This window comes from Onychostoma macrolepis, chromosome 01 (assembly GCF_012432095.1).
Source record: "Onychostoma macrolepis isolate SWU-2019 chromosome 01, ASM1243209v1, whole genome shotgun sequence".
NCBI lineage: Eukaryota > Metazoa > Chordata > Actinopteri > Cypriniformes > Cyprinidae > Onychostoma > Onychostoma macrolepis.
The window spans coordinates 1,963,898-2,085,793 of NC_081155.1; the positions used below are offsets into that span (position 1 = coordinate 1,963,898).

The 121,896-nt window shown below is 38.7% G+C and overlaps 1 long non-coding RNA gene and 2 pseudogenes across 1 annotated transcript; 2 read left to right on the forward strand and 1 right to left on the reverse strand.

Moving 5' to 3' along the window:
• The first annotated feature begins 57,551 nt into the window (after window positions 1-57,551).
• On the forward strand, window positions 57,552-88,701 carry LOC131541904 (NLR family CARD domain-containing protein 3-like; annotated as a pseudogene).
• Window positions 82,090-85,219, reverse strand: LOC131541960 (uncharacterized). The gene is made up of 4 exons (XR_009271635.1): window positions 85,156-85,219; window positions 84,821-84,899; window positions 83,691-83,784; window positions 82,090-82,586 (listed from the first exon to the last, which is right to left on the reverse strand). It is a non-coding gene; the product is annotated as an uncharacterized LOC131541960 (long non-coding RNA).
• A 4,481-nt stretch (window positions 88,702-93,182) lies between the features above and the next one.
• Window positions 93,183-116,355, forward strand: LOC131541919 (NLR family CARD domain-containing protein 3-like; annotated as a pseudogene).
• The last annotated feature ends 5,541 nt before the right edge of the window (window positions 116,356-121,896 follow it).

Consider the following 121,896-nt stretch of genomic DNA (forward strand, 5'->3'; position numbering starts at 1 on the left):
GTTCTCAAGGAAGGCGGATTCAGCTTGGTCAGCCCAATTCAATGCTTGGATCAAGTAAAAATATAAATAAAAACAGTAGGCAGTATGCACTGTGTACTGGGCAGTAAGCAGTAAGCTAGTGTGCCATTTCGAACACAGCCCGAGTCTGTCTATCCCACTGATTGGCAGATCAACTTCACCTGGTGCATACAGTTTGCCGCAATGCGCGCACACACACACACACACATACACACACACACAGACACAGACAGACAGACACAGATATTCCACCAAATATTGATTTCTGAACTCTTCAGAAGTTAAAACATTAGAATTGTGTTAAATATGAACTTGTTTTCTTTAAATTTGAGGTCTGAAAGCATGGCGTCTTTTTTCATTATTTTGACCAGCTGTCATTTTCTGCAAATACATACTCTGAATGACAATATTTTTATTTGAAATTTGGAAGAAATTGTAGCATTTGGACATATCAGACACACAATTTTGCATTTGATTTAACAAATCAGTTAGTTATTAGAGTAACAAATAGTCACAGACCCCTCACTCAATACACCTATTCGGTGCCAGTATGTCTGTCAATGACTTCAGGCCCCCGGTTCCATGGCAACCGATCTGATAACACTAGTTTTATTGCTCAAAGGAATGCAAGCAGAGCAACTCTCACTACCTTTTTCCTATAGGAAAGACATTATGCCATAAAAAGTCTTCTCTAATTAATTCATAGAAAAACCTTTCTTTGAATGAACACGCATATCATTCAGTGTATATTATTACTGTTCTTGTATATGTTTTTGTGTATTGTATACTGTTTTATGCATGCTTATGATAGATCACTTGGTAATATCACTTTAACTCATACAATTTTTGGTCTCTATCAATTCGTCTTCGGATGATCTAATTGAGAGTGAATATTACATGTTGATACCTATGCAACATATTAGTGTCCAAAGAATCTTTAATAGTTTGTATATCAACTTCCAATCTAACCCCTTTGCAAATTACCATGCTCTCAGACAAAGGGTCATAAAACCCCCCAGTATTTCCAAACTCCCGCTTGAAAATTCAGCCTTTCTCATTGGTCAAGCCCATCCTGAGAGGCATGACTCTTCTCAGACCTTAAAGGGCTCACGCACAGTTCTGCCTCTCTCTCTTCTGCAAAAGCTCTTCTGCCAAATCTCCGGATTGCTGCCCGTGTGGAGAGCCTGAGCCGGTACCAGCGTGCCCGGTGGGCTCCAACATATCTCAGTCTGTGGTTCTGTTAGATCCTAGAAGGATATGAGCTAGAACTCTTCTGGACGCTTAAGTTTTTGTGCCAGGCCATGCGGCCTTGACTTTCCATTCAACCAAAGCTCCTCGGACCTCGGATACAAAGGAAATGCAAATATCGTACATTTACCTAAACGAAACAGAGGTTTAGTATAAGTTATAGACCCCGTTATAAATGGCGCTGATGGTTTTATTCAGGTGGTTAACTGACTCTTTTCATAGCTTCATTCTCTGGTTTCCTGATGGTTTCATCCATCAACTCTCATTTGCCCTTTCCCCATGTATGAGTGATTGTATGTTTGTTTGTTTGTTTGTTAGACTAGTTTGCGTTTGTGTTTAGTTAATAAAACTCTTGTGCACAAATTACATGAGTTTCTGGTTCTGCCGTGCAAATTAATGTCTCTTTACAATTTTGATCCTTACTACATGCTCTAATGTATTAATACTTAGGAAAGTATTTTCTGTGGCCAAGAAAATATCCTTTCTTAGAGTTGATATGAACTTACACTGAATGTTCGCTGGACGAACATTGTTTGTAACAATTAATTGTAATTATTTATACACAATTCCCTTTTAAGCTAATTTGCTACAAAATGTTGTTAGTAGTTTGTAGAATAAATTTTTTTTTAAAATGTTAATTTTACTCAAACAGATACATATTAATTCAAATCCAGAGAAACTGCTAATTTTGCAGTAGTCTCTTAATTTTTTCCAAAGCTGTATATACTGTCTATATACACACACACATTCCATAGACGTAATGGTTTTTATACTGTACAAATTGTATTTTCTATCCCCTTAACCCAGTGGCTTAACTTTGTTTTAAAAAGTGGGTGGGACAGGACAGTGTGTGTGTGTGTGTGTTTGGGAGGGGGTGCGGTTAATCGACATCGAACTCATTTTTAACGTGATAGTTTTATTCTCACATGTACTATAATAAAATATATTATTAGTGTCAAGATTATTTATGTAGGTGAATAAATACATAGATACACAATAATCATTCTCGTGGTAGAATTTTCGTTAGGCGAGTCAAAGGTTTTGGGTTGTGTTTGTGTGTATTTTGTTTTGTGATTTAGGCAGAATTTATAGATAATCTCCGCAACGTCATTAAGCGATAGATTAAAGCTCTCGTGTGCACGAGCCACAAGAGAACTAATAACATCACAACAAATACTCAGCATGATTTAAAAAACAACAGTTTCTAGCACCAGATGTTTAATCTGTATTAGGTACGTCCGTGCCATGAGATGTTTAAAAAAATGGACAATATCGACTTTGTCAAAAAGTGGTGGGGACATGTCCCACCCATAAATTATGCCCATGCCTTAACCTATCTCTACCCCTAAACCTACCCCTCACAGAAAACATTTTCAAAAAACATAATTTAGAATGATTTATTTGCCAATTTCCTCAAAAAAAAAAAAAAAAAAAATGTCCCTACAAGGTCAGAGACATCTGGTATTATCATCCTTATGGGGACATTTGGTCCCAATAACATATAAGTTTACCAGGACCACACACAATCACACACGTCTTCATTGACTTTTGTTATGTTGTTCTTGATGTTTCTCTCTTCTTGTGTTCAGATGCCTGTGATCTCACACTGGATGCAAACACAGCAAACACTCGACTCATTCTGTCTGATGAGAACAAGATCATCACAGGTGTGAAAGATCGTCGGCCGTATCCTGATCATCCAGAGAGATTTGATGTTCCTCAGGTTCTGTGTGTTGAGAGTCTGACTGGACACTGTTACTGGGAGACTGAATGGAGTGAAGGGTGTGTTATATCAGTGTCATATAAAGGAATCAACAGGAAAGGAGAGAGTGATGACTGTTGGTTTGGATTCAATGACAAATCCTGGAGTCTGGACTGCTATAATAATGGATTCACTGTCTGTCACAATAATACCTACACTGATATACCTGCCCCATCATCCTCTAATAGAGTAGGAGTGTATGTGGACGTGTCGACCGGCTCTCTGTCCTTCTACAGCGTCTCTGACACACACACACTCACACACTTACACACATTCAACACCACATTCACTGAACCCCTCTGTGCTGGATTTAGGGTTAAAACGAAGTCCACAGTGTCTCTGATTAAATGATAGAGAGACACTCTGTAAATCTTCTTTCTGATATTCCGCCATCATTTTTGATCATTTTCACAAAACTTTCATGGCCCACAATATTTTGGTGTATGAATATCTGAACATGCAATATATCAAAAGAAAGAACAGAGCCTCTGCTTTTAAACAAACAAACATTTTATTCTAGCTTCATGCATTCTTTTTTTTTTTATCAACACTTGAATGCAAGTTTCATGAAATGCAACATTTTGAACAAAAAGCTGAGAAAATCATGTTTTTGTCAAAACTATGTCCAGATCGGATTTAGAACAATGATCAAAGCATAGATGGAGTCGATTGCTTCCATCAACAAATTAACAAGACTTGCACAGTCCTAAACCACTTCCTAGGCCAACATTTAATTTGCTAACATTAGGCATTTTTTATTTATATACTGTTTAATGTTTGATGATCGTGCTAGCTTAGATGTGTGTAAACCAGGGGTGTCCAACTCAGTTCCAAAGCAGAGTTTAGCTTCAACCCTAATTAAACACACCTGATCCAGCTAATCAAGTTCTTAAGGCGTATTTGAAAACTAAATGGTTTGTGTGTTGGAGCAGGGTTGGAACAAAACTCTGCAGAGCAAACTGAGTTTGACACCCCTGGTGTAAGCAATGCTTTGGTTGCTTGTTTGTGCTGCTTCTTCACTTGTTTTTTTGGATCCAGAGATGCAGTAATATTTCAGAAGATGTGTAGTAGTGCCTCCTACTGTGTAACAATGAAAACATGGATTGCTGGAAAATTCAGTCAATGGTGCAGAAAGAGTTCATGTTTTTCGTTATCATCCAGAAGTTAGAAATCTAGATTAGAGACACAATTTTCTGAATTTTGAAAATAATTTGAGTAATAAGGTTGCTTTAATATTTCTATTGTAAACAGATCGTCAAACTGAATAAAAGTACATTTGTGACTCATTTAATCATGAACTCATTTATGAATAACTGATGACAGTATGAATAATGATGAATGTGATTGAGATCAGCAGAATGAAACACAGAGGCTGAATTTACTCAGAATGAATCCGTCTCCTGATTGTCTGCTTTATTTTTCTGTCTGCGTTGATTTAGCAGTGATTCACTAAATTAATTCTGCAGATCAGGTGACGGTACAAACACGTAGTTTCAGTTTTAGTTTCAGTTCAGTTTCTGTTTATTTATTTATAACGCACTATTTAAATAACAAGAGAGTTGACCAAAGTGCTGTACAATAATAAAATATTCCGGTCACACTTTATATTAGGTGGCTTTAACTACTATGCAAGTGCAATGTACTTATTGTGTTCATGTTGTATTGCAAAACACTATTGCTGCTATTGAGGTGGGATATAGGTAAGGTTAGGGACAGGTTTGGTGGTATGGGTGGGTTTAAGGGTGGGTTAAGGTGTAAGGGATGGTCAACAGTGTAATTATAAATGTAATTACAGAAATTAATTACAGATGTAATTACATAAAGGTATTATTAATAATATAAGTACAATGTAAGAACATGTATGTACACAATAAGTGCATTGTACTAAATTATTAATTTAAATGTAAGTACATAGTAGTTAAGGCCACCTAATATAAAGTGGGACCAATATAATATAGAAAACAACATCATAAAACAGACAAGACACCTAAAAACAGTACAAACAAAACCAATGCCTCAAAACAATGCAGTCTCGAAAGCTAGACAAAGTAGATGCACTTTCAGATGTCTTTTAAAAATGTTAAAAGATGGAGCGACTCTAATGTTAGATGGTAGACTATTCCATCTCTTTGATGCTGCCACTACAAAAGCCAGATGACCCCTTCACTTGTACCGAGTTCTCTGTACAATTAAAACAGACTGGACAGAAGACCTTAAAGTTCTAAGAGGCTTGTGCACCTGCAAGAGCTCTGCTATGCAAGAGAATTCAAGGATTTGTATACAAATACCAGGAGCTTATAATCCTGTACTGGACTGGCAACCAGCCCAGAGAAGACAGAATAGGAGAGATATGGTCCCGCTTGCGGGTCCCCGTCAAAAGCCTAGCGGCAGCACTCTGGACTACTTGCAATCGGTTTAATTACAAGTAAAAGAAAGAAAAGTTTTATCCTTTGCCAACAGTCATAAATTAAATAAACTTGATTTAACAACTGAATTGATCTGTTTATCAAATTTTAAGGTTTTGTCAAACAGTACCCCTAAATGTTTGACCGCAGATTTACAAAAAGTGGTCAGCTCAGTTTAGGCAGAGCAGGACCCCCAAACCAAACAAGCTCCATTTTACTCTCATTAAAACTTAAAAAGTCCACCGACATCCAGGCTTTAACCTCCTTTAAACAATTAATGATTGAAGGCAAATAAATTTGTGTGTCTTCTGCATAAAAATGAAAGGAGGTCTCATACAAAAAAATTGTCTCTAAAGGTAAAATATATGAGGATAATAAAATAGGGGCAAGAATGGATCCTTGAAGGACACCACAAATCAACGGGGCAGAAGATGAAAAAGCCTGACCTAAATTGACCGAGAAACTTCTATTCCATAAGAATGATCTAAACCACTTTAGAGCGGTACCCTGAATAGCTGCCTCTTCCTCAAGGCGTGAAACAAAAATCACATGATCAGTCGTATCAAAAGATGCAGTAAGATCTAAAAGTTTTAGGAATGTTCACAGAATGTTCATAATCACTTAAAAATAAAACATCATGAGCCGTGTTTCCACTGTCGGGCCAAAAGCGAGTGTGCTAGCATGTGCAGCAGAGTCCTGGACGGGTCCTGTTTGATAAACCCGCACCCGCCCCGCACCCGCAGTAGTTAACCGAATACCCGACCCGTTATCCGACAGCAACACTAATTTAATTCCGAACCCGACCTGACCCGTTTGACATAAAACCGCGACCGAACCGCACCTGCATTAAATCTACATAAGGCAGACAAAACACCTTTATTTTATTTTTAATGTAACAAGCAATTAACAAGTCATTCTGAGTTAATGCGTTAATATTTTAATAATAAATAATAATAAATTTAATAATAACATTTAACACACGCAGCCCAACAAGTTAACAGAGAGAGAGAAAGCACCATTCAACGTGTAAACAATAAAAAACTATTGCGGACTAAAGCTTTTATTCAAACTGTGAATAGATTAACTACAGAAAAGCGAGCAAAGAGCGCTCCCTTTAATGTAATCACTAGACCTACAGCTGTCAATCAATGTCAATACAGCTGTCGATTGGCTACAGTGCTCAGTGTTTGCAAATCCCGCTGTAGAAGCCCGGTCTTCAGACAGAGCGCGCGAACACAAGCACGGGACAATTTGAAAGGAGCTGCCTATCAGCGTGTACTGGATTAAGTCGAAATAGTCTTGGTTATAATTGTACCCACAACCCGCCCGTGCCTGTCACCAGTCCGACCCGCACCGCACCCGCACCGCACCCGACACGTCAATATTATTCCACCCGTTACGTCAATTTTTGCGGTTCACCCGTCGGGTACCCGCGGGTACCCGCCCGCATGCAGGACTCTGATGTGCAGTGCCAGTCACATTTCCACTGTCACTTCCAGGGCTTGATACCGAATACCTTGGGCCAAAGCGGGCCAACTGGGGCCAAAGAAGGGGTCATGAGCAAAGGCGGAGTTTATCCGAGTTAGGAGATGGTCGGCACCGCTTCTAATTTCCCGTGTTTTCATACCAAGCTACCAGCTAAAATCAGCATTTAAAACATTCAGAATTTTTTTTTAACTGTTTTAAAATCAACCTTCAGACACCATCGAGTACCTGAAATAACTTTCGATTGCTATCCAATGGGAATTCTGTTCATTGTGTGAGGCAGAAATTTATTACATGCGATAGTCTACGTATGTTAACCATCGGCATGATAATAATTACACGTTATGCTTATGAAAATACCAGAGACCGCTGGAAGAACTTAAACAAATCATATATGATTATAATCGTGTATTTATTTGGCTTCTTGTTCTGTCTTTGTCCTTTGTCTTTGTTGATTCTGCGTATGTAATAAATTTCATATCTGTTTAATAACTCGTATAACACCTAGGGATATCGTTAAGGTTTTAATGGTATTACTACTTTTACTGATACTGCTTATCAATTCGGTACTTTAATGGTACTCTTATCGGTACTTTTTCTTTTTCAGCCACTTAGCCTCCCACGCGGGAGATCAATGGTGCCAGTGACCCGGATGGGAGTGAGGTTTAGGGAGGGTGAGTGTAACGGAGGCCAGCTAGGTGCTGTGCAGGTAAACCTTACTCCCCTAGTGACTGACACTAGAGGATGCAGCCATTTAGCCTCCTTGTTAGTGCGTCTACCTCCCATGCCGGAGACATGGGTTCGAGACCCGCTCGGAGCAGGAGAGTGGGACTTGTTTTATAAATATATATATATATATATATATATATGTGTGACCTTCTTGTTTTTTTTATCTGACCCGGTTTATCCCACCCTTCATCAGCACTCACACTCTGGACATGGATGATGTTAGAATTTATTGGATGCCTGCACACAGAGCAGTAGGAGACAAATGGAAGAGTTCAGTCACGTTATAGTTCCACCCACAGCAGTTCTCCATAGCTCTGCTGCACTTAATATAACAGTAAACAGTATGGTGTTCTAAACAAAACAGACAAAAATACAGGAATCTGAAATGTCAATTTCTCTATGACAATGAAACAGACATTTTTTCTAAACAATTCAATGTTGTCTTTTCCTTCTGTCTTTTTCTTATCAAACTTATTGCTTTGTGATCGTATAAGACATTTTAAAATCAAGCCCGAATAACATGAATAGAAAAACTAAATATAAAGTAATGAATAATATGAGGTACATAAATTACACAGCTTACATCATCCATTTTATGGGAACTCAATGTACAAGAAGTTAATGAAAATATGAAATTTCTTAGCAAAACCATGAATTTAGTGCTTTACAAAACACAGTTAGCACGAAACACTTAATACAGAAAATGCACAACTGAATAAACAGAGTAAATCCGTAAACATTATACGATAAAGAAATAATTACCTGCACACAGAGCAGTAGGAGACAAATGGAAGAGTTCAGTCACGTTATAGTTCCACCTATTCAGAGTACGTTTCACTTGATTAGCACATGGCAAAATGGCGCACGTGGAAAAGAGTACATCAAAACGGAAATAAAAGTACCAAAATAACACGCATATAAAAGAAAACACACTCCACAAATCAATCAATGTCTACAATGTTCAATACTTTTCAACCAGTGTCTAACATTTCACATGAAACGATATTTTTAACTTTTAGTGTGGAGCTACAACAAAAACGACTCACCCACAGCAGTTCTCCATAGCTCTGCTGCGGACTCTTCGAACTCATTGGGCAATAGCGCCACCGGCGCAACCAATAGGAAGCGATCTCATTAATGCAGGATTACTTAAAGAACCTAGGAACTGATATTTACTGTATATAACATTTATCTCGTTACATACACCCCTTAAATCCTGCTTAATGGGGACAAAACATAAGAAAAACCAACAGTGAATAGAAAAACTAAATATAAAGTAATGGATAATATGAGGTACATAAATTAGCTGTCAATCATAGATTCTCCCTAAGGAGTACATAAAGACTAAGGGAGGCGCCTAACCCCAATCTCATAGTAGACTAAAGAGATGCCTGTTACACCTCAAAAATTCCATTATGTACTAACTCACTATTTGATTTATAATCACTGTATCAGTCCATTTCCTTTGTATTCTCAACTTTAAGCATGAAATCAAATGTAACTTTTTTTCTTATGTGAAAATGCTTTTAACCAAATAAACGAAAGAACTCACTGTAGAGTCTGAACTGTCTATGTGTTGTTTGTTCATTTCATAAATCAGTCTTTTGGGAGGCTTAATGGCTCTGCCAAGCCTAGTTCGAGTTACTGCAGCCTCTACATGCCTTGGCTGTGTGCACACCACAGGCTCCTTTGTGACCTCATCCGTGACTCGTTCTCCTTGAATTGAGGTAGAGTCTTGACCTCCTACTTCAGGCAAATCAACATCACTCGTCACATTTACATCACTTCTTTCAACATCACCTATCACTTTGACGACACTTCTTTCCTGCAGGTTCCCGGCATCAGTACTTGCAGAGTCCAGGATCTCTGACACACAATCAGACACATCAGGTAAGTCTGTACAGTTTGTACGTCCATCCTCCTCATCAAAACCATCAGGATTACTTAAAATCCAGTTTGCAGTTCTGTCATTATGATCAACTTTGTTTCCTTGAACATCAGTTACATCATTCGCGTCATTGTCCTTTTCATCCTGTTCCTGAGGTTCATCAACTGGTAGGAAGTTCACAGGTAACAAAAAATTTCTATGAACTACCCCTCACTTTGTCGGAGTTGATTTCCCGAATCCTGTAAACATTGATGTCAGGATACACAACCATGACTTCATAGGGGGATGACTCCCATTTGTCAGCAACTTTTCTTCTACCTTTTTCACCTCTGTTCGCAAACAGTACTCGATCTCCAACAGTCAGTGGACAGCCCTTCACCTTTCTGTTATAGAGTCTGGCATGTCGTTCCTGTTCTTTCATAGTGTGCATCCGTGCTATGTGAGCTGCTTCCATAAGTCTGTCCTCAGCTTGGACACAAAATCTTTGTAGTCCACCACATCCTCATTTAGAAGCACATTTTGAAACAGGACGTCAATTGGGAGACGAGGTACTCTGCCAAACATAAGAAAGAATGGCGCAAAACCCGTTGTCTCATGTTCTGTGCAGTTGTAACAGAAGGTAAGTTGCTGTAGCATCTGTGGCCATTTTGATTTTGGTTTAGGGGGCAATGTCCTGATCATGCTTCCAAGAGTCCTGCTGAACCTCTCGGCAATGCCGTTACCCATGGGGTGGTATGGTGTTGTATGTGACTTGTCTACACTTGCCATGGTCAACAGTTCCTTGATTAGCTTGCTCTCAAAATTAGCCCCCTGATCAGAATGAATTCTTTTGGGGAATCCATAGACTAGAAAGAAATCATTCCAGAGACTTTTTGCAACTTGTTTGGATGACTGATTCTGGCATGGAAATGCATGGGCCATTTTTGTAAAATGATCCGTTACAATCAGCATATCCACAGACTTTCCTTCTCTGATCCCTGCCAACCAAAAGTCAATGCAGACCAGTTCTAGGGGTTCTGAGGTTCGGATACTTTCTAACGGAGCACAAGCATTGGGTTCTGAGGTTTTACCAACCACACATCGGCGACAATTCTTCACATAATCATCAATATCTTTTTGCATTCCAACCCAGAAAAATCGTTGTCTTGCAAGTGAAAGTGTTCTACTACGTCCTTGATGTCCTGCTGCATCATGGATTCCATGAAGAACTTGTGATTTCAAAGAAGCAGGTACAACAAACAGGTAGAGTTTCTTATTTAGCTTCGGATCCCTTTTCACCTTATATAGTACTCATTACAGACAACAAGTTTGTCATGGTGTCTCTTAGATGGTTTCCGACATCTCTCGATGTAATACAGAATCCGACACAAGGTGCTGTCCTGCCCCTGTGCATTTACAATGTTGCTGTGCTGCAAAGGAGGGTCAAACTGTTGCGGGATGGCTAGTACTATCCCCAGTACTTCACTCAAACCCCCTGTAGCGTGTGCTGTCAACAACGCAGAAACTTCCTGGCTCCCAGAAGAACCTGAAGGTGAGAGTCCATCACTGGTTGTGTCACGAGAACCTTCAACAACTCCCTGCACCACCTGATGGGTACTTGCACACTTGAAAGCCTCTTGGACAGAGTTGTCAACAACACCACTGACATCCTTCAAGAGAGATAAGTATGGTTCAGTAATAAGGCGATGTCCTATGCAAGACTGAACAAATGGCTCACGGCTCAGAGCATCTGCGACAACATTTTTGTTCCTGGGACATACTTCAGATCAAAACTGTAAGAAGCAAGTTTTGCCACCCATCGCTGCTCACATGCATCAAGTCGAGGTTTAGTCAGAATATATGTGAGAGGATTATTGTCAGTCCATGCCGTAAAGTGCCGTCCTCTCAGCCAATGGCTAAACTTCTCACAGATAGCCCACTTTAAGGCAAAGAACTCCAATCTGTGAGCTGGATAGTTCATTTGTGAGCGAGACAGAGTTCTACTTGCAAAGGCTACTGGTCTGGCAATCTCTTCACCTGGCAGAACTTGCGACAATACAGCTCCAACTCCATCGAAAGATGCATCGACAAAATGAAAGGTTGGTCAAAGTCTGGGTGAGCCAGTGTTACATTTTTGGTCAGTTCCAGTTTTAGTATGTGCAAAGCTTCTTCACAATCTGTTGTCCAGTCAGCTGGGGATAGTTTGAGGTAACTTACTTTCTTTCTCGATTTGCGTCCTTTCGTGACAGGAGTCTCTTTAACTGCACCTGATGTCAGCTTGAATAGAGGCTTAGCTTTTGCTGAGCATCCTTCAATAAAATGTTGATAATACAGAACCATTCCAAGAAAGGACCTGATCTTTTTCTGACATGGTGATTTTCCATCAGATTCCATCAAGTCAGAAGCTTGAATCTTGTTAATTGCCTCAACTTTCCCAGGATCAGTCTTAATCCCTTCTTCGCTTATGATGTGTCCAAGAAATTTCACTGATCGTCTCAGGAAACAACACTTCTTTGGAGCCAACTTCAGATTATGATGTGACAACCGCGAGAGAACCATTTCAAGACGTTGAAGGGCTACGGACTCAGAAGGGCAAACACCATCAAATCATCAAGGTAACAGAGGACACTGCTGAAATTCTCATCTCCAAAGACCGACATCATCATTCTCATGAAAGTGGCTGGGCTATTGGAGAGACCTTGAGGAAGCCTATTATACTCATGAAGGCCAAATGGGGAAGTGAAGGCAGTGTACTTTTTGTGTTCTTCCTCTAGGGGGACGTTATAATACCCTGAGGTAAGATCCATGGTTGAGAAGAACGCGTTGCCACCCAATGCAGCTAACACGTCGGACTGGTGTGGCAAAGGGTAGGCATCTCTGACAGTCCTCGCGTTTAACCACCTAAAGTCAGTGCAGACCCTGAGATCGCCGTTCTTCTTCCAAACTAGTACAAGAGGGGACGCATAGTCACTATGTGACTTGCGGATGATTCCTTTTTCCTCCATCTCATTTAACACTGTTCTCAGTTTGGCATACTGGCTTGGTGGTATACGCCTGTATGGAAAACGGAAAGGTCTGTCATCAGTGAGGTTAATCCGATGGACAAAGCCTTTAGCCTCTCCACAGTCCATTTTGTCTCTTGAGAAAACTGACTCATACTTCTCAATAATGTGTAACAACTTGTCTCTCCAGTGGGCTGACACTTCACATGACTCCAAATCAAGATCGTCAAGGTTCAAGTCACTCAAGACCTGCTTCATCTCATCACTGGATCGAGGAGGTAAGGGTTCCTTAATACACTGCAGATTTGACTGAAGCGGTTTTGGCAGCGGTAAATCTTGAACAGCAATACAAGGTGACACGTCGGCTATTTTTGCATTTCTCTTCAACACAACTCTGTAATTAGTGGGGTTGATGACTTTCAGGGGGATAGAACCATCTCCCCATAATGGTGTTATGACCCTTCCAACCAATATTTGTCTTGGTCTCGCTCTGGACTCTGTTGGTTCCACAATAACGGTACTGCCTACTGACAAGACAGAAGACTGTGGTAGCTTACCCCAAACCAGATGTTCAGTTTGTGGCTCTAACGTCACACTCCTTTGTAATTTTACGGTACCGACTTTCTCAGGTATGGATTCACCCCTCCATCTTTCTGTGTTAGAGAAAAGAGATAGAAACAAAGAGCATTCCTCACTCTCATTGTTACTTGACTTAGCCATGAGCTTCCAGTAACTGTTGGTTTCTCTCAATTGCATCAGAAGTCTCTTTATGACGTTTGTGCCCAAAATCATCTCTTCACAACCAAAGCAGGAATTATCATGGAGCAGCCGTACACAGTAGCTTTAAGATCATAGACTGCGGTAGGAGTAACTTGATGGCCACCACAACCAACAATAACAATATCTTGTGCTGACTGACTTGTCATATCTGGGTTACTTTTCAGCAAACTTTCTTCAGCAGACCTGCTGATAGTACACGCCATTGATCCACTATCGATTAAAGCTTTAAGGATGAGATCCTTCTCAACTGAAACGGACGTATAAAACAAGCTATCAGCTTTTGGGACTCTTTGTACTCCTTGAAAGATGACTGTTTTGTCTGATGATACATCACTGAACAATTGACACGACTCATAATCCATTAAATCATCAAAACTGGATATGGGAGATTCACTCTCAAGATCTACGTGATCCTCCCTCACACGTAGATCACTTAGTTTGACTGCTGGTTGATTGAGGAAGCATCCTTCCTTTCCTTTGGACAGCGGTTTCTTGGATGATCAGGCGAAAAACATTGGAAACAAAGCCTATGATTTTTGCAGTGAGTAAAAGCAGAATGCGAGGCGTCCTTGCAAACTAAGCATGGTGCATCATTCAAGCCTGGAATTCTGGGCAAGTTACTTCTTTTCCTGTTCTCCTTAGTCGCTTGTGCATTACCACTATTATTCATCAGGACTCTCTCCAGCATATCAATCACCTTTTCCAGAGCCATATTCTCCGACTGTTTCGACTGAAGTGAATCCTGTTCAACTTTCACTGGGCACGTGCTAGGACTTACATGCATCTCATTCACAGAAAATTTCTTTTCACATTCACTTGGTCTATGTCCTTTACCTGTGGCTCTGAGATTTTTTTCGGAATGATACTCATTCAGGATCTCTTGCACTTCATAAGCTGTCCATTTGTCAATGGTCTTCGAGCGAAATGTCAGTGCTAGATCTGAGTCTGGACAATTCCTGATGAACATGCGTGTGACTTCAATCAGTTGATTATCTAGTACCTTTCCCTGTTGCTTTAGACACTCAGCTGTGACGTCTGCAGTACGGTTCAAGCACAACCAGTAATCAAAGGGATCCTCCTGTGGTACTGGAAGAGTAGTGTAGAAATCTTGCAGTGGAATAGGAGAATACTGTTGGCAACTGAAATGCTTCTGTAGTAGGGTGTAGATTGCATCAGGATTTGTTCTGATATCTAAACCGCTTGACAGCATCCCCACTTTAACAACATCTTTGGCTTTGCCTCTCAGGTGTATTAAAATCTCTTCACCTTGCTCTTCAGTAGGCAGAAACCCCTTCCTTATGAAGTTTTTCATGAGCTCCACCCACTCATCGAGTGTAACAGCGTCCGATGCATCACCTCTGAAAATCGGAGGATCTTTAACTTCCCTTTGGCCGACTTGGATTTGTGAGGTACTTGACATGGAGCTTTGGTCAGGTTTGCATCTACTATCATGATCATTCTGAGTATACTTAGATGCAGCTTCTGTTTGACTGTGCAAATTCAAATGTGCAAGGATACTATCTGCTAGCTGCAGACCTACTTGTTGCACTATGTTACCCATCTGACTCATTATGTCACTGGTATAGACTGGAGTCGATGTGTTAATTGGCTGAGCAGTTTCAGAACTGGTGTGATTCACATGAATAGAGTTCACTTTAGCATTTAGAGCTGGGACTGCATTTGCTTCTATGCCCATACCGTTGCTTACGCTACACCTAGTAGAGCTAGGGCTAATGTCTGGGAAGGGAATTGGTGTCACTAACAGACCTCTCCCTCGACCAGCACTAACAGGAGTGTCCACATAATGTGATTTGTTCAACCTTGCATTTTCCATCATTAAGTAATAGAGGTATACAAGTGTGAAAAGAAGAAAGAAGCATACACTATGTTCTATAAATGCTGTGAAACCCAAATTCAATAATATTGTCAAACCACTTCAGAGTGTCTATAAGAGTCTTTTCCTGATGTATGTTTAAAGTCCTGGAATAACTAATAAGAGCTTAGCTGAAGATCCTATGCAGTGAAGAATGAGGACAGGCCCGCCGGTTCGATGTTTGGATGATCTTCGACCACCTTGACTGAAGTCCTGAGTCACGGCACCAATGTGACCTTCTTGTTTTTTTTATCTGACCCGGTTTATCCCACCCTTCATCAGCACTCACACTCTGGACATGGATGATGTTAGAATTTATTGGATGCCTGCACACAGAGCAGTAGGAGACAAATGGAAGAGTTCAGTCACGTTATAGTTCCACCCACAGCAGTTCTCCATAGCTCTGCTGCACTTAATATAGCAGTAAACAGTATGATGTTCTAAACAAAACAGACAAAAATAATACAGGAATCTGAAATGTCAATCTCTCCATGACAACAAAACAGACATTTTTTCTAAACAATTCAATGTTGTCTTTTCCTTCTGTCTTTTTCTTATTAAACTTATTGCTTTGTGATCGTATAAGACATTTTAAAATCAAGCCGGAATAACATGAATAGAAAAACTAAATATACAGTAATGAATAATATGAGGTACATAAATTACACAGCTTAAATCATCCATCCCATGGGAATCTTCTTCAATGTACAAGAAGTTAATGAAAACACGAAACTTCCTAGCAAAACCATGAATTCAGTGCTTCACAAAACACAGCTAGCACAAAACACCTAACACAGAAAATGCACAACTGAATAAACAGAGTAAATCCGTAAACACCATACGACAAAGAAATAATTACCTGCACACAGAGCAGTAGGAGACAAATGGAAGAGTTCAGTCACGTTATAGTTCCACCTATTCAGAGTACGTTTCACTTGATTAGCACATGGCAAAATGGCGCACGTGGAAAAAGAGTACATCAAAACGGAAATAACGGTATCAAAATAACACGCATATAAAAAGAAAACACACTCCACAAGTCAATCAATGTCTACAATGTTCAATACTTTTCAACCAGTGTCTAACATTTCACATGAAACGATATTTTTAACTTTTAGTGTGGAGCTACAACAAAAACGACTCACCCACAGCAGTTCTCCATAGCTCTGCTGCGGACTCTTCGAACTCATTGGGCAATAGCGCCACCGGCGCAACCAATAGGAAGCGCGATCTCATTAATGCAGGATTTACTTAAAGAACCTAGGAACTGATATTTACTGTATATAACATTTATCTCGTTACATATGTGTGTGTTAAGAAATGGAAGTGTGCTAGAAATTAAGATAAGCGTGCTAGAAATAGCATAACAGGGTGACTAGCAGCATTAAATTGTCCAACCATGATATCCTATTCCACAGGATTATAAATATGAGGAACACAAAGGCCAAATTCCCTTAATCATCCATTATATGGAGTAAAACCAAAGAATATAGTTCTGATGTACAGAACCAGAAAAGAGTTAAAGCATTGAAAATAATTAAGGGGTTCCAATAAACTAAAGATGTTACAAATCTGCCTGGAAGAGGACGTGTCTATATTGTCCTAATGCACGGTAAAGAGGAGAGTTTGAGTGGCCAAAGACTCTCCAATGATCACAGCTGGAGAACTGCAGAGATTAGTTGAGTCTTGGGGTCAGAAACCTAAAAAAAAAAAAAAAATCAAACAGCCCCTACATCAGCACATGTTGTTTGGGAGGGTTTCAAGAAAAAATTCTCCTAGCTCATCAAAAAACAAACTCCAACAAATTCAGTTATCAGACACGACTGGAACTTCAAATGGCACTGGCTTCTATGGTCAGATGAAACTAAAAAATTAGCTTTTTGGCAACAAACCCACTAGATGGGTTTAGTATGAAAAGCTGTCACACACTGTATATGTCACTTATAAAATAATATTCAATTTTAAAATCCTGACAAAGATACCAAACTCTGAAATCCTTATCCGACTATATAATCGTCAAAAAGCCAAGTGATTTTGTCCATCTCTAATATTCCTGTGAAGGATTATTACCATCATTTTACTGCCATTTGTGGGCGTGGCTTCACTGCACTGTTAACCAGAACGAAACCTGTCCGGCAGCAGGTTACCGGGCAGTGTATTTCACTAGGCACAGAACACCAATTGGTGTGTTGTCAGTTTCCTCTTTGCTCTGTGATGTATTTTTTCACTGCATGAGAACGTGTGTAGTGTGAGAGCGGCAATGTTTGTCGGTAATGCCAACAGTAACTAAGGAGGGCAGGTCTTTGTGAATGGTCAATTGCACATAAAAGATTTGCCAAACCAAATAAAAAAAGTTGAAAATATATTCTTTATATTTGTTGGCAGAATCAGAGTAATAACAAATAGTATCTTTGAAGCTAAAAGATTGTGCAAGGACAGGGGGTTTGTTTAAATGGGAATACAAGTCAAACCAAAACTTCTGAACAAATTCACAAGAAAAGAATAAATGTATTAAGGTTTCGTCTTCGTTGCCACAAAATGTGCAGGTACTATATTTTATGCAGTATTTTAAAGTGAGCTTCTTTGGTCTTATTACAAAGAAAATATTTATGAGGCAACAACCACGCTCTTCTCCAATCTATATTATTAATTAAGGCAGCCCAATGCGATTCTGAAATATCTGGCGAACATTTTTATTATTACATTTCTTGTCATAAATGCCGATGCCGCCCAGCAACCTCTGGGAATAGCTTTAAGAACAGTATTTTATTCTTTGAAAGGAATAGGAAAGTCGTGAACAGTCATGAAGAATTCATATGACAAGACATTACCAAAATCATCAAATAAAGAAAAAAATATAAATTATACCTCTATTAAAACAATTAGTGAAAAAAGAGATTTGTTCCTAACAGTTATGCTGCCTTCACGTGCTATCGGAATTATCATAAATATGAGTTTCCTAATCGGAAATTGGATGTGAACGGCCTCTCAAGTCGTATTTACTACTGGGAAATTCTGAAATAATTTTGACACCCGAGTTTCCGAGTTGGGCGGGTCATAAACTTTAAACATGGTGGAGGGGAGAACCATTGCTGCTTTCAGTGCTGTTCTCACAACAACTACATCCTTTTGTCTTGTTGCTAAAATAGTGTATTTATAGGCTAGATATGAACAATCATTCAAAGCATATTGTATGTTTTATAAGCAGTGAAATAAGCATGTATTTGACCAAAATTCCAGAATGTTGTTAGCAAACTGCATGTGTAGCGCGGTGAATGTTTATATGATTGTCAACCAATGGGATGCTACATTTTATCCTTTCCAACATTAAAGCACTTGAATACGACAAGCTCGTAATCACGACTTCATAAGTGGGAAATAGGACATTTCCAATAGCACGTGAAGGCAGCATTATATCCATATTATTCCACAAGAGAGTTTTATGTGGTGAGAAGTGAACGTAACACAACTTCCACGAAAAAAGAGCCTGCTGATGAAAATTAGCTAATTTAACCAGGAGTTTATTATGCATAGAATTACATTGTAAGACAAAGGGGAGGCCTCCGATTTTATTTAAGATATAAAGAACCATACATAATTTGGATTTATTAAACACCTTCTTAGACAGTTTATTTTAAATGCGTACAGTGTTATGAAAGTTTATAGCTTCAAGTCACCTATCATTTCTACAATTAGATATAACTGCTTTTTTAAGTTTATGAGACCTGTTTTTCCATATAAAGTCAAGGAAAAGTTTGTTAATGTAGTGGTTACAAATACTTTAAAAAGAAAAAGAAAAATGTTTTTTTCTAAATATGTCGTTGTTGTCATGAAAAAAAAAAAGAAATTAAATGTCATTAATGTGTGATCTATGTTGTGTATTAACTAAGTATGATCTTTGTGGACAACGATTAATACTTCCTGCCAAGAAGGCACTCTGGAGGCCTCCAGGGCGGACCAGGGGACTCAGGAGGCCATGGCGGGTCTGCCTCCGAGACCTCGGCCTTCGCCTCGGCCTCTCTGGCCGGAGCCCTACTACACCCCCCCCCAAAAAATTTTCTTGGGGAAATTTACGGTGGTACAGGGCAGGCGACGCTCGGGCAGTGCGGAGGTAGGTAACCGCCTTCGTGGCGCAGGCACTGGGGAGCACTCTTGAAGCGCGGACTCTTGGAGGCGCTCTGGCAGCGTGGACTCTTGGCGGCGCTCGGGCAGCGTGGAGACAGGGAGGCGCCGTCGTGGCGCAGGCACAGGGGGGCGCTCTGGAAGCGCTGACTCTTGGATGCGCTCTGACAGCGCGGAGCTAGGGAGGCGCCTTCGTGGCACAGGCACAGGGGGGCGCTCTGGAAGTGCGGACTCTTGGGAGCGCCTTCGAGGGGCAGGCACTGGGGGGCGCTCTGGAAGTGCGGACTCTTGGGGGCGCCTTCGAGGGGCAGGCACTGGCAGGCACTCATGAGGGGCAGACACTGGCTTGCCATACTCTCTAGCCGCGGTGGATTAGGGTAGGCCGCGGACGGCAGCGTGGGAGGAAATGCCGCTGGCGGCGGGCTGGTTCCAACTCGGGATCGGACGCTTCCCAGACACCTGTAGACCCCTTCCCGCCAGCACAATCCTGTGGTGTCTGGGAGGTCCACGGGGCGGTGGTACGAGACCCCGAGCCGGAACAGGTAGAGGATGGCCGCGTCGTCCAGCGGCATCCTCCCGGCAAGATGAACAAACTCCGCCGCATACTCGAAGAAAGGGAGATCGCGTTGGGCAAGGGCGAAGACGACAGCGGCGAATTCCATCCTTTGTTTTTTTTTTTCTTTCAGTTTGGTTCCGTCTTCTGTCACGTTGTGTTGTTGGAGCAGGGAAACGAGGAGACGAGGAATAATTCTAATAACACAATCTTTAATGATAAACTTCAGAGAACAGGGAACTTACGATCACATTGACAATATAAGATGGAACACAGAGGTGAGGGAACAGGACTTATAAACACACGGAAATCAAAGGAGGAGAACTGAAACAGGTGGGGAACAATCACACATGGCTGGGGATTAATCAACTAATAACAACACACTAGGACAGGAACTCCAAATACGGTCACAAGAGGAGGGGAAAAACACTGGACGCGGAGACACAGTCTGACATATATAATGTGTTTTGACGGTTAATATAACAGATAAGAGTTAAACTATATAATTATTTTTGCTAACATGCAATAATTCAAGGGCTCATTTAAGTACTTTAAGAGAGTTGAAGACATGGAACATGGTACGTACGTTAAGATGTTAAGCAGTATTCATAATGTACATTGTATTCCAAGTGTTTACTAAAATGATATGTTTAATTAGTGGAAAACAGTACCTGATGAGAATCTGTATTTGAGTAATTTCAGATTTTTCTGCATATTGTGACTTTTGCTAAGGAGATGTTCTTGTGTTTTATGTTTATTGATATATGAAAATGTAGAAATAATTGCATTAATGTAAAAAAACAAAACAATACACAGACTCAGAAGGCGAAGCAGCAGCTCCGTGCCCTGTGTCTTTATTGACTTAATATCTTCCCTCACTAGGCGGTGAGGGCGCTACATTTTTTAGGCCCCAGCGAGGATGAGTGCAGTGTGAGTTGGCTTCCAGTGACGACAGCCCGCTTCCAGTGCCATTCAGCCTACTACTCAGCCCAGGTGACCAGTGGAGTGAAGACGTTCGGTGTCCGTGTCAAGCCAGGAAGGAAAGTGCAAGCAATCTGAGGTTGATTTTCGAAGCCAGGAACGCTGCAGGTTTTCCAGCAAGCTACGGACATTTCTTCTCACTTTGCACACGTTGAAAGACTGAGTAACCCATGCATCACTTAGAGGACTTGAAGCTTGAGGTGATAGGAGCATTATATGCTCTCTCAAAAGAAAATATTTTCTAATAGTTTCTAAGAATTGACTATGAAAATGCCATCAACCAAAGCCGTTCATTTCTTATTTCTGTGATTGTGAGACACATTAGGTGCGTTTACATGGAGCATTGTAATCGGTTTAAAAGTCCAATCCGAATGAAAATGCTCCATATAAACACCTCAATCGGAATAAAAATGCCCAAACCGAATGAAATTGTAATCGGTTTGAGAGGGGTGGGATAAACCTTTCTATAAACCGAACAAAATTAAAATCCTGCCATGTAAACACTTTAAACCGATTACTTTGCGTCTCGTCATCACGTCCAGAGGTCGGGTCGTCAGAACGTGAACGTGATGATGTCGGCAACGGTACATTCTGTGATTTGGGGACACCGACACTACAGTAGAGACTGGGTAATAGTGGAGGTATAAAGTTAAAATTTCCATTATACAGTTAAAAACACATTAGAAAGGAGAACGCTTGCTGTGTGACGGACTATCTGCTCTCATGTCCGGAGTGAAAAACAGATCTGAAATGAAGCGCAATTTTCTGCTTTTCAGCTTAGAAACAACACAGTGATGATAGTGAAAGTAGCTCAATGAAAATAAACAACTTGACCAAAAGTTGCCTTTGTCATTTGTATTTGTATAGATGACAGATTCATAATTTCGATCTGCTTGAATTTATACGTGCTCACGCCATGAATGTTGTACCTAAACACGATTGTGATAAAGCAACTCTTGGTAAGAAATCGTGTATTTGTTCCATTTAAGTACAGTACAACTTTGTAGTATCAGAGTACAATTAATCTCAGCTGCATTACAGAGGGACATATGATTTCTATGATCGCGTTCTGGCCATATGACTGAGCTCGAATGAACGCAAGGGATTCAAATATTAACCGTTTATTCTAAGCAAGTGCAAACAGATATTAAAAATATTAACGTAAATATGGGCGTTTTTTCCTCTGGTGACTTGTTTTTGTTGTCATTGTAGGCTATTAGCATATCCTAAAATCGAAAGCACAGGCACATGTAAACACCATATCGGATTAGATAACGTCTCATGTAAACAGTTCATCGAATCTTTCAATCGGAATGATTTTAATCGGAATGACAAAAAAGTGTACATGTAAACGCGCCTACTGAGAGAGAGGCATTAGAGGAGCTAGAAGATGCTGGTATGTCAGAGCTTTTGTGTCTAAAAGATACAATCAGTGAAATTCAGAGGGTTAATGGAAACAGTGATCCAGAAAAACACACAACACAGACCACTAAGAGAGTGACTTACTGACAGGGAGTGGCCAGCTGTACATTGAAGTCCCCACAAAGCTGTGCACACTGTGGTGTTGTGAATCCTGGCCTCATCTTGCGACAATGTGCTGTCTGTAAGCAAACACTGTATTGCTCCAAAGCCTGTCAAGCTCACTGGACAGAACATAAGAAACAATGCAAACAATTTTCCAATGTTAATATAAATTTTGCCATGCTTGAAAGGAAACCAAAAGCAAAAAGATCTACTTGTACTGCTTTTGTAGGGAAGCAGTGTCTTTTACCATGTTACATTCAAGGACAGCTTGTTGATGCATTGTGGGATACAGGATCTCAGGTCTGTATAGTGGATGAAATGTGGAAGAGGGAACATTTACAGAATACCAGACTGAGAAATGTGGCCGATATAATTGATGCACCTGAAGGACTCCGTTTAGTGGCAGCGAATGGACAGAACATACCATATATAGGATGGATGGAAGTAGGGCTGGGCGATATATCGCATGCGATATGCATGCGCATCTCGTCAGTAAAGCCGTTTCTTTGATTAGAGGTAAATCTCCATCACCTGTTTTCAGATGGAGCTGCATTTAATACACAGAGCCGTAGTTCACTTACAAGCTAGGCAATATCGCGTTCATTATCGAAGGCGATTCATCTGCGATAATGAATGCGATATTGCGTAGCTTGTCAGTGATCTACGGCTCCGTGTATTAAATGCCGCTCTATTTGAAAACAGGTGATGGAGATTTACCGCTAATCAAGGAACCGCCTTCACTGACGAGATGCGCATGCATATCGCATGCGATATATCGCCAGCCCTACTTCCATCCATCCTATATATGGTATGTTCTGTCCATTCGCTGCCACTAAACGGAGTCCTTCAGGTGCATCAATTATATCGGCCACATTTCTCAGTCTGGTATTCTGTAAATGTTCCCTCTTCCACATTTCATCCACTATACAGACCTGAGATCTGACTTTTGGTTTAGCATCAAATGAAGTGGAAACAGATAAACTGGTCATACCTGTGTTGGTGATGAGAGGTAGTCAGCTTCGTCATCTGATCATCGGATATAATGTGATCGAGCAAGTGGTGAATGACAAGGGAATAACTCAGCCAATGTCCAGTGGGTTCCAGGGAACAACTTGTCCTAGTCCAGCAGCAGAAACAGTTCAAGCTTTCATCAGACAAATCCATGCTGAGATACCATGTGAATATACAGTGAAAACAACAAAGGAGAATGTTCATGTGCCCAAACATACATCGGTACAGGTGGAATGTAGAGTACAGTCATACCGACCAAAGGAAGAGACATTGCTTATCTTTGAGCCTGACATTAACTCACAGTGGACAGAGGGATTGGAATTCTGCGAGACTATTGTGACTCTGCGACCATATACTTCTCCACATATAATTTTCAGTGTACAGAACCCAACAGACCAAGATGCATGTACATGTTTGCATTTAGAAAAAAAATATTATGCGTGGTTAGTAAGTTTTGGGGGGACAAAATGTAGCTGAAATAAGGCCTTAAAACCCACACTAAATAGTTCTGAATAAGACTTTTGAGTAATCAGTCTTGTAGGCTAGAATATTTACTTCAAAATTATGTGAAAATCATTCTGCTTACTCATTCACAGAAAACAATATATTGATTTAAATTTTTCAAGACATGTTTTGTGATCGAAAGACTATATGCGAGAGAGTGGCAATGGCCTTGAATATTAAGTGAGTCTCACCAAAGAGACAAAGGGCCCTCTACTAATGGCCCATCAGTGTGACTGTGACTTTGAGGCAGGTAAGAGAGAATGTAAGGAGATTGAAAAAAAGTTTTTTTTTAATTATTTGTATTTTATTTACAACACAGTATAATCAAAACATACATAATGAAGGTCAAAGATTACAAAGGGTTAGATACATTATTGTGCACACTGATATAACCACAGAGATGTGAACAGACTTTGAGTCATTCCTGCAACAGATTCTGTTCAACAAGTGAAACAAGTGTTTCTACTTCTTTCCATGGATTCAAGAAGAAAAAAACATAATCAGTAGTCAAGGTGCTTGTTTTAACATAGAATATCAGTGTAGTTGAACATCTGATGTTGGTACAGCGCTCTCAGAGGAAAACAGTTTGAAGAGACATCAGGATTCATCTGTGGTGCAGGTATCTGATTCAATAAAATACAAACAAACAAAAAAACCAAACAAAAAAAAAAACATTTGTGATTATGTTAATATCAGTAACATCTGTATATATATATGTATAGGTTTTTATAGCCATAGACTCACACATGCTTTGTACTATCATAAAAAAAAAAAGAAATCTTATATCTGAGAAACTAATTATTATTGTTTAGCACGTTATTAAAATCTATTTCTGAACAGAGTAGGCTATTAATAATAAACATGTACTAAACATACTTAGACTCGTAGCATTCATCATGTTACAGTGTACACTCATATTACTTTTATTGTTTTATATAGAGCATGAAAACATCATCACGCCATAAGAAATTTATATTCAAATTCAAAATATTTTACACAATTTCAAACATTGTAGTCAGGAATTATAGTTTGGGAAAACCCAACTATGATTTTTTAGTCATATAGCCTAGTATGTATGATTTTATAGTAGCCTATGATATGATTCTGTAGCCACAGACTCAAGCATGCTTTGTACAATAAAAGGATGTACTTTGTACTATAAAAATATATTTTATATCTGAGAAAGTAATTATTATTGTTTAGCATGCTATTAAAATCTATTTGTGAACAGAGTATTAATAATAAACATGGTCTAAACATTCTTAGACGCGTAGCATTCATCATGTTGTAGTTGGGAAAAACCCAACTAACTGTGAGTAAATCCGTTCAAGTTTATTTCACAATAAAACATTAACTAATGCAAAAAAGAAACATTACTTACTCATCAGATTGATCTCCTCTACTGGATGAAATCGTGTTCTTCGAGGAAATCCTGCCTTTACTCAGCGCGTCTTCATCCAGAAACGAACAGTAGCCGCCATGAAGGATCTCCTCTTTTTTTTTTTTTTTTTTTAAATAAGAACATTACAAATGTCGGATAACAGCATAAATATCAAGAAAGGAAAAAAAAAAAAGATCTCCTCACTCTTTGTTTGTGTTGGGTGTTTGCACGTGCGCACGTCCCACATGGCTATTCACATATGAACGGCGCGTGCCGCGAGGGGGCGGGATTTCATTAGAGATAATGAGTTAGACGGGAAAGACTGAACATCGTGTTGGTTTCATACGGATTACTTCATCACAGAATGTTTGTTTTCGATAAGACTTACTTATTATTATTATGATTTCTTCTTACTTTCTATAGATATACAGTGAGGAAAATAAGTATTTGAACACCCTGCTATTTTGCAAGTTCTCCCACTTAGAAATCATGGAGGGGTCTGAAATTGTCATCGTAGGTGCATGTCCACTGTGAGAGATATAATCTATAAAAAAAAACTATTTATTTGTATGATACAGCTGCAAATAAGTATTTGAACACCTGAGAAAATCAATGTTAATATTTGGTACAGTAGCCTTTGTTTGCAATTACAGAGGTCAAACGTTTCCTGTAGTTTTCACCAGGTTTGCACACACTGCAGGAGGATTTTGGCCCACTCCTCCACACAGATCTTCTCTAGATCAGTCAGGTTTCTGGCCAGTCGCTGAGAAACACGGAGTTTGAGCTCCCTCAAAGATTCTCTATTGGGTTTAGGTCTGGAGACTGGCTAGGCCACGCCAGAACCTTGATATGCTTCTTACAGAGCCACTCCTTGGTTATCCTGGCTGTGTGCTTGGTCATTGTCATGTTGGAAGACCCAGCCTCGACCCATCTTCAATGCTCTAACTGAGGGAAGGAGGTTGTTCCCCAAAATCTCGCAATACATGGCCCCGGTCATCCTCTCCTTAATACAGTGCAGTCGCCCTGTCCCATGTGCAGAAAAACACCCCAAAGCATGATGCTACCACCCCATGCTTCACAGTAGGGATGGTGTTCTTGGGATGGTACTCATCATTCTTCTTCCTCCAAACACGTTTAGTGGAATTATGACCAAAAGTTATATTTTGGTCTCATCTGACCACATGACTTTCTCCCATGACTCCTCTGGATCATCCAAATGGTCATTGGCAAACTTAAGTCGGGCCTGGACATGTGCTGGTTTAAGCAGGGGAACCTTCCGTGTCATGCATGATTTCAAACCATGACGTCTTAGTGTATTACCAACAGTAACCTTGGAAGCGGTGGTCCCAGCTCTTTTCAGGTCATTGACCAGCTCCTCCCGTGTAGTTCTGGGCTGATTTCTCACCTTTCTTAGGATCATTGAGACCCCACGAGGTGAGATCTTGCATGGAGCCCCAGTCCGAGGAGATTGACAATCATGTTTAGCTTCTTCCATTTTCTAATGATTGCTCCAACAGTGGACCTTTTTCACCAAGCTGCTTGGCAATTTCCCGTAGCCCTTTCCAGCCTTGTGGAGGTGTACAATTTTGTCTCTAGTGTCTTTGGACAGCTCTTTGGTCTTGGCCATGTTAGTAGTTGGATTCTTACTGATTGTATGGGGTGGACAGGTGTCTTTATGCAGCTAACGACCTCAAACAGGTGCATCTAATTTAGGATAATAAATGGAGTGGAGGTGGACATTTTAAAGGCAGACTAACAGGTCTTTGAGGGTCAGAATTCTAGCTGATAGACAGGTGTTCAAATACTTATTTGCAGCTGTATCATACAAATAAATTGTTAAAAATTCATACATTGTGATTTCTGGATTTTTTTTTTAGATTATGTCTCTCACAGTGGACATGCACCTACGATGACAATTTCAGACCCCTCCATGATTTCTAAGTGGGAGAACTTGCAAAATAGCAGGGTGTTCAAATACTTATTTTCCTCACTGTAAATCCCATGTCTCTGTGCTGAGTATTTGCTGAGTTACAGTTCATTTTAGTGACGCATTTCTAAAAGCAGTTCGCGGAGACAGATAGCGCACCCTGTTTGTTTTCTTATTTTTCCAAAAGCACAAAGTTGTTTTGTTATTGTGAGTGTACACAAATAAAAGTAGACACGTAACAGTTTCGATTGATGTATAACACTGTTGATTTTGGTCACACAAATAAGAGTATTTTTAGTGCCTTTTGCACTGATCTTAAAAAAACCGAGTTGGTATCGCCAGCGATACCGTCGACCCCAGAGAGTTAAGCCATCTCAGTGAGTCTGAAAAACAAATTGTGCAACAAATGTTGAAGAAAGAAGCGGCTTCATTTTCAAAATCCGAAAATGACATTGGATGCATAGAGAATCTACAATTGGGTATTTCATTGAAAGACACTATTCCAGTTGCACAAACTTACCAATCAGTCCCTAAACCTCTCTACCAAGAGATGAAAGATTATTTGCATGATCTTATTGGTCAAGGATGGTTGCAGAAATCAAATTCGCCATATGCCTCGCCAGTAGTATGCATTTGGAAAAAAAATGGTAGGTTGCGCCTGTGTATTGGTTATAGAGAGTTGAACCCGGAAAACGCATCCTGACAGGCAGCCTATTCCACGCATGCAAGACATAATGGACGGCTTGGGTGGAAATTCCTGGTTTATGTTTCTTGACCAGGGGAAAGCATATCATCAGGGCTTCATGGCCAAGGAGAGCAGACCCTTAACAGCCTTTGTGACCCCTTGGGGGTTATACGAGTGGATTAGGATACCGTTTGGCCTGATGAACGCACCCTCAGCTTTCCAGCGTTGCATGGAGGAGTGTCTTGGTGAATTAAGGGATACCATCTGCGTTCCTTACCTAAATGACACATTAGTTTTCAGTCGAACCTTTGAAGACCATGTGGATGATGTAAGGAAAGTTCTGCAAAGATTGAGACAACATGGGATAAAACTGAAGCCCGGCAAGTGTGAATTGTTTAAACATGAGGTGCGATACCTTGGGAGGATCGTCTCTGCAGAAGGTAGTAAGATGGACCCAGCCGATACAGCTGCTGTGCGAAATCTGAAAGACAAAAGACCAAACACAGTGGGACAGTTGAGAGCGGTCATGGGTCTGTTGAGCTACTATAGACAGTATATAAGTGGTTTCTCCAAAATTGCGAATCCGCTGTACGACCTGCTGAAAGAAACGGAGACAGGGAAGGAGGAATGTAAGGAGACAAGAAACCGACAGGCTAAAGGAAAGAAAAGGGGAGTGTCTTCTGACTGACCGATTGGACAGACAAGCACCAGGAGATATTGGAGGGGCTGATAGATTGTTTGGTTGAGCCACCAGTACTTGCATTTCCGGACTTCTCACAGCCGTTCGTGCTCCATATTGACGTATCAAGGTCTCGGGGCAGTTCTATATCAGAAGCAAGCAGTTCTATATCTGAAAGCTTAGGGTTATTGCTTACGGGTCCCGAGCACTGACGGCTGCAGAAAAGAAGTATCATCTCCACTCAGGGAAATTGGAGTTTCTTGCCCTGAAGTGGGTGGTCACGGAAAAATTTAGGGATTATTGGTACTGTAACACCTCGTTTCTTTAAAGCTGTTACTCTGAGGGGTTCAACAGATTTTTGACATGCACTGATTTAAAATACTCTTCACAACACAAATAATGGTATAATTCTAGTTTATTCTTCCCACAAATGTATATATACACCCACACAGGTGCAAAAACCAACAAATAAACCATGCATCAATTTATGTGTACTTTGTCTTTTATACTCTTACTGTTATTTATGTCCTAATGCCCCAGTATAGTGATGGGGACACTATATTGTAAAAAGCACCGTCCTTCGGATGAGACGTTAAACCAAGGTCCTGACTCTCTGTGGTCATTAAAAATCCCAGGATGTCTTTCAAAAAGAGTAGAGGTGTGACCTCGGCATCCTGGCCAAAATTTTCCCATTGGCCTCTGACCATCATGGCCTCCTAACAATCCCCATATCTGCTGATTGGCTTCATCACTGTCTCCTCTCCACCAATAAGCTGGTGTGTGGTGGGCGTTCTGGCGCACTATGGCTGCCGTCGCATCATCCAGGTGGATGCTGCACACTGGTGGTGGATGAGGAGACTCCCCCCCACAATGTAAAGCGCTTTGAGTGCCTTGAAAAGCGCTATATAAATGTAAGGAATTATTATTATTATTATCGTTCCTTTACAGATGCTGCACGAGAAGTGATGATAGATAAGGCGATGTTTAAAGCCACAAAGATACTTTGAGTGCGATGCAATGTTATGGATCCTATAAAACCTCCGTGTCGTTGTCCTGTGTGTCGCGTTGGATGACCACACGCGTGGTTTACTACTGCGTGGGCCTTCGTCGTAAACACTACCTCTCCTTATGCAGCGGTGATTAAAGATGCAGCCGATCAATGACACATGAAGAAAAAAGTAGTGTGAAGAACAGACAGGTGCAGACATAGGCATTTAAAGTCCTTTCTAAAGAAAAAGCAAAAGGCTGACATCAGTGATTATATTTTACAAACATGTCAGGTAAATAAGTCAACCATACTCACAGCTGAGCAGAAACTCCAAAGAGTTCTCAACTAAGGACTTTACAAGAGCAAGCAGGTAGCGTGAGCTCAACCAAATGATTTCCCTCTACCAAACGAACTGACTTACTCTACAGCTTTCAAGCTTATATGTCCGGTTACCTCCAGGCAATAGCGCCCTCAAGCTGCTCCTAGTAGTACTACATGTGTCTTAAATACAAACCCTATGGAATCAATCAGAATAAAGAAACTAAAGTAAAACCAAGTAACGTTTTGTTCGTTACAGTACTATGCCCCAACGTTTATCATGTATAGCGACAATAACCCCCTCACTTATGTCTTAACCAGTGCAAAGCTAAATGCGACAGGATGTAGATGGGTGGCAGAACTGGATTTTCATTTTAATATCAAATACCGACCCGGCAAAGAAAATGTGGATGCAGATAGCCTATCAAGAATGCCCTTGGATATTGAGACACTAATGAAAGAATGCACAGAGGAATTACCATCTGACTGCGTCAAAGCAGCCATCCAATCAGTAGAGGTACCACATCCCAACTTGTCCTGGACTGCAGTGATTTCTCTTGATGACACCGTGGCAACCGAGCATGCAGGTGGGCCATTACCTGTAGAGCAGATCATACAAGCACAGCAAAATGATGACCACATTGGACCTGTCTTACAGTTTAAGCTTTCAGATAAAAAGCCAACAGGACATTTGTTTAAGACCATGAGTGCCAAAAGTAAATGCTTACTGTGTAGTTGCGACAAACTTTTCCTAGGAGATGATAGCATCCTCCGTAGGAGGATGAACACCCAGACACAGCTAGTTCTACCTGTGAAGTACAAGCAGCGTGTTTTGAGAGAAATACACGATAACATGGTTCATCAAGGTCTTGATCGAACCATGTCTTTAATCAGAGAAGGGTTCTATTGGCCACAAATGCACAATGATGTTGATCACTACGTCACCAAGAGTTGTGTTTGCCTGAAACAGAAGAAACCGGGTAAGGAGACCAGAGCACCACTCCAGAACATTGTTACTACTCACCCGTTCGAGCTAGTTTCCATCGACTTCTTACACCTGGACAAATATAAAGGAGGGTATCAGTATATCTTAATTGTAGCTGACCACTTCACTTCAAGTCTACGCAACTACCTCAAAATCGGCTAAAACTGTTGTTGACAAGTTGTTTAATGACTACGCTCTGAAGTTTGGGTTCCCGCAAAGAATCCATCGTGACCAAGGAGGGGAGTTTGAAAACCAGCTGGTTGCTCAGTTGAAGAAGAGTTGTGGAGTTGCTGGATCACAAACCATGCCGTACCACCCCCAAGGAAATGGGCAGGTTGAACGTTTCAACCGAACGTTACTTCAGATGTTGAAGACTTTGACTGAAAATCAGAAAAAAAGATTGGAAGGAATCCCTAAACAAACTAATTTTTGCATATAACAACACAAAATGTGAAGTTACAGGATTTTCGCCATTCAGCTTACTGTTCGGAAGGTCCCCGAGACTACCCGTTGATCTACTGTTCGGCTTGACATCTGGAACAGAAACTATTGATTATAAGGAGTATGTGAAGAGATGGAGACAAGAGATGCAGGAAGCATTGGAAATCACCAGACAGACTGCAAAGAAGATGGCAGAAAGGAACAAGAGGAACTATGATGGAAAAGTGCGAGGTTCTGTGTTATGTCCTGGGGATCGTGTCTTAGTGAAGAACTTGACACCTAGAGGTGGAACTGGGAAGCTTCGAAACCACTGGGAAGATGTTGTACATACGGTAGTCCGTCAAGTGGGAGGAGAGGGCCCGATTTATGAAGTGAGACCAGAACAGGGTAAAGGAAGATCACGTGTTCTCCACCGTAACCTCTTGATGCCTTGTGAGTATCTTCCATTGGAGATTGATCTTGATAAGGAAGGAAGAACAAAGAGACCAGTGAAAAGATCAAAACCAGTAAAAAGATGTGAACCAGGTCCAGAAGAAGAGGAGGAAGAGGATGAAGGTTATCCTTACTATGGTTACCTACCTGCCATCCAGCCTCAGAACCCTGGGCAAGAAAGCGTCGAGCTCGGAGATGAAAATGTACCTGAAGTCCAGTTTCAACAACCTGAGGAAGGAAACAGAGGGTTAGTAAATGAAGACTTACCATTTATCCGGTCTGGTGAACCTGAAAAGGAAAGAGAAGAAATTAGCCAAGAGGCAGAAAAGGATCATGGAAAAGAAGTTCAAATGGAAGAGGAGGAGATACCTCAACAGGAAGTTGATGTGATGGAGGAGGAACAATCTGGAGGGAGATTTGATGACATGGAAGATGAACATGTAACACCATGTGAGAATAACAGGGAGGCAGGACAGGAGAACAGATGGCCTCAGAGGGAAAGGAGACCTCCAAAGACATTTCCGGCATGTTATAATGTTGGTCGTACAAACACTATGGCGTTCCAATCCATGCCATATGGGATGCAGAATTTTATTTAGTTTTTTTATTTTTTATTATGCAAGTAAAGAATGTGACAATGTTTACATGTACCAAAAACATAACCCCATGTGCCAAACATATAACACATAAGAGAAAAACAAAAACAAAACAAAAAAACACTAAGTTTAGAAGGTGACAATATTTACATGTGCCAAAATGTAGAAACACTAGCACAAACAAACATACATACTGATGGCCAACATTACAAGTCCCTTCCGATTAACTCCTGTATTTGCATTCATATGTCTGTGAGCATGCATGTGTGTGTGTGTGCGTGTGTGTGTGCGTGCGTGTGCGTTTGTGTGTGTGTCATTGTGTCTAGGGTTGGGGAAGGAAGCATACAACTGAAATAGATTGATAACAGATATAAGTAGTGTAAAGAAAATAAAAATAAAATAAATTTAATAAACAAATAAAGACAGATAATAATAATAGAGACAACAAATGTTATTAGCAACAATAACCATAATAATATTAATCATAATGATAATGATGATAATAATAATAATAATAATGATGATGTCATCAAAACTGGGAAAGGGTGGAGGACAATGAAGAGGGCAAGTAAAAATAATAATATTAGTATTGAATTATAAATTAAAGGGGTGGTTTACTGCGATTTCACTTTTTTAATTTTAAATAGTGTGTAATGTTGCTGTTGGTGCATGAACAGTATCTGCAAAATTGCTGCGCTGAAAGTTCAACGTAAGCGGAGATATCGTCTTTTAAAAATCAGGAAGTTTAATGCCTACAAAAACGACTCATATGGGACTACAACAAGATACTTCCCGGGTTGCATACCTAACAAACCCATCAACTCCTCCCTCCGGAACATGCAAAAAAGGGGGCAAGGCCATGTTCTGCGGCTTTGTCAAAGAGGAAGAGTTATAAGTCAAGTCAAGTCAAGTTGAGCTTTATTGTCATTCCGCTACATGCGGGGGCATACAGTGGAACGAAATGTCGTGCCTCACAGGACCACGGTGCTACACAAATACAGGCATACAACAATGGAGTAAGACAATATAAACCTATACACAACTATCCTACTGATAGATTTTGACTATAAATATACTATCTATAAAAAGTACCTATACAAACTAAAAATACAAACTATACAAACTATACGAATGCTTCAGATAAATACTGTACATGTGCAAGGAGAAACATTGAGTTCAAGCAGCTGTGCAGTGCAGGAGGATTTGTAGTGCATGAGCATGTAAACATACATATATTACTGAGTTCTTTTGTGGGATTTGTGTACACACAGCAGTGTGTGTGAAAAGTGACTAGTGCGCATAGAGGAGGAGAGTGTGCTACTACAGGTGGTTTGTACAGGCCCACTCACCTGTGTGTAGCACACTTCAAATTGCACGTTACATGTTACAGGAGGTAGGGGGTTTGTATGGGGTTTGGCGGGTGATTTGAGTTCAGGGCTCTCACAGCCTGGGGAAAAAGCTGTTGAGCAGTCTGGCAGAGCGGGCTCTGATGCTCCGCACCGTCTTCCTGATGGTAGGAGCTGGAAGAGACTGTGGGAGGGTGTGTGGAGTCCTTCACGATACTATTGGCTTTGCTGGAGCATCGTGTGAGGAAAATATCCAGGATGGAGGGAGGGGCACCGATGATCCTTGCAGCGGTGTTCACTGTCCGCTGGAGGGTCTTGCGGTCTGCTGCAGTACAGTTCCCGTACCAGACAGTGATGCAGCTGGTCAGCACACTCTCAATGGTGCCCCTGTAGAAAGTGGTGAGGATGGGTGGAGGAGACTTGCTCTTTTCAGCCGGGCGGAGGAAGTGTAGGCGCTGTTGTGCCTTCTTGGAGAGTGACATGGTGTTGGTGGACCAGGTGAGATCCTCTGTGATGTGCACCCCAGGAATTTAGTGCTGCTGACTCTCTCCACAGTCGAGCTGTCGATGGTCAGTGGGGGTGATCACGGAGTTTCTCCTGAAGTCCATCACAACCTCCTTTGTCTTACTCACATTGAGGGACAGGTTGTTAGTGCCACACCATTCAGCCAGCTGTGCCACTTCCTCTCTGTAGTGCGTTTCATCGTTGTTGCTGATGAGACCTACCACTGTTGTGTCATCAGCAAACTTGATGATGTGGTTGGAGCTGGACTTGGCAGTGCAGTCGTGGGTCAGCAGCGTGAAGAGCAGCGGGCTGAGCACACAGCCTTGTGGGGCACCTGTGTTCAGTGTGGTAGTGCTCGAGGTGTTGTGGCCGACACGGACTGACTGAGGTCTTCCGGTTAGAAAGTCCAGGATCCAATTGCAGAGGGAATTGTTAAGGCCCAGCAGGTTGAGTTTATTTATGAGCTGTTGTGGGATTATTGTGTTGAATGCTGAGCTGAAGTCAATGAACAGCATTCTAACATAAGTGTCTTTGTTTTCTAGGTGGGTAAGAGCTAGGTGGAGGGTGGAGGAAATTGCATCGTCCGTAGAGCGGTTCGGACGGTATGCAAACTGGAGCGGATCGAGTGTGTTGGGAGGCTGGTTTTGATGTTGTGCATGACTAACCTCTCAAAGCACTTCATTATGATTGGAGTCAGTGCTATGGGACGGTAGTCATTTAGACAGGACACAGGTGATTTCTTTGGTACCGGTATGATTGTTGTGGATTTGAGACATGTGGGGACGACTGCCTGGCTCAGCGAGGTGTTGAAGATATCTGTTAGGACATCTGTCAGCTGTGCAGCACAGTCTTTCAGTACACGGCCAGGTATGTTGTCGGGACCCGCAGCCTTGCGTGGGTTGATCCTAGATAGGGTCTTCCTTACGTCGGCTGGAGACGGACAGAGCGCCTGGTCGTTGGGAGGTGTGGGCAGTTTTTGTGCAGGTGTGTCATTCTGCATTTCAAACCGTGAGTAAAAGTGCTTGAGTGTATCTGGGAGGGATGTGTCATCATCACAGGCCTGTGGCGGGGGCTTGTAGTCTGTGATGGTCTGAATAGCTTGCCACAGGCTCCGTGTGTCACTGCTGTCTGTGAAGTGATTGTTGATTTTTTGAGCATATGACCGTTTTGCATTTTTGATGCTGCGGGACAGATTGGCTCTTGCTGTTTTGAGGGCTGCTTTATCTCCTGATCTGAATGCTTCATCTCTGGACTTTAGCAGCCCACGAACCTCGGCTGTCATCCATGGCTTCTGGTTGGCGCGTGTGGTGATGGTCTTGGTGACTGTCACATCATCAGTGCACTTTTGGATGTAAGCAGTCACAGTTTCAGTGTACTCCTGCAGGTCTGTGTGGTTGTTGTAGGTGGCCGCCTCTTTGAACATGTTCCAGTCTGTGTCCTGGAAGCAGTCCTGCAGTGCTGAGGTGGCATTGTTTGGCCATACCTTGATCTGTTTGTGAACCGGTTTGGCCAGTTTCAGAAGTGGTCTGTATGCTGGGATTAGCATAACAGAGATGTGGTCCGAGTACCCGAGGTGGGGGCGGGGTTCAGCTTTGTATGCGCTCTTAACTGTTGTGTAAACAAAGTCCAGTGTGTTATTTCCCCTTGTTGCAAAGTTCACATGTTGGTAGAACTTTGGCAAAACTGTCTTTAAGTTTGCGTGGTTGAAGTCACCGGCTATGATGAAAAAGCCGTCGGGGTTATTTGTTTGTTGTTCGCTGATGGCGCTGTACAGCTCGCGAAGCGCGTCCTTTGCGTTTGCGCACGGGGGGATGTAAACCGCGACAATAACAATGGCCGTGAACTCCCGCGGCAGATAGAACGGTCGACACTTCACAAACATAAACTCCACCAGCGATGAACAGTGTTTTGTCTCTACCCCAGCATTGTTACACCATTCTTTGTTGACGTACACACACAAGCCACCGCCGAGTCTTACCAGACAGTGATGAATCCCTGTCCGCGGTAGCAAGTTAGTCCGTGCAGCTGAATGGCGGAGTCCGGGATGTTGTCGTTCAGCCATGTTTCAGTGAAAACAAACACACAACAATCCCTTGTCTCATGCTGTGTAGATCGACTGAGTTGAATTAAGTCCAGTTTGTTTTCCAGAGAGCGAACGTTTGAGAGCATGAGTGTTGGAAGAGCCGGTCTTGTGGGGTTTTCCCTCAGCCTAGCTCGTATACCACCGCACTCACCGCGCTTCCGTCCTCTCTCACACCGCTTGAGACGCCGCCTTGTGCGGGTAGCGACAGTAGGCGAGGCCGCGGTCTCGAGGTCCAGCTTCAGCAGTAAACAGAGGCCTCGTAGCTTCTCAGTAGCCGCCGGCGAGAGTTGGTCTTTGTATGTGTTGCCGATATCCAAAAGTCTTTGGCGAACATATATGAGTTTTGGAGTGATTTCCTTATGAACTAGCGGTAAATTTACACTATTTGGAGACGAACAGACGACATTAAAAGACAAAAAAGCACCGTCTTTGGGACCTGGAGCAGCCGCTGCGTCTGATCGCGCCGCCATCTTGGATCCAACATCCAATAGTGGAGAGTTGTAGCCATGCCGTCGAAACGGTGTTATTTTCACCCAGCAGTCAGGTCTTCTATGTTCGGGCTTCCTACGGATGCTGTAGTTCATCAACAATAGTTAAAATTTATGTTTGATTATGTTCCTGACAATTACAATCCTAATTTAGCTCTCTGTGCTGCGCATTTTACGGAAGACAGCTTCCAAAATCTACATGAGTTCAATGCCGGATTCACACAGAAACTATTACTAAAACATGGAGCGGTTCCAACTTTAAAACCAGAGGCAGCAGTTGTTGGGCCACAACCTGTAAGTAAGATTTCATCATTTTAAATGTATTTGCATGTATAATTTCAGACGTAATGTTTTAGTTTAATCAAGGACGTAAACAAATGCCAACGCTGGCTTTAGTAGCCAGTTAGTTAAATGCTATGTCTTGTGTCTATGACAAACGCGTACAAACATTTTGGACCCGAATTTTTAATTATGTACTAATTTTGTAAATGTATTTTCCATGTATACTTTATGACATAATTTTTCGATTTGATCAAGAACGTAAACACAAGCCTGTTTGGTTATAGTAGCCAGTTAGTTCGATGCTATTTTGTGTGTATAAGACAAACGTGTACTAACTTCAAAAAATTATATGTAATCACAACAGCAAACTTCCATTCAGAAACGTTTTGTAAGAGCCGTGCTTGCGGAAGTTCTGCTTGACTCTCTTCATTACCGCTTTCTGGGTCTGATTCTGGCTCAAACTGATAAGGCAATATTGACACCATTATTTACGTTTGACCGGAGCACATGCAGCTGTCGCCCGTGAAGGTAATGGGCGTGAAGTTTCGGACAATGTGCAGTCGCAGTTTAGCCAATCACAACACACCGCCCAACTAACCAATCTGAGCCCATTGCCTGTTTCTGAGGGAGTGGTTTCATAGAATCAGGAAGTCAGCCGGTCGTTCAGTTACAGAGGAGAAAGCGGCTTACAATAAAGGTGAAATATATGAAAAATAAGGCGTTTTTTAATAAACGAAACACGAAGACATGTTATATTGCACCCCAACCCAACACAATCAAGCAAGGAAAAAAAGCAGTAAACCACCCCTTTAATTAATCCCACCGTGGCTACGACATATCAGCACTTAACTCCCCAGCCCATGTCATGCCCCAACGGTGGTGCCAGGGAAGGATGCTGCTAGGAAGCCCAACCCCCCCATCTCGCCAAACATCAGCCATCCCCAGCCACTACCTACATGCCACACTTATATATCTATTTATTTATTATCTAATTAATTATGTTTTTAATGTGTAGATGTGTATATGTCTCAGCTAGTTTATGATGCATTAAAAAAAATGAGACTTGTAGTGCAGCCCAGTTCAGGGACCCGGCCCACCCACACGGCCCACTTGCCCTGTATGTTTTTATTTATTTATTTATTTATTTTTTAATTTATTTATTTTATTTATTTTTTTGTCATGTATATGTCTCAGCTACTTTGTAATGCATTAAAACAGTGAGACGTATGGTGTAGCCTAGGCCAGAGACCCAGCCCACCCACACGGCACACTTACCCTGTATATGTGTGTATTTATTTATTTATTATTACTATTATTATGTTTTATTTTATTTTATTTATTTATTCATTTCTTTCTTCATTTTCCTTTCGCCTCCTTATATATATACATACACATGCACTGGTTCATAACAGGTGTGCATGTACTTCAGCTGATATGTGGTGCATTAAAAAAAAGTGAGGTATGCAAGTCAGAACCAGCCAGGGCAAGTAGTAGTGGAAGCGATAGATCAGGGAGACGGCGGGGAGACACAAGCCCCACCCCACATCCACCCACCCATATTACAACTTCACCACACCAGATACAGACCTGGATGTCACAGCCTACTTGGGGACCGGAGGCCAAACAAAAAAGATGATGAAGAAGAAGAGGAGAAAGAAAGAGAGAGAAAGAGGAAAAAATTAAAATGCACATATAAATACATACATATGTATATAAAATATAAAACATTAAAAAAAATATATACCATATGCATGTAAGTAGGTTAACCTTTTCTTAAACCCTTTCTCAACAGTGTTTTCTTATCGATGTTGTCCTCCACCCCTTCCCAAAACTCAAAGATTAATATTCAAATTAAGTTCAAAATAGCAGTTTAGATGGAGATGTGTTGATGTGATTGGTCTCAGACAAAGAAGGTCAACAGATTTATGACTGCTGGAGGGTAATGAGAGATGACCAGAAGGGGTGTAATTCTACTGTATTATGAGATGAACTGGATAGATTTTCCATTGAGATATAATCAATTAGTAGATTTTTCCAGGATGCAATATGTATGGATTTTCAATATGTTTGATTTTAGCTAGTAATTTGATGCTATAAAAACGGGGCGTGTCGTTATGGTTGATTGGGTCTGCGGGAGTTTGGGCGGGAGTTTGGTTCCGCGGCTCCACCTCACGACTCTACTGCGCAGACTCTGGCTCCAAACGAACCTCTGCTGCGCAGACTCAGGCTCCAAATGACATCATTTACTCAAGATGGCAGCGGCCATACTGAGATGTATTCGCTTCACTTTTCTATAGTGGAAGGAAGCGGAGACACGTCGTCCATCTTTTACAGTCTATGATAGTGATTCAATGACATTTTCCCAAACAATTTTAATTGGGGTACAATACCAAAGGAAATCTGTGAAGTACATTATTCTGTACAAGTTGCAAGTTGGCATTTTTTGTCAAAAGTAGATATTTTTGCAGATTTGTGTCCAGAAATCGGCATCAGAAGCAATAGATAGGTCTGATTCCCACTTAGCATGTGATAAACTTAATGTGTTGTCTGATTTTAATATTATTCTGTATATTTTGGAGAGTAGTTTTTTTGAGGACGATATATTAATTAACTATGAGATTAAAAGTGAAAGTTCTAGATTAACGGTTCGAATGTTAATGCACTGTGAATTTACATGGAATAAACAACAACTGTATTGTCATTAACTAACATTAACAAAGATTAATAAATAGTCTAATAAATGCATTGTTCATTGTTTGTTCATGTTAGTTAATACATTAACCAATGTTAACAAATGACACCTTATTGTAAAGTGTTACCAAAAATGTTTATTTTATTCTAAATGTTTGTATTACTGTGAGGTAGTTTTTTTCTGATCATAAACTATAGTAACACTAAATGGGTGTTGTGACTCTGTCTGTTACAGGAGATTTCTCCAAGCAAAAACAGGATCCTGAATATGAGGGCAGAATCATTATACAGCCAGCTGTCCGTTTTACAGAAATGCAGAATTGCTTTTATCCAAAGCAAGTTATATTGTATTTAATGTAGGGGAGCACGGGACACAACCTAACACTGACTTTCTTAGCATGTGTAAATCCGTGGGGTTCAGAGTATAATTTTTTATACACTTTAATTTCACACTTGTCTAGTACAAATACGTTGCGTTGTTTCATAATTACAGGTGTATATGTTTTTCGTTATTTATCTCAAAAGAATGGAAGTGACAACATGCCCCATAGGTGGGGTACATTGTAACATGTGAGGGGCACGTTGTAACATAACCATATGACAGCTTAAAATATTATCGGATCCCTCCACACATAGCTGTCATAGGACACAGGACACGAGACACATAAACGAGCCAAAATGCTTTACATTTCTTGAAATAACAATTTCTGAACATTAAACATCGATTCTCAGTCTTTATTCACCTGCTTCTCATGGCTTCTCATTAAAACTCATAAAAGTAAATGGTGTAAATTGCATTGCTAATGTCATAGAATAGCATAGTTTAATAATAGCGGGGCACATTGTAACACAGTGTTATAACATTCCCCATCTGTGCAACTGGAATTTAAAACTGGTTAGTGTCTTCTGCTAGTTAGCGAAGCATTATAAAACTACACTGTTAGACATTTCAAAGGGTTTTTACAGTTTTTACAGTAACTTAATTACGATTTACAGTAGCAAACTGTATTTGATTTATCAGTATACTACTGTAATTCATTCATTTTAATAGATTTCATTAGATTTTATCATTTTTATATAGAATTCATTTTATTTTTACTCTACATAGGTACTACTAGCATTCAATTAAAACAGACACAACGATTACAAAATATCAAATTCTTTATTTAAAACATTGCAAGTATAACACTTAAAAATACAGTGCATCTTCACCATTTCTCCCGTCTTAGGATGTTTTGCAGTGCATTATGTTGTGTCCTCTGGATTCATCCTCACAAAGAATCTTTAGGCAACAGAAACATAATGGGGGAAAAAAGACAAGCAGCCAGAGAATACATAGCCGTCTGCAAAACCCAGGTGCTGCTCCAAAACATGTCCACCATCTTTGCTCACCATCCACTTTGACAGAAATGTCTTCTCTGAAAAACAAGAAGTAGAAATAGCACACTTTTAAAAGGCAAACCTCATATAGAATACACAAATCTCTCAAAACCATAGTTGTTTTCTTACCATGAATTGCCTGCTCATGTCTTCTTGATGCTTCACTGCAGTTGCCTTTAAAACACAAATACAAAAAATGCAGTAAATCTTAAATTCCATTAAAAACTATAACAAACTAATTCTAAAACTAGAAAGGCAGCTAGCCATAAAACTAGTTTAACTTAGCTAACATACGATTTTATTTTCTCAATAGGCTACTGGCCAACATTAACTATAACACCTGAACTAAATTTCACATTAGTTAACCTAATGTTAATATAAGATAAGCGTTGCTCGTTAAAAACAATTTTAATTCGGTAACTTAATTCAATAAGCTGACAAAAGTCATTTGAAACGACAGCGCAGTTTACCATGGTAAAGTTCTGTAACCGCCATGTTGACGAGTAAATGTTACTATGGGTTAAACTGGTGTGCAAAAATCTGACACAAACACACAGACAAACGTACATATATTTTTACCTTGCTTGCTGGTCTTATTCTCTCGTAAGGTGCATCGACACACAGCGTAGATGTTCCCCGGAGCTCTCCCACTCTCGCGGGTTCATCCCCGGGCAAAACCCACCGCGCTGCCCCGCTGCTTCCGTGTCTTCCTCGGACGCGAGTGGAGCGGCGCGGCGCGACTCGACAACAGACAACAATATAGAACCTATTATATATATTATCTACAGTGGATGCGGACAGTAAAGTGAAGCCCCGGTATATTTCTGACGTGCAGATGTACTCTAAGCGCTCGTGATGTTTCTGACACGAAGTGCAAACGGATTTTCCAGTCATTAGAAGTGATGTAACACATCCAGTGTAGTCAATCCCAAACTGCTGCGGCGTTGTAGACACAGTGTAGGGCAAATTGTGTCAATCCAAATGTAAGAATTGAGGAAAATAAAAGGACCTCAGTATAATGGCGCCAAAGAGACCGTTACAGTAGTATACAGCAATTTAAAAAAATACAGTAAGTCTCTGTATGTGGGGTCTGACGTCACAGAAAATTCCCATGATGCAAAGGTTATTACAGTTATTTACTGTAAAGGGAATTTGCAGTATTACACTGGGTGATATACAGTAAATAACTATGGAAATTACAGAAATGTCTAACAGTGTATCTAAACTGATAACAGATTGGTGATTAAAATAATAGCAGATTTGTCTAATTTTAAATGAATACTAAAAACTGAGGTGACAATTTACTTTAGCAAGAAATGTACTTCTGCTTTGGTAGAATAAATATTCAGTGATATCTTCAAAAGATTTTTTAATTTTGGTGCACTTTATTCTCTATATAGTGTTGATATGGCAATTTACCCCGTGCTAGTTTGTGCCCTGCGCTCCCCTACACATTTTATTAAGTTATTCATTCCCTGGGAATCAAACAGGGGTGGCGCTAGCGGTGTGTGCGCATCAAGATTGAGTTTTCATGCGCATTAAAATTATTTCTATTAAACCAGCAATTAAACAGCAAAATGCAGCTGCTTCAGGTATCTTTAACTTAGCCGTTGCCTATAAATTCATAATACCGATATCCCCATCTGACAAAATTAGATTACTGTTACTGTATAGCAACAAATATAGATTTTTAATCATGGTATTATAAGCACAGATTTTCTAGGATACACACACACATTTAGAAATGACTAGATTATATGAACAGATTGGTTAGCATTTAGCATGGTCTGTGGCAGACTTTACTAAGTGTCAGGGCAACAAAATTCAATAAACAAGAAGTTAATATTAAGTGATTTAAATCATGAAGAAAATATTATCTTTTTTTGAAAAAACGGTTCTAAACAAAGCCATGTTGTGCGTCTCTGCACACAACAGTGTTTCATTACTGAAAGAATTTACCTTTTTTGAATGCCTTGAATCAGTAATTCACTGATCCATTCATAAAAACAGTTTCTTCGTTCCTGAAAGAATCAGCAGTTTTTAATGAATAGATTGAATAAAAGACTCAATGGCTCAGTCATTGAGACAGTGGCTTGCTGCCACCTACTGGTAATTTTAGTAATTTTTAAAAGTATCATTCTATTTTTTTCCCTAACATTACATATTTTTGTGTTTATATTTAAAACAATAATTTCATAATATTATTGAAAAGGAATCTGCTCTCTATAGTTAGGTGGAATGCTAGTCCACTACGGAACAGAAGTGTGACTGGAGACAGATGATTGTTTGTCCGTTTAATCTCTTCAGGCTGGGTCACTTTACATCCTCCAGCATTGTACAGTCAATAAATTAACAGAAGTTGTAAATGTGGTTTAATCTGGAATAAACAAATAAAATATCAGAATCCGTCTGTATACAGTTACATAAACATGTGCCTTAATACAACTTCTCTACACATTAATATTAAGTACAATCCGATAAATGTCGCCAAACATATCCACGTAAATCACACGAGCATCACTACTGCACATTCTGCATAAACTTAACTACAATATGAACTGATGACCACAATCAGACATGAAGCGGTAACATCACCGCAATATGACCGGTAAAGAAAGATATTAACTTACATTCATGCACGCACATTTACCACTCAATGAGAATAGCGGCAGAGAACGAAACTGAAAGTAAACTGGAACCGCGCCGGTGAACTGCCATCAGCGCTCTGTACGCGCATGTCACACGTACTTTGATTAATGAATAAGGAATTTAGTACAGCCGCCCCCAGATTAGCATAGCTAATGTGCAGAAATATAAATTCCTTAGTCCTTAATGGCTGTGTCCTCACCGTCCGGGAGTGCTGGGAGTTGAACTAGTTTAGCCACAGGACGAAGATACAGGCGGTCCTTTATTCTGACCTTTGCTGACCTTATATGGCCGTCTTCGCTGGGTACCAGACTCTCAATCCTACTGATGGGCCAGTGAGCCCGAGGCAGTTGTGGGTCTACCACCATCACAACAGCATCCCCGGTCAGATCCTGAGTCTCACGCTGCCACTTAAGACGAGACTGCACATTAGGCAGGTAATGACGGGTAAAGTATGCCCAGAAATGATCAACTACAGTCTGAGCATGGCGCCATCGTCGCTTAGACAGAGGTTCTGGAGTGTAGACGACTTGGGGTAGCGAGGCATCCCGCTGCCCCATGAGGAGGAAGTTGGGGGTGACCGGGTCTACATCTGCTACGTCAGACGAGACATAGCCTAGGGGTTTGCTATTCAGGATACCCTCTATCTCAATTAGCGCAGTGTGCAGAACGTCTTCTGGCAGGGATTGACTTCCTACAACAACCTGCAGGGCCGACTTCACAGATTTGATCTCATGTTCCCGGGGCTGCAGGAGGATTCATCTTGAAAGTAATCTGCTGGTCTTCCAGCTGTTCCTGCAGATGAGGTTCCATTTCTTTAAATGCCTCTCTCAGCTCTGTTTTGGCACCTCGGAAATTAGTTCCCTGGTCAGAGATAATCTCTGATGGAGTACCCCGTCGGGCTATGAAACGTCTTGGGGCAAGTAAGAAAGCATCTGCATCCAGGCTGTTGAGGAGATCAAGGTGTATGCAACGGGTGGTCAAACATTTAAAGATCACACCCCATCGCTTCTCTGAGCGACGGCTTACTTTGACCGTGAATGGCCCAAAGCAGTCGACACCTGTCGAGAAGAATGGTGGTTGATAGAGTCGTAGCCAAGCTAAGGGTAGGTCAGCCATAATGGGCACCATTGGCTTAGCCCTCCACCTCTGGCATTGCACGCACCCCCTCTGGTGTTTCTTCACCGCCTGTCTACCTCTCAGAACCCAGTAGTAATGACAGAGTTCAGCAAAAACTCTGTTTGGCTCTGGATGAAGTAGGCATTCATCAACGTCTTGGATGAGTAGCTTGGTAACAGCCTAAAATTACTGGGTGAATCTCAGTTGGACTCGAGTCCTCCAATCTTCGAAGCCGTCCTCCAATCAAACTTAGTGCGTGATCAAACTCTGGTGCTAGTGTGCTCAGACGACTAGAAGAGGGCACTGGCTTACCTGCTTAATAGGCCACCTCGGCCACATCATAGAAAATGTGCAAGCTGAATCTTGACACCTCCTCACCGAAGTTTGATGGGATGTAACAATGGGGAAACCTTGGCAAGGTTAGGTAGTTACCTGTTCCCATGCTCTCCACCTCTTAAGAAGATCTATGGGAAGGTTCGGGTCATCCCAACTTCTTGGCTGAGCCCAGAGTTTCTGGACTAGAACTTTAGCCCTGGTGGTAAAAGGGGTGATGAACCCTAAAGGGTCATATTGGGATGCCAGGACTTTGTAAATGTGCCTCATTGTGGGGAGACACTCTGCTGTCGGGTGGTGCTTGTAACCCAGATGATCATCCAGGCAGTACCAGATCAGACCTAGAGCTGGCTCCTGAGGGTCGGAATGATTCTTCTGCAGCCATAGCTCTATGCTCTCTGATTTTGCACTAGCTGGTAAGTGCTCGACCACTGAGGGGACGTTGCTGGCCCACTGCCGGATTTCAAACCCCCCTGAGGCGAGTACAGATCTCATCTTGTTGACCAGCTCCATCCACAGTGGGAAGACTCTGAAGGCAGTTGTCAACATAAAAGCACTGTTTTATCGACTGCCTTACTTCAGCATCACATGGCTGGTGGTCTCTGACGTGCTTCTGAAGTGCGAAGGTCGCACAGCATGGGCTGCAAGTCGTTCCAAATGGTAAGACTTGCCATTGGTAGATATCAGGCTGATCTCATTTCCGCATGTTCCGCCAGATGAACCTCAGGAGAGGTTCGTCCTCCGGCAGGAGTCTTACCTGATGGAACATAGCACGTATGTCGCCGCTGATTGTGACTGTGTGCTGTCGGAAGCTAATAATGACTCCTAGTAATGAAGCACCGAGGCAAGGGCCAGAAAGGAGCTGCTGGTTGAGGGAGAGACTTTGATGGACGAAAGAACAGTTAAAAACTAGTCTGTCCATTCCGTTGTGGTGGACAAGATGATGTGGGATAAACCACGATTCCTCATCTGAATGTAGAAGCTCTAAGGGGACCTTGACAACATATCCTGCATCCAAAAGCTTCTGAATCTCGGCCTCATAAACCTTGGCTTTCTCTGGATCTTAGCCCAAGCGTTTCTCTGTGCTTCTGTGTAGAACGGAATCCCTGGTACCCTTCAGTGGTGGTGCATTGGCAGCACATAGGAGAGGGGTTGCATAACGCCATGTTCCATCCACTTTCACATGCTGTGTTCTGTTCTCCAGCAGTTCCATGGCAAGTTGGTCTGGTCGTGAACGCATTACCAGCTTCTAGTTGCGGTACGGGAGAATGTCCAACTGCCACAACCGTTCGACCTGTTGGAGAACAGGATCTCACGCTGAAGAAAGGGAAGTGAGTAAGCACTGTTGAGGCAATACCTGGTGCGGAAGAAGCCCATTTGGTCCTTGCAGCACCCAACCGTGCTGCGTGTGTACAGTAGCTGGTCCGCCATCGGGGCCCAATCAAATGGGTTCCTTCGCAGCGATTAAACCTGGGTAGTCGGATCCGATCAAGAGTAGGGGCTGAATCTTACTAAATGATGGAAGTGGAATCCCCCACAAGTGACAATAACTCCGCTGAAGTCTCTTTATCGGGTACATTTGCTCAGTTAGATTCAGGAGAGGCGCAGAGAATACACTGGCTAGGTTGTACCTTTCGTTCGGTTTGGGCTGGGATGAAAGCTGAAACTGGACTGATTGTCCCTCCAGTTGGGTAACATCATGACGAATGGTTCGAAGTGCCATAACCTCCTTCTTTCCTTGTAGGCTTAGTTGCTGGACCGCTGCCGGGAGAATAATGATGCGCTGTGCCCCATCACCAAGGATGGCGTAGCTTTGTATAGACTTCTCGCCTTTCCACAGCAGCACGGGGATGAGCTTTAGGAAGACATGTCATGTAGATGCGGTCGCTTGCTGTTGTAACTAGCATGATGCTCGGGCCCTGCTCTGCTATGCAATGGAGAACTCTGAGATGCACATCCCCACACTCCCCGCATGGTTTCTTCAGTGTGCACTCATTACAATTGTGGCTGGTGCGTCCGCCCAGGTGGGCATTCAGCTCAGGTGGGCATTCAGCAATCTCATTGCACTGAGGTAGTGGTAGTGCTCTTCACTGTGACAGAATAAACACAGGCGCTTTGTTATCTTGACAGGTTGCTGGTTTGGAGAAGCCTCTGTTCGGACGGGCTGTATTTCTTTAACTTTCTCGGGCTGATTACTACCATGATAAACAGAGATAGCCCGGGTCTGTGGCTTAATGATAGCAGGACGCTCTCTACGTGGAGCCGGAGCCTTCTCAGCGTGGTAGCATTGAGCCATCTTTGATGAAAGCCGTTGAGCTTCAGCCTTGACTTTCAATCACTCTGTAAGGTCATGTAATAATAATAATAATAATTATTCCTTACATTTATATAGCGCTTTTCTAGGCACTCAAAGCGCTTTACATTGTGAGGGGGGGGGGTCTCCTCATCCACCACCAATGTGCAGCATCCACCTGGATGATGCGACGGAAGCCATAGTGCGCCAGAACGCCCACCACACACCAGCTTATTGGTGGAGAGGAGACATGTAAATTATATGGATTCAGACTGTCTGTACTCAGTCTTCCCCTTAACTGGAGGTGCTCTATGAAGCCATCCCTGTAATGTTTAGGGAGTTTACTAAGCAGCCTGGTACAAGTAAGCTCTCGTCCATGTGGTCCCTCCAGAGATGTCAGCATGCCCACTAGAAGGTCAACGTTAAGAGCAAAGTTCTGGAATGCTTTAGAATCTCCAGCCTTGATATCTGGTGAGTTCATTAGAGCCGCAACCTCACTTTGTGCAAGCTGGTGGGGTTGGCCATATTGGCACTGCAAGGCTGACATGGCTGCTGAGTAAGGTGCAGGGTGGTGACGGCATGCTTGGGTGATTAGCTTTGCCTCATCCAGGACCAGCTGCTCCAATAGCACACAATATTTGTAGTGTTCTGTGAGATCAGTGCAGGGATTCAGCAGATTGTCTAGGGCTATTTTCAGATCTGTGAACTCTCTCTCACTGTCATTCACAAGTTTTGGCAGTGATGGGACTGGGACTGGTTGCGACGGAGGTGCAGCAAGTACTGGCTGGTATACTGGACGTGCGGGGGCTGCCATATGTGTAATGGTGGGTGCCACTGGAGGAGGATACCAGTTCCACCCTTAAGTCTGCATGAAGGGCTGAAGAGCGTAATATCCAGTGATCACGGGTGAAGGCTGATACGGATCTAAAACAGGCATCGGTTGGCCCTGTGACTGACTATGTTCAGGGATCTGTAATTGGTAAACTGGTGGTACCTGAGTATGGTGTATGGTTGTAGATATTGGCAGCTTCACTGACGTGATGGTGTGAGGCAACGAGGATATGAGATTATAGGAAGAAGGACGGAACCCTGCACTGCATGCTGCTGGTGTTTGCCTCTCATAAGTTGATGATGTCGGTGGAACAGGCGGTTGTAGTGCAGGTGTGCTGTACACCATATGCGCTGTGGTCTGAGATTTCTGCCACCGTACTGATTGATGGGTGGCATCCCTGGGTGCTCCGAGGCAGGATGTAGGTGGCCCTATATCCAGTAATGGGATGGCTGGGACTGCCGAAGCTTTTGGCCTAATGATGGGGGGGTGAGTAAGCTTGCTCCATTTGCTCAGAAAAAGGAGATGCAGTGCCGCTACTTAACTCACACTCTGACTGGCTGTTTCCTCGCTGCTGTGGTACTGGAGATGTGTAACGAGAAGGGGAAGGAGATCTCCCAACATCTAACTGCTCTACCATGTCGCTGAGCCCAGCGTCTATATTGCTCCCACTGACTATGACAGGTCCTGGTCCATACTGCAGAGATGATAACTCATGCCTAAACGGCTGCATCCCAGTCGAGGAAAGCTCGGCCTGCCCACTGAGAGTCAATGGTGCCACTGGCATGGTCCATCTTCGGCTGCTGATATGGTTTGTAAGCCCCAGTAACTGGCAGAAGGGATGGGGGCAAGGCTACGTCGTAAGCCTGCAAATATGAAGGGATCTGACGAGCTCTGGCTTGCATCTGAGCAGGACATGTGGTATCGGGAGAATAATGCAGCAAATTATAATTAATTACACTTGTCGCTTTAAAAAAAAAATGAAGCCACTTAGCCAATGTAACTTTTCAGCATAGCCTGTTTTATTTGACTTGTATCCTGTGTATTCCAGGGCTGGACTGGGACAAAAAATCGGCCCTGGCATTTTTTGGTCCAGGCGGCCCACCACCACATACATATGTATACACACACACACACACACACACACACACACTACCATTTAAAAGTTTTTGAACAGTAATATTTTTTATGTATTTTTTTTAAAGTAGTCTCTCCTGCTCACCAAGTCTGCATTTATTTGATCCAAAATACAGCAAAAACAGTAATATTGTGAAATATTTTTTACTATTTAAAATAACTTTTTTCTAATTGAGTATATTTTAAAATGTAATTTATTCCTGTGGTCAAAGATGAATTTTCAGCCCTGGTGTATTCTGATACATAAATGAATGTCTCTGGGCTAAGCCCCGGATATCCACTCAGCATGGTTCCGCCTCTGTGGATGGATTTCTGGGTGTCGCCCAGTCCTTCAGCCAAAGCTCCTCCCTGGTTCCTCCCACCGATGGCTCCACCATGGTGTTGGTCTCCGACTTCTCCAGGTCCTTCAACAGCACCACGCCCTCCACCTAAACCTCCGTCCTTTTTTCTATTGTCTACTGTTGTGGCGGGAGGTCACGCCTTCTGAGAGGGGGAGCTAATATCACGATTATGTTTAGTTTAGTTCAGTTCTTGTCATGTTTGTTATGAGCTCTCATTAGTAACTATGGTTTCTGATTAGTTAATCCTTGACCAGCTGTTCCTGTTTAGTTCCCTCATTTACCATGTGTGTATTTATACTCCTTATTCGAGTCTCTCCAATGTCGGTGATTAGCTCATGTTATGTGTTGTACCAAATCAGTATTCTCAGTAAAGTCTGTTTGGAAGTATGGGTCTTCGTTTGCCGTGACAGGTATAGTGTATAATGTTACAAAATCTTTTTATTTCAGATAAATGTTGATCTTTGGATCTTTCTATTCATCAAAGAATCCTGAAAAAATTTACTCAACTGTTATGATGATGATGATAATAATAATAATAAATGTTTATCAGTATATTAGAATGATTTCTGAAGGATCATGTGACACTGAAGACTGGAGTAATGATGCTGAAAATTTAGCTTTGATCACAGGAATAAATTACATTTTAAAATATATTCAAATAGAAAGCTGTTATTTTAAATAGTAAAATTTTTTTTCACAGTATTACTGATTTTGCAGTAAATAAATGCAGGCTTGGTGAGCAGAAGAGAATACATTAAAAACATCAAAATCTTACCGCTCAAAACTTTTGACTGTTAGTGTACTTACTTGTTTTTGCTTTTCAGTATGTGTATGTTTTGCCATGATACAAAGTGCCCAGGGGACTGTTGTGATGCCCTTTTTCAGCTAGTTCATCCTAGAGATCAAGACTTGTAATTTGTACTTTTAAAAAGAAAATGTTCAACAGTTAAAAAGAATATTATCAGAGCTAATGCTCATGAGTTATTGTGATTTCAATGGAGTTGGGGTGGTAAAAATCATGGATTACAGTGCTGTACCACAATTTGATTGTTTTTTACAGGTAAAAAATGTTTAAACTACATGAAAATAAACACAACAGCACTGATACTGTAAATGAAAATACGGTAATAAAACTGTAAATGAAAATACAGTAATAACACTGTAAATGCAAATACAGTAACGCCATTATTATACTGTAAATGCAATTTTTACAGTAAATTCAGCATCCAGCTGCCAGTAAATTACTGTCAAATGTACAGCAACCTTTTTACAGTGTATATTTATAACAACTGTAGAGATACTGGTGGATTTTCATGTGTCCGGTGTGAAATCTGTATACAATATTTACATAGATTTTTATGCCCACATTTCTCCTGTAAGACAAGAACGTTGGATTCATTGTTGTAACACAGCCCTAAATTGTAAGGTTGAGAATGATTAGCGTAACATGGTTTTCAGGAAAAACACAAAGTTTTACTGGATATATTCAATAAAATATAGACGTGAACATCAATTAAGCTACTTATTGTTTTTTTCCCCCCTGATTTCTTTTAATTTGTGTGTTTTGACTAAGAACAACATTGTCATATTTTTTCATCACTATTCTTCTAGTAAGCGTTTAAAATGTCATGAATTATTTTTTCGCATTGCTATACTACCAGTTTTTCATTGTTCGAGCGTGAGTGAATGATATTTTATAGCAGCTGAGTGTGTTTTGTGTATTTTTCTGCAGTATTTCCAGGCCCGGAGTGGAGTTTCATGCCTTAGCTCGGCCCACTTTAGTTCAGACTGACTTCAGGTACTCTTTTCATCATGTGATTCTTCCTCATATTGCAGGTGCATCTCTTTCTGTGATTTGGAGCCGAGTTCTGTGTTTTTGTCCTTTATATTCACAGGTCAGAAGTTTCTGGTTCAATGATGATGTAACGAGTGGGGCGGGGCCGAGAACCATGGGAATGGAGCGAGGCAGGTAGAGTTAATGATAATGAGCGACACCTGCGCCACTTACTGGTCTTGAGTCCCACGGAGGAGCTCCGGAAGAATAAAAGGAGGAGCGACGACAGTGCAAGACGAGAGAGGACCAGGCCTGCACTTTTATTTGTGTTTTGTGTGCGGCATTACTTTTGTGTTTATTTTATTTAATAAAGTTCTTAAATGTTTGCCGGCTCCCGCCTCCTTCTTCCCGTATCTACAAACTGTGTTACAGGTGACATCTGCTGTGTCAGTATGTGAGCATCTTCCAGGTGGATTTATTAGTTGAAAGTCTATAAAGGCAGAACTTTTCATTCTGCACCAGTGTCCAGTGACCTGCTTGTACTTTATCTTGAGTTTCTCTGACTACTTCTCTTTATCTCTCTGTTCTTTCTGTCGTGACAGCTTGTATGTTTTCTGTTTTAGTCATCTGGACATCTACTGTGTCCAGGAACATATTAGTGTCTGCTTCCTCATTCTGCTCAAGTCTATGCATCTTTCCTGCTTGTTTACATTCGTTTCTGAACATTTTTGCACAGTAGTTCTTTTTAGTGCACAATTCACATTTTTGTTCGAAGGCAGGGCATTGTCTCTGTTCATGTTCTGCTGCAGTTTGTGTCTTCATGTGAATCACGTTGTTTTTCCTTTGGCCTACTCGTGTTTGTTCTTTGTTTATTTGTGACTCTTCTGATTTTGTGCATGTCTACTTCATCTCTGAGTGCTTTGACTTGAGGTAGTTTGAGTAGTTTGTCAAGTGTCCACAACTTTAGTTAATGTGAGCTCTGCCACTCGAAGCATTCTGGCTCTTTCTTGATCATCTCATATTACACCAGCTCTGATTCAAGAGTCATGCAAGTCTCTGCACTCACAGTCTGTTGCTGTATTCTTTAGGTCTGTGACATTGGCATTGTACTTTTTCTGGCGTTTCAGCAATGCTGCTCGCCATCAGGAACAGCTTGAATAATTGTATGCAAGTCTTCCAGTTTTCAGTGAGATTCACTTGGAGATTAAGTTAAGTAGGGATGTATTGTCAAGTATGGTGATCCATACTCGAAATTGGTGCTCTGCATTTAACCCATCCAAGTGCACACACACAACAGTGGGTAGTGAACAAATGCACACACACACACAGTGAACACACACCCGGAGCAGTGGCCAGCTATTGCTCCAGCACCCGGGGAGCAATTAGGGTTCGGTGCCTTGCTCAAGGGCACCTTAGTCATGTTATCGAAGGTGGAGAGAGTGCTGTTCATTCACAATCCCCACCTTCAATTCCTATGAAGGTTGATGCTGGTTGTAGATGTGCCATTGTGAAGACATGAATTTGTATTTTAGTTTTAATTTATTTTAAATAATGAGGGTTTTTTTGGGGTTTTTTTAGCTAATCATAATAACTTTACACATCATGCTCACATCACTATTGAGATAAATGCACTTTAATCACTGTCATCTATGGAACAAAAATATCATTAAATAATAATTTGACTAATAATGAGTTTTGAGTTAATAATATTTGAGTTTTGGTTAATAAGGATAATCATTTTTGTGTAATAGTGATGTTCTTGTTGGTGTGGAGCAGCAGTTTATTGGCTGCTTTCCCGCTTTACTTGACTACAAAAGTTGCCCAGTTATGACAGAGCTGTTATTTCCCATATTATAATCATGATTGGTCATTCTGAGGAAAAGAAGCAGCAGCAGATCTAAATGAAATGCTGGACCTGAGCAGTTTATCACAGCTACAATTTAAATGGATGAATTAACTGCCAGATCATTCAATCAATACAGTACTGATTGAAAGTATAATCAGACCCTGCTGTATGTGTCTGATATGATGTCTGATGTGATGTAAGTGTGGATGTGTTTCAGCTGTGATCGTGCTGCTGTTGTGTTATTTATACGACCTGATGCTGCTTCTGCTGGCCAGGTGTGGAACTGCACCTGCAGATACTTCACATTAAAAAGGGTATATCAAAGAATGCAAGATTAATACCTGTGGCTCTTGGTGATATATTTAAGTCTTATGAAGCGAAACGATCAGCCTGATGTGAGTCCAGAAAGTCTTTGTGCACTGTGTCTTTCTGCAGAATAAAAACATCATGAGACCTCTTCTGTCAGCGTCACCTTCATTGGGTAGAACAGCAAAAACAACCAGTAAAACCATTACATCAGCATAATAAGGGTGTGATTAAAATGTAAATGTGATCTTCACTAACTCTGAGGTCTTTTGGTATTATTTAGTAAACTGTCTTTGCTGAAATCAGGTGACTTGGCCAGTTTATTACATGCTCCGAACCACTGATTCAAAAAAAAAAAAAAAAAGATTCGTAAAGGTTTTGAAGCTTCATGAAATGTTCCCGAATCACCCATCACTAGACACACCTCACGGTACCTTCAGTTATCTGCTTTTAAATGAGTCGCCTTAAAATCAGTAAACATTCAAATAAATGACAAAACAGAGATCCCTCCTGACAAAATAAAAAAAAAAATAAAATAAAAAAATAAAGGAAAACACCCAATTAAATGCATTATAGGAAAAAAGAGAGATGAGAAATAGGATACAGATAAAAATGGGTTGAAAGTATTACAATACTAAAAAAACAATCAAATTTAAACCCTTCAGGAATAGAAACAGAAGATATTTACTAGACTGTAATACACAATTTTTCATTAATATAACAAAAACAGATTTGTGAGGTATGTTATTTAAATAATTGCAAAAGCGTTAATAGGCTTTAATTATCATTATTTTTTATTTATTTTTTTCTACATGAGACTGGACTAATCAGTAGAATGTAATCAGAGATTGAGGAAGCTGTTATATAAACCCTAAAACAGAAAAAAAGGAGATGGGCGTGTTTATTTATTGCTGTGATGGGAGAAACGAACCTTTTCGAAGCTTCGAATCAATTGAACCGATTTTTCTCAAAATGATTCAGTGTGATTCAGAAGCGCTCGAGACACCACTCGCTGGTGACGCCTGCTGGTCAGAAGTGTGTAAATTCAACAAAAACTCAGACTAAAACATGCAGAAAAACAGCTGTTACAACCTCATTGCAAATGTCTTTTTGAAAATATAATACATGAAATACAATAAAAATAATAAAATACCATTAAATATGTCTGTATAATATGTGTTTTTTTAAATAGGCCTATTTTATATTAATTTGCGGGGCTTGCTTTGTTTGTTTTATGGGAGCTTGTATATACAGGCCAGAAAGAGAATATTAACTACTTCTCATCTTTTTATTTACACAAATGTCTATTAAAAATGTCTACAAATTGATGAAACTGATCTGAGATCAGGTAAAAACCTCAGAAGCTCTTGACATATTTCTCATATTTACATATTTTGTAAGTACAAATTGAAACAATTTTAATAAAATAAAAAAAACAATGAAATAATAATAAAAAACGAAACAATAATTAAAAAGAATAATAATAATAATAACAACAATAAATAAATAAAAGTGCATCACAAGCATGTGTTAAATTCATTCAGCAGAGACACAGTTCTTTGGGATTTATTTTTTACAGACTTTATAGATTCTAAATAAGCTTTAAAGGCTGTTTGAAAACGAGCAAAATTGGGTTTTAAGTTACTCCATTTAGTTTGATGAATATAAAATTTTCCTAATAACAAAAACGGATCAATAATAAATATTTTCCTTTTAGAAAAGTCATGTTCGTTTGCATGAAGTAAAACAAATGAGACATTTAAGACTAGGATGCAGTTCATTTTAATATTTAGAAATTGTGACATTTCAGACCAAAACAAAGATGAATAAGGACATTCAAAAAATAAATGCACAAGAGCCGTGATTTCTGAACAGAGACAGAACTTTTACAGAAATAGAATTCATGACAATAGAATAATCTTTAACAGAAGTATGACATTTAAATTTAAGACACAGTTCATTAATACTCAAAAGCTGACAGTCAGAATTCAATAACTGACCAATTAATAATATATCAGATTCAAACCACTCTCTTAGAAACTAAGTTTTTTTTTTTTTTTTCTGGTGAGTGATATACTTGTTATTACAAATAAAAATAAGTGAGAGGAGAAGTTGTTTAAAAGCCAAACACCTTGTCAAAAGCGCTTGACTGTGAAAATTACATAATCAAAGAGGTATTTTGTAGACATCAAAGCTACATCTAAGAAAAAAATTAAGAGATAAAGATAGTTTTCAGACACATTAGGTTGATCCTTCACCCAGGAGAGTAGGTGTTAGGAAACCTCACAGAACAACATTATACACAGAACAAAGTGACATGGAATATGGGGAGAGATTTAAAAGATAAGGAGCTATGATTTAACCAAAAAAGAGCTTGGACAATGAAAATATTGAAGACATTTTTACTGACAACATTTTTAAAAGAAGTGACATAAATGAAAGGAGTTAATACATTATAGGTTGTGTTATATGCCTATATGTCAGTGTTAATTTTGATAGCAAATTTTGATTTAGTTTTAGTCATAGTCTTTTGACTAAAATGCCATTTAGTTTTAGTCATATTTTAGTCGTCTGAATTGTTTTAGTTTAAGTCTAGTTTTAGTCGACTAAATCTACAGTAAATTTAGTCAGCTAAAATCTAATGGGTTTAGTTACAGTGTAATACATTCATTAAGCAATTCTCTAAAATGACCAAACTCATATTAAGGTTTTATCATGAGACACACATTTAACTGCAGTGACACGCAGCATGCCTTTATATTAAAATTGAATGAAACCACTTCTCATAAAGAACAAGAACATGTTCTTCTTTTCAATGAAATACCAATGATTATATAGGCGAATTCGACTCGAAGCAGTCGCCCCAGAGTGAAAAATGCGCATGCGCAGAAATCATTCTGCATTCTGGTCCAATTCCACACTAGTACCAGTTGGGGCGGTATTGCAGCATTCCGTTGTTTGCCAACCGCCAATAAACCCGAGAAGAAGAGGAGGAGGTATTCTGCGCATGCGCATTTTTCACTCTGGGGCGACTACTTTGAGTCGAAAACGAAAGACTTAAAAACGGTCATAAACATCACATTAAGGTAAGTTTATTTATCAGCTTCTGGTATTAGGCCTATTTCATATTTTTGTAGATTTGTTTCGCGTCTCTGTCGTGTTAAATCCAATATATAATGATATCGAGCTCTAGAGAATCTGCTTTTAGTTGAGATTAATTTACAGATTCACCGATTTACAGTCAGAAATACAGGCTGAGGAGTAAATAAACTTTCTCTTTAATGTGTTAAGAGTTATTAAGAACAATAACTGCAGCACAAGCCTGTCAATTTTCCACACTTGGGTAAAGTTGGTTTTATATTGGCACATTCACAACATTCACACATTTCCGCGTTCAATAACTTTCTAATTATATGTACAATAAAGTTATTTTTTGCAGATTCTAATCGGCGATATCATTGTCAACCTACTACATTTTTTCCACAATCGATCAAAATGGCCAAGTACTGTTTTAATGTCATACTTACTCGCGAATGTCCGCTGAATGTCCAATGTAGTGCTGTTAACAAAGCAATTGAATGCAATAGTCCGAATGTGCGAATATCAAACCAACTTTACCCAAGTGAATTTTCCATCTGTTTCACAGCCGCAAATATTTAGATCACCTCTCAAAAGAATAAAACAAAGGACAAAATGCATTTGCAGTCCATGTTAGACACCCGTGACAATATTTCAATTATTAAACAGTGCGATAAAATGTTGTAAAAACACTTAAAGTGCCTTAATATATTAAAAAAATACTCCTCATCAGATGTCATGATCAGTTAGTTGATGTGTGTCAGTGACGTCACGTTACACACATCAAGCTCTGAACAGATGGATGCTTTTCTCCTGCTGCTGAAGTCAAATATGTTCAGTAAGACACAAGAGCATCAGTGAGCTCAGATACTGACGATGCTCATGAGGATCACTCTTCAGATCTTCTTCACTACAGTCAGTAAACCAGCACTTTATGATTCAGAAGAAAAGGATCCTGCTGCAGCTCCACATTCTCTTCAATCTCATCGTGTGTGTAGCGTTAAGATTTACTGCAATAATCATCACAATATTATGTGTCATTTGTGCTCTTATGTCTCCATATGCAGGTGTGAAGTCAGTTTGTCATCATGGAGAACAGAGAGATCTTCATCTCCTGATCACAGCTGTGTGTCTCTGAAGAGTGACAGATCCATGGAACCTCCTCCTGACCTCAGTGATGATCCAGTGACCTTTGACCCCAGGTGAGATAATCCAGTGTTAAGGTCAATTCATGCTGCGCTGATAAACACTGACCAGCGTGAACAATCAGCGGATCACAGTTCATCATTTCTCAGACGCTCCACGAGTCGACAAGTGCTGCTTCAACATGTTCAATCAGAGAAACACACACTGAGCAACAGCAGCAGATTCAGACACACACTGATCCACAAACCAGAACAAGAGTGTGTTTACACTGTTAGTGACCCACAATTACAGCTGCTGATAACCAGCAGTTCAGAACCGACTCATCTGAGGATTATTACTGATTCATCGGAAACCGTTTTATGACTCATTATATATGTTTTTAAATTAAAAAGTAAAAATGCTATTCCTCATTTTGTGCAAAAAGGGTAAAAATATAAGCATTACATTGTAATAAAAAAAAATAAATAAAAAAAAACACTGATTGCTTACCATTAAAAGCAGAAGATAAATGACTAAATTAAAAATAAGAAACAAAAATAAAAGCACAAAATGTTAACTTGAACAAGGTTTGAGAGACACACATTCACTCATTTGAACTATATTCTGCTGCTCCAACAGTTACTGTTACTGCTCAAATAAAAACACCATCACACACTCTACACCTACATTTAATTTCTAATGAAATATTCTCATGAATTTATTAAGTATAAATATTTGATCAGAATGTATATTTCAGAGTTATTGCTGTGTTTGACCTGCATGTGTTCAGCGGCGCTCCTTCACTGACGTCTCTGGAGTTTAACGGAGATTTCTTCTCAGGTTATGCAGAATAGAAATACTTTCTAACATTCACAGAGAAGCATTTAACCGTATGTTTACTCTGCGCTGAGGAGAACACGTCTCTAAAGCATTAAACAGCAGACACGTCTGTCAAAGCACAACAGAACAAACCGCAGTAAACGCTTGTGCTTTCGTCTGAAGAGCTGAATATAAAGCGCTCTGATGTTTCAGACGACTTGCTCCTGCATCTTTCACACAGCAGCTGTTTTCATCAGTTTATCCAGAGAAATGTGTTATTCACTGATATAAAGTGATGAGACGGACGGATGCTTTCTGAGCACAGCGTTCAGACGAGACTAATCCATAATCACACTCACTGACCAGTATTATTATTATTATTGATTTGATCAGTTATTGTTGCAGCTCTGCTTATAATAAATGAAACAGCAGACAGAACTAAAGGAAGAATGATTTCTGTGTTTATCAGGATCTTCAGGACGAGGAAGAGATCTTCATCACCAGATCACAGCTGTGTGTCTCTGAAGAGTGACGCATCCATCAATCATCCTCCTGACCTCAGTGATGAAGCAGTGACCTCTGACCCCAGGTGAGGATAAACATGTAGTGATGATTGAACTGATTTATGGGAGTCAAAAACACACTCAATGCACACAAACAGGACTCGACACAATAAACACATGTGCTCCTATATTAATATATTATATTATATTATATACATATTACTTCACAGATAAACTGAAATTATACTAAAAGTTCAAGACTGGCATCTCTATCGATCTAGATCATTGATCTCAAACTCAATTCCTGGAGGGCCACAGCTCTGCACAGTTTAGCTCCAACCCTAATCAAACACACCTGATCCAGCTAATCATGGTCTTCAGGATTGCTAGAAACTTTCAAGCAGGTGTGATTTGGAGCTGGTTGGATTAAAACTGTGCAGAGCTGTGGCCCTTGAATTGAGAAATTGAGTTTGAGACCAATGATTTAGATTTTAATTTACACATCTTTTAATTTCAGATATGTGTAATCAGTTGTTCTTGTGATATTTCAGCAGAGCAGATGGAGAGCGAAGCATCTCTGGAGGAGCCTCTGTCTTCTGTCTGAACAACACGAGCGTTACAGCGTCTCTGAATAAACATGATCAACCAGTGAATGATGAACTACAGAGAGTCAAAGACCAGCTCAAAACCAGCATGAAGAACAAGTATGAGAGATTATTTGAGGGACTGAACCTCCAGGAGAATGAAAGCCTCCTGAACAGGATCTACACACAGCTCTACATCATAGAGGGAGAGAGTGAAGGAGTGAATGAAGAACATGAGGTTTTACAGATGGAGAAAACAGCCAGAACACAACACTCACAAGACACTCCAATCTACTGCAATGACATCTTTAAAGCCTCAGCTGAACCAGGATGTGAGGAGAAAGACCAGATCAAGACTGTTCTTACTAAAGGCATCGCTGGAATCGGAAAAACCGTCTCTGTGCAGAAGTTCATTCTGGACTGGGCCGAGGGAAAAGCCCATCAGGATGTAGATTTCATGTTTGTGCTTCCATTTCGAGAGCTGAACTTGATCCGAGATCATCAGTACAGTCTTCACAGACTTCTGCTGGACTTTCATCCTGAACTTCAAGATCTGGACTCAAGGATTTATGAGGAGTGTAAAGTTGTGTTCATCTTTGATGGTCTGGATGAAAACAGAATCACGCTGATGTTTTCAGACGCTCAGAAAGTTTGTGATGTGACTGAGACTTCATCAGTGGGTGTGTTGATGTCAAAGCTCATGAAAGGAGAGCTGCTTCCCTCTGCTCTCATCTGGATCACCTCCAGACCAGCAGCAGCCAATCAGATCCCCTCCAAATACATCAACCGTCTGACAGAAATTCAGGGATTCACTGAGCCTCAGAAGGAGGAATATTTCAGGAAGAGAATCAGTGACCAGCATCACACATCAGAAGAGCAAGAAGCCTCCACATCATGTGCCACATCCCCGTCTTCTGCTGGATCTCATCCACTGTGCTTCAGAAGCTCCTGGAAGAAGATCTGAGTGCAGAAATCCTCAAACTCTGACTGAAATGTACATCCACTTCCTGCTGATTCAGATCAACATGAGGAACCAGAAGTATGAAGAGAGAGATCCAGAGAAACTCCTGCAGTCCAACAGAGAAGTGATTGTGAAACTTGCTGAAGTGGCTTTCAAACAGCTGATGAAGGGCAATGTGATGTTCTATGAGGAGGACCTGATTGAGAGCGGCATAGACGTCACTGACGCCTCAGTGTATTCTGGGATTTGCACTGAGATCTTTAAGCAGGAATCTGTGATTCATCAGAGGAAAGTCTACAGCTTCATTCATCTGAGCGTTCAGGAGTTTCTCGCTGCTTTCTATGCATTTTACCATTATGTTATGAAACATGTTGACACATTGCATTTTTGTGATGTGATGCACAATCTGCATAGGGATGCAACAGATAAGGCCCTTGGGAGTGAGAATGGACGTCTGGATCTGTTCCTGCGGTTCCTGCTGGGCGTCTCACTGGAGTCCAATCAGAGACTCTTACAGGAGCTACTGACACACACACAGAACAGCTCAGAGAGCATCAGGAGAACCACACAGTACATTAAAGAGAAGATTAAAGATGGACATGGACTCTCCACTGAAAGATCCATTAATTTGTTCCTCTGTCTGCTGGAAGTGAAAGATAAGACTCTGTTCAGAGAGATTGAGGAGTTTGTGAAATCAGACAAACACTCAGAGAAGAAACTCTCTGCTGGTCACTGCTCAACAATCTCCTACATGCTTCAGATGTCAGAGGAGCCGCTGGAGGAGCTGAACCCCATGAAATACAACACATCAGATGAGGGGAGAAGAAGACTGATACCAGCTGTGATCAACTGCAGAAAAGCTCTGTAAGTGTTTCATCATTAACAAATAAAGAATTATGTTTAAAGAGGACCTACTTTCAGCCACTGAGCATGTTTAGGAAATAAATTTACTATAACCATATTAGATCTAGAATTGAAAAAAGGGCTTTGGCCTGCTCGATTATGGCAGAAGTAATAATCATGATTATTTTGGTCAATATTGTAATCTATACCAAGTTCTGTCATGGATCTCTAGATGGTGTAGGCCAGGGGTCTCCAACCTTATTTCATTCAGGAGCTACTTTTTAAAAATGAAAGTGGCTGAGAACTACCAATGTTATACAACACTTAAATCTCTTAAATATCATTCCAAACTGTTATACACAGCATTGTTAAAATGTGCTGGAAATATTAAAAAAAAAGTACTGATGCACACACTGAAATCATTTTACCAAGTTTTATGACAAAATCCAACAAATAAAATTAGCAGCAGTATGCACTTTTTGTTTGCATAAACAGTGAAATAAAAACATTAAAAAATGATGTCCGGAATTTAAACTAACAAAAAATATTCATAACATGTTATCTAAGCTAATATGCATTCTAAAAATCTCAACGCTTCTGATAACAAGGTAGCCTATGTTCTATCAACCGGTTAAGATTTACATAAAAATTTGGTCCGATTTTCGCATTGGTTTGAACAAAAATATGGCAGACAGACTGAATGAATTTGTAAATCCTTATGAAGGTCTTATGAACTGCAGAACAGAACTGTTTCCACGGTAACCTCTGTAAACAAAGCTGCGTTACACTTCCAAACACTGCTTTATTACGCATTACACGGAGGGAAGATGGAAAGCAAATGCCATTGAAACTTTTCTGAAGACAGTCGGTTTCCTGTTATGCATTCATACAAATAATTAAATCATACATTCTTTCACATACATATATATTCTTTCCCTCAGCAGTCTGTCTTCAGTCATGCTTTCACACAAAACGAAGCTACTCTGCATGTTGCGCCTAGCTGTGCGAGACTCTTAATAACTTAAATTAAGATTAAAGTTGAACAATATTTACTTGAGTTTTTCAAATCGCGATAATCAAATATGGGTTTAATGATAATTAACACATGAAACGGGATAATTAAAATAACCTTAGGCCAATGTGTCAAGTATGTCTTGGTGAACTACTCCAATCAGGCCACGAGCTACTGGTAGCTCGCGAGCAACGTGTTGGAGACCCCTGGCGTAGGCTGATAGGTTCTTAAGGTGATGTATGAAGTGTAGGCCAAGTATGGTAACCCATACTCGTTTGTTATTCAAGTTAGTGCACACACACAGCAGTGAGTAGTGAACAAATACACACAACCGTGAACACACACCCGGAGCAGCGGGCAGCTGCGGTGTAGAGGTCTGCGCGGGGCTGTTTTTTTTTAGTCCCGGTCCCGCCCGCTCCCGTGAGGTTTTATTCCGCACCCACCCGCTCCCGCGATATATATTCACTCTTTGTTCACCCACTGTCTGCTTAGAATAATTTTCTTCCCGACCCGACCGTTCCTGCTAAATTTAGATCTCAAATCTCACATTTAAATTTCCTCTACTAAAAGAAAGAGAGATAAACGTGTAGTCTGCACAAAATTGTATTTGTTATTTTATTCGTCTTGTCAAGAGACTTGAAGTTATTGACAGCAAAATATTCAACAAAATTGGTGTCTTAAGACACAAAATTTGTTTAACATTTTGCTGCCAACACAGTAGGAAAAAAAAGTGTATTTTTATTCATCTTGTCAAGATACAATTCGTTTAACACTTACAACACAATAGGAAAAATTGTCACAGAGAAAAAATAAATTAAAAAAGTAGGTTGTACAAAAATAGCCTATTAGTTATTTTATTCGTCTTGTCAAAATACTAAAGTTTAACATTTTGCTGTTAACACAGTAGGAAAAGTGTCACAAAGAAAAATAAATAAATACGACACCTGTCATTTAAAATTATTGGCTAAGCAAAATATAAACAAAACCGAGTTGAACGTTATTCAAGGACAGCGCATCCTCACAATTGCTCCATCCTTATTCTGCTCTGTCACTCATCGACAACCTGCCTGTTCTGTCACCACCGGTAGGCTACAACCTGCTCTGAGGACCGTTATGCACATGCTGCGTGCACATACCCTGCAAATGAAACGCGTGACGCAGAGAGCACTGGTTCATGCGTGCAGCGCGTGCATAACAGTCCTGAGTGCAGGCTGTACTGGTGGTCAATGAGAATAAAGTGCAGATATGCTGTTCTGAAAGGACGTCGGGAACAGGATATTGTTAAACCACCTGCTCCCATTCAAATTACACCAGAGTTACCGACCGCTACCGCGTTTTATTCTGGAATTTAATCCCGCATTGCAAGAAATCTGGTCGGTTCCCGCGGGAGAGCCGTGGGAGTGCAGACCTCTACTGCGGTGCCCGGAGAGCAGTTGGGGTTTCGGTTCCTTGCTCAAGGGTCTCACCTCAGTCGTGGTATTGAGGGTTGAAGAAAGCACTGGCTATTCACTCCCCCCACCGACAATCACCGCCGATTCGGCTCCGTTCACAGTAAATGCTGCTCCACACGAACTGTTAACATTTACATGTGTGGAGCGTCTCAAACTCCATCTCTGCTAGAATCTGGAGGTATTTCCGTTGCGTGTTCAGGGGGTTCCCTTGTTGTCTTTGCAGAAAGGGGTTTCCCAAGGTTGCTGATTGGCTGAAGTTCAGTAGTCGTTGAAGTGACGTCTTGGGCGTTGGCTGACGAATGGTGCGGTATCAGTTGCTGGTTGAAGTTTTGAAGCGGACACAGTCGGAGTTGGACTTTGTGGCAAAACTTAACTCAGAACACGAAACTCTCAACGGAAAGAAAAGAAACTAAAGTAAAAGAATAAAAGGATGTAACGAGATTATGGTTTTCTTCTCATCGTGGTTAAGTAGCAGCGGGCGTGCAGGCCGAAGCACGCTGGAACGCTAAAAAGCATGGCAAAAAGTGATGACTAAAAGCAAATTTTGATGGTGTCCTGAGTATTTAAACCGGACTGTTGGACTCATCCCAAATGGTGTGTTGACCAATTAGACATTGTCTTTTTTCGGGGTGTTGCTATGTTTCTCCTCCCAATACATAAATCAGCACATTAGGTGTGTTCGACTTGAAGCAGCGCTGCGCAGAATGATCAGTGTATGACATCAAAGTACCGCGAGAGCGCTAAGAGAGTAGATGGATCCTTATGCTTTCGAATCGCTCTCACGGTACTTTGATGTCATACACTGACATCTGTGATCGTGATTACTATAATGGATTTACATGTGATGGTCATGCTGTGCATCTCTTTGACCATCAATCTTGGTTACTTGCCCCAAATTTGACAAACTCCTTTCTGAGTTGGGATTATCAATAAGTGTTCTTTTGTGTTAATGTTACAAACTGTTCTGTGAAAGAGTTGGTTGGTTAGACTTGTTTCAGACTCGTGGCGCCAGGGTATCGTGGACAGATTTATGACGTTGTCTTGTTATCCTGGGCCTCTTTGTGGAATTTGGCTCTTTTGGTGGTTCTAACACCAATCTGATCGAATCTTAAATGGTCTGATTCACTCTGATACCCTACAACAGAAATTGAATAATCAAATGAAAAATAACACTGCATAGTTGTCACGGCTTCTCGGGGCACAGGAACAGACAGGAAAGCAGGAGATACTACAATGGTGAACATGAATCAAAAACGCAGGAGCAAAGAAATGGAACTATGCCAGAATACAACAGTGACTGAACAGTGAAAGAAACTCAGGGACAGACTTAAATAGGAAAAACTGACGAGACAGGAACACAACAGGAACATAAATGTGACAATAGTCTTCACTCTATAAATGAAAAATTAAAGGATTCTTATTAAAGTTACAGCAGTTATTGTAGTGGGAGGAGTAAACGACAGACACAGTGGGTGTGGCGTCAGGCCTTGGAGAGGCTTTTATTTAACCCTCTGGGGTCGACAAACGTGGATGCGCGTTTTGATGTAGATTTTCCTGATAAGGCCGAAATGAGCTTGAATTACTCTGCCATTTTTGATCGTACAGATAAGAGCAATACACCATTCGAATCTGTAAGGGGTCTACTTTTATTTGTATACACTCATAATAACAACTAAACTTTGTGCTTTTGAAGAATAAAGAAAACAAACAGGGTGCACTCTCTGTCTTCACTCTCTCCGCGAACTGCTTTTTGAAACATGTCACTAAAATGAACTGTAACTCAGCAAATATTTCACACAGAGACATGAGAAATATATCTATGGACAGCTTGACATGTCTACGCTTAAATGAAGTAAGTCTTACCGAAAACAAATATTCTGTGATAAAGTAATCCGTATGAAACCAACAGCAGGTCCAGTTTTTCCGTCTGGTCTCATTATCTCTAATTAGGTCATGCTCACGCGCTGCTCGCGCTATTGTTATTACAAATCTCCACGCGAGCCACGCGGCATGTAGACGCCCACACCACCGTAAACAAAGCAGCAACGCGTTCATCTCGGATACTTTTCAGTTTTGGAAGAACGCGCTGTGAGGAATAAGCCTTGTATTTACCTCAGAAACGCGCTGAGAGGAAAAAGCCTTGTATTTACTCACAGAAGACGCGCTGAGAGGAATAAGCTTTCTTTACCTCACAAACAGAACGCGAGCGCAGCTGGAGCCGGCGGAGGAGGAGATCTTCTATACCGAGTAAGTAATGTTTCTTATTGGCATTCGATAATGTGTTGTTGTGACAAAGTTGAACGCATTTACTAGTTGAATTTCCCCCAAATTATAACTCCAGAATAAAATGTGTGAAATCGAGTGCGTGAGGATAGTTATATGTTCTATAAACAATGATATAAAAGTAATGTCTAAGAAAGTTTAGACCGATCTTTACTGTGAAGTAGCCTACTCTGTTTGCAAATACCTGCTCAAACATGTTTATAATGAGCTTAACAATAATAATTTAATTTCTCAGTCATAAAATGTTCTTTTTGTATTGTATGATAATACATGCAAAGCATGTGTGCATCTATGTTATAAAATCACGTGGGCAATATTGGTGATTGCTAATGTAATAATATAGTTGCTCCTGATAAGCCTATCAACATGCTCACTAATGTATTTATTAATTTTAGTGGGGGGGGTGCTTTATTTATTTTGAATAGTAACAATATGTAGGCCTATATATTATAATAAATATAATGTACTGTTTTTGCTGTACTTTGGATCAAATAAATGCAGGCTTGGTGAGCTGAAGACGCTTCTTTAAAAAAAAAACATTACAAATCTTACTGTTTAAATAATTTGACTGGTAGTGTATGTATTGTCACCATGTTTGCTTTGTCTTTGTCCATTCATTGTGTTGCTCACGTCTGTTTTGTGTTTTCTTATGCAGTTTCTGCTGTCTCCCGTTTTCCTGGGTTCCAGTTTCCTGCCACTGTTTTGGATATTTTGGATATTGCACCCACGATGTCTTGACTCTTATGTTGTTTATTTGTTTGTTTGTTCCTAATAAACTGTTTAACTGCACTCACAAGTGAATCTCAAGTTATTTTATGTGATAGTTATATGTATACACATTTCTTTTTTCCTCACATTCTTTCTTGTAGCAATTCCCTCAGTCACATACCTGACTCAGTGGCTCATTATGGAGGTCATTATGCGGGTCTTTGTCTTCTCAGGTGTGAGTCACAGCATTATCCAGGATAGTTCACGTCCTCTCGCATAGACCCTTTCTACTCAAAAAGTGACTTAGAAAATTTAAATCAATATATTGTTTTCTTTGAATGAGTGAGTTAGATTATTTTCAGATCATTTTGAAGCAAATATTCTAGGCTACAAGATCCAGCTCTCAAATGACTCAAACTGTTCTGTTCAAATGTTCTGTATGTGTTTTATGGCCTTATTTCAGTTACTTTCAAATTTTAGTTTTTTCTAATCGCGCATAAACGTTGTTTTCTCAAAAACACATAATCACGTATGTACAAGCTACTCACATATTATTGTAGCCCAGTTTGTGCTGAATACAGTGTTTTTAGACTTTAGCCATTAAAATGTTTATAAGCAACTGAAAAAAGCACAAATGTCAGGGCATGTCAAAACTTCTCCGGGGCCCCAAAACACCCTCAGACCCCAGCGGGTTAACAGAAAATAAAACAAAATGTCCAAAACGGGAAAAAAGTGTCCAAAGGGGAATTAGTGTCCAAAATAAACAGGGGATCTGATGTCCTCGTTGTGCCGGGGAATTGTGAAGGAAGGGCAGTGCTCAGGAAGGAGGGATCCAGGTAGGGGGCGGAGTCCGGCAGCTCATCTTCCCTGGCTCGCGGTGCTTCAGGGGATTAAGGGCCCGGCATCTATGTCCATTGACCACGACATGGGTGCGTTCCATTCCGGACAGCAGGTCCGGCAGCTTGCGTCTCTGGTTGCGTGGGAGTCCCTCTACGCTCCCCTCTTGGACCCACGAGGACACCAGCGTGCATGCACAGGGGGTAGAGACTGGTCTCCCGAGGAGAGGCGCACTCAGCTTTTAACAGCGGCGGGGATGAGGCTCCATTCACTTATGGTGTGCCTCATCACACGGCACCAGACCTGGCTGTTTCTGCGCCCCTCCTCTCTTACACACCCACTCCTATCGGGAGCCTGGTGAAGTCTGCGATTAAGGGACGGGGTGATGGTGATAAGTAGGGGGAGGCAGCCGATCTGTCACATTCTTCAATAATAGAGAATGATTTTCTCTGTCTTTTGTTGTTTTATTAATATCAAGGAGGCAGACAGCAGCAGGTTTATTAGGTGAATACACGTTTATTAAGACTGAATACATGGATCCAGTGTATTGATAGGCTATGCATTCTATTTTCTCCAAACTGTTTATGTTCACTTAAGATATAACACAATTACGTGAATAATTGCCAAGCATGGCATTTTGAAATATTTTTGCATGTATTCGACCGAAGCTCAACATCCACTTTTTGCTTGTCTGGGTTCCACTCCGTTCTGTGTGCACACAGAAAGCTGCCTGAGTAACAGTGTGAGGCTACGTTTACACTAGTGCGTTTTCATTTTAAAATGCATAACTTTTTCTACAGTGACGCCTGTCGTTTGCACTACATGACCCTAGAAAAACAGAGATTTTCAAAAATGCTGCAGACCCCGCTGCATAACTCCTGGGATGCATTTCAGGCCCTGTCCACACGAACGCGGTATTTTCAAAACCGCAGCATTTCTATGCGGTTTGGCCATTTGTCCACATGCAGACGCAGCACCAGGTCACTGAAACGTAACATTTTTGAAAACTCCTGCAAGGGTAAAGATTTTCAAAAACTCTGGTTGCAGTGTTATCGTGTAAACAGCGAAACTGGAGTGTTTGGCTTGTGACGTCGGAGCCTGTGCTGTTATCTCCGCCTACTGGAAACTTTTTCAGGCTTCTGATTGGACAACATGGCTTTACGGTTAAGATTATATCGCCACTTGTTGGTTTGGCATGCTCTTGACAATGCTTCATAGCATGCTTTTGCATTTTTATGTAGACAGAGATTTTTTTTTAAACGGAAGAAGGAAAAACTCCTTTTATAAACGTTTATATAAATACCCATGTACGTGTAGACATGGCATCAGTGTAAACAGACCAAAACGGAGACTTTTGAAAACGATAGCGTGGCTGCCCACATTTGCTCTGTGTATCCTTGACAGCCGCATAAACAATAACATCATGCTCATTGTTGTACCTGCATGAAAGGTCATGTGACATGCTTTTCTTCGATTGTGTAGTGTGGATGGAGAACGTTTCTGAAAAAGAAAAAAAAACGCCAGTGTAGACAAGGATCGTTTTCATTATAAAAAGCCGTTTAAAAACTAAAAGGTACTAGTGTAAACAGGGCATAAGTTATCTTATGTGCTTTTAAGACCTGAGGGTAAAATAGGTCATTTTCACATATTTTGTTATTTGACTGTGCAATTCTAACAGAATGTGCTATTTTCAAGTGCAGGGTATCATTTTGTTCAGAAAACAAATGGCTTTCAAAAAATTACAGTTATTGACCATTAATGTTGTGTGGTGAGTTTGTAAACAGAATTTAAATAGACAACAATGAAAAACAGGAATACATTTTATGATTTTTATTTCAACTATATTACATATATGCAAGTCTTTTTGTGACACTGGGTTACACAGTTTTCATTCAGGAGGCTTTTTGTTCATACACGCTCACATATACACATGCATGCATATACATATGCACCCATATGTTTACACGCATGGACACATTATACAGATGCACACACCACATGCGAAAAAGTCTCACTCAGTCTCCTCCCAAGTCTCATCAAAAATTGATACAAATCTCTTTGCTCTGTATCTCTCCATTCAAATCCTTCCTTCCCGCTCTCCCGGAAATCTACCGTCATTTGCAGATGGAGAGCAAGAAATTACCGTAATAAGCCATACATTGCCAAAAAGCGCATGTTGACTATTGTCAGGAGCAATTTCAATTATTTTGATAGTGCAAATGGTTGAAGAGTTATGGTAACATGAATACAGCTTGGTTTGATGTGTCGGTGCTGACACAGCCAGTTTACAGTTTTTTTCAGTTGCTAACAAGCATTGTTCAATACTGAAACCACATTTTCAAAACTGTTCATACAGTCTGCATTACCAACACAAATCTTGACCAAACAGTTGATCTCACCTCCAAAACTCACTCAGACCAACAAAACACTTCATATACAGTGCTGCTTGAAAGTTTGTGAACCCTTTAGAATTTTCTATATTTCTGCATAAGTATGATCCAAAACATAACATTGAATTCCTAAAAGTAGACAAAGAGAACCCAATCAAACAAATGAGACAAAAAATATTTTATTTGTTGTTTATTTATTCAGGAAAATGATCCACTGTTACATATCTGTGAGTGGCAAAAGTATGTGAATCTCTAGGATTAGCAGTTAATTTGAAGGTGAAATAAAAGTCCATTTGGTCAGAGGTGTTTTCAATCACTGAGATGACTATCAGGTGTCAGTGTGTACCCTGTTTTATTTAAAGAACAGGGATCTATCAAAGTCTGATCATGTTTGTGGAAGTGTATCATGACACGATCAATGGAGATCACAGAGGACTTCAGAAAAAGAGTTGCTGTTGCTCATCAGGATGGAAAAGGTTACAAAACCATCTCAAAAGAGTTTGGACTCCACAAATCCACAGTCAGACAGATTGTGGACAAATGGAGGAAATTCAAAACGACTGTTACCCTCCCCAGGAATGGTCGACCAACAAAGATCACTCTAAAAGCAAGACTTGTAATAGTCTATGAGGTTGCAAAGGACCCCATGGTAACTTCTAAGCAACTAAAGGCCTTTCTCACATTGGCTAATATTAAAGGGGTCATATGATGGTATTTTAAAGGTCATTATTTTGTGTATTTGGTAGTGTTGTCACGGTACCAAAATTTCAGTATTCGGTACCGATACCAGTCAAAATCCACGGTTCTCGGTACCAATTTCGGTACCACATGCTAATTAAAAAAAACACTATTTTTAATAATAAAGTCAAACAAAAATAAAAATGTACAAAAATCAATGCCATTCTTTATACTTTATTTAAATTGTTTCAAGTTTTTCCGCAAGTAATAAAAGTATGAAAAACAGTAAACAAGTTTAACCCAAATTTAATTTGTCTTTTAGTTAATTAAATTTAAACACATTGTATTGGTAAATAAAGGGGATTTACTATTACAATTTGGAAGAAATATTGTGTGATTATATATATATATATATATATATATACATACATACATAAGTGCATACATATATATCAAAAATTATATTTCTGGCACAATGGCTTTAAGATACCTTTACATTTCTGTGTGTAGCTATATGATATGATGCTGGTTTTACTCAATGAAACGATAAAATGCTCGCGAGGGGACTCTCAGAGCAGTTCTGGAGATGTTGTTTATATATTTATGTCCTCATTGAGACGGCAGATGATGAATCACTGCGAGCGTCAGGCGCGCTTCAGTGTATGTAGTAAAAAAAAGAAAAAAACGCGCGTCTCTGCCATTCATTCACTCACACAGAGACTCGCAGAACATGCGGGATTCATATTTGAATCGAATTTTGCGGCTTAATATTTACAGATACTAGTCCACGTCGCGATTTGATTCAAGTGCAATGACCTACTTTTGATTAATTCATCCAAACTTTGACAAATTCCGTGACATTCCGTACTAAATTGTAAATTCCGTTTTTATAACTGGATTCCGAGATTCCGTCTGCGTTTTTTGCATCGCGGAAATCATAGGTCCGTACACATCAAGAACCGGGTTGACCGGGTACTCAGTACCACCGGTACTTAAAAAAACCTGGTACCGTGACGTTTTCACTTTTTTAGTACCGACTTGGTACCGAAGTACCGGGTCTTTTGACAACACTAGTATTTGGTGTAACAGAATATGTTGACATGCTTTAATGTTCAAAAAACACATTATTTTTCAAATACTGTACATTATTGTAGTTCCTCTATGCCCCTCCTCTCTCAAACGCGTTGTTTTCTACAAGGCCCCTCCTTCCAACAAGTGCTGTCTGCTCTGATTGGCCAACTGACCCAGTGCATTGTGATTGGCCAAACACCACAAGCACGTGTCGGAAATGTAACGCCCCTTACCATAATCGCGAGCTTCAGCTTTTAAGTTAGTTTTATCAGTTCAAGCCAAAAGGGAAGTCCCGTGACAGACACAGTGATGATGCTCGTATGTATTTGCAGCACACAAGCCACGGTTAAGACGATTTCTGATGGGCTGTACACTCCACTGTGCTGAGACCCTATTCCCCTCACACACACACATGACGCGTTACGTGCAAAACTCTGTATTTGAACAGTCAATAGCAAATACTTAAACTAATGTAGCAAATTAGCTCAAAAGGGAGATGTATATAAATAATTACAATTAATTATGGTTAATTACAATTATTTATATCGGCTGACAGTAATAACTGTAGCAGATTTAAATTGCCGTCAACTGATCTGTTCATCCAGCGAACATTCAGTGTAAGTTCATATCAACTCTAAGAAAGGATATTTCCGTGGCCACAGAAAATACTTCCCTATTAATGCATTACAGCCAGAGGTGGGTAGAGTACCTAAAAACTGTACTCAAGTAAAAGTAAAAGTACTTGAAGAAATATTTACTCAAGTAAAAGTAAAAGTAATAGTCTGAATAGTTACTTAAGTAAGAGTAAAAAAGTATCGGATAAAAAAACTACTCAAGTAGTTAGTTACTAGTTACTTTGGATCATATACTGAATATAGTCTATTTTTATTTAGATATATAGATATTTAGATACATTTTTATATACACACACACACACTGCCATTCAAAATACTTTTAATGTTTTTTTTTTTTTTCAGTGATGCAAATCAGATTTTTTATCAGCCTGATTTATTATCAATGCTGTTCTTTTTTTAGCTTTCTATTCATCCTGAACAAAATGTCACAGGTTCCAAAAAATATTAAGCAGCAAAACTGTTCCCTGTTGAAAAAACCAGCATATGCTAGTATTGTATGTTTTGAAGCATGGGATGCTGGTTTGGGCTGATTTAAGCTGGTCCTTTGCTGGTTTAAACTGGTCAAGACCAGCACATGACCAGCATAAACCAGCATCCCAGCTTCAAAACATCTGAACATAACGAAACAAATGCACATTGACGGATCTTCTTCCATCTGTTCTGCAAAATGTAAACAAATGTAGCCTTTATTTCTGCAAGCGTAAATATTGTGAAAATATCAATATTAATTGTGTCTAGGCAAGGCATTCCTCCTGGAACTAACGCGGGTTTGGTGGGTGTTTATTTCATACTCTATGACAGCTTATTTAATGAATAAATTATACATTGCACTTAATGTATAAGGTAGGCTACATGTACAACAAACTGGTAATGTCATAGTGGTATCGTGTACTGTAATCAAATCTATACCCGTGGAACCGACAGCACACGCGGTGTTCGTCTAATAAAGATCTTCATAGCTAGCAAACCATAGCCTTTGCAGATTTGCTTTCAACTGACTGTTGATCCAAAGCCACGTCTTCAACGCTCTTGATGTTACAACTCTGAGAACCGCTTCAGACGACTCAGCGCGTGCGGCAGGGAACTGAACGAATCATTCAAACTGATTCACTGGTCTGCCAACTGGTTTGATCAAGCCTTCGAACAGAATTGACTCAAAAGAATGAATCATTCGCGAACGGGCATCGCTCATTGCCCAGAAAAAAAGTAGAGGGCGCGTTTGGAATAAATTGAAGGATTTTTAACTTGTATTACATTAAGATAAAGTAACGAGAGGAGCGTTGCCCACAGTAACGAAGTAAAAGTACCGTTTTTTCACTAAAAATGTACTTGAGTAAAGTAAAAGTACCCATTTTTAAATATACTCTAAAAGTATTAGTTACCCAAAAAATTTACTCAAGTAAATGTAACGAAGTAAATGTAACTCGTTACTACCCACCTCTGATTACAGCATGTAGCGAGGGTCAAAATCGTAAAGAGACATTAATTTGCAAGGCAGAACCAGAAACTCATGGAATTTTTGCACACAACCTTTATTAACTAAACGCTAACACACATAACTAATCTAAACAAACAAACGAATAACCATACACTCATGCGTACATACAAAGGGGAGCTAAAGTGGATGAATGAAGTCATTAGAGAAACAGAGAATGCAGTTATGGAAAGAGTCAGTTAACCACCTGAGTAAAACCATCAGCGCCGTTTATAACGGGGTCTATAACTTATACTAAACCTCTGTTTCGTTTAGTTAAATGTACAATACTTGCATTGCCTTGGTCAGTGTCCGGATGCAGTCTCGGATGAAAGTATTGATGGTTTCAAGGTTTTGGACTGTTCTGACTCGATGGTGACTGGGAGTTTCTTCCCAGGTAGAAAGTGAAAAAAGAGCTAAGAAAGAGATCTGCTGAGATCCGAGGATCTTTGGTTGAATGGAAAGCCAAGGCCGCAAGGCCTGGCACAAAAACTTAAAGGTCCAGAAGAGTTCTAGCTCACACCCTCATCTTCTCAGAATCTAAAAGATCCGCAGACTGGCAGGCGGGTCACTGATGTGAGAGCTTTATCTGATATAGAGGTCACACCTCTGGGGTGTCAAAGAGCCAATGGTGTCTTGAACTTTTGGAGGGAAAGTTTACGACTCTTTGTCTCTGAACATGGTAATTTGCATAGGTAATTCGCCTGGGGTTAATGCACAAGCTACCAAAGATTCTTAGGACACTAATACAGTGGGTACGTAAAGTATTCAGACCCCCCTTAAATTTTTCATTCTTTGTTATATTGCAGCCATTTGCTAAAATCATTTAAATTATTATTTTTTTCCTCATTAATGTACACACCACCTCATATTGACAGAAAAACACAGAATTGTTGACATTTTTGAAGATTTATTAAAAAAGAAAAACTGAAATATCACATGGTCCTAAGTATTCAGACCCTTTGCTGTGACACTCATATATTTAACTCAGGTGCTGTCCATTTCTTCTGATCATCCTTGAGATGGTTCTACACTTTCATTTGAGTCCAGCTGTGTTTGATTATACTGATTGGACTTGATTAGGAAAGCCACACACCTGTCTATATAAGACCTTACAGCTCACAGTGCATGTCAGAGCAAATGAGAATCATGAGGTCAAAGGAACTGCCTGAAGAGCTCAGAGACAGAATTGAAGGCACAGATCTGGCCAAGGTTACAAAAAACTTCTGCTGCACTTAAGGTTCCTAAGAGCACAGTGGCCTCCATAATCCTTAAATGGAAGACGTTTGGGACGACCAGAACTAGGGATGCACCGAAATTAAAATTCTTGGCCGAAGCCGAAGCCGAACAAAATGGAACACTGGGCCGAAGGCCGAAGGCCGAATACCGAACACGGTTTTTCGCATTCTTTTTCCCCAGGACTGTTTTTCCATTTTTTTTATTTATTTTATTTGTCACCACTGCATAAATTAAATATCCAAAATGTGCTTTTTACTGTTTTGTCCTGCTTTTCAAAAAATAAATAAATAAATAAATTACAAAACACCAATTTAAAAATATTTACTTAACACTGAACATTTTTTTAACATTCTATCAGACATTATACCAACAAAGCAAAATTTAACTAAAAATTAATAAGTTACTAAAATAATATTTTTGGGCCATTTTTGAGACCTCCTTCTTGAATCAGGCATGTATTCTTTTACTGTACAAATAAATGCAGCCTTGCTGAGCAGAAGAGAATTCTTTTAAAACATACTACAGATCCCAATTTGAACACTATTGTGAATGTTATAATAAATGTATAGAGCTGTTGTAGGGTAATTATTATTATTTTTATTTTACTTTACAGAACAACAGTAAAATTACAATACTAACATTTATGAATGTTGATGGAGTTGTTGCTTTTTCTTAGACTTTATTTTGGCAGAAACCCGCTGGAAGATTTTAGTGCTTCTTTTTGTTGACAACAGCATGCAGATATTTAAATGATTCTCATTACGAATTTGGGAAGATGTTTGTAGCACTTATCACATTGTCATGTGTCTTTAAAAAAAAAAAATGTTACTGAGCAAAAGACGAGTAGGCTACAGTGTTTTAACGCAGATGTTCCTCGCGCTTTGGACTTTGAACCCTGGCACCGCGAGCTCGTGCAGCGCTGTTTGAATACATGCAATCCCTGCTTGTATTAGAAAACATAACATTCTGCAGTTTATTTACTAATCAGTTGAGGCTATTTCGCGATTTCAATCATCATAGTAACCAGCATCAACCACCTCTTCCTCTTCTCATCGGAGACATGAGATGCAGCGCTAAGCATCTAACTGTCGGTGCTTCGTGCTTGGAATTATTTTTGCGTCTTTCTCTGACAGTTTTAAATACTTTAAATACTTTATTCGGCCGAACACCGAAAGAGATTTTTTTGCTATTTTCGGCCGAACAATTTCGGTTGCCGAACATTCGGTGCATCCCTAACCAGAACCCTTCCTAGAGCTGGCCGTCTGGCCAAACTGAGCTATCGGGGGAGAAGAGCCTTGGTGAGAGAGGTAAAGAAGAACCCAAAGATCACTGTGGCTGAGCTCCAGAGATGCAGTCCGGAGATGGGAGAAAGTTGTAGAAAGTCAACCATCACTGCAGCCCTCCACCAGTCGGGGCTTTATGGCAGAGTGGCCCGACGGAAGCCTCTCCTCAGTGCAAGACACATGAAAGCCCACATGGAGTTTGCTAAAAAACACCTGAAGGACTCCAAGATGGTGAGAAATAAGATTCTCTGGTCTGATGAGACCAAGATAGAACTTTTTGGCCTTAATTCTAAGCGGTATGTGTGGAGAAAACCAGGCACTGCTCATCACCTGTCCAATACAGTCCCAACAGTGAAGCATGGTGGTGGCAGCATCATGCTGTGGGGGTGTTTTTCAGCTGCAGGGACAGGACGACTGATTGCAATTGAGGGAAAGATTAATGTGGCCAAGTACAGGGATATCCTGGACGAAAACCTTCTCCAGAGTGCTCAGGACCTCAGACTGGGCCGAAGGTTTACCTTCCAACAAGACAATGACCCTAAGCACACAGCTAAAATAACGAAGGAGTTGCTTCACAACAACTCCGTGACTGTTCTTGAATGGCCCAGCCAGAGCCCTGGCTTAAACCCAATTGAGCATCTCTGGAGAGACCTAAAAATGGCTGTCCACCAACGTTTACCATCCAACCTGACAGAACTGGAGAGGATCTGCAAGGAGGATTGGCAGAGGATCCCCAAATCCAGGTGTGAAAAACTTGTTGCATCTTTCCCAAAAAGATTCATGTCTGTATTAGATCAAAAGGGTGCTTCTACTAAATACTGAGCAAAGGGTCTGAATACTTAGGACCATGTGATATTTCAGTTTTTCTTTTTTAATAAATCTGCAAAAATGTCAACAATTCTGTGTTTTTCTGTCAATATGGGGTGCTGTGTGGAGTTGGTATGTTCTCTCCATGTTGACGCTGGTTTCCTCTGGGTTTCTCCCACAATCTAGTGACATAAAAGACAGGTGACCTGGAGACTGTGAGTGAGTGTGAATATGAATGTGTGTAATGGAATGGCCAGGGGGTTTTCCTGCCTATGACCCAGGAAAGGCTTCAGCCTCATGACCCTACATAGGACAAGTGCTAGGGAAAATGTATGGAATAGATGGATGGATGTTCAGTACTGTGAGGGTTCTAGTCCTCCCTCTCTTTTTCCCCCACCAATGTGTCTTCCCTGATCCATGTTTCCAAACACATAGACTTCTGTATCACTGAATGTGTGAACAGTTTTGAAAACGTGGCTTCAGTATTGAACAATGCATGTTAGCAATTGAAAAAAACTGTAAAGGGATTGATAACTCTTTTTAATATCATCCATGTTCCATTTTACAAAATTCACGTTGCATGATTTTACTGATTTGCACATTAAATTTAGGCTTTTAAAGAGGAGCCAAAGCACACTGCTGGAAAGGAATGGAATGTGTCTCAATAATCATCTGCTAGCTTAGGTTAATTTTTTTTTTTCTTCTTCTACATTTTCTACAGTAAATATGTAGTCTGAAAAACAGTAAAATGACACCAAATGTATAGATGTGTGGAGTGGACATAGATTTCTATGTCTTCAGCAAAGCATTGCTACATTTTTTGATGCCTAAATATTTTAAGCACAGCAGTAGTTGAAGAAACCGGAGATCGTCTGATTTCTGATCTTAATGAACCTGAATAATAAAATGATCAGATTATCTACTCACAGTCAGAAGCTCATCTTATTGTGATTCAGGCTGGATGGTTAAAAATATTTTGTTCCACAGACAACTGGCAACTCTCTTTACTTCCTTTATTGTTATTTCATGATTTCATTATTCAATCCAATTCAAATATATGTGTATATATATGTATATATATATATGTGTATGTGTGCGTATGTGTGTGTGTGTGTATATATATATATATATATATATATATATATATACCGTATTGGCCGAATATAAGACAATGTTTTTCTTGGAAATACATCTGAAAAACGCAGTCGTCTTATATTCAGGGTCTAGACTTTGACATGTCAATAATACACCCACAACAATAGGTGGCGCCAAAAACGCATAAAACGAGTGTGCCATGAAATACGTAATGTAAATTAAATTTTGGTAGGCTACTATGAGATGGATAGCCTAAATGTGACATAATTCAGATGGGCTACCTGCTATTTTTATGGTATATCAAAAATTTTACATTTTTCAATGTCATTGTTGGTACATTTTACTAGTATTTACCATACTTTCAAAACAAAAATTAAAATAGGAAAAATAGTTTAAGAGAAAATATGTTTTAGAGAGAGAGAGAGAGAGAGAGAAAACAACAACAACAATATTTGGTTTTCAAAAAGCCTTTTTCCAAAAGGTACCTCTGGAAAGAGGGGGGTCGTCTTATAATCAGGGTCGTCTTATATTCGGGTCAATACGGTATATATAGTAGAAACTTAATTTCCTGTAAAGCTGCTTTGGAACGATTGTATCGTAAAGAGCGCTATACAAATAAACTTGAATTGAATTTAAAATTTATTTGTATAGTGCTTTTCACAATACATATCGTTTCAAAGCAGCTTTACAGAAAATGCATGTGTCTACATTACAATTTAGAGTAATCTGTTATCAGAAGTGAATGTGTCCAAGTAATGTTCATTTCACAAATGAACAGTTCAAGATAATAGAATCATACAGTTAGCTAACATGAATTAATTTTAGGCAGAAGCTCATTAAAGCGATTATAACAATGATTATTACATAATGATTACAATATAGAGAAAAATTGGCAGTTGTGTATGTTATATCTGTTATTTAATCTCTTCTAGACTTCCTGGCTGTAATCTCACTGCTCAGGATTGTGAAATTGTGTCATCAGCTCTACAATTCTCAAACTCTGTCCCGAGAGAGTTGGATCTGAGTAACAATGACCTGCAGGATTCAGGAGTGAAGCTGCTATCTGATGGACTGAAGAATCCAAACTGTCAGCTGGAGATACTGAGGTCTGATTTTCACATTCAGTTTAATTGATTTTGTTGAAATAATAGAAAATAACACGTTAAATATGATTTAGTTGTGTGTGTGTGTGTGTGTGTGCGTGTGTGTGAGATATAATTGTTTATTGAATACATAAAATTATATAGGTTACTGAGGCCATGTTTAACCCTCTGGTACTCCTTATTTGGGAGTCACACTTGTGATCTTCACGTTCGAATGTGACCGGACACCTGAAATTTTAGTTTTGCACTCTTGATGTTTTAGAGTTTCACCCCGTTATTGCTGTATACCTTTTTTTTTCTGAATTGTGGCAGATTTGTAAATTGTACACACAAAAATTCTTCAAATATTTGTGTTTTTGTCGATTTCCCATTCATTTCCTATGGTCGGTCATTTTTGACTGAAGAGCACAAGTGTGACTATTTTTTTTATGACCACATCAAGCCCTCAATTTTTGTGTGTGTTCACATTCCAAAGGTCACCAGGTTTCGTACCATTCCGATGAAGCTGTAATTTTAACAAATTCAAAACAGAAAATTGTTCAGTCAAAAGTGACCAAAGAGCAACAGAGGGTAAACTGTAAAGACAATGAATAATGTAGTTACTAAAGTCCATCCTGAATGGACTAGATAGCTGCATATGGCAGTCAGTAATGTTTATTTCACTGTCTGGCTGCAGTAGTTTACAGTTGTCATTCAGCAACACAAGGCCGGAGCTAAACTGGGGTCCATTCTTTGTAACTTGCTAATACATCTGAGATAATTTGACAGATGCCATATCCTTTAATCATTATAACTCATATCTGGTTAATTTGGTTCTTCAAACCAGTTAGGAGATTTGATTAAAATATATTGATTAAGTTGTCTGAGATTACTCTGTGTTGTCATGTTCGTTGGAAAGGGCAGACATATTGATACTCGGAATTAAGATCAGCAATGCAGTGATTGACTGGCAGCAAGACAGAACCGTAATGACATAATATAATTAAGAACAAGGAAACGGTCGAGTTAAAGTTCTAATACATAAAATGTGTAACCATTTTTAAACGATTCCTGATTATTTTTCACCATTTCTAGTATTTGTACGGGCTCTGCATTTTTGTGTCAGGAGTAGAACCCTGAGCTGAACTGCTCTCCTCTGTTCTGTAGGTTGTCTGGCTGTATGGTAACAGAGGAAGGCTGTGGTTATTTGTCTTCAGCTCTGAGTTCAAACCCCTCACACCTGAGAGAGCTGGATCTGAGCTACAATCACCCAGGACAATCAGGAGTCCAGCTGCTCAAACACAAACTGCAGATACTCAAGTATGTTTGGCAGTGTGATACAATCTGTGTGTGAATGATGCAGATCTACATTAATGTGTATTTGTGTGTTTTTAGTGTGGATCATGGAGGAGAGATCAGGATGACAGCAGGACCACGAAAGTGTAGGTCTACAAACACACACACACACACACACACACACACTCATTCTCTCTCACACACACACACTCGCTCACACACACACACACACACACACACACACACACACACACGTTTGTTTTTTTGTGAAAAGTGGGGACTCTCCATAGGCGTAATAGTTTTTATAGTGTACTTACTGTATGTGCTATTGTCCTACACCAACCCTACACCTAAACCTACCCCTTACAGGAGGCTGTGCATTTCAACTTTCCCCCAAAAAACCTCACTCTGTGTGATTTATAAGCGTTTTGAAAAGTGGGGACATGGGTCAGTGTCCTGAGATGTCACCTTCACCTTGTAATACCTGTCATACCTTTGTCATTACCCAGCTAACAAATTTATGTTCTGAGAACGTTTTTGTAACGTTCTGTTTTGGTTGTGGGAACGTTATTTGGAATGTTCCAAAAATGTGGAAATGTCCAGTCTGCGTTACGTTGCTAGAACGTTATTTGATGGTTAGCATAACGTTCCTACAACGTTCTTGCAACCTAAATTTCACTAAAAATATAATGTTCTATGAACGTTTATTTGGAACATTCCAAGAACGTTAAAATGTCCAGTTTGCTTAACGTTCCTAGAACGTTATTGTTTTGTTAGCGTAACGTTCCTACAATGTTCTTGCAACCTAAATTTCACTAAAAATATAATGTTCTATGAGCGTTTATTTGGAACATTCAAGAATGTTAAAATGTCCAGTTTGCTTAACGTTCCTAGAACGTTATTTTTTGTTAGCATAACGTTCCTACAACGTTCTTGCAACCTAAATTTCACTAAAAATATAACGTTATATGAACGTTTGTTTGGAACATTCCAAGAACGTTAAAATGTCCAGTTTGCTTAACGTTCCTAGAACATTATTTTATGGTTAGCATAGCGTTCCTGCAACCTAAATTTCATTTTAAAAATATAACGTTCTATGAACGCGTTTATTTGGAACATTCAAGAACGTTAAAATGTCCAGTTTGCTTAACGTAGCTAGAACGTTATTTTATGGTTAGCATAATGTTCCTACAACTTTATTTCCACCTACATTTTCTTAAAAATACAACATCCTAAAAACATTTATTTGGAACATTACAAAGTTTAGTTTAATAAAATGTTATTTTAAGATTAGCAGTATTGCAACATTTGCTTTCAACATCATTTTTATTAACACAACCTTCCAGATACGAGCAAGTATATAATTACATGTGCATTTCAACAGGTATCTGAATTATTAAAGATAATCACTTTCAAAAGTTCATTAACACATTGAACAAATTGGTGAAATTTGCATATCATGTAAAATAATAATAATAATAATATGTAGTTTAATATTTATGACAATGAACTATAACTTCACAGCTAAATATAAACTATCATATTAACATTTAATAATTGAGGACTTCTATATGAATTTGAGTGTGGTGTGTGGGTGCTGAAAAACTGTGGTCCATGTCCTGTCTCTCCACGCTCCATCTATAAAGTAAACAGATTGGCTGAGGTTACAAAGTGATATTACAAAATGCCTATAAAATAATTAGTGTGGCTATGCCAAAAAAAATTATTAGGATCTGTGCTGTGAGTTTTACAAATATTACATTACTCAAGAGTCAAAGGTAGTTTCATTTGACTTGGCATATGTTACTTTCATTGACAAGCTACTTTCATAGCAGCATTAAGAAAAATGTCTTCTGAAGCATCATTAGATTAATAAAAATATAAACATTCAAATAATACATTTTCATCATGTCATTTCCAAAAAACAATTTTTAGGTCAACATAAATTGACCTAATTTATTCATCTTGATAGGTATACACATGCACACTACTGGAAATACGTCATAATAGGGTAGTTAAGTCAACTGCAATTTCCATTTTATACCAATTTGAAACAGGAAAAATCCCTTCAAATATAGATAACATTTAGAAGTTATCAATAAAGTTATTAAATGGCAAAAGTTGCCTTGTTACATGTTATTAGCTAATAAACTGTTACATGAACTCAGTTAAGGAAGGAAACTCAGAGATAAAACAGGTAAGATTAATAGGTTCTAGTAGGTGTTTCTGGGTAGGTATGCTAGCATTGAACCATTAACTGACAGTAAGAATTTTTGCTATTAATACATCAGTTAAATTGTTAAAGAATAATTTGTAATGTTTTCCTTTAAAAAAAAATGCTGCATGGATTAAAAAAACGGCATTGTCAAAATGGCATTGAGAGCAAAAACAAGTTACACAAGTTGTTAGTTAATCCTTTAAATTTTACAGGTATTCAGAAACAAGATAAATAACAGAAGGTATAAGTAGCTATTATTATGTCTCAAAGGCTAAACTATAAACTTTTTGAAGCTTGAAAATAAAGACTGTCTAGACTTCCAATGGAAAGACAAAATGATGAATGAATATCAAAAATAAAAACATTCGTTTGAAGATGAATGAAATTCATTCAAAATGAATTTGGAAAAACATGAGGATGAGTAAACCATGACAGAATTTACATTTTTTTTAACTATGCTGATCTCAGCTAAAATTTTTAAATATTGCCAAGTAAATATAAAGTTGTCCTGACATGTGTCCTACCTTGTGCATCTTGACAATATCTGCAGAGACTACTTTTCAGATAGTAGTAGATCTGCCAGGATCATAACTTGAATGGCTGATGCCATTATTGTCCCTGAAGACAAAACACAAAATTAGAGAAATTTAACTCACAATTAAGCAACATTTATGGACAGCTTATTTTTATGAATCATAACAAGACAATTTTTAACCACTACAAACTTAGCATTAGCAATTACCTGACATCTTTATAAAAAACAAAGCAACTTTAGGATAAGGGAAAGTAGAAGTTTTATTAACTATATTAGTTAAGTATATAAATGTATAACTATAATCAGAACTTAAGACTTCACTGGTATTTTTCTGAAGCAACACAAAATACCAAAAGACTTTGACGGAATGACAGACAAACTGAAATTTAAGATGTTATTCACTCTGCCAATTGAGTCTGAATCAAATTGGTGGCACACTACATTACATCAAACATGACCGGTCTTTAGATGTCATTCTTGTGGGATGTTAGTTTGTTGTTTTTCATCTGTATTGTGTAACGTTATTCACGAATTTGATCAATCTTTAGGTTTAAATTTCAATCTAATATTCACAAAACAAAAGTATACTATTGCTTCAGAAGACTTAACATTTGTGCTACTGGTCATTTCTGGTCATCATTACATCTGCATTAATAGCAATTCATCAAAAAATAAAAACTCAAGAACGATGAATTTAAATAACTGTTTATAAGGTGACAAATTACATCTTGTACAACACTAAAGCCCATCAATTTGTTTAATGTGAATACTACTTACTTTATTTTAGGCCCATATTAGTATCAGCCGTCTTGTTGCAAATGACCCCTCGCTGCCTTTGCACTGAAAAGATTGATTTCAAAAGCATGACAACAATTTGTTAGTATGAATTTTAAGAAAGACAACGTGAGGAGCAAATAACTGTGTAAAATGTTAACTAAGGTTAACAAAACAGCCATTATAAATGCTCCTCAGCCCCTTTGTTCACTGCGTTCGGTGGATTTAGAAAACTTGATCAGCATCACATGGATATTCTAGATGAAACTGACAAAGCGGATAATAAATAATGATTAACTAAAAGTTTAAACGTATTGTAATACAGAGAATATGTCTTTGCTTTACCTTGCTTGAGAACTGTGGCGAGTGACGGTTACAGATGACGACATCCTGTCAGCTTTCTCTCCAGTTTGTCTGTGTCCAGCTGTGAGAAACACACACACACACACACACACACACACACACAAATCTTAATTTATCACTGACAAACTGTTGTGTATAACACTGCATATTTAACACTTGCCGTTGATAACTTTGATGTGGTTGGTTGTTAGCTCCTTGCTTCTTTGCTAGCTAACATTACAATGATAACTGAGCTGGTTAATCTTCAGATAAAGTTGACAAAACACAAAATAACGTTCAAAAGTGCTTTAAATAAGAATACAGAAGTGAATGCTTACCTATTATTTTCCGTGACCACGTCGCGAGCCGTCCGGCTGTGATCCCGTCCGTGACTGTGAGCTGTGGGGGATGGGCGGATGAGACTGACTGAAAAATGCGCGGTTTTGAAAAATAATATTTTGTCTCGAGTAAAATTAATTTCTTTAAAAGGATTGATCTATGCTTAATATGAAGCAGATTGATGTATTTATTATATTATCTTTAGTTATGAAGGCTATTTAATTCATATTGAGAGAGATAAAGCAAAGCGTGACTTCTCGAAAAACAATGTTAGAAATCATGAATTAAGCTAATTTTTAGATTAAATTAATTTATACTTATTTAGATTGAGTTCCCCTTAACCTAATGAGATTTTGAGTTCACATCACAAATATATATTGAGTTGAATTAAAAAATTGTTTGTTAAATTAACTAATTTAATTTAGCAATGCCACTGATTTACAGTGTATGACATTTCACTATAGGCCTATGACTTCAATAAGTTATAAAAGATATATAATTAATAATGATAAAGTATATAATTATAAAAGATTCAGTGACTCATTCAGGTGATTTGCCACATCCTAATCGAGGTTGTAGGTTCATATTTAAATACATTTTATTTTTCTATCATATTCGGTTCTATTCTATTCATGTTTTATATAGCCTATAAGTTGTTTTTTCTTTTTTTCTAAAGATGTTTCTCCCAACATTATGGTAATGTTCATAAAGTAGCCTGCAATCATAAGGACATGAATACTGTTCTCAGAATGTTTTGATAACAACATAACATTTAGCATTTAATTATTAATTTAGAAATTATATTACATTACAATAACGTTCTAAGAATGTTGTTCTAAAAATGTTTTCTCTCAACATTATGAGAACGTTCATTAAGTACAAATCAAATCTTAAAGACGTTCCAAGAACGTTGATTTAAGAATGTTTTCTATCAGCATTATAAGAACATTCATCAAGTAAAAATGACGTCCGAAGACGTTCCAAGAACGTTGATTTAAGAACGTTTTCTATCAGCATTATAAGAACATTCATCAAGTAAAAATGACGTCTAAAGACGTTCCAAGAACGTTGATTTAAGAACATTTTCTCTCAACATTATGAGAACGTTCATGAAGTACAAATAACGTCCTAAAGACTTTCCAAGAACGTTGATTTAAGAACGCTTATCAACATTATGAGAACGTTCATGAAGTACAAATAACGCCCTAAAGACTTTCCAAGAACGTTGATTTAAGAACGCTTTTCTCAACATTATGAGAACGCTCATGAAGTACAAATAACGCCCTAAAGACTTTCCAAGAACGTTGATTTAAGAACGCTTTTCTATCAGCGTTATAAAAACATTCATCAAGTACAAATGACGTCCTAAAGACGTTCCAAGAACGTTGATTTAAGAACGTTTTCTATCAACATTATGAGAACGTTCATTAAGTACAAATCACGCCCTAAAGACGCCCAAGAACGTTAATTTAAGAACGCTTTTCTCTCAACATTATGAGAACGTTCATGAAGTACAAGTCACGCCCTAAAGACGTTCCAAGAACGTTGATTTAAGAACGTTTTCTATCAACATTATGAGAACGTTCATTAAGTACAAATCACGTCTAAAGACGTTCCAAGAACGTTGATTTAAGAACGCTTTTCTATCAACATTATGAGAACGTTCATGAAGTACAAGTCACGTCTAAAGACGTTCCAAGAACGTTAATTTGAGAATGTTTTCTATCAACATTATGAGAACGTTCATTAAGTACAAATCACGTCTAAAGACGCTCCAAGAACGTTAATTTAAGAACGCTTTTCTCTCAACATTATGAGAACGTTCATGAAGTACAAGTCACGCCCTAAAGACGTTCCAAGAACGTTGATTTAAGAACGTTTTCTATCAACATTATGAGAACGTTCATTAAGTACAAATCACGCCCCTAAAGACGTTCCAAGAACGTTGATTTAAGAACGTTTTCTATCAACATTATGAGAACGTTCATTAAGTACAAATCACGCCCTAAAGACGTTCCAAGAACGTTGATTTAAGAACGCTTTTCTATCAACATTATGAGAACGTTCATGAAGTACAAGTCACGTCCTAAAGACGTTCCAAGAACATTGTTCTAAGAACGTTTTCTATCAACGTTATAATAACGCTCATTAAGTACAAATCACGTCCTAAAGACGTTCCAAGAACGTTGTTCTAAGAACGTTTTCTATCAACGTTACAAGAACGTTAACGTTATAAGAACATTCCAAAAAAATTATTTTAATAACGTTTTGTACTAACATTAACACAACTTTTAAAGAACGTTAGTGAATGTTCTGGGAACGTTCCCTGTTAGTTGGGTATACACATCTATGTCCTGACTTTTCACAAAAATGCGCGCACACACACACACACACACACACACACACTCTCTCTTGTCTAGTAACTGCTGTTGTGTTGTTCTTGATGTTTCTCTCTTCTTGTGTTCAGATGCCTGTGATCTCACACTGGATCCAAACACAGCAAACACTCGACTCATTCTGTCTGATGAAAACAGGAAGATCACACGAGTGAAAGATAGTCAGCTGTATCCTGATCATCCAGAGAGATTTGATGTTGATCGTCAGGTTCTGTGTGTTGAGAGTCTGACTGGACGCTGTTACTGGGAGACTGAATGGAGTGGACGTGTTAAAATATCAGTGTCATATAAAGGAATCAGCAGGAAAGGAGAGAGAAATGACTGTATATTTGGATACAATGACAAATCCTGGAGTCTGTACTGCTTTAATAACAGATTCACTGTCTATCACAATAATAACAGCACTGATATACCTGTTGTCCATCCATCCTCTAATAGAGCAGGAGTGTATGTGGACGTGTTGACCGGCTCTCTGTCCTTCTACAGCGTCTCTGACACACACACACTCACACACTTATACACATTCTACACCACATTCACTGAACCCCTCTGTGCTGGATTTGGGTTTTATGATGGTTCCTCGTTGTCTTTGTGTCAGATTAAACAATAGAAACACACAGACTTAGTTTTGTCAAAATCCTTTTTCTAGCATTCACATGCACACAAAGTCATCAAATCTCACATAAATACAGTTTTATTGATTCAAATAATGGTTCAGATCACTAATAGTTACTAATAGTAACGCTTGAGTAATTAGTGAGGGGTTGATGTATTTTTCACTTCAAAGCTAAAGTGCTACTAAGGAACTACTAGTGATCTGGACCATTATTTTACAGTGAAAAACACGCTAACCCCTCAGTAATTACTCACACATAAATTAATAAGCTATTTAAAGTTTTATATCTGACACATGATGTACAGTCATACATTTGTGTGAGGTACTAGTGATATTTTACCAGTAGGTCATTTGGAGTGGGATACATATTGAACTGACATAAAACAGAGTTCATAACTGTGAACTAATTCAATCATGAGCTTGTCTATGGAATGCCAATCCGGCCATATTTAGAAATAAAGAAATGTACAAAGAAATGTAAAAAAGCAAAAATAAATAAATAAATATATAAATAAATGTACAAAGAAAAGTAAAAAAGCAAAAATAAATGATTATTTATAATTTTATTTCCTTATTTATGTATTTATTCATTTTTTTCCACATTTATTTATTCATTTATTTATTTATACTTTTATTTATTTCCACTTTTATTTACTTTCACATTTATGTATTTATTTACGTATTTATTTCTTTATTTCCACATTTATATATTTCCACATTTATTTATTTATACATTTCTTTGTCCGTAGGGTAATGAGGAGAGCGTGTTTTACGTCAGGAAAAGCAATCGAGCCAGAGTAGTCGAGGGGTGAGCTTGAGGCCACAGGGACACCTTGTGGTGCCCAAACGAAGTACAAGAAGTGTAGCCTACATGACGCGCCTGTTGATAATGTGGGATGAATGACTTAGATGGGCGATATGACCAAAATCTTATATCACCGTTATTATTTCAGTTTCACGTGGGGGGTTGTTTCGGCTGGGAAGCCTATCTGTGATCGCGTGCATTTGCTGAAGCTCGCGAAAGCATGCAATCGCTCGCTTATGCGCGCTGTTTTTTTAGATTTCACTTTCAAAGCACACAAGGCATGTTTCCAATATTCGGAATAGAAGGAGGTTACTATATTGGTCGCCTTGCGCCTCTTCCCGTGTGGACAGTCACCGCATCAACTGATTATAATGAGTTCTCTTGGTGTAGACATGGCTTTAGATACGGATTAATCACACGTCTTAGGCTGGAAATATCCAGAATTAGGTCAAACAAGAGGTGCCCATGGGAACGGAGCTAGTGAAACACACACCACATGCATTGAACATACAAGCATCATGCTCATCCAAACAGCGCCCGTCGTGTGCCCTCAGTTTTTTGAGCTAACTGCATTTTTTTAATGTAACCAAAAACCAATCAGAAACATTCAGCATCAGAAACAAACCTGTAAACTAATGTCCAGGGGCATTTAAAAAAAAATATATATATATATATATATAATTCCAATCGATAAACTCAGTTAAAATAATAAAGGGCTGTTACTAGTAAAAATCCAATCAGTGTCAACAAAAGTCATCAGAGACATCATTACTGAATGCATTTACACTGCAATAAGCCTACAAATGCATAAAATGTTATGAAATTAATGTTTTAAAGTTTGAAGGCAGAAATATGTCAATCTATTAAATGATACGTTTAATGTGAAACTAAAACAGACACTAGGTGGCGCCAAGTCACTGTTTTAACGAGTGAGTTCAATCCATTCAACTGATTCCTTCAAATAGGTTTCGCTGATCACGAAAACACCACTACTGCCGGTTCAGCTGTGGATTTGTTTCTGTGATCATTATATGTAGGCCTAAGGTCACGTGTTATTTAAAGAAATAAAACATATTTTCATGATAAAATGCTCAAAAAGATGGCAGGTAGGGTAGGGGACATGTTCGGCTAACACGACTTCTTATGTTGAGAGAACAACATTTATTTATCGTGGCCATGCGTTTAATGCACGAACCTGCGTGACCATAGCAACCTTGTATATTCAGACATTGATATTATGAATAAATTAATCAAATGTTTTGGATTTAGTAAAGCGCAGAATTAAGAATTATTATATTAACCTACCTGTATTAGTGCGTGATATGTTGCAGATATATAGGCTACAGTCCACAGACAACATTTATGAACCTTGTTATAATCAATACATTTAAAAATAAGACATGTAACATGCCTAGAAAAAAAAACATTACTATCTTTCCCATCCATCCAGGTTTTTAAATCAATTTAGTGATAATTTCTTTCTTTCTTTCTTTAATTAAATTACGGGAATTTTACGGGTTCTCTGTACAAGAATTTAACAGGCTAGGCCTAGGCTATACTTTTTTTTTTGATAGCCTAGTGATTAGGTTATATGTTAATAATAATAATATATAGCCTATAATATATAGTCTAATTTCTGCACTTAAATTCAAAACAAAATGTAAAAGAATCGGCTATTTAAGCTAAAATATTAATCTCATCCCAAAGTCTTTTAAATCTATTCACGTAGGTTATTCACGCACCTGTGCTTTTTTGAACGAAAAAATAAAACCCAGGATAAATTCATAGGCTACATACAAAAGGAATAAATTTAACCCTAGATCTTGATTGGCTTGTTCAAGTGTGTTTGATTAGGGATGGAGCTGATTACTGTGGCTCTCCAGGACCGACTTTGGCCACCCCTGGTTTAATCGAATTAAAATTCTTACTGTCGTTTTACAGTGGTCAAGAGCAGTGATTTCCCCCTTTTCTTTATTAACATGACACAGAGAGCAGCAGTACTATATTAATATCCAAATAACAGATCTAATGTTACACATCAAAATTTAACACAGTTGTTTGCTTTCACTTAAGACATACCCATTTAAGCGAATACTCGACAAGACAGATATATTTTTAAATAATTCAGTGTTGCATAATTAGCTTTCCATGCACGCAGGTGAGTCAGTCAACGCCAGTAACACATTGAGATCTTTTTTGTGGCTTAGCCTATTGCATTTAAAAACTAGCTCTTCCCGCATTATTTTCTCATTTATGCATGTTCTTTTCATAAAAAGAAAATGTGCGCACATATATTGCTTTAAACTTTAAATCAGGATCACAATGCGTCATTAGACCTAAATTCCACATGCCTATTTCATATAGGCTAGCCTATTTAATTTTATTTTGGATATAGGCTATGATAATGATGATAATGTCGCTGATGATAATACTAACAGTACTACAACTCATAATAAAGAAAGGAAGAATAGCCTATTAGGCTACATATTGGTCTGCATGGTATGTGCAGTATGGGTTAATATAATAATTCTGGGCTTTATTAAATTCAAAACATTTTATTAATTTATTCATAATATCAATGTCTGAATATACAAGGTTGCTATGGTTCGTGCATTAAACTCATGGCCACGAGAAATAAATGTTGTTCTCTCAACATAAGAAGTCGTGTTCGCAGAACATGTCCCCTACCCTACCTGCCATCTTTTGAGCATTTTATCATGAAAATATGTTTTATTTCTTTAAATAACACGTGACCTTAGGCCTACATATAATGATCACAGAAACAAATCCACAGCTGAACCGCGGCAGTAGTGGTGTTTTCGTGATCAGCGAAACCTATTTGAAGGAATCAGTTGAATGGATTGAACTCACTCGTTAAAACAGTGACTTGGCGCCACCTAGTGTCTGTTTTAGTTTCACATTAAACGTATCATTTAATAGATTGACATATTGACATATTTCTGCCTTCAAACTTTAAAACATTAATTTCATAACATTTTATGCATTTGTAGGCTTATTGCAGTGTAAATGCATTCAGTAATGATGTCTCTGATGACTTTTGTTGACACTGTTTGGATTTTTACTAGTAACAGCCCTTTATTATTTTAACTTAGTTTATCGATTGGAATTATAAAATTTTTTTTTTAAATGTCCCTAGACATCAGTTTACAGGTTTGTTTCTGATGCTGAATGTTTCTGATTGGTTTTTGGTTACATTAAAAAAATGCAGTTAGCTCAAAAAACTGAGGGCACACGACGGGCGCTGTTTGGATGAGCATGATGCTTGTATGTTCAATGCATGTGGTGTGTGTTTCACTAGCTCCGTTCCCATGGGCACCTCTTGTTTGACCTAATTCTGGATATTTCCAGCCTAAGACGTGTGATTAATCCGTATCTAAAGCCATGTCTACACCAAGAGAACTCATTATAATCAGTTGATGCGGTGACTGTCCACACGGGAAGAGGCGCAAGGCGACCAATATAGTAACCTCCTTCTATTCCGAATATTGGAAACATGCCTTGTGTGCTTTGAAAGTGAAATCTAAAAAAACAGCGCGCATAAGCGAGCGATTGCATGCTTTCGCGAGCTTCAGCAAATGCACGCGATCACAGATAGGCTTCCCAGCGAAACAACCCCCACGTGAAACTGAAATAATAACGGTGATATAAGATTTTGGTCATATCGCCCATCTAAGTCATTCATCCCACATTATCAACAGGCGCGTCATGTAGGCTACACTTCTTGTACTTCGTTTGGGCACCACAAGGTGTCCCTGTGGCCTCAAGCTCACCCCTCGACTACTCTGGCTCGATTGCTTTTCCTGACGAAACACGCCTCCTCATTACCCTACGGACAAAGAAATGTATAAATAAATAAATGTGGAAATATATAAATGTGGAAATAAAGAAATAAATACGTAAATAAATACATAAATGTGAAAATAAATAAAAGTGGAAATAAATAAATGAATAAATAAATGTGGAAAAAAATGAAAAAATACATAAATAAGGAAATAAAATTATGAATAATCATTTATTTTTGCTTTTTTACTTTTCTTTGTACATTTATTTATATATTTATTTATTTATTTTTGCTTTTTTTACACTTCTTTGTACATTTATTTATTTATTTCTAAATATGGCAGGTTTGGCATTCCATACAAATCGACCTTCCTTCAGCAACTTCCCCTAAAAATGAGTTGGGAGGAGGATTTCTGCGCACTCTGCTGTGACTACTTCGAGTCGAGAACTAAAGTAATCTCGAAAGGAAAATGCAAAAGTTTTGAAGACTTAAAAACGGTCATAAACATCACATTAAGGTAAGTTTATTTTTCGGCTTATGGTATTATTTCATATTGTTTCGCGTCTCTGTCGTGTTATATCCAAACTTTAAATGTTAACACCATGAGTTGTGACACTAAAACTGGACAAGTTCATCCAAGTTTATAATGATATCGAGCTCTAGAAAATCTGCTTTTAGTTGAGATTAATTTACAGATTCACCGATTTACAATCAGAAATACAGGCTGAGGAGTAAATAAACATAAAGTAAAGTAAAGGAGTAAATAAACTTTCTCTTTAATGTGTTAAGAGTTATTAAGAGCAATAACTGTAGCACAAGCCTGTCAGTTTTCCATCTGTTTCACAGCCGCAAATATTTAGATCACCTCTCAAAAGAATAAAACAAAGGACAAAATGCATTTGCAGTCCATGTTAGACACCCGTGACAATATTTCAATCATTAAACAGAGCGATAAAATGTTGTAAAAACACTTAAAGTGCCTTAATATATTAAAAAAATACTCCTCATCAGATGTCATGATCAGTTAGTTGATGTGTGTCAGTGACGTCACGTTACACACATCAAGCTCTGAACAGATTGATGCTTTTCTCCTGCTGCTGAAGTCAAATATGTTCAGTAAGACACAAGAGCATCAGTGAGCTCAGATACTGACGATGCTCATGAGGATCACTCTTCAGATCTTCTTCACTACAGTCAGTAAACCAGCACTTTATGATTCAGAAGAAAAGGATCCTACTGCAGCTGCTGAGCCTGAAGCTCCACATGAGACATTGAGCCTCATTTATCAGTCTAACGTAGAAACGAGTGCACAAATCAGCTTATGACAGGGTTCATGTGGTTCATGAAACATTCGTATGATGTTGATCATATGTTGATAAACGTGGCGGTTTAGAAGCCTTGCCCTAGAGTTTATAACAAGGAGAAATGAAACTACTAAAAGAGGAATTATCCTCATGAAAGAGAAACTGATGTTACTCCAAAAACACCCGTTAACCTTGTAATTTTTACACAAGTGCCTAAAACGTTTAACAGAGCTGTAGCTTTGCAGGTAACTTTCTTGAAGCGTCTTGAGACACAGTTCTTCTGGATTTAGTCTCAGTTTGTTCTGTTTCTTCATGTCGTTCCAGACAGACCGATGATGATCAGATCTCTGTGTGGAGCAATCTCACTGAATTATTACTATTAATGGCAAAATGAATGTTTGGAAATGTAAACTTATATTTCCTACAGCAAACAGGGCCGTGGCACATCCCTAGGGGCGCTACTTCAATACTATGAATTTAAAATATCGTCCCACAAAAATATAAGTATTACACTAATAAATTATCACTATGTCAAAAAGACCGTACCCCTCTGGTACCCAGGAAAGAGAAAAAAAAAGTAGAAAAATGGGAATAAGACAGAGGTAATGTGATTTAATGAATGGTGATGATCATATAAATGAGGTAAAACTTTATGTTGGCTTGGTCTAAAAGCTTAAAATAGGGTAATAACAGTGTCTGGAGTTCCAGAGATTCATCCAGAGAGACATTTTTCGTGTCACACGATAACACGTTTTAATCCAATTTTTACGCTATAGTTGTGTAGTAGCCTATTTGGGGATTTCTGGTAGCCTATTTTTAATTTGAATTGGCAAATTTAGTAATGTTTGTATATAATTGGGATTATTAAAGTAGCATCATTTTATGTAAAAATTACTTTAAAGATGTACGTTTTTCAGTTTAATTCGTGGTGATAACGTTAGAAAGTTATAGGCAAGGCAAGTTTATTGATATAGCACATTTCATAAACTTAAATAAACAAAATACTGTACAAGTCTTCACCAGATTTATTATGCTGCATGCAAGTTCAGGCTGACTCAAAAACTTGCGTGCATGAGCTGAGACCAGACGTGAGATTTGATTGTAGCCACCGCTCACGTCCATATTGATGAATTCCAAGTTTATGTGTCATTTGTTCTCTTATGTTTTCATATGCAGGTGTGAAGTCAGTTTGTCATTATGGAGAACAGAGAGAGCAGAGAGAGATCTTCATCTCCTGATCCCAGCTGTGTGTCTCTGAAGAGTGACGGATCCATGCGTGATCCTCCTAAATTAAGTGATGATCCAGTGACCTCTGACCCCAGGTGAGATATAATCCAGTATTCAGGTCAATTCATGCTGCATTAATAAACATGCCCAGCTAGTGATGGGGCGGTGTACCGGTTCATACCGAATACCGGTGTTTATTTTTGTTATGATATAAATTTTTAATATAACTGTGTATGTTGCTTAAACAACGTTCAGAACGCGACACTGTTTGAGAGGGGTCTCTTTTCACTGTTGCACAGTGGTGAGGCCACAGCTGTATGTGTTACAGCGTGACGGTGAAGATGGATAGGATACACATTGAAAGTACCGAAACTGAAGCTGTAGAGCTAGTAGAACTTGATGAACTTATCCACAATATCCACACTGACTGCCATGAGTACATGAGTACAAAACAGCGTTCCCAAGCACCTGCCGCTAACTGACTCTTTGGAATTATAAATTTAGACATAGTTTGTCAGTTAATATGCACTTTGTTTGTTACTCAGACGCAGGCAGTGCACTGATTGAGACAAAAAAGTAATATAGCCAAAACCACTGCATAGTGGTGTCCAATCTTTAGTGTAGAGGTATGTTGATTTTATCAGACGATATCGCTATTATAAAGTGACTCCTGGTTAACATGTTTTAATGGGTCGTGTTTAGTCACTATTCATGCTTGTTTTTTGTATGACAACAGAAAATATGTGAATGGGAACAGCTTTATTGGGCATTCTGTTGTATTACAGTATGTGATTAATGGAAGTTGCACACCTTTTCTATTTATTTGTTTAAATATTATGTTTGTTCATAATTGTTCATAATTGTAACATACATATTTACATACATACAAATGAAAAAAAAAAAGTGTTTCTTCAACATGGCGAAAACTAGATGCTACAGAAGCACTTTTTCTTCGCCTTCATCTCGTCTCATGCACTCAAGCGTTCTAACCACGACCTCACCCCTCCCCACCTCCCAACCATTAGAATTTCCGTAGGTGAGATTTATTGTAATAATATTTTAATAGGCCGCTTTGTGACATCACAAACCCCGAAAAAACAATGCTGTAGTCCAAACGAGCCATTCTCTCTTTGGAGTGGACTTTGAGATTTGTAACTTTGTAGATCTTTTTTATACCCAAACGCACACTACACACTGACTAAAATTAAAAAAGTGAAAAAGCATAATAGAACTACTTTAAAGGTGCTATACATCTACATTTGAAATAAAGAACCTGAGCGTGCAAAAGACGCGACATGTGAACTTCTCTGCTCTCACAAGACATGCACGGTTCCAATAGCCTATACGCGTGCATTTTCTTTCTCAACGGTTCACATCTACTTAAGAAAATACATGGATATTCGCCAGGACGGCCATTTTTGCGTAATTTTGTGTGTATTTGGCCACTTAGGCTCAACAACAAACTACGAAAAATAACTCAATATGATACTCGCTTGGCGGCTTTGGATGTGACTGTGAGCGCTCAGCCTTGAGAGCGCCTCTGGAGTACGCGAGTACCGATTAGCTTAAAAAGACGTGCATTTTTGTGACGATGCAACAATGACCCAATTAAGCAAGTGACAAATCTGTCAACTGTCCCGAAATGCGAGCGAAAGTCTTGGATCAGTGACAGCGTGCAGCAGCTCGTTGTATTGAAAGAGAGAAGACGCGGTCCAGCTGAATCACTCACGCTGTTTTCAAATGACTGATTTAATCTGCTAGTTTGTGTGGATTTATTTACTCATATAACCTACTTGCTATATTGAATAAATGTTTCCAGGAATTTCCCTCATTATAAATTTGAAAGCTGCTGGGATGAGTAAAATGCTATATACACACAATCCCCCACGAAATTCTGGACAGGATTAATTATAACTCTATTACAGAGATTTGTGAAATAAAATTCCATTATTTTTATTTTATTATCTTTTTTTTTTTCTCAGAGAAATCACTTAATCACTTAAACTGGCCCACCAATGTGATTGGCTGAATGCTCCGTTACCTCTTCCTTCTCTAATCACATGCCGGATCCGTCACCCCGCTTTGTTCCGGGACCTCGAAATTTACAAATTAAGCACTGGTGTCTGTATTCAGAAAGGCACAGAAAGCAAATAACGTGTTTTAATAAAATAATGCGAGCCGCTAAAAGGACATGGTTAGCTTCTTGCTAGCGGTAGCTTGTTACATTACAGTACAAGATTTCACTTACCACATAAACAGAGTAAGGAGAGATGACTAAGGATAATGGCAAATGATTTACAGATCCTGAGCACCACTGACAAGCATCTGATCATGTAAAATGTATGGTAAGTACTACCGCTCCATAGTATAAACAGTGCACGTGTGAACGCGAATCTCGAAAGCGAAATTAAAAAGCAGTTTCAATGCACCGCATATTACATTTACATTTACATTTATGCATTTAGCAGACGCTTTTATCCAAAGCGACTTACATTCAAGTTACAGTTTTACATTTGATCAGCTCTTGCTTTCCCTGGGAATCGAACCCATGATCTTGGCGTTGCTAGCGCCATGCTCTACTATTTGAGCTACAGGAAAGTCTTGGACACTCCAAGACACTATATTAATAGCGGCTCTCTGATGCCCGCATTTTATTTACAGTGTAATTACCCAACGATAATAAGGTAATAACAGATCATTTCATTCTAGGGACAAATCCTAGGTTTTTAAATGGAGATGTAAAACCGTTTCTGGAGATTTTTTTGCCCTTACCTAAGCTACATACCTTCTATGTAGATTTCAGAGAACAATTTAAAATATTGTATCAATGCATTCTATGGCACCTTTAAATTGTCTGATTCGCTCTGATATGCTACATTGATTTAAAAAAAAAAACTGCAATGGTATCGGATCAGAATTGGCTGATCAGATGCTAATGAAAATGGTATCATTGCATCACTAATCACAAGCAATCATCTGGCATAAATGTGCTCTGTTCACTGATTGTGATGCTCGCACTATTGAGTCCTGACAGAGGACAACAATCTGTGGAGAAAAGTTCAGTGATGGAAAATTAACTTTGATCTCAATGTCCCGATATAAGAAACTTACTGGCTAACAGAGTCTCTGCTGTCAGCTTGAGGAGGAGCTTTTAGTTTCTTCTTCATTTCTTAAAGCTCTTAGTGAGTTTGTTCCTTTCCTCGGTCGCCTTTAGCTACTCGCTGGAGGATTGTAAGACACTCTTTTCCTTTTCTTTGCATTTTCCTATTTTTCTGCTATGGACCAATGTGCATTACAAACAGTGTTAAACAGACCAACTGAAACTGAAATTATACTGAGAATACAAGACTGACATCTCTATCGATTCAGATTCTAAATAATACATAATTTCTTTTTTTAAAAGAAATCATTTTTGATCTATTCTTCTTGTGATATTTCAGCAGAGCAGATCGAGAGCGAAGCATCTCTGGAGGAGCCGCCTCTGTCTTCTGTCTGAACATCCCGAGCGTTACAGCGGCTCTGAATAAACATGATCAGCCAGTGAATGATGAACTACAGAGAATCAAAGACCAGCTCAAAACCAGCATGAAGAATAAGTATGAGAGATTATTTGAGGGACTGAACCTCCAGGAGAATCAAACCCTCCTGAACAGGATCTACACACAGCTCTACATCATAGAGGGAGAGAGTGAAGGAGTGAATGAAGAACATGAGGTTTTACAGATGGAGAAAACAGCCAGAACACAACACTCACAAGACACTCCAATCTACTGCAATGACATCTTTAAAGCCTCACCTGAAGCAGGATGTGAGGAGAAAGACCAGATCAAGACTGTTCTTACTAAAGGCATCGCTGGAATCGGAAAAACCGCCTCTGTGCAGAAGTTCATTCTGGACTGGGCCGAGGGAAAAGCCAATCAGGATGTAGATTTCATGTTTGTGCTTCCATTTCGAGAGCTGAACTTGATCCGAGATCATCAGTACAGTCTTCACAGACTTCTGCTGGACTTTCATCCTGAACTTCAAGATCTGGACTCAAAGATTTATGAGGAGTGTAAAGTTGTGTTCATCTTTGATGGTCTGGATGAAAGCAGAATCACACTGATGTTTTCAGATGCTCAGAAAGTTTGTGATGTGACTGAGACTTCATCAGTGGGTGTGTTGATGTCAAAGCTCATGAAAGGAGAGCTGCTTCCCTCTGCTCTCATCTGGATCACCTCCAGACCAGCAGCTGTCAATCAGATCTCCTCCGAATACATCAACCGTCTGACAGAAATTCAGGGATTCAATGAGCCTCAGAAGGAGGAATATTTCAGGAAGAGAATCAGTGACCAGCATCAAGCCAGCAGAATCATCTCACACATCAGAAGAGCAAGAAGCCTCCACATCATGTGCCACATCCCCGTCTTCTGCTGGATCTCATCCACTGTGCTTCAGAAGCTCCTGGAAGAAGATCTGAGTGCAGAAATCCTCAAACTCTGACTGAAATGTACATCCACTTCCTGCTGATTCAGATCAACACGAGGAACCAGAAGTATGAAGAGAGAGATCCAGAGAAACTCCTGCAGTCCAACAGAGAAGTGATTGTGAAACTTGCTGAAGTGGCTTTCAAACAGCTGATGAAGGGCAATGTGATGTTCTATGAGGAGGACCTGATTGAGAGCGGCATAGATGTCACTGACGCCTCAGTGTATTCTGGGATTTGCACTGAGATCTTTAAGGAGGAACCTGCTATTCATCAGAGGAAAGTCTACAGCTTCATCCATCTGAGTGTCCAGGAGTTTCTCGCTGCTTTCTATGCTTTTCACTACCATATTTGTACTACAATGGAAGCACTAAAGTTTTTTGCACTGCATAATATGTTTGAAGCAGCAATAGATGCAGCTCTACAAAGTAAAAATGGAGAGCTGGATCTGTTCCTGCGGTTCCTGCTGGGCGTCTCACTGAAGTCCAATCAGAGACTCTTACAGGATCTACTGACACACACAGAGAACAGCTCAGAGAGCATCAGAGAAACCACACAGTACATTAAAGAAAAGATTAAAGATGGACATGGACTCTCCACTGAAAGATCCATCAATCTGTTCCTCTGTCTGCTGGAAGTGAAAGATCAGACTCTGTTCAGAGAGATTCAGGAGTTTGTGAAATCAGACAAACACTCAGAGAAGAAACTCTCTCCTGCTCACTGCTCAACAATCTCCTACATGCTTCAAATGTCAGAGGAGCCGCTGGATGAGCTGAACCCCATGAAATACAACACATCAGATGAGGGGAGAAGAAGACTGATACCAGCTGTGATCAACTGCAGAAAAGCTCCGTGAGTGTTTTCTTCTTGTATACTTATTGAAGTGACTTTTATACTTATTGAAGTTTTTTATAACTTAGCAATCAGATGCAAGTCTCTTTAAAAGGTATTTAGAAATTCAATATAATTGTTCATTAGGTTGGCCTGAGGTGAGCAACCATTTTTTTTCATGCCATGAAAAGTGTTTAGCCAATACCAGCATTTTTGATCATATTCACAAAACTTTCATGGCCTTCAGAATATTCTGTTATATATAAATATGTAAACAGTCAATATATAAAAAAAAAAAAAAAAAATTCTTCCTAAAACAGTACTGTTTATCAGAACCGATCCGATACCGAAAATTCTGAGTATCGGCCGATACCAATCCAATACGGGCACAGTTTTTTAAATCACAGTAGAAACCATCAATGTAGAATTTCTATACTTCTGTGTGTTGTTCCGATCATCACTCTTCTGTGTGTTGAACACAATCTACTACATATAGACAACTTTTTAATGAAAAATAGTAAATGAAAACAAATGTATAATCATAATCTATGATTAAAAATTGACTGTCGTATCCAAACGTGACACGCAGTTCGAATGCTGAATGGAGCATGGCAGACTGCCGCAGCGGAGAGAAAGGTTTACATGAACTTGAATTTTATGAATTAAATATTCAGCTGTACCTCACATTAAACTATGAAACAGCTTCAAGAAACGTGAAATGTGGTGCACAAAAACTTTATTGTCACATTTATGGACTTTGTTGTCTTTTCTCTCCTCGTGTTCCTAGACCTAGTTTCTGTCTCCCCTTGATTATGTTTGTCAGTTCACCTGTGTCTAGTTAATTTACTCATTCGTCCCTCATTGGTCTGTCTAATTTAGTTCTAGTCTGTTCAGTGTGTCTTGGTCCGGTCTCGTCTACGTTAACGTTGTTTTGTGTGTTTCCTGCCTGCCTTATGTGTATTACCTCTTAATGAATGAATGAATGAATGAGGCATTTATATAGTGCTTTATTGTGTATTGCAATACACCCAAAGTGATTTACAATCATGTGGGGCGGGGGGTCTCTCCTCAACCACCACCAGTGTGCAGCATCCACTTGGATGATGCGACGGCAGCCACAGGTCAACGGCGCCAGTGCGCTCACCACACACCAGCTACAGGTGGAGAGGAGAGAGAGTCATAGAGCCAATCAAGTGGATGGGGATTATTGGGAAGCCATGATTGACAAGGGCCAGTGGAGGGAATTTGGCCAGGACACCGGGGTTACACCCCTACTCTTTACGATGAGTGTCATGAGATTTTTTTAATGACCACAGAGAGTCAGGACCTCGGTTTAACATCTCATCCGAAAGATGGTGCTTTTTTACAGTATAGTGTCCCCGTCACTATACTGGAGCGTTAGAACCCACACAGACCACAGGGTGAGCAGCCCCTGCTGGCCTCACTAGCACCTCTTCCAACAGCAACCTAGTTTTCCCAGGAGGTCTCCCATTCAGGTACTGACCAGGCTCAGCCCTGCTTAGCTTCCATGGGCAACCGGTCTTGGGCTGCAGGGTGATATGGCTGTGGATAATTAAAGACTGTTTACTGTTATTCATCTTCTTCTAGCGTTTATTACACACCGCACCATGACATTTATGGCGCTTTATAATGTTCTTGTGCCTTTCGTGGAGTTTAACAATAACAGTATAGTATATGCACATATCAGATTTGGATCAGCCTAGTCTGACCGATACAGCAGAAAATGCTAGTAATGGAGCCAATACCTATACTGAGCGGTGCATACCTACAAGAAACGTTGGCTAGAATCATTAGTGGACCTTACTGAAAAAAAAATAAATCAAAATTATTATAGGTTATGGCTCCTTTTAATATATTTTAACCCTCTGGGGTCCGAGGTCATTTTGGGGCCCTTGAGATATTTTGACATGCCCTGATATTTGTGCTTATTTCAGCTACTTAAAACATACTATTGACCAACATGTAATTTTTTTTGTATTCAGCACAAACTGTGCTACAATAATATGTGACCAAGATGGATGTACATGTTTGCATTTTTTAGAAAAAAAATATTATGCGTGGTTAGTAAGTTTTGGGAAAAAAAATGTAGCTGAAATAAGGCCTTAAAACCCATACTAAATAGTCCTGACCAAGACTTTTGAGTAATCAGTCTTTTAGGCTAGAATATTTACTTCAAAATTATGTGAAAATCATTCTGCTTACTCATTCACAGAAAACAATATATTGATTTAAAATTTTCAAGACATGTTTTGTGATTGAGGGTCTATATGCGAGGGAGTGGCAATGGCCATGGATATTAAGTGAGTCTCACCTGAGAGACAAAGGGCCCTCCCCTAATGGCCCCTGATGGCCCATCAGTGTGACTGTGAGGCAGCTAAGACAGAATGGGAGGAGATTGAAAAAAAGGTTTTTTTAAATTATTTGTATTTTATTTACAACACAGTATAATCAAAACATACATAATGAAGGTCAAAGACACATTATTGTGCACACTGATCTAACCACAGAGATGTGAACAGACTTTGAGTCATTCCTGCAACAGATTCTGTTCAACAAGTGAAACAAGTAAATCATACCTGATATTTACGTGTGTTATTTAAGTGTTTCTACTTCTTTCCATGGATTCAAGAAGAAAAAAACATAATCAGTAGAAAAGGAGCTTGTTTTAACATAGAATATCAGTGTAGTTGAACATCTGATGTTGGTACAGCGCTCTCAGAGGAAAACAGTTTGAAGAGACATCAGGATTCATCTGGTGCTGGTATCTGATTCAAAATACAAACAAAAAAACATTTGTGAGCATGTTAATATCAGGAACATCTGTATGTATATATATATATATATATATATATATATATGTTTTGTAGCCATAGACTCACACATGTTTTGTACTATCATAAAAAAGAGAAAGAAATCTTATATCTGAGAAACTAATTGTTTAGCACGTTATTAAAATCTATTTCTGAACAGAGTAGGCTATTAATAATAAACATGTACTAAACATACTTAGAAAAACCCAACTATGATTTTGCAGTCATATAGCCTAGTATGTACGATTTTATAGTAGCCTATGATATGATTCTGTAGCCACAGACTCAAACATGCTTTGTACAATAAAAGGATGTACTTTGTACTATAAAAAATGATATTTTATATCTGAGAAACGAATTATTATTGTTTAGCACGCTATTAAAATCTATTTGTGAACAGAGTATTAATAATAAACATGGTCTAAACATTTTTAGATGCGTAGCATTCATCATGTTGTTGTTTGGGGGAAAACCCAGCTAACTGTTAGTAAATCTGTTCAAGTTTATGTCACAATAAAACGGTAACTAATGTAAAAAAGAAACATTACTTACTCATCTCCTCTGCTGGATGAAATCGTGTTCTTCTTTCGAGGGAAATCCTGCTTTTACTCGGCGCGTCTTCCAGAAACGAACAGTAGCCGCGATGAATCTCCTCACTCTTTGTTTGTGTTGGGCGTTTGCACGTGCGCACGCCCCACGTGGCTATTTACATATGAACAGCGCGAGCCGTGTGGGGGCGGGATCACATTAGAGATAATGAGTCAGACGGGACAGATTGAACATCGTGTTGGTTTCATACGGATTACTTCATCACGGAATGTTTGTTTTCGATACTTTTTCATTTCAAAGTAGACACTTCAAGCTTTCTATAGATATATTTCTCATGTCTCTGTGTTGAGTATTTGCTGAGTTACAGTTCATTTTAGTGACGCGTTTCTAAAAACAGTTCGCGGAGACGGAGAAGACAGAGAGCGCACCCTGTTTGTTTTCTTTATTCTTCAGAAGCACAAAGTTTAGTTGTTATTATGAGTGTATACAAATAAAAGTAGACCCCTTACAGATTCGAATGGTGTATTGCTCTTATCTGTACGATCAAAAATGGCAGAGCAATTCAAGCTCATTTCGGCCTTATCAGGAAAATCTGCCTCAAAACGCATATATGCGTTTGTCGACCCCAGAGGGTTAATAATAATAATATTAATATTTTAAAAACGTAACATTTTAGCCAAATATACTTGTGCTCAACTGAAAGGGATTGTGATTGTGATCTATCAGTTGGACACCACTGACCATATAATTTTGAAATGCTGTATTCAGTGGCACCTCTATTTGTTTTGCCTTTTAATTATTATTATTATTATTTTTTTTTTTTTAATGCAAAATGTAATATTTTATATACTGAAACTTGTATTTGGATCTCATTCAGATTGTCCAGCTGTAATCTCACTAGTCAGTCATGTAAAATTTTGGCTTCAGCTCTACAATCCTCAAACTCTGTCCTGAGAGAGCTGGATCTGAGTAACAATGACCTGCAGGATTCAGGAGTGAAACTGCTCTTTGATGGGCTGAAGAGTCCAATCTGTCAGCTGCATATACTAAGGTATGTAAAAAATGTTCATGTCTATTTTCCAATTGAGTCCTGATACTCTGCTTGGGACTCTGCAGGAGTGTAACTGTTTTTATTACATGGTCACCTATTGCTGTGCCTCTTCTTACAGATCATTTGATATGTATCGAGTTGTTTATGCATTTTTGACCTAAATCACAGCAGCGTCCATCTATGAGGAATGTAGGCTGTCCAACATGCACAACTACTAGCCAATCATAGCAGTGGGTGTTTACTTCCGAGTCTACAATCTTCCACACCTATTCAAATGAGGGGGGTTAAAAACATGACAGGAAAATAGCCTATTACTTCTAAATTATGATGTTTTTTATGTAACAAGGATTAGATCACACAGTAATGTGTAAAAATAATCATCAGGCCGTCAGCGCCCCCGGAAGGCCTTTGTTTTAATGTGTAATCTACATTAGCTCTACTGTTTATAATATGTTAGGTATTTTAAGTTTTGTTCAATATGATCAACCATATGATTTCTTGCTTTTGATACTTTATTTGAACAAATGATTATTGCCTCATTGCTATTATTTATTTATATATATATATATATATATATATATATATATATATATATCATTTTAAAGGCTATTGTTCATTTACATCTATTTTTATTACCATAAAAATATTAATTATAATTATAGGACCCTATGAAGTCTGGTTAATTTCCAAATTCATTTTTTCGGTTTAAATTTTTCTATATTCTGTTTTAATGGTTAAATTAAATTTTATTAATCAAAAAGCCTGTCTAATTAATTGAGTTTTACAGTTTTATCTTTACAAAATTCTGTGTTTTCCATTAGTTTTCTGGATTCCATTTAATGGTTCCATTAAATTTTAATAATCAAAATAATCAAAAGCTTATCCAATTAATTAATTTTATTTTATTTTATTAATATTTTATATACATATATATATATATATATATATATATATATATATATATATATTGGGGCAGAAATACTGTGTATTCACATTCTTCTCCTAAATAAATTCTGATAAATAAGATTTCTTTTAAATACTCCTTTAAAAGTGTTTTTTGATGATTAATTTTATTATTAGTAGACTAGAATAGGTGGATATGTTGTCATTCTTACACTATAATACTGAACTTTGATTTCAGTGATTTGGACTGAGATGGACACTTGTTTCTTGCACTCTATGTTGCACTTTACTTTAGCTTTAAAAAAGGATTTCATTTGGAGTTTCACTACTGAAGTCCTCTGTTAATTTTTTCATGCTGTGTAAATCTGTTGTTTACACATTTCTAAGAGTACTTACATTTTAATACTCGATTCCAGTGGACTCTAAACATTGCATTTATTTAATGAGAAAACCCAACTCTTTGGTTAATTGAAATATTTTTTTCCCCCTTTGTAGTTGCACTCACAGCTGTAATGAACAATTTTTGTGTGAAATTAATAGTTTATAAATTAGTCGATAGATTAATCGATATAAAAATAGTCGTTAGTGGCAGCCCTAGTTAACAAGCAGAATCACTGAAGAAAAGAGCAAGAAATGAAACTACAACTGACATACAGCCACAGCCTTAGATGAAATCAACTGAAATAAAACAGCAGAGGATGATTAAACAACTCCACCAACAGCATTACCAGCTTCACACATTACAATTTGACTTTTTTTTTAAATTAATTTATTTTTATTTCATACATCTGTTCATTCTCAAAGAATTTTTGTAGAAGTTTAGATGTTTTATTGAAAACGTTTAGTTTGACCTCATCATTACGGCGATCAGGGTTTGCTTTTGTTGGGCTCTTGACCCTTGACTTTTTAATTTTAGTTTTTTTCTGGCTGCTGTAACTGTGTTTGTGTTTGTGTTTGTAAAGCATTATTTACAAGCATTCATTATTTACGATAGCTATATGACACTGCAAGATGAGATGACAAACTATTATGAAAGATTTAAAAAAAAAAAAAAAAACATTGTGCACAAAACCTTTAGAATTACTGCATCATTTAGACGCACAGACATCAAGAATCAGAGGTAACACTTTATTTTAGAGTCTCTTAACTTGTTGCTTATTAGCATGCATATTACTAGAATATTGGCCATTTATTTGTAGTAATTAGTAGTAAAATGACCTTATTCTACATCCCTAATCCTACCCAATTCCTAAACTTAACAACTACCTTACTAACTATTAAGCAGCAAATTAGGAACTTATTGAGGGAAAAGTCATAGTTAATAGTTAACAAGTATTACCTATTCTAAAGTGTTACCGAATCAGCATATGAATCTCAACAATGGTGACAATCAAAAGCTTCATGCTGCAATGCATGCTGGGTACCAGCACAGTACAAAGCTCACCCTTGACTCCCAGCATGCATTGCAGCATTAATAAATTATGCCGCTGAATTGTCCACTTATTTCTTTAATTCTTACTGTTTGCTTTTATTTTTGCTTTTGTTTTTGTGTTGAGTTTTAGTAACGTGTTTTGTGATGTTCAGAGTTGATAAATGTTTGTTGTTGTTGAGATTCATACACTGATTCTTGATGTGTGTGTATGTTTACACACTACAAATACAGCATGATCATCATAGTGTGTTTGCTGTTACCATTCACGTTTACTGATCAGCCAATAAAAATGCAACATAAAACTGCTTACCTCAAGCTCTTTCACCGCATCCACTTTTTTCAGCACACATAAAAAATACAACTAAAGTGTGATTTATCATGCTCTTTTTGTTTACCACTAGCATATGCTGAAAACGTTTATTCTTTTATAGAAATGTGTGTCGTATTGTGCGAGTCAATAGGTGTTATCATCGTACAGTCTACACACATGTCGTAGCCAAGTTTATTAAACCCATGTTGCACAGTGTGACATGCAGTGATCTTATAGGATTGCTAAAATCGTGCAGTGTTTTGGGCTTTATAAGTCTTCATCTAAAACTGAGGATTTTGTTGTGGGGTTTAAAGGGTTAAAGATGTAAGATGGAAAAAAAACAGCATGAAATGTAATTTTAACATGAATAAACTGTAATTAATTTACAACAACAGTAGAAAATCAGTAGAACAGTAGAAACATCTTTAATGTTGCCAGTAAATTACTGTAAAATCAAGGAAAAACAGTAATATACTGTAAAATATAACAGTCAGATTTACTAAACCAAACAAGTTATTTTCACTGAAATATTAGTGAAGGCCCATAGAAAAAAGCTATGCAAAGTCATGATCTAATAATGAGAGTAAATATTTAACTGAACTGTATTAATGTGTTTCTGCACAAGAGAGAATCGTTAATGTAGTTTTGTGACTCATCATTGTGCTGGAGAGTAGAGCCACAAACACAGATGTTCTGCTGCTTTATTTAAAGGAGTTTCTGATGCAGTGATGATTGTTTTGTTACTTCATCACAAACATGTGTGCTATAGCTAACAGTGAACTGCAATGATTTGAGTTAAATAATTGTTTTTAGTTATTTCACTGTTACACATTAAGCGTTTGTAGTTTTACACTAAGAAATATTCCTTCTCAGTGGACTCAAATCAAATACAGGTGCATCTCAATAAATTAGAATGTCATGGAAAAGTTAATTTATTTCAGTAATTCAACTCAAATTGTGAAACCAGTGTATTAAAACTACTTCAGTGTGTGTGCATTGAATTTATTAAGTCTTTGGTTCTTTTAATTGTGATGATTTTGGCTCACATTTAACAAAAACCCACCAATTCACTATCTCAACAAATTAGAATATGGTGACATGCCAATCAGCTAACACCTGCAAAGATTTCCTGAGCCTTCAAAATGGACTCTCAGTTAGGCTACACAATCATGGGGAAGACTGCTGATCTGACAGTTGTCCAGAAGACAATCATTGACCCTTCACAAGGAGGGTAAGCCACAAACATTCATTGCCAAAGAAGCTGACTGTTCACAGAGTGCTGTATCCAAGCATGTTAACAGAAAGTTGAGTGGAAGGAAAAAGTGTGGAAGAAAAAGATGCACAACCAACCGAGAGAACCGCAGCCTTATGAGGATTGTCAAGCAAAATCGATTCAAGAATTTGGGTGAACTTCACAAGGAATGAACTGAGGCTGGGGTCAAGGCATCAAGAGCCACCACACACAGACGTGTCGAGGAATTTGGCTACAGTTGTCGTATTCCTCTTGTTAAGCCACTCCTGAACCACAGACAACGTCAGAGGCGTCTTACCTGGGCTAAGGAGAAGAAGAACTGGACTGTTGCCCAGTGGTCCAAAGTCCTCTTTTCAGATGAGAGCAAGTTTTGTATTTCATTTGGAAACCAAGGTCATAGAGTCTGGAGGAAGGGTGGAGAAGCTCATAGCCCAAGTTGCTTGAAGTCCAGTGTTAAGTTTCCACAGTCTGTAATGATTTGGGGTGCAATGTCATCTGCTGGTGTTGGTCCATTGTGTTTTTTGAAAATCAAAGTCACTGCACCCGTTTACCAAGAAATTTTGGCGCATTTCATGCTTCCTTCTGCTGAACAGCTTTTTAAAGATGCTGATTTCATTTTCCAGCAGGATTTGGCACCTGCCCACACTGCCAAAAGCACCAAAAGTTGGTTAAATGACCATGGTGTTGGTGTGCTTGACTGGCCAGCAAACTCACCAGACCTGAACCCCAGAGAGAATCTATGGGGTATTGTCAAGAGGAAAATGAGAAACAAGAGACCAAAAAATGCAGATGAGCTGAAGGCCACTGTCAAAGAAACCTGGGCTTCATACCACCTCAGCAGTGCCACAAACTGATCGCCTCCATGCCACGCCGAATTGAGGCAGTAATTAAAGCAAAAGGAGCCCCTACACAGTAAAATCCCCAGTGTTAAATCAACACTGCTCAGAGTGTATTTGGTCCCACTCCAAATAGTGTTAAAGTAACACTGAAGCAGAGTTAAAGCTAATGAGATAATTATGTGATTAATTAAGTGCTGATTGAGCATTAGTGATGAACACCTGCTGTTAACAAGCAGAATCACTGAAAGAAAATAGAAACACAAGAACTACAACTGACTTCAGCCACAGCCTTTGATAAAATCAACTGAAATAAAATACATTAAATCTCTGAAGGTCTCAGCAGAGGAGGATTAAACAACTCCACAAACAGCATCACCAGCTCCACTTATTATTGACTTTATTTCTGTCAGTTGACTACAGAAGCTCTTATTGAAAATTATCAGAGGTTTAAACATTGATGCTTCATTGGTCAAAAACAATGCCACCATCATGGAGATGAGTGTTTACTTTGGTTAGGCTCTTGCCACCTCAGTTTTTTCTTTGCAACAATGCATATGTTGTTGTAAAGGAGAAAGAACAGTGCTTTACAGTGAGCACATAGTGGATGCTTCTGTGTGATGAGACGATCATTGTGAACTGGACAGACTGTATGCTTTTTTTGGGGGGGGGTTGCACAGCTAACCCACTGATGTTACAGTATGAGAAAATGTTGCATCCAACAGTTATCGTGAATGCTTTTAAAACCATCTGAATAAAATTTTTAAACAACTGTATCGTATAGACAAACACAGACATCAAGAACCAGCATATGAATCTCAACAATGGTGACAATCAACAAAATTCTTCAAGCTGCAATGCATGCTGGGTAACACCATAGTAAAACTCCCACCATGCACTGCAGTATAAATATTTATTGTCACCACTGTTGAGGATCATATGATAAGTGTTCATGTCTAAAAGCTTGATCTGAAACTCCTCAACTTTTTGAAATGTTAAGGTCCTATATGTTTAATTCAGAGCTCAAAATTATTGTGGAAATATGATAATTATATATACAGCAACACATTATATTATTCATATATATGCTTACATATTTTTTTGGCTGCTTTTTAGTTGATGAACTTAAGTCAACAATCAAAGAGCAAGTAAGAGAAACCACTTTGTGTTGGTTAGTCATGTCTTTTATAAGCAGAAAGTGTAATCTGCTACATCAAGCTTCTGTTTCAGCAATGTTCAAGTGTTTGCAGTGAAACACTATTGCAATTAATTAGAAACAAAATTATTTAAAAGTTCTACAAGAGTCAAGAGCCCAACTACAGCAAACACCGACTTCCATGATGGTGGCATCATTTTTTGACCAATAAAACATCAACATCTAAACCTTAGTTAATTCTCAATAAGATCTTCTGTAGATGTCTGACAGAAATAAAGTGAGTCTGGTTATTAATGAGTGAAGCTGGTGATGCTGTTTGTGGAGTTGTTTAATCATCCTCTGCTGAGATCTTCAGAGATTGAATGTCTTTTATTTCAGTTGATTTTATCAAAGACTGTGGCTGAAGTCAGTTGTTGTTCTTGTGTTTCTATTTTCTTCAGTGATTCTGCTTGTTAACAGCAGGTGTTCGTCACTAATGCTCAATCATCATTTAATTAATCACTTAATTATCTCATTAGCTTTAACTCTGCTTCAGTGTTACTTTAACACTATTTGGAGTGGGACCAAATACACTCTGAGCAGTGTTGATTTAACACTGGGGATTTTACTGTGTACCAAGTATTGAGTACATATACAGTAAATGAACATACTTTCCAGAAGGCCAACAATTCACTAAAAAAAATTTTTTTTTCTTGGTCTTATGAAGTACACTGTAAAAAATTGCTGTAAAATTTACAGTAACTTACTGGCAATTTTGTAAATGTACAGTCTTACTGGCAACCAAGAGTACTGTAAATCAATAATTACAATTGTACTGTAAAAATACAGCAAACTCTTGCATGCTGTAAAATTGTTGTAATGGTGTGTAAACATTTGGTAAACTTATTTCATTTGATTCTACTAAGAAGGAACATTTCTTAATATAAAACTGCAAACACTTAATTTGTAATAGTAAAGTTACTAAAAACATGACTTTAACTCAAATCGTTGCAGTTTATCATCAGCTATAGCACACACGCATGAGGTAAAACACTTAACAAAGAGATCATCACTGTATCAGCAACTCTACAGTTACTGTCTTTAAATAAAGCAGCAGAACATCAGTGTTTGTGGCTCATCATTGACTGAAGCACAGGCTCTACTCTCCACCACAATGGTGATCCACAAAACTAAATTAAACTAACAGATCTCTCTTGTGCAAAATAATACAGTTCAGTTAAATATTTACTCTCCTTATAGATAACACCTGCTGTTAACAAGCAGAATCACTGAATGAAAGAGAAACAAGAACAGCTGACTTCAGCCACAGCCTTAGATGAACTCAACTGAAATACAAGACATCATTAAATCTCTCAAGATCTGATTAAACAACTCCACAAACAGCATTACCAGCTTCACACATTACAATTTGACTTTATTTCTGTCATATGTCTATAAAAATAATTTGAGAATTAACAGAAGTTTATTTGTTTTATTGAAAACATTTCATTTGACCTCACCATTGTGGCGGTCAGGGTTTGCTTTAGTTGGGCTCTTGGCCATCAAATTTTAATCTTAGTTTTTTTCTGGCTGTTGTAACTGTGTTTGTAAAGCACATTTGTTATAGCAAGAAAAGCAAGAAAAATGTGTGATTATGTTCTTGTGATTGGCTATTGATAATGATGTAATCATTATCTAGTGGTTTGATTCACTTATCTCATTCAGAGGCTGATCTTTAAAGACATGGTGTGAATTTTTTTATTTGTTAGTTTGGTGTTGTTTACAGCTGCTATATGATCCTGAATGAGATGACAAACTGCTACTGAAAAATTTTAAAAATGTCTTATGCACAAAACTTTTAGTACTAAGGCAGGAGTTAGACACACACAGACATCAAGAATCAGTGTATGAATCTCAACAATGGGGACAAAGTGGGTTTTTGTTAAATGTGAGCCAAAATCATCACAATTAAAAGAACCAAAGACTTAAACTACTTTAGTCTGTGTGCATTGAATTTATTTAATACACGAGTTTCACAATTTGAGTTGAATTACTGAAATAAATGAACTTTTCCACGACATTCTAATTTATTGAGATGCACCTGTAAGTTCACAGTGCTATCACAGTATGAATATGAAAAACGAAGATCTGTGAATTAAAGGTAGAGGGCTGTAAATTAACAATACATTACAGTAGATACTTTTTTTTTTTTTTTTACAGTGTGCATTTCACATACAGCAATTAACTGTAATTTGCCTCGCAGTATTATAGTGTAATCTATTTACCGCAATTATCATGATTTTTAAAGATTTTTATTGGCATCTTTTTTTAAATGAAACTTTGAAAAATTAAATTTTTTTACATTATATCTGTAAAATTCACTATCGGTCGACCTCTAATATACATCATATATAACGCCTTTAAATATAAAAAACAACATAAATGGACAGTGGCTGTCAAGCTCCAAAACGTGTGAAAATATGAATTAATTTCAAACCTATTCTCTCTGTAGGTTGTCTGGCTGTATGGTGTCAGAGGAAGGCTGTGGTTATTTGTCTTCAGCTCTGAGTTCAAACCCCTCGCACCTGAGAGAGCTGGATCTGAGCTACAATCACGCAGGAGATTCAGGAGTCCAGCTGCTCAAACACAAACTGCAGGATCCAAACTATAAACTGCAGATACTCAAGTATGTGGGCTAGTTAACTTTGTATAAAAATGTCTTTAAAAATCTGTTTTTGTGCTCCTGCTGTTTTTAGCGGACTTTATCTGACTGTCATTATTGAATACCACATAAAAATTTACTCATTCGCCTCTTTAAAAAAATATATATCTGGGTTACAGTGAAGATTCTGGGGACACCCAAGACCAGTATTGCATATTGTAAAAAGGAGCATAATAGGTGCCCTTTAGAAAAAAACATTACAACAAATTAGTAATCATTATGTATGTATGTATGTACCAGGAGCACCTTAAAAAAAACAAAAAAAAAAAACAAATTCCTCGTGTGTTTGCGCACACCTGGCGAATAAAGCTAATTCTGATTCTGATTCTGATTAAAACCTAATAAAAACAACCTAATTTTATATTTTCCTTATTTTATATTTTCCTTTAGTTATTTTATACTGTAAGGCATACTAGCAGGATCTGATACAGAGCTTAGTGCCCTATATGAATCACTAATCACAGTACACTTTTAACACCTTTATCAGGTTCCAATGCAGATTTTAATAATTTTTCCTCAAAACACAGTACTTCTGTTTGTTTTACACAACAGTGAAACTATTTCAATAGACATTAGTTTTCAGTCCATTGAACATTATTTATTTGTGTGTACATTTCTGTCTCTGTTTAGTTTGGACCATGGAGGACATTTCAGGATCGTTCCAGGACTGAAAAAATGTAAGTCCTCTCTCATGAACACACCGATGCATATTTAATGATGACTTAGATATTCTGACTTCTCTTCTTGTGTTCAGATGCCTTTGATCTCACACTGGATCCAAACACAGCACACACTCGTCTCATTGTCTCTGATGGGAACAAAAAAACAACATGTGTGAAAGATCATCAGCCGTATCCTGATCATCCAGAGAGATTTGAGCGCTTTGAGCAGGTTCTGTGTGTTGAGAGTCTGACTGGACGCTGTTACTGGGAGGTTGAATGGAGCGGCTGGAGTCATGTAGCAGTGTCATATAAAGGAATCAACAAGAAAGAAGGGACTGAAAGTCGGTTTGGACTCAATAAGAATTCCTGGAATCTCTACTGTTGTGATAATATTTACTCTGTCTGGCATAAAAATAAGAGCACAAATATTCCTTCCCCTTCAGCCCTGTCTAATAGGGTAGGAGTGTATGTGGACGTGTCGACCGGCTCTCTGTCCTTCTACAGCGTCTCTGACACACAAACACTCACACACTTACACACATTCAACACCACATTCACTGAACCCCTCTATGCTGGATTTGGACTTTATAATGATTCCTCAGTGTCTCTGTGTCAGATTTAACAGCTTCTGGTCAGAAGATGATTTTTTTATTTTTTTATACCAAGGTCTGTCTGAATACTCAACTCTAATTGGCTGTAAGGTGTGCTTTAAAGTTGTTTGATGCACATGTTGTTCCAGTCAGTTTAATCACGTTCCATATCATTAATGCACTACCTTCAGTGCACACACAGAGAGAGAGAGAGAGAGAGATTGTGCTGCAGACACACAGAAACATTCAGGAGCACAGAAACTTGTTGTCAACGTTGTCCTGCAAGTCTAAAATAGCGTTGATACTCAATTGCTATATTATATTTCTTAACAACGAGAGGTAACATCACTGCTTCTGATGTAATTCTCCCAGCATAACTATTAGAGAGACCTGCACAGTTAAATTTAAGGCATTATACAGACATGCATTTCCAGTGTAATGTAAGTGTTATTAGGCTTGTTTCGCATTGCATGCTTAAACAGTACATACGCCATTTATTCTAGCAAGCATATTAACAAATTATTATAGCATCCATTCTGCCCACATTCACAGTGCTGTGCAGTAGAACACTTTACTAACATATGAATGTAACCAAAGGAGCTTATTATAGATCCCATTTTATTAAAACTCTTTTCTATTCAACATTGGGCCTCTGATCTGTCTTTTATCAGGGTTTCTGTGGGTCTGCGATATGGTTTAATGTGACATGGTTTAATTTCTTCCCCATGACCATTTTGAAATTGTTTTGCGGTGCTAAATTCTATACACCTTCTACCTTATTTTATTTATTCTCAGGTAAGGTAAAGAAAGTCGAATCTGTCCTATCCTATAAGCATTTAAATTTCATACTCACAAAATAGGTCTCAGAAGACTTCTCCGTGGTCTGTTCTTGCTCAAGTCTATAAATCAGACTCTTCAGGCAGGCGAGCTTCTTAGTTATAATTAAATATAGTTTTATTGTATATAGGTTAAATACATTACAAATAAAATATAAAAACAGAAACAAAAACTAAGGTTTGCAAGCTCGATTTTCTTGAGGCATCTCTGGCAAGGCCGCTGGCACCGGAGAGCTGTCACGCAGAACCAGCATCTCATTCTCTTCGTCGTACTTCAGTCCTTTATAGACAGCAGGTGGATTCCAGTGTCTTGATGTCATGAGGTCTTGGAATTTCCCTGAATTTCCCTCAGAAGACTCCTATATAAAGTCCTCCATTTTCTCATTTTTCTTCTCCGGGACTTTCTTCTAAGATGTCTCCTTCGCTGCGTCCGCAACACATCATTCAACGGTAACATTCCTTTCCTTAAAGCTCTGGCTAATACATATTTCTTTCCTGGCTATCTTCCTATTGATATATGCTATAACACTTTCTCAATAAATGCTTAATACAATACCATGTGTTGTGTCTTTCTTAATAAACTACTTTCAATAAAACAAATACAATAACATGTGTGGTCTCTTTCTTAATAAACCACTTTTAATAAAATGAATACAATAACATGTTTTGTGTATTTCTTAATAAACTACTTTCAATAAAATGTTTACAATAACAAGTGTGGTGTCCTTCTTAATAAACCACTTTCAATAAAATGAATACAATAACATGTGGTGTCTTTCTTAATAAACAAACACATATAATATCTTGTAGTTACAATAAAAAGGTATTAAAGAAATAAAAAGGTAAACTTGCAATAGGACAATTGCTCATTTTCCTTAACAAAATAAACAACCCATTTCATGTGTTGTTTTGCGTCATTGCCATTCCACTTCTCGCATGTGTTTTATGATAACGTGTTTTGGGGACTGGATAGAGTCGTTGGGTGACAGAGTTGTTGTCAGCTCATGTAGTGTGTGACCCGCTGTTGCGGTTCATTTGTATAGTTTCACGTAGCTTGAACACCACAACGACTTCAAGACAGACAGAAAGTCATGTAGTCTCAACAGCACAGCAATCTGCAGACATTTGAAGTCATGTAGTGTGAACTAGGCTTTAAGTGTAACATTTTGTAATACGTTATTATTTATATTACAATTAGTGTAATACTTAGGGTTAAAATACTGAAAACATTTTTAAATTCCAGTGCAAAGAGGCAAAAAGGCATTTGGTGGCCGGTAAAAATAATATTCATATGTAATGCCATGGTTTAACCACTAGATTCCCATTTGGCTTTTTAATGAATATACATGTATAGCTCTGGTCATAATTGCTTGCTTATTTTTTAGGTTTTGCATTTGAATGTATTTTTAGACATTAGATTTTTTTTAAATGTTAAATTTAAAAAGGTTAACTACTCATATCCCAGTGTTATTTTATGATATTCACAAAAGCATACATCATAAGTGAATATTAATAAAAGCAAGCAAATACAGAATTTAACCCACGAAATAAATAATGCTTAAAAACGCAAGGCAACCATTGAAACTCTTTATTATATTTCTCAGTTTGTATGGAAGCCTATGGGTGTGTCGCAACTCTGTTATTCAATGGCTCTGGTTCAGGCCAATGTGACAATCGAGCCATGTTTTTACAAAGCAAACAAGCAAAGTTGTAAATGTGAACTGGTGGATCGACAGTAAGCTAATGCATTATAAAAATCTGAACAGTTAAATTTAAGGCATTATACAGACATGCATTTCCAGTGTAATGTAAGTGTTATTAGGCTTGTTTCGCATTGCATGCTTAAACAGTACATACGCCATTTATTCTAGCAAGCATATTAACAAATTATTATAGCATCCATTCTGCCCACATTCACAGTGCTGTGCAGTAGAACACTTTACTAACATATGAATGTAACCAAAGGAGCTTATTATAGATCCCATTTTATTAAAACTCTTTTCTATTCAACATTGGGCCTCTGATCTGTCTTTTATCAGGGTTTCTGTGGGTCTGCGATATGGTTTAATGTGACATGGTTTAATTTCTTCCCCATGACCATTTTGAAATTGTTTTGCGGTGCTAAATTCTATACACCTTCTACCTTATTTTATTTATTCTCAGGTAAGGTAAAGAAAGTCGAATCTGTCCTATCCTATAAGCATTTAAATTTCATACTCACAAAATAGGTCTCAGAAGACTTCTCCGTGGTCTGTTCTTGCTCAAGTCTATAAATCAGACTCTTCAGGCAGGCGAGCTTCTTAGTTATAATTAATATAGTTTTATTGTATATAGGTTAAATACATTACAAATAAAATATAAAACAGAAACAAAAACTAAGGTTTGCAAGCTCGATTTTCTTGAGGCATCTCTGGCAAGGCCGCTGGCACCGGAGAGCTGTCACGCAGAACCAGCATCTCATTCTCTTCGTCGTACTTCAGTCCTTTATAGACAGCAGGTGGATTCCAATGTCTTGATGTCATGAGGTCTTTGGAATTCCCCTGAATTTCCCTCAGAAGACTCCTATATAAAGTCCTCCATTTTCTCATTTTTCTTCTCCGGGACCTTCTTCTAAGATGTCTCCTTCGCTGCGTCCGCAACACATCATTCAACGGTAACATTCCTTTCCTTAAAGCTCTGGCTAATACATATTTCTTTCCTGGCTATCTTCCTATTGATATATGCTATAACACTTTCTCAATAAATGCTTAATACAATACCATGTGTTGTGTCTTTCTTTATAAACTACTTTCAATAAAACAAATACAATAACATGTGTGGTCTCTTTCTTAATAAACCACTTTTAATAAAATGAATACAATAACATGTTTTGGGGACTGGATAGAGTCGTTGGGTGACAGAGTTGTTGTCAGCTCATGTAGTGTGTGACCCGCTGTTGCGATTCATTTGTATAGTGTCACGTAGCTTGAACACCACAACGACTTCAAGACAGACAGAAAGTCATGTAGTCTCAACAGCACAGCAATCTGCAGACATTTGAAGTCATGTAGTGTGAACTAGGCTTTAAGTGTAACATTTTGTAATATGTTATTATTTATATTACAATTAGTGTAATACTTAGGGTTAAAATACTGAAAACATTTTTAAATTCCAGTGCAAAGAGGCAAAAAGGCATTTGGTGGCCGGTAAAAATAATATTCATATGTAATGCCACGGTTTAACCACTAGATTCCCATTTGGCTTTTTAATGAATATACATGTATAGCTCTGGTCATAATTGCTTGCTTATTTTTAGGTTTTGCATTTGAATGTATTTTAGACATTATCAAACTCTCGATTTTTATAAGTTTAGATTTTTTAAATGTTAAATTTAAAAGGTTAACTACTCATATCCCAGTGTTATTTTATGATATTCACAAAAGCATACATCATAAGTGAATATTAATAAAAGCAAGCAAATACAGAATTTAACCCACGAAATAAATAATGCTTAAAAAACGCAAGGCAACCATTGAAACTCTTTATTATATTTCTCAGTTTGTATGGAAGCCTATGGGTGTGTCGCAACTCTGTTACTCAATGGCTCTGGTTCAGGCCAATGTGAAAATTGAGCCATGTTTTTACGCAGCAAACAAGCAAAGTTGTAAATGTGAACTGGTGGATCGACAGTAAGCTAATGCATTATAAAAATCTGAACAATTAAGAAACTAAGATATATTTGTTGTTTAATTAATATAGTAATTGATTAAAGATAATTATTTAAATGAATATAGTAATTGATACATTTGACTCATCCCTTTTCTTAAAAATTGTTTAAAAGCTTTATTTTATAAAACTTTTTGTTTTTTGGGAAAACCTGTAACTGAACTGTAAAGCATGCTTTTTATTTTTTTTACAATCATTTTACAGTTTAATATGTTACCATAGACATTGCCATGTCCTGCTCATATGATATTATTTTTATTTATGCAGGTCTTAAGTCTATGAATGATGTTGCCTCTATTGACATTGTTTGTGATGTTCCTCATTTGTAAGCCATTTTGTATGAAAGCATCTGTTAAATGAATAAATGTAAATATATTTATATAACGGAGAGTAGGCTATAAGATTATCCCTTTTATCAGTAAATGATAACCTTAAAATCATTTCTTAACATGCTTAAATTTGATGGGACATTTAATGGAAGCAAAGTTATTTCCAGTTTGTATTGTGAAATTTAATCATTAATGTCCAAAAACATAATAAAAATGTAACATTAACGCCATAATCTGCTAGAAAATCTGTTGAATTGCTTAATTAGTGCAGTGTTTCCTTCCTTTCCTTGTATTTTACAGTTTTTCACATTTGCTAAGACATTAAACCTCATTCCCTGAAACAAACTCTCAATAGCCTAAATCAATAAATCAGTCTTTCTGTAAAACAAGTTCAGGCAGTCAAACACTGCTTGCGAATCTAAAGTGGAGCAGACAAATGTGTTCTGTTGCGGTACCTCCTACTGGCTGACGGCTGTGTATGAGCGCTGTAAAACTGGTAAATTAAATATGCTTCCTTTATTCAAGTTATTTGGTTATGAGATTTAAGTGACTGTACACTCTCTTCATTGATGTGGTTAATATTTGTGTCTTCTGTTTGTAGTACCCCCTCTGTTTTCAGAGTTTGGTTTGGGATTTGAGCACCAAGATTTGGTAACTGGTTTACTGCAGTGTACTTTCGCTTAAGTATTGTAACGGGGCTGACGAGACGTGAGACGTGTGGATCCAAATGCAAGCTTTTATTAACAGGCATGGTCATAAATACAGGCAGGGTCGAGCAATGGCAAACAGGTATGGCAGGGACAAGACAAAGAGTAATCCTAGGGCAAGCGAGGGTCGACGATCGGCAAACGGTATCCAGTGGGCAAGGCAGAGAGATAATCCAGGGAACACGGGCTATAATCCAACAGGGGTGCAAACGGTGTCCAAACGGCAAGGCAAGGGTTAATCCAGGGAACACAGGCTAGAACATACACGGGAAAACACAATCCAAACGGGCAGGGGAAAACTAACTGGGGCTCTGTAAGTTGCTACGGCTAGCGGAGCGGTAAACGCAAACAATACTCGGCAGAGAAAGTCCAAGGCTTATAAAGCGTGTGTGATCAGTATGTGCGTGGGATCAGGTGTGCGTGTGATTAGTGCAATGAGTGATTGGTGACAGCTGTGATCAGTGTTGGATGATGGGAAATGGAGTCCATGTGGTGAGCGAGTGACCTCTGGTGGTGAATGGACGGAAGTGCAGACCAGATTCGTGACAAGTATGTTGTGTTTTGTTGTCTTTTTATATTAAAGTTTAGGTGGCTGGACACATGTATGGTTTCAGACCAGTCACTGTTTCTTGTGTATTTATTTTCTTGTGTTATGTATTTATTTATTTATTTTGTTGATTAGATATTTGATATCATTGGATTATATTAAACATTGTGTGTGTTATTTTCCTTTTGTCAAGTCAAGTCACCATTATTTATATACCCCTTTTTACAATACAAATTGTGTCAAAGCAGCTTTACAGTATTAAACAGTGTACCGTTCTCTTCTGGCCAAACAAAACCAGCAGTTTAAATCCAGCAGAGTCAGATTGTGTAAAGGACTCATCTGGTTCCTGTGGTCTTGTCCCGATGGCTGTCTAGGAGATGAGGTCTTCACTGAGTCCTGATCTCCGCTGACGTTCAGGGCTGTAGAGGTTATCTCTAGGTGCTGATCCACCATCTGATCTGGAGCTGGGTGGCTACGGTGACCTCGGAATAAGAGTCAGACTAATATTTGCGTAGATTCCATTCTTCTAACAAAGAGTACATTGAGTGTTATGGGAAGTGTTCCTGGTCCCGGTTGACCTAATTAATGCAGCCTAACAATCCTTTAATGGATTTGAATTATAGGAATGCAATAGTGTATTATGTGTAAGCCAGGCTAAAGAGATGGGTCATTAATCTTTATTTAAACTGACAGAGTGTGTCTGCTTCCTGAACAGTGTTAGGTAGATTGTTCAAGAGTTCGTATCCAGATCAGATGGTGGATCAGCACATAGAGACCACAGGAACCAGATGAGTCCTCTGCATAATCTGACTTTGTTGCAGTCTAGAATTAAACTTCTGGTTTCGACACACTATTTGAAAGTGAAAGTGAATGACGTGTGGCTAAGTATGGTGACCC